This window comes from Arachis hypogaea, chromosome 2 (assembly GCF_003086295.3).
Source record: "Arachis hypogaea cultivar Tifrunner chromosome 2, arahy.Tifrunner.gnm2.J5K5, whole genome shotgun sequence".
NCBI classification, from domain to species: domain Eukaryota; kingdom Viridiplantae; phylum Streptophyta; class Magnoliopsida; order Fabales; family Fabaceae; genus Arachis; species Arachis hypogaea.
Window position 1 is genome coordinate 239118 of NC_092037.1, and position 117907 is coordinate 357024.

The window sequence follows — 117907 nt, forward strand, 5'->3', positions numbered from 1 at the left end:
TAAAAATATTTGATAAAGTATATTGTTGGATTCTAAATTAAAAAAATTGAGTTGATAATTAAATGATGATCAAAACTAACTCTTTAGTATTTTACTTTTTAATTAAGTCTTTAAAAATATTAATTTTTTAAAATTATTAATTTTTTTAATAGAAATACAAAAATTTTGTGAAAAGAAACATAAATTTTGTTTATAATAAACAGAAATAAAATTTTAGAAAGAAAAAAAAAAGTAAAAAGAAAAAGAAAGAAGAAGGAAAGAAGAGGAGAAAGAAAAAGAATGCAAATCATGAAGGAAAAAAGAAGATGAGGTTGATTTTTTAGATGTATCTTTTTTTGCTTTTTGAGACACTTGAATAGGAGTTAAATTGAACAATGACTTATTTATTTAGTACTACTTAATACCAAAATAATAATTAAAAAAGAAACAAACTTAGAATGAAGTAGCACGCAGATAGAAGAACATATTAAATTTGGCAGCTGATGAATCTGCGTCAATTCACTCAGCAGGTTAAATGTTGTACTGCAAGTAGTTGGCAAATGCCGATCAAAGGTATTTGTGTTGTTTCTCCACAAGAAATGGCAGCGGCAGAATCAAATCGTGACATTATTTCTAACTTATTGTTTTTACAAAGACATGGACAGTGGTTAGGGATCTTCCTTAACTCAAAAGCAACACTGTGTGAGCTTAAAGCTACATACTTTGCTGACTAAATTAATTAATTAGCAACACATGGGTTCCCACCGCACCCTTAACAGTTTCTTAGTATTTGAGATTACAAATAAATTATTAAATCGATTCGTATCTCTTCTCCAAAAGGGGGCAGAAAGTTTTTTGCGTCTGCTATTTCTGTGTAATACTTTATTTATGTTTAAATTTCTTAAATAATGATGAATAATTAGGGAGTAGGACCATTAGCATTTCAAAGCCGGTGGATAATACAAGCTTTGTAGATTCATCAAATTGAAGAATTTCAGGAGGACCCAATGACTTTCCAGCTTGGAGCATCTTCATTCCTTTAATCCGTTCCATTATTTTTATATGCATTTATTTTTTTCCCCCGTACCTTTGATTTATATATAGCATTTAAATTTAAAAGGTATATATATAGTATGGGATACTGTCCAGTGACAATCACTTTGCTTCAAACTATGGAAGTAGATATATGCATACAACATTTTCATTAGGATGAAACATTTTCCTTTCATATGGAAATGTGATATCAAAATCAGATCGGAAAAACTTACCACGTTGATTTTGTTTGAATTTTTTTTCTTTTCTTTTTAATTATTGAGAAATTTTATAATACTAATTGATCGAATTCGAAGTAGTGTAGTTAGAGTTAAGCTCCACTTTGGTCCGAGTTGCACTGATTTCGTCCCTAACATTTTAATTGCTACAATTTGGTCCTCAAATTAAAAAAAGTGTACTAATATAGTCCCTCTTCAATGTTATTAGTGACGTAGCTCAAGTCTTACCACGTTGGACATATTAAAATGACGTTGTATACATTTTGCCGCCAAAAAAACACTAAATGATATTATTTAAGGGTTTAAAACAATACCTAAAAGGGACAGATAAGGTTTTAGTATTGTTCAAACCCTCAAATGACGTCATTTAGTACCTTCTTTAGAGTCAAAACGTATACGACGTCGTTTTAATATGTCTAGCGTGGCAAGGCTTGAGCTACGTCATTAACAGTGTTGAGTTTTGGTGACGGAAGATACACGAAGGACTATATTGGTGCATTTTTTTAATATAGAGGACCAAATTGTAGCAATTAGAAAATCAGGAACCAAATCAATGTAACTCGCCAATTTCAGAGACCATAACGGGGCTTAACTCGGTTTAATCGAAGAAATGGCGAGTGAGCAATACTAAAAAAGATTACATGTCCCATTTAAGTTAATTAAAATATAAATATGTTTTGCAAACTGGACAATGATATTGGTTTGCAAGACTTGCTTTATTCGAGGCTCAAAAATGTGTGATTCTAAAAATTGGACTGGACAGTCAGCACCATGGATCGAGAGCTTTTACCGTTCAATTTGTCACATAAAACTGTTGTGCCAAAAATGGGACGCGAACCATTGAACTGGTAAAAAATCGGTTGATCAGATTGGATCGAGAATCAGTCGGTTTTTATAAAACGACGTCGTTTTGTGTGCTTGCCTTATGCACCCCACCTTTCTCTAATCTCATCATTCCTACAGACTTTCTGAAAGCAGAACAAGTCTCTAGCAGTCCAACTCAACTAAAGAAAAACTCTAGCCTCCACCACCGCCGCATGGAGTGAGCCACTGTCACCGTTCGTTGCAGTCAGAGGCTTCTCTCTTTGTCCTGTTGGCATTGTCCAAGTCCAACCCCTGTTCGCTCCCACCAGTCGCAAGCATGCAGCTTCTTCCTTGAGCTCGGCATTCGTCATCTTCGTCTGGTCGCCCATCGCACTCAACTGCTCTCCATGATACTCTACCTAGAAGGTTAGTGCTCACTTGTTCTTTGTTTTTTTATGCTTTGTTCAGATTTCAAAAATCATTGAATGGTTGTTGAATATTTTCTATTCTTAATTTTATTGAATGATTATTTGATTATTGATTAGCTCTGCTTGCTCTGCTGTTGATAAGCCTCATTTTGAGGGTTTATCTTGTATTAATTTCAGGGGTTTTATCAATGAGTCCACACGCTTTTCATATGAAAATACAAGACTTTGTGTTCCTTTCCTAATTTTTGCCTCATGGATGAAAACATGCTTATTTTGCACTAAATTAGATACATTTCTAATCTTCTCTTGGTGCCATTCGATGCCGTGACCTGTGTGTTAAGTGGTTTCAGAATATAAGGCAAGGATGAACCGGAAGAGAGAAGGAGAATGGGCGCAAAGGAAAGGAGCATGAGAAATTGAGCTTTGGGAACATCAGCAAGGGCGCGTGCGCGTACTTGGCGCGCCCGCGTGGATTGCGCAGCTAGAAGTCAAAGCCAGAAGCCAAGCCACGAGCCGGCATGTGTAGTGGCTAGGCCATAATCCCCATGGGCGCGCACGCGTACGTTGCGCCTCCGCTCGCATTGCAAGATGCCCCAGTGGCGCGCACGCGTGCTTTGCGCGTGCGCGCCGATGCTCGAATATGATTTTTTTTAAAAAAGAGTCACGTGACCTGGGCGTGGAGACAGTTGGAGATCTCATCTTGGGGAAGTGCCTTGGCGGGAAGAGCTTAAGAAGACCAGGGGTTGAAGGGTTAAGGGACTTTTGGCTCATTTTAGATTGTTCTAGATTTTTTGCTATTGGTAGTTACACTCTTGGAGAGAGAGAGAGAGAGGGAGATTCCAAGCTCTCATTAGGGTTCATCTTCTTCACTAATGAATTCTCAATCACTCTTTGGTGAGATCCATTGCAATTCTCAATTTACTTTGTTCATGTTATAGATCTTCTTCTCCAATCTCAATTAGTGCTTGTAATTGCTCAATTCTCATAGATCCTAGATTCAACTTTGTAGTTTTGGATTTTATCAATTTCTTGAGAAGTTCATTTCCATTGTTGTTCTTTGTTAATTGTTGTTAGTTTCTTGTGTTGAAGCACTTTCAATTCTACTTTCTTCTCATTTTTACTATGCCTTTCATCCTTGCTCATCAATTGTTTGATAAAATGCCAACACTAGTTATGGAGTAAAAGTTTCTTACTTGGCATAGGGTTTGGGCCATTAGAAAGAGTTGAATAGTTTATGTCAATTGTTGATTTGGAATTAGAAATTGCTAATTGACTTGGAGTGCACTAAAGCTAGATTTCCCTAAGGTAAAACTAGGACTTGTGACTCAAGTTAGTTACTCTCATTTGACTTTCCTCTATACCTAGGGGTTAACTAAATGAAGCAAGGCCTAATTGTTGTCATCATTGAAGGAACTATAAGGATAGAATTTCTAATGCCAACCCTAGGCCAAGCCTTCTAAAGATTGATTGTTTGTCATCTATTTTGCTAAACCCTCAAAGAATCATAATAAGGCTTCCTAATCAATAAGATGCATTCTCTAGCAATTCCAAGGGAGGACGACTCGGGAGACTAGTACTCTCGGTTATAGATTGTAGGATTGTTTGATGCGAAGTTTGAATGTCGATTAGACTATACTCACGATTATATCCATTATTGAATTCTATATCGGCATGATAAATTTCAGTTATCAGCTGTATTGCTATTTTGTGTTTTGTGTTTTGTAATGGGTACTAGAATCAAAATCAAAATAAACATGGGGGCTTCCTTTATGCAACTTGTTTGTGAAAGTGGTTGAAAAACTTGTTTTCGATTTTGAAGCTGTGTCCCCTCCTATGTTGATAATTGGATTTTTGAGGGATCTATCCATTGATTTTGAAATCTAGGTAATTGTATGCAAATATATTTAGTTATCTAGATTACTGAATGAGTATTACAAGAAATGATTGTTCAATGATTTGTTTTTCTTGGTGTTTAGTGAGAGTGGAGATTAGTAGATAAAAAAAGAGCGTAGAATTCCTCAATTTCATCGAACGGTAAGGCACCAGAAGTTGATAGCATACCCAACAGAGTTTTAGAGGATTTTGTCAAGTGTTTGTGTAGCACATTTTTTAGAATTGGCACACTTAGAAATCAAATCAGCAAGGAAAAGGAACAGTTGAGTGATCCTTATGGTACATGTTCAGATTCCAAAACAAGAAAAGATGCTAGTGCATACAATAATCTATGTGGGATTAAAGGCTCCAATGTGGATCTCAACCAAACAACAAAGGCCACTATAAGAAAATGCTTAGTACCGTCGAAAAAATGAAAAAATTCGATGATAAGTTAATTATTGTCAAATTTATTGTTGAAAACAATCAGATTGTATAAACTTCGTCGGTAAATATTTACTGTTGGAATTTTTCGTCCGATAATAATTACTATTGGAATCTTCGACAAATTACTAGATTACTGTCGGATTCTTTGACAGATTACCAGCTTGGAAAACCAATTGGTTATCGATAGATTTTTTTGACGGTATTATTGGCACTAAAAATTATTGTTTCGCGCACTATTACCATCGGATTATTCCTACAGTAATTTAGACGGTAATGTGAATTTCTTTTATTTTTATTTTGAAATAAATGGTCAATTTTAATTTTAAATTTAATTTTTTCACATAATTAGTGGTCAATTCGTGAATGATGAAAAACTTTTATTTAAAATAAATAATACAATGTTCAAATAAATTAAAAGTCAAGTACATCAAATAAATATAACGAAACAATAAAAAGAAAAACTAATATCTATAGATCTAGGTAGTAGTAGTAGTAGTAGTCGTCGTCGTCGGTCCCGTGGCCCTGAGTCGGCGGCACAGAAGGCGGTGATATCCGTCTGCCACCAGCAGAATCCCTGCCACCTGTAGTAGGACTGCTGCTACCAACAAGGACGACGTTAGTGGCATGTATCTGGGCCTAGTACACCTTGACGGAGGAAAATTATCGGTAAAGAATTTTCACTAAAATAATCACATTGCAAGTATAGATCTAAACTGACAATTAAACCTCAATCAACGTTTAAATTGTTTGTCACAAGTACAAACCTCAATAAAAATAAATTGAAGTATTCAAACCTCGAGTCGTCTCTCAAGGAATTGCAGGGAAGTGTAGTTTATTATTGGCTATGAGATATATTTTGGGGTTTTTGTAATAAGAAACAAGAAAGTAAAATGGCAAGAAAATAAACTAATAACTAAGAAAGCTCTTAGCAAGGAAAGAGAATTAGAAGTCATATCCTCATTATCGTTGTCACTTGTGATGGTAAATGTAAATTGCCTTCACTTAGTTAACCTCTAACCAATGAAGGAAAGTCAAGTGCATACAATCAACTTGAGTTCACAAGTCCTAGTCAACTCATAGTGAGAGACTAGATTTAGTGAAGTTCAAGCTAATCGGCAATCTTCAATTACCAATCAACAAGAGACTTTGACAATTCAAGAGTCTCCAAATCATCAACCCAAGCCAAGAACACAAAAATCTAAATTAAAATCCAACAAAACATTTTATCAAACATTTAGAAAGCACAAAATAAAAACATGGAAAACTAACAAGAAATAGTAAAACCCAAGACTAACAATTGCAAGAAAATAATAACACAAATTAAAGGAAGCATTAATAACATGAAAATATAAATTGCATAAATAAAGATCAAGAGTAGCAAGAATGCATAACATAAAGCCAACAAAGTGAAGAAAATAACAAGTAGAATTAAAAGACAAAGGTGCTAGAACAATAAAAGGTAGAAGAGAAACTAAATTCTGCTCCATTCCCCGGCCTCTAATTTGTATTTTCGGGCCTAAAAATGGGTCAAAAGCAGCCCAGAAATCGCCCCCAACGAATTATGTTCATTGCAGCACGTAACGCTCGTCAAGCGTATGCGTCAGCCACGCGTATGCGTTGCTGGATATTGAACTGGCCACATGTACGCGTCATCCTCGCATACGCGTCATATGGACTATGGCTTGGTCACGCGTACGCGTCAGCCATGCATGCGCGTGGACACCAGCTTCTCAAAACTTCAATTTCTTGTGGTCCTTCCACTTTTACATGCTTCCTTTCCATCCTTTAAGTCATTCTTGTCCTATAAATCTTGAAATCACTTAACACACATATCACGGCATCGAATGATAATAACAGAGGATTAAAAATTAGTAATTTAGAGTCAAAGAAGCATGTTTTCAATTATAGCACAAAATTAGGAAGAAAACGTAAAAACATACAATTTACATGAATAATGTGAGAATAATTGACAAAATTCACTCAATTCAATCCAAAATATACCATAAAATAGTGGTTTATCACAACTCCATCTGAGCCTCCATACGCTGCATTTGCTCTAGCAACTCCCTCCACTCCCTGACAAAGATCATCCAGCATCTGCTGGAGCCGCCAACCCATTCTATGATTGAATATCTTTCGGATGGTCAGGTCATGCTTAGCATCTCATATAAAGTGCAGATGAAACAAAAAAAAAACTTTAAAATTAGTTAAGATAGATGATATAAACTAACTAAAAAGGTTTGAAACAGAAAAAAAACCAATTACCTCCCATTTCTCAAACCAGTATTTTCTAGTCTCAGTGAGGATCTTCTTGTAGCCGGGCTAGGGCTGGTCGTACATCAGCTTGACATTGGTCATCTCCTAAGTACACGCGTTGTTGTTCGGCGCAAACTTAACAACAACCCACAAAAAAGAATCAACCTGAATCCACTAAACTGGAATCATAATAATTGAAACTTAAAACAATAACCAGGCAACCAAATCAACCTAAATCCACTAAACAAGAATCAATTTTCAAAAACTTTTAGCAATAAATTTAATCAAAATCATTGAAACTTAAAACAATAACCAGGCAACCAAATCAACCTAAATCCACTAAACAAGAATCAATTTTTAGGAACTTTCAACAACAATCATAATAATTGAAATGGAAAACACTAACTAGGCAACCAAATCAACCTAAATCCACCAGAAGAGAATCAATTTTCAGGAACTTTCAGCAATAAAGTTAATCATAATGATTGAAACTTAAAAACACTAACCAGCATTCAAACCTAAATCCACTAAACTAGAATCAATTTTCATGCACTTTCAGTGATAACCATAAACTGGAAATAAACGAGACTGAATGTGATACTTACCCTGTGTCACTATTAGGCCAAACGGTCAACCGTACGATAGGAGGTGGTGGAGGGACATCAGCTGCTGCCTCACTTTCTTGGCTAGACTCGGGGCCACGGCATCCGTCATTGGAGGCGGCGTCGCAGTGGATACGGGCTATTCAGCGGTCGAAGGCGTCGTCGTCGCAGTAAATGGAGACACGTAATCGGGGGTACCGGAAGAAACCCTTCCTCTACCCCAACCATGGTTACGACAACGACCAGCAGCTTGATCCTCAGCACCTCTACCTCTCGTCATTTCGCAAATATCAAATTATCAAACAATCTCATCAACAATTTCTCAGCAAAATAATCATTAACGCAACAATTTACACAATTAGACAATTTCAAACACTTCAATGATTCAAAACCGAATGTATTGAATCTAACCTAACTTAATCAACCTAAATCTACTAAGATTAGAAACCTAAACTGAACTAACTTTGAAATTGATTCAAAATTAAAATTGAAATTCTAATTAAAACTAAACTAAAATTAAACAATTATTAAACAATCTCAGGAACAATTTCTCAGTAAAACAGTCATCAACGCAGCAATTAATACAATTAGATAATTTCAAACACTTTAACAATTCAAAATCGAATGTATTGAGTCTAATCTAACTTAATCAACCTAAATTCACTAAGATTAGAAAACTAAACTGAACTAACTTTGAAAATGATTCAAAATTAAAATTAAAAATCTAATCAAAGCTGAACTAAATTAAACTAAAATTAAACAATTATCAAACAATCTCAGCAATAGTTTCTCAACAAAACAGTTGTCAACACATCAATTAACATAATTAGACAATTCCAAACACTTCAATAATTCAAAACCGAATGTATTGAATCTAACCTAACTTAATCAACCTAAATCCACTAAGATTAATTAGAAAACTAAACTGAACTAACTTTGAAACTGATTCAAAACTAAAATTGAAATTCTAATCAAACCTAAACTAAATTAAACTAAAATTAAATAATTATCAAACAATCTCAACAATAATTTCTCAACAAAACAATCATCAACGCAACAATTAGATAATTCCAAATACTTCAACAAATTAAAACCTAATGTATTGAATCTAGTCTAACTTAATCAACTTAAATCCACTAAGATTAGAAAACTAAACTGAACTAACTTTGAAACTGATTCAAAATTAAAATTGTAATTCTACTCAAACCTAAACTAAATTAAAAAAATTGGAAACGAGTTGTTCAAGAACCTGTAATGAAGAACAGAGCAAGAAATAAGAAAAGAGGTGGATGTTGCAGTGGTGGTCGCTAAAGTTACAGTGCGGAAGATGGTGGTGATGGCAGATGATGATGACGATGAAGGAGAGAGATAGGGGGAGCGGAAGAAGGAGAAGAAGTAGGGGTCGGCGTAAATGGTTGACGACGATAGAGAGGGGATGACGATTGCGGTGGTCTCGGCGGTGGCGGCAAATGGTGAGGAGAGAGAGAGAGAGAGAGAGAGAGAGAGAGAGAGAGAGAGAGAGAGAGAGAGAGAGAGAGAGAGAGAGAGAGAGAGAGAGAGAGAGAGAGAGAGAGATGATGGTGATGGTAGTGAGGGTTCGGATAAGGGAGAAGGTTCATGATTTGAATTTATGCCCCTTTTACCGTCGGATTTACCGTAAAAAAATTTCGACGATAAACCATTGCAGGTCACCAAAACGCAACGTTTCACTAATTGGAGTTACTGTCGAATTTTTCCGACGATAAACTTGACTGTAAAGGACACGCTAATTTAATTTATTTTCCCTTCAAATATTATCATTGGATTTATTATCAGAAAATAGAATTTACTGATAATTACTTAACCTTATGAATTTAATGTTATTACTTGATGTAAATCCACCGCTAAATCCAATATTATTCAAAAAAAATTTTGTAGTGAGCAGTGTTTCTGATCCACAGATTAAAGTAAGTTATATAAAAGGTTGTTACTTACTAGCTCTTTTTGGTTGTTATGTTCCTCTAATATAATAAACTTGTTCATGTTTTTACTTGGAAAGCTTGTTTCTGTGAAATTAAAGGATCTTACTCATCAAGAGAAGCTTGTATTTTGGATAAACACATAATTATTTCTGCATACTGAATGTAAGATATATCATTTGTTATCATTAATATCTTAGCCTATGTAACATGATGAGGATAATCAACATAATATTTTTTGGCTTGAATGTTGTGTAGACATATTTAGAGCATGGCATACCTGAAAGCCTAAAATAATTTATTTTTCGAATAGTATTCTATAGCATATTAAAGCATTGGTTTGATGACTTTGATCAAATTAACTAAGATTATGCAATGGTTAATTATATATTATGTTAGGCAAGAATAATAGTTGGGGACCAATTTGTTCAGCGCAATAACAATGGAGCACTTCATAATAGGCAACTAAATTTTTGCAGATTTTGATGATTGATGACAAATTTTTATATTATTATTGTGTTTGATTTTTTTTTAATTGACTTTTGCATTTGTACTTTAATAAAATTATAACACTTTAGTTTATATAATATTTTAAATTTTAATAATATTTTAAAGTTTATATTAAATTATAATTATATTTTAATATATTTATTTATATTTTATTTATTATTTTATTATAAAATAATTTTTTTAGTTGAATCAACCGTTAAACTGATTAGACTAATAAATTAATAAATTAATAATTAAAATAGTTTAATGATCAATCTAATTTTTAGAACATTATAAAAATGTATTACCATTGGGTCTGATTTATTTGGAGATAGATAGACTTCATATATATATATATAGGAAACATTTCAAGTGTATCAAGAGTACTGGTGTACTAGTTGTTTTAACCATTGATCTGAATTATAAAAAATATATATAATATATATTAATTGAAATCAACGGTTAAAATAATTGGTGCACCAATATTCTCGGATGCACTTAAAATATTTCCATATATATATATATATATATATATAAAACAAGTCTTAACTTCGATTTATTTGGAGAAATATAAAAGTTAGAATTTATTATTTTTATTATTAATTAATTATTAAAGTTTAAAAATATAGAATAAAATATATTATTAAACTACTAAATTTAAAAAATTAAACTAAAATAATTAAAATAAATTCTGATAATTTTACAGTATTCTTCGATGCTTAATCTTTGTAAACTTGCTTCGCGTTGGTAGATATCTTGATGTCCTCCCAAGTTTTCGTTCATTATATTCCACCACCGACACTGCCTTTTCTTTTTGCAAATTTTCAAATAAAAAAGAACATATAAAATTCAAGCCTTTTTTGTGTAAAGGATAAACAGTGGTTATTTTAAGCTTGGGAACGGGAATAAGGAAGAACAAGTGGGAACGAAATGAATTCGAAGAATAATAATATCTTACAGGTTGTCAAATGATGAATAGTCATGTTCAATAGTCATTGACCATTTTACTGTAATGTATTATTTAAGGATCTGGTGGTGCATACAAAATAATATACTTATAAAGTAAAAAAAACTAAGAATCTAATTATTATTATTATTATTAAATTTATTATTTTTATACATGTGTAAGTTTTATTATTTTGATTTAAAGTTGATTAAAATTTAATTTTTTATTTTATAAATCTCTTTATTTCAAAGAAGTTTGATATTTATTTATGATACATTATTTTTTTTTCTTTTGAAATGCATTTATATACACAGCCACGTATTGAAACCATATCTCAGCTATAGCCAGGAATCGACCCATGTATGGTTGTCTCAGGAGCAATGTCGTTGCCACTTTTGCACATAGCTTGGCCATATATAACAATTATCAGCAGCACAGCTAGCATGTATAATAACGATGATGGAAAAATAAAACGACTAAACGAGTATGAATAATTGTCTACACATTTCTTTATTTTATTATTATTTTTAAGAAGTATAATTCAGGCATCCAGCTTAAAAATAAGGAGCACTTGAGAATTATTATGATATGCACAGTTATTGGATACAACAACAGTAATATAACAGAGTAGACAATTATTAATTGGATCAATTATCTATCCGTCACTGCTGGAAAATGAATATCATACTATCATCACTAGTCACCTTCACCTTTCATGTCTGAATCTTTGTTACCCTCTCTGCACTCTTCCTCCTTCTTCAAATCGCATAATATGTACCTATATATGTATTTATGTATATGTGTATATATGTATAGATCGAATAATCCAAAATTTTATAAACACGTGAATGATAATCGAAGCATGTTAGATAGCTAGCTTCAAGAATCAAGAGAAAATGGAGTGAGCAACAAATCATAAGGTGCCCAAAGAGCATCCAAAGGGCAAGGCCTATTAGCGTCCAACCTCACCCATGGCTTACCTTTGCCACTCCAATGCAACAAACTCACAGGACCAGGATGCAGATCTCTGCACAAACCACGAAAATTGTCACCACCCAAACCATGCTGGTTCCACCTATGATCCACGGTAGCAATATTTCCAGCGAAAACAAGAAGAAACGGTGGCAGAGAACCAAGCTCGTAGATCCTCGTCCTCTTCTGCACCTCCATCCACTCCTCGATCTTCCTCGTGTAATCCCCATGGCGCCACCGATCCAGATCGATCACCATGACCCCTGTGTTGAAGTAGCAAGGCTCTCTGTTCGCGAATGTAAGCGACAGAGAAGGATTCGACCAGAATGTTTGTGTGAAGTACGCTGTGAAATTCGCGTTGCAGTATTGCGGCGCTGCAAGAACCGCCGTTTGGCCTAGTGGGGTGGCTGCGAGTTTCGCAATGTCGTCGACGAGTATGAGGTCGGAGTCCAAGTAGACGACGCGGCGGACGCAGAGTGGAAGGAGATTGGCAAGGTAGCTGCGGGCGTAGTTAAGAGGGCAGTCAAGTGCGGAGCGGATTGAGGTGGAGATGAGGCCGGAGACGGTGGCGTTGTCAAAATGATAGAGGTGGAACTTGAGGTAAGGGAAGGAGTTGGAGATGGCGGCGCGTAGGAGTGACGCGTTGGAGGAGCAGACGAAGTGGAAGAAGATGTTTTGTGGGCAGGAAGAGTGTTGGAGGACTGAAAGGATTGCAGCCATGGATCCTCGGATGTATGTTGTGTCTAGAGTCATTGCCACGTGTACTGCTTCTTCCGAGCATATGTACGTGTCCGTGTCCGTGTCCGTGTTAGTGTCATCGCTGTCGGTGTCCATGACGGAGGGGCAGTCCGGGGAGTTGTAGAATTGAGGTGCTTCCTTAAACTGATGGGGAATAATGGTGGCGTTTTTGGCTTTGTTGGTGGTGGAAGAGCATAAACATGAACATGGAAGCAATAAGAGACCTGCGAAGAAGAGTAGTAATGTTTTTGGTTTTGTTAATCTAGATTGCATAGTTTTGTTAATCTTTTGAGAATGGAAAATGGCGTGTGAGTGTGAGACTCTGAGCTGGGTTTGAATTTTGGGATCTATGAGGTGGCTTATAATTGGAGAATGTGGAGAATGAGGTTTCAAACACGCTTTTGGTCTCCTTCTAGTAATGAAAATATTAATTAAAAAATGTGGAGAAAAAAGAAAGAGTAGCTGGATGGGGTGCAGGGTTTGGGAGGCAAAGTCAAGAATATATGAAGGGTGGTACATGTGGGTAGGGTTCACATTGCTGGTTATGGACTTGTCGTGGATGGTTTGCTAGCATTTTCAGGTTTCGGATTGGGACCCTCATCTAAGCTTCTCTGTTTTCTTCGTCATGCCATCATTAACTCATCATCATTGCTATGTCTTTGTAGACTGCTATTGTATCTTGAATTTAAAATTTTGAGGGTATTCCTTTTACTTTACAGGCTAGTAGGGTACATATCCTTGTACTGTGATCCATGGAACGGCAGAGAATGTATCTCATTAATGTGGTAATAAAGTCAGTAAAAATAGCGTCGGTTGATGATAAAAATCTTCTAACAATTTATTAAAAGAAAAAATAAAGTATAAGTAGACAATCAAAATATTAAACAATATCAATAATAAATATATCGGATATTTATTTTATTAAGTGTGTGAATAGTTATTCTAATATTAAAATTTAGGTGATTCATTTGAAAATGTAGTGTACTTAAATTTGTGATTGTTCATGTTGTTCAAAAAAATCAATGATTATATAGCATTACAAAAAATAACCATTATACTTTTCTATGTAAATATTCTTGATTTTAGTCAATAATTTATTATATGCACAATTTACAAATAGCCAAATTGATTACGGAATAAAAATGTGTTTGGGAATTAAGAGAAGCTTCTCCCTTCCGTTCAGAGTAAACAATACTTGAATGAGACACAAAACTGGAAAAGAGTATCGCTGATGTCCTCTCTTTATATTCGCTGGGTTTCTTTTTCTTCGCCATAGCAAGCGTTGTTTTTAAGGAGACTTCCCTCGTAGGAACACGCATTCAATGTTGTTGAGGGTTCATGGTCATACCATTTATTTTCCTTTCAGTTTTTCTTCCTCTCTTGCATAGGCAAATGGTGAACAATCACATCTTCATCTGAAAACTATGTCCCATCAACCGAATCTTCCTCCAAGCACTGTGAATAAGTATAGCACATAAGCATTAACTAAATTAAAATGAAATCACCATAGAATTGGTTAAATCAAAGGATTTTGTTAGGGGTATTGACTGAAGAATTTTTAAGCTTTTTATAGCATAGTATACCGCATGGAGACCAGATTTTGTAGCTGTCGCCTGTAATCTACTACAATAAATACACAATAATAAACATTCACACAAAAATATTTGGTAAAACAATATAAACAAATTTTTTTTGACAACTAAATTTAATTAAGTTGGTCTAAATCCAACTAAAACCAACTTTATAAGAGAGAGTATACATACATGTTGGCACCACTGCTCACTAACGCAACAAGATGTTTTAAAGCCGCCACATTAATATAAAAAATTGTTCCTTTCTCAAAACCACAGCAAAGAAACTTCAAATGACGCTCAAAATCTCTAAAAACTCTGTGAAAATCTTCCCAAAAACTCAAGAAAATTTCGGAGCTACGTTCGAAATCTTCAACAAGAAACACCGAATGAGAAGACGAAAGATTATTGAAGGTACTCAAAAACTAATCTTCCATATTTTTCACTTTTCTCTTTCGCATTTTTTATCGCGAAACAATAAATAGTCATATTTCTATGTATTTAATATATTCAGTTTCTGTTCTTGCAATAACATAGATATCATTATTCTCTTTATACTGTTTATTTTGTGATAATTGTGTTAGGTGGTGTAAGAATATTGTTATAGTGCTTCTGGTATCATTTAACCTATATTAATCATTTTTTCTAATCCAAAATTTGATTTGCATGCTTTGAACTGAGTTTGTGTCTAATAATCAGTAAGTACTTTCGGTGCATTTTGATTGAATTGTGGTGGAATTGGTATTTTTGTCTTAAATTTGGTGTAATTAGGCCATAAAATGTTGTAGTAATTATGTTGTCATTTTTGCATGTTTGAGTGATTTTCATGTATTTTTATGCATGTTTTTGTGATTTGCATGCTTTGAACTGAGTTTGTGTCTAGTAATCAAGAAGTACTTTCGGTGCATTTTGTCTAAATTGAGGTGTAATTGGTGTTGTTGTTCTGTATTTAGTGTAATTAGGCCATAGAAGGTTGCTGTAGTGCTTTTGGTGTCATTTTTGGCATGTTAAGTGATTTTTATGTGTTTTTATGCATGTTTGAGTGATTTGAATGGCTTAAACTGAGTTTGTGTTTAGTAATTAGTAAATACTTTTGTGCATGTTTGAGTGATTTGCATACTTTGAATTGAGCTTGTGTCTAGTACTCAAGAAGTACTTTCGGTACATTTTGACTAAATTGATGTGTAATTGGTGTTGTTGTCCTGAATTTGGTGTAATTAGGCAATAGAAGGTTCTTGTAGTGCTTCTAGTATCATTTTGTGCATGTTTGAGTGTAGTAATCAAGAAGTACTTTCGGTATAATTATGAGTTAAATATAGTATTATTATTTATTAACCTAATTTTTTATTTATCACAACAAAAGTGACAATAAAAAAAATTGTTGAGAAGAGCATCTTAAAAAAGAAGACACCAATATGTAATGTAAGTATATATATATTAAAACAACTCTATTTTTATTGTATAAATATAGTTATATAACATAATTTTCATTTATTTACAGAAAACTCAGGATTTGTAGCGCTTCGCAAGATCGATATTAGATATATTCAGCAAAATGAGTGATGAAAAAAAAGCTTTTATGGACGAATTGGAATTTGGTGCAATGAGGCATATCCCGAGCTTGAATGTCATCAAACATAAACTGCTGAAAGAATTGACTAATTCATTTGATTTGTATAATAGCTCCCTGTACATAAATGAATATTTGCAAGAAACTATTAAAGTATAAGTTCTAGTTAAATTCATTTTCAGAGCATAATTCTTTTCGGTGCTTTATTAAATAATTTTATGTTTCATCCTGTAGTCCTCCACAATCTCATCAAGAAGCTCATGAGGAAGCTCTTGCAGAGAAAACTCAGCATAAAATCCCTCTTAATGCATAAGTTTTAATTAATTTTTTTTAACAATTTTGATGCATTCTTAAACAATTTTATGTGTCATCCTACATCTTTCACTGACTTAAGATCTCAAAGCTAGATTACTGATGGTTGCACATTGGATGACTACTTTAGTGCACCATGCTTTGACCTTGGCATAAGTCAATCAACCAATGAATCTACAATTACCTAAGAGGATGAACCACCCGGCAACAAAGAAAAATCTCCAAAAATTGAAACTCAAGAGAGCCCTATATTGGTTGATGAGTTGAAAAAGCTGGTAGAGGTTATGAACGCTGGGATGCAACAACATTGTAATATGCCAAGGAGACAAGTCCATAACCAATATAAGATGTGTAGTCAAGTTTGAGCATTCTTGAAAAGTTTAAAAATCTAGTAAAGCAAAAGAAAATAATAGAGAAGCTTAATGACAAATGCTATCATTAGGCCACAAATATCAAGACTTTCAAATATGAGAATAGCAATGAATGGAACATCATATTTAGGTTGGACAATAAAAATCTATTGGAGGGAGCTAGATATTACTTCGCATCTTTAAGACCAAAAGAATCTATAGAAAATTTGGTAAATTCTTCTGCTATAACACTAATGCTTTTTCTTATGAATTATTGTGCCATATATATAATAAATTTGGGTCCTTTGTTTTCGTAGGTGGTCTTCGTAGTGTGTCTAATTTTCAACAAGAAAAAATCTAAAAGATTTAAAGGATAGATATACTGTGTGCCATCGGATATTGTGGTAAGCTCTACTGCTATTAAACTTTAACCTCAATATCAATGCATTTGTAGAATAATATGTTGATGAAGCATGGGCACAACTATATTAATCCAGCAACCAAGAAAGTCTACCATATCAGTGAATATAAGAAGTACCTATCTTTTCTTGACAAAAAAACCTAGCATCTATCTATTTGTAAGTTTTCATTTCAAAAATTTCTTAAATAATTTTTTCGTTCGGTGTCATTTAGACTAAAATATTGTCCTATTTATCTAAACTTCAACTATTTGTCCCAATTTGTCATAGAGGACATTGATGACTGTAGATTGCGGATGTGCAAAAAAAAGTCTTTCATGTGCTTGACCCCATTCATAAAGAATCTCTCTCTGATTAAAGGACACTAATGAATAAATTTATTGTAAGTTGTTTACATAATATATATTTCTATTTTCTTTATTAATTCCTTTTATTTGTGTGCTTGTGTTGAACTGAGTTTGCGCATCGTAATCATTAATTAATTTTGGTGCAATTCTGTGTGAAATTAGGTGCACTTGTGCTTTATTGTGTGTCGTTATCAATTATTAATTTTGATGCAATTAGGTATAAAATGTAGAGCTTCTTATTTTTGGCTTTCTATGGCTTTCAGAACTTGATCATATCTCAAATGATGGTGCATACTGGAGTTAAACTTTTGATACAAATTTTTTGTTACAAATGTTCCATTTTCTTGTAGTGTAATAAAGTATCAATCTTCCTATTATTCTTTGCTCTTGTAGAGTTATTTAATAATTTTACTCTGCTTTTTAGTTTCTGTCCTATTAAATATATTTTACTATGTTTATTAGTTAGATTTGTAGAATATACGTCTTGAAATAGCTGGAGATGATAGAACCGAAAAAGATAAAAAAAAGGGAAATATTCATGGAAGAATTAAAAACAAGTAAGTATCATTAAACATTGATCATTCTTTACTTCTAAATTAGCAGATATTAACAAATTTCTTTCAATTGTAGGAACAAATTGATGGCTTCAGACACAAATATGCTTCATTTGTTCTCTTTGATGAAATAAATCAGTTGAAAGATAAAGCTATTACAGAATCTGAAATTATTAGAGTCTCCAAGCCATCCTCTGCATTTAGTACCTCTGAAATTATTATTAGCATTAAATCTTTTTTGTAGGTTTTCATCAGGAGATATAGAGAGTCAATAGATTAAGCATTGTAAACTGTATGTTTAGAATTTTTCAAGTATTGAATTTTTTTGTGAATTGTTTAGTTACAAACACGTGTAAATATTTATTCAAAAGCTTTTGATGAATTTTTTGTCATATCAAACTTATATGAACATGTCTGTATTGTGTTGGAATCATGTTAAATTTAAATAAATTTAGGTTCACAGTTACTAGATTTAATATATTAAAAAAAAAACAAAAGTTACACCAAAATTTGTTCACATTGACGCCTTAAACTATTACCATAAAACAATGGAAGAAAGTAATTTTAAAACCAACAGTGACATGATAAATGTACAACACCACACAATCTAGAAAAGTAAACCTCTTTTTTATTACAAAATAAAATATTACATGAATTGCACCGAAAGTCATATGAAATGCACCAAAAATTATTCAATTAAACACCAAGAATCTTATTTCCTTAAATCACTAAACTGATAATTTATAATTTGTCCATGATAAAGGTTTGAATTTGACTGAATCACAGATCCATCAACTAAAAGGTTCAACTGCAAACGGTAAATCATGTATAGCACAACTATTTACATGCACAAGAGACAATTTTTCACCTAATTAAAGCACATCAATTTTACCTCACTTAGAGCTTTCTTTTTCTTTTTCTTTGATGCATTTGAAATTTATTTTTTAGTATTTGATCTCAATCTATTTTTAGCATGTCCTCTTGTTCTCACACGTGACGGTTTTGAAGGCCGTTAATATCACCCAAAGAAGCATCTTCATGCGATAAGTGTGGTGCAGAATCGCAGTCAACTCCTCAGATTCTGATATAAATTCACAAATATTGTGTGACCGAAAAATTCAATCATCAAATGTCTTACTTCTTGACTCTAATAAAGGCTCATCGTGACTGCTCTTGATATGTGTGCGCTTTCTCTTTACATTCTTACTCCATCGTTCCAATATATATCTTGGTGCTACTTTATGTACTCGTTCAAAGATTAACGCACTCAAAGAATGATGACACAATATCCCTCTTGACTCAAATAATAAGCACTGGCATTTTACTTCGCATGATATCGCGTCATATGTAACCACAAACTTATTGAATGTTGAGTTTGAAACATGTTTTACAATTTCATATGTCGTACAATCTAGAGCGAACTCTATTGATCTTGTGATGCAATTTATCTTTCCTCTAAATTGTGCTTAAACTTCCCTGCATTTCTCATGAGTATACACATGCTGAAATTGAGCTTCTATTGATAATTTTGTTGTACAAGGTATAACAGTATGAAATCTGCAACATTAGATTCTCTCTCTTTTTGCTCTCTACTTCCTAGGCAATTATCATATTGTTTTATATATTAGATCAATGAGCTATTGCCTGTAATAAACTTATTAAAAAAAAGCATGCATGCTCTTGCTCTTTTGTGTGCTTCTCATCCGAATCCAAAAGGAGTGATCAAGATAAACTGGAATTCATAAATGACGATTTTAAAAAAGCTCTAAAAATAATAAAATATGTAAATTAGAAACTGAATGCACCAAAACGTATACAGGTTCGCACCTTTATTACTGAAGCAAAACACATAAATATCCAAACACTAAAAATAACAACATCAATTAATCATAATATGCTAAATACACCACCTATAGATTATTGTGGGCATACAAGTCTCAATAGCCATTTGCATCGATGCACATTGACCAGTAAGAATGCTTTTGGAGCATTTTCTCCCATGCAACGAAGCCAACATTCAAATAACCATTTGAATGATTGAATATCCTTATTTTTTTATCAAAGAACATCCAATAAGTGTAGAATGATCATGGTGATTCACATCAATAAAAGAACCAAAAACCAAATTATATATGAAGTTAAAAACACATAAACAAAATCAAGATTGCACCGAAAAAAGAATCTGACATGCACCGAAACTTGTTTCAAAAAGCACATAAACCATAAACAACAAATTACATGTTTGTATTGTACATGGTATCAAATGAAACAACATCTACAAAATACTCACAAGCAGTCCTGCTTCTTGCATCAACCCAAAAAATATTTTTGATTGAGTGATCAATTTCAAGTTCAAACTCATAAAAGAAGTTTTGATTATTCTCTTTTATTTTTAATAAGTATTTTCCAAATTCTTTGGCATTATCTAGTTTAGAAATATTATGGACTTTCCTCGTAATGTAATTTCTCACATCTTTTTCAATAAAACTTAATTCACGATGACCCCCTATTGTTGCAACAAATGATTGATATGTTTTGATTGGTCTAATTCCAGCTTCATCATTATTCTCAATTGTACAACGTACAAACATGCTTAACTGCCTATGTTATTTAAGCATCTTTGCTTGATTTGGACAACATGAATGTGAATGATACAAAACAATCTTTGAAATAACCCAAACACCAACATCTTCCAATTATGTATATAAATTGTTGCAGGACAATTTAATCCAGCAGAGGGGTTTATCTTTTGAGTTGGAGATATGTTTAATTTTCATTTCTCCTCTCTATTGCATGTAATCAATTGGTTCTTAATTTCATTTTTTATCCTATTTGTGTTCCTATTTTGGTAGAAAAACTTGCAAGTTTATAATAATATTTATAGAATTTTGCAGCTTCTTCAAGTGTGTTAACATTCATTCCAACCTTGGGCACACATTGCTTTTTAACATCACACACAAATTGAAAAAATACTAAAAACTTATAAGCACGCACCGAGAACAATTCTAGATTACACAAAATTGTGTTTCAAAATGCACCAAAAATGACATTAAACGTAGCATAAAAGGATTCATAAATAAATAATTCAAAACTCCTTCCACTCAAATTCAAACCTTCAGCCATGAGCACTAATTTTCACAAAGAAAAACGAAATTATTCAACTCGTAGGAAAAACGACTACACGAGCATTAACTAGGAATGAAGCAAACTTCGTCAACTTATTCAATTTAAAATAATAATCTGATTCACCCTGGTTCAACTAATTTAAACTTGTATCATTCATTATTTTCGAAAATGAAAAACCTGTTCAAATTTGATTTCCCTGTTTGATTTATAGAAAAATTTGGTCCAAATCTTTAAATCAGATGAAAAAATAGAAAATAGAGAAAACAGAGAGAACGCAGAGAAATTTGAAAAAAAAAAAGAAATTTGCAGAAAAAGAAACCGTTTACTTTAAAAAGAAGTTATATATAGTGGCACGTTTAGGCAAAAGATAGTTAGAGATAGTGGCGCATGGATGTAAATTAGGTTATACCAACTTGGTTGGGTAATAAACTTGGTTGTAGAGTATTATTGAAAAAATATTAACTAAAAACTGCCAAAATTTATTATTTTTTACTTTATTTAATGCATCCTGTGATAAATAAATACTAAATAAAGTAAATTTAAACTGTGTGAACAAATTGTTTTGTCTCACTACCATTTCTTACTATTACCATATGATTTGAAGTGGTAGTAAATGAGTAAAATCTTACATACGTGTGCGTGTGGTACTAGTGTGGAGTGATTAATAGGAGTGTTCATGGATCGGATCGTATCCGCAGATCCGCGGTAAATATCCGCACTTGATCCGAAAATTATAGATATGATCTGATCTGCAAATTGATCGGATTGAATAGGATCTGATCTGCACCCTTTAAGGATCAGATCACAGATATATGCTCTGCATCCGCGTATTCGATCCGCGGATCTACAGATCCACACAATAATAATTAATATATATATATATATATATATTAGTATTATATTTACTAGTATGTATATTTTAGTTAGTAGTTATTATTCATATATTGTATTATTTTATTTTTGTTATTTAGGAAAAGATTGATTAAAAATATTTTAGGAATAAATAGGTTTAAAAGTGTGAAAAAATATTTTTATTGAATTTTTTACATAAAAATATGATTAAAAAGAGAAGGTTCAATTATGCGGATATACCCGATATCCGATCCGATCCGCAAATGTACAGATCGGATCGGATCCGACACTAAAAGATGTGGATATTATATCCGATCCAATCCAATGGGGATTGTTCTGATTGGATCAAATTTTCGGCCATATCCGATCTGATCCGCGTATAACCCTAGCAATTAATGCCACTTTTATTTTAACAGAAAAATTTTGAGTTAAATTAGAGTGTAAAATATATATTTTTGTCGCTAATGTTTTTAAATTTTTTTTAAAAATATCCCTAACGTTTAATTCGATTCAATTTTGTCTTTAACGTTTGAAATAACTTTCAATTTTACCTTTATAGTAGTCAACCGTTAGTCAACATATTTATTCCAATTTTACCGTTAATTATTTTTTTATTTTCAATTTCAACCCTAATTCTAACCACAAACCCATGTCTCTTAACTTTGAATCCTACCACCTCTGACCACTACCAATAGCCCAACACCTTTCACCTCCATTGTAACCACTCCCATAACATCCATGCCAATCTCTTGTAAGCTTTCATAACCTTTCTTCACTCATTTCCTACAAATTTATCAAAAAAATAAGACTTTAAAAGAACCAAATTTAAAATTCCTATGAATAATTTGCAAGTTTCTACACGACCCAAATTGCTGAAAGTTCAAATTTCAGACACAAATTGCGCCAATTGAAGCTTAAATTTCCAATAAGTAAAAACAGGTAACATAAAGCGTTGAGGGTGTGTGGTTGGGGGAATTATAAATAATTTCTAATTTTAAGATGGAAATATCATATTTCCATGTTTGGTTCAAAGTTTGAAAAGCTATCTCCAAGCAAGTTTGATTCCAGGGAACCAAAATACCATCATTTTAATTTCCATCTTCCCCCTAGGTATTTGATTCCCATGGGAATGGAATCTAAGTAATAAAGTGATACTTGAACCACACAAACATTGAGAAAAATAGGAAGATATGGCAAGCCATAGATGTCATCATGGACAAAAATGAGGAAGAAGTGAAGGACGCAAAGTGGGAACACACGTAGAGCTAGAGAGATAGCTCGGCGGGAGTGACAAAAAAAATATGGGAGTCCACGCCTCTATGCCTCTGGTCGTGATAATACATCGAGCGCTACTGTTGCCGGAGAACAATGTTGTGCCGCTACAAGTGTTGTTTGAGACTATCATTGTTATTGTTCCGCCTTGCCATGCGACGCCCTGTGCCACCCACAGAGTTGTTGCCGATGGCGTCTGCTCCTACTAAAGCAGTTTGCTGTTTTGCATCCACACCGTCTACCGCCATTTTTTGCTCCTGCTCAGCTATACCTCTGCTTGCTAGGATCGCTGCCGGAGGTGACAATGCGAGACAGATTCGGGAGGTGACATAAGGTGGAGACCCGGTCATAGGGGCGGAGAAGAAGAGGGAGGAGGAGGAGCGGCGATGACGCTCGAAAACGAGAGCAGAGAGTAAAAGGGAGGAGGAGGGTTGGCGGAGATATGATGGAGAAGATATGCAGAGGAGAGTAAAAAAAGAATTTCTGAGTTTGATAGTTTGAGGAGAGAATTGAGAGAATGATAGTAAAAAGGGTTTAAGGGTAAAATTGGAATAAAAATGTTGACTAATACTTGCCTGTTTATAACTTAATAGTTAGGATAAAATTGAAATTTATTTCAAACGTTAAAAACAAAAGTAAATCGAATTAAACGTTAGGAGTAGTTTTGAAAATTTTCAAAAAGGTTAGGGATAAAAAACATACTTTACCTTAAATTTGATTAAAACTTGGATTCTAAAGGACCTCCGAGGAGACAATGAGCTTTAGCGCATGATTAAATTAGTATATTGATATATACTTTGACCAAAGCACGATTGTTAAAAATCAAGGTTATGAGAACTGGATCGGTCAATGAACTGATAAGATAATTGGTTCACTTGTTGAATGATCCGACCGGAGTTCAACTGGAGTTCAATCAGTTTAATTAAATATTAAATAAAATTATTAAAAAATTCACATATAATTTTAAATATTTAAATTCAATAATTTCTAACCTAATAATATTCAAAATTTCACAAATTTACCTAATAAATTATCTATAATTTATCAATAAAAATTTGTAAACAACTTCAAATATCAAAGTTTATAACTAAAGCAGATTAAATTGCACGTAAATGACAAACATAATGTTCAACATACAACCAAAAAAATTTAACCATAAGAAAATCAGCAACAACAACATCATTCATTTTCCATAATAAGTAACATTTAGGATAAGAAAACATCAATAAAATCATTATCAATAACTCAACAACTCAAAATTAAAACCAGCCACTCATAATTAAACTTAACTCAGCAACTCAAAATCAAACAAGCAAAAATAAATTGAAGATAAAGAGCTTACTGGCGCGAGGAAGGAAGGGTAGTGATGGTGATGGAGACAGCAAGAGAGAGCTCAAAGCAGGGCCGTGGAGCTTGGCAACGCCACAAGCTCGACCTTCGTGCGATGGCGAGGAGAAGGGGAATGATGAGAACCGCCACAAACGATGAGAACCCAGTATTATTAACAAAAGTATTAACAAATTCTGAAAATTAGCATCTCAGTATTATTACCAAAAGTACAAATTACAAAACAAGCAAAAATAATTTCAAGCAACAATGCTTACCGGCACAGAAGGAGGAAAGGGAAGTGACGCTGCCAGAGGAATGGAAACTGCCGGCGAAGACACACACACACACACACACATAGAGAGAGAGAGAGAGAGAGAGAGAGAGAGAGAGAGAGAGAGAGAGAGAGAGAGAGAGAGAGAGAGAGAGAGAGAGAGAGAGAGAGAGAGAGAGAGGAACAAATCGAGGAGAGCCGAACCGTTGAACAGAGCTTCCACACGCAATGCAACACCCACAGTCTGTCCCCGGAAGAGAAGAGTTCGGCGATGATTGAAGAAGGTTGGTGGCTGCTGCCGCTACGTTTGAAGGAGGTTTGGCACTGGAGTTCTCCAATTTGAATTGTCAAAGAGAAAGAGAGGGGTTGAGTGCATTCGTACAGGTATTACTATTGGGCAATTTTTTTTTTGGTTGCTAAACGATGCCATTTTTCGACGGTTCACCAGTTAACTACCGGTTCGATCGATTATCAATTTTTTATCATACAATTTTTGGAATCAACCAAATCGATCAAGTAATCAGTTTTTAGTTAACCCGGTTGAACCGATCAATTCAGTTCGATTTTCAGGTTAAAAGCTATTATTTCGAAATTCACTTGTTTGCATCTTTCTTTACTATATTCTTGGTACCCAACTACCCATTTCACATAAAAGTAGAAATGGACTATGACTGAAACATAGTTAAATCTAAGTTAAGGGCTGAAAGGAAATTTTCTTAAAGAATCATACAAGTAATCTTATAACTTGTACTTGTCTCGTTTATTCTTTGTATATAGCAAGATCTTAAACACTTATCACGATATTGCGAAGGAAAATGTTAATGGTTTAGTAATCGTGAGAAATAATGAATAAAAATCAAAGCGACTAATACCTTTATATTTTGATCATTTGCATGTAAGTCAGCAAGGTCAACTATTTAATCATTTGCAATTTGCCACATGCTTAAAGAATATGGGCTTGGAGTGAGTTGGATACAATGCATGAAGAAAATTTTAACGCTACCCATAAGGCCATAAAAACAAAAGAACTAATTGCATATAATTGGGCCTTTCCACAGTCAGGGCCCACATGCTACAATTTATGTTAATACATTACACCTGCTTAACTCGTGTATTAATGACAAAAAAAACGTGTGTTGCACCTTTTATCTTTTGTTTTTTATTTTAAGTTACCATTTTTATTTATGAAAATTTTGGAGAATACTAATAAATCTACTTACCAATAAATAAAACTGTTGAAAAATAGATTTTTGCTAATAAAATTATCTGAACCTTAAAAAATTATTTAAAATTTTTAAGATACCCTCTAATATAACCTAACTCTAACTTCTCTTTTTACTTCACACCTCACTTCTCCAATCCCAAATCCCACTATTACTCAAATTCTTTCTCAGTGCCACTCTCATCTCCAACTACCATCATCACCGTCGTCATCACCACCACTGCCATCACCGCCTCCTTTTCTAACACCACTGCCATCACCCCCCCTCCGACAACAGCCTCTGCGCCAGCGTTTCAACTTTGAAGTGCTACTCACGGAGGCCGGAGCTGAGGCTGGAACTGAGAGGTTCAAAGATTCAGCAATACGTCATCATCATAGTCTTTTTTAATTTTCAATTTTTAATTTTTGTTGCTTCATTCTCTAATTCTGCATCTCCAACTTATTATTGAATTGTAGATATATAATTGTTGAATTTGAATGTTTCACTTCTGTTGTTGGAATTTAAATGTGTTTGTAATTCTGTTGCTAACAATATGGTTCAGTTCAGACGTTGTTTGAATTTGAATGTGAAATTCTGAATCTGAATACTCCTCTTTAAAATAAATTTTCCAGCAATGATAAATAACTTCTCTCTTTCTCTCTCTATTTGGGCTTTCTCTCTCACTTTTCCTCCCTTGTTCGATGGTAGTGGTAAAGAAAAAGATTTGAAAATGGTGATGATTGGTAGTGATAGTAGTGGTTGTAGATGAGAGTGGTGGTAAAAAAATATTTAGGTGAAAGTGGTAGTATGGAGTAAAAAGAAAAGTTAGATTATATTATAAGGTATTTTAAAAATTTTAAATAATTTTTTAAGATATGGATGATTTTGTTAGTAAAAATCCATCTTTTATGGATAGAAATGATAGTTTTTGTTTATTTGTGAAAAAATTTGTCAGCATCCTAAATTGTCATGACCTAAATTGTCATGAATAGAAATGATAGTTTACTATTTTTTTTTAAAACATATAAAATATGCACAACGCGTATGACATCTCAGTTGCGAGAAAAAAAACTCAAAAAGTATGTAGAAGATGCAGAAACCTTCAGACGTGGTATAGAAATATGGCAGATTACAAGGTACGAAAATGAACAATGATGTAAAACAGACCATAAGATGGGCAGAAAGGTAAGTGGAATTCAAGATGTGATGGGGTATAACCGTATAACAATCATGAATTCATAATACAGTGCAACATGTCCACTGCGTCATTCTCCAAAAGTTACTTCGTTGATAAGTTACTTCGTTGATTTGTTTTATCATAAACATATCTGATCCTAGTTAACTACAAAAAGGCTTGAATTTGCTTTCATCAAAGTAAGCATAAGTTATTTTTTTGTTTTATATATATATAAGGAGTCGAATACAGAAGAACAATATGAAATTCTAACAGATTTTATTTTTTATATTAGAGTAGCAACGGTGTTCTTTTAAAACGTGGGTTGATGTGAGTGTTATTTTCAAATGTGGAACCATTTAATTAGATAAACAAAAATCGGACCGTCCGATTTGTGAGGATATAGAAATTGGACCGAGAGATTTGTAAGAGTATAAAAATCGGACCGAGGAACGTGTGAAAGTACAGAAATTGGACCGAGAGATTTCTGTTACAAAAAAATAAAAAATTTTGAAATATATAAATCAGACTCTCCGATTTGTGTATCTTCCACACTTTTGAAAAACACAAAAAATTACAATGTTAAGGTATAGCACTACTTTTATATACCAATAAAATAGCCAAAATCTAAATATAGATATTATTTAATGTGCGCAAATCCACAATCAAGATAGTGAAAATCAACGAGTGGAACCTTAAATCCGTAAAGCTAGTAAATAAAGAAAGTTGTTCATAACCAGATAATAGCTGATATAATATAAGGATATGAACATTAAAATGACAATGAAAATAAGCATAACTTCACTAGTTCTACTACCTTATATATTCGAGAGCAGGTATAATCACAATCAAATTAACATCTATGTGTACATGTGCGTTGGCTTACATGCTCTAAACACGAAATTTGCACGGGGATATCATGCAAGTCAAGTCTCGCAAAGCGATCATAAAGAACATAGCTACAAGAATAACAGAGAGTACTATATGAACAAATTTGTTTAGTAACCCTGAAGAAGAAAAAAGGACGCACCAGAAGATTTATGAGAGCATAAATTTGGTTCTGGTGGCAATCTATCAAATCTATTGCCAGATAAAAGCAAGGACAACAAAGAAGACGACAAACAGAAGGAGCCTCTTCAGGTAATAATCTTGTTGCCCTTGACCAGCATGCAGAGGATATCTATGAGCATGGACACCGTGAAATGAATTAGAGTATCCATAAGGATAACCAGCTGCTCCACCATACATGGACCCATTATGATATCCGTGCAATTGAAAGTTGAACAGGGATGGTATAAAACCACCAAATGCCGCAGACAAGGTGAAATTCCCAAATCTTGCAGTTGCCATTGGTGCAAAGCCTCCCAAGCCACCCATTAGACCAAATCCATGTTGATGAAAATGGTTTGCTTCGGGAGGAGGAGCTGCAGTTTCAGGTCTCTGACCGGTAGGACGATGAGGGATATTAAGACCCGGAATAGTTTTTGATCTCGGGTCAGTTGATGTCTTCCCTCTCCCATACAATGGAACCAGCTTCTCCTCCTCAATGGCGGCCTTGCAGACGGGGCATTCTTGCGATTGCGAGTGGAGGTGCAGCCACTTGTAGAGACATGGCCAGCAGAAGAGGTGGCCACACAAAGTGATAATTGGGTCTTGTGCTAAATCAAAGCATATGTTGCATTCAAAGTTGCCAGCATCATTGTTGTTATTGCTGTTGTTCGAGTACGAAGGGCTTGGGGGAGACTTGCTCGTTGATTCCCCAAACCCACTTGCCATCTGCAGAACCCTAAACCTTCAGATTCCTATGCAGATTTATCTACAATCTATTATTAATTACGTATGAATTTCTCCTACTGTAAACATATCATTATTTGGAATAGTGCTCAAAGATTTTATATCCGATTCATAATTCCTAATTCCATTGTTTTAAAGCAGCAAAATACATTTCAACAACAGAGAGTCAGAGACCATGTAAAAGCTCCATTGAAGGACGGAAAAGAAAGAACCCGTAAATTGCAAAATAAATTAAATTGAGAATATAATCGATACATGAATATCCATGAAAAATACAAGGGAATTAGTGTGAACACGTTCAAATTAACAATACCGCAGATCTGGTTTCATCAAAATCACAGAACGAGGGAATTAGGGCTAACAAAAGAGCACAAGGAAACGAAATTGACGAAGAAAGAAAAGGAAATCAGAGGAATAGTTGAAAACAAACCTGCAGACACCAAAAGAAGTAAGAGAGGGGAGATATCAGAAACGCGATCGATCCCGCATGTCAAAAGTCAAAAATACAAAATGGAAAGCAGGAGCTTCAGTTAATTTTTGTTTGTTTGTTTGATATGCGATTTCTTCATAAAACAAACTGGAAAAATAAATGAGTTTAATTTAATGCAAATTTATACGACGTCTTTATTGTATTTATTTATCTTATCCAAAATGTGTTCTGTAAAATACATTTTATATTTATAGCTCAAATAACATAATTTTTTTTTATAAAAATTTTCAGTTAAAATATTATTGGATCAAATTTTTCTATTTTTGATAAAAAAATTATTTTTTATATTTATCGGTTGAGCTAATATATGTTTTTAGGCAAAAATTAAGATAATTATTAATAAAAAATTTTAAATATTTTATTTTAATAAATATATAATATTTATATTGAAACTAAATTTTGAACATTTTTCTATAACAACTTTTGTATTAAATAATTTTAGCATATATCCTTAAAATACATGTTAGATAAATATTATATTTTTATAAATTTTTTAAAAGATCCAGTATATTATTTATTTATCTATTGGAGTAGACTACTATATATTATATATAATGAGATATTGGAAAAATTTGCTGTAGAAGTTTTTACTTTTAAAATGTCTTTTATTATATAATATTTTTACTATTTTCAAGATTTAAATTTAAATTTTTAAATAAAATAAAAATATTAATTATCTCAATTATTTAGATATTTATTATTATTCTATATATTTAATAAATAAAAAATGAATTAATAAATATATTAGAGTCTATTAATATAATAGTTTTTTTTATCATATGATTAGTTAAAGATGATAGTAGATACGAAGCTTTTCGAATATGTGATTCGCAAATAACTTTTTATCAAACGAAAGAATAATTTAATTATAAACAAAAAATAATATTTAAAAAATTATAAAAATATATAATGTTTAATCTTAATTAAATTGTTAATCTTCGAGTATACCAAAAAATGTAAACAACTTGATCATTATCGTCCATACGAAATGGAATTTTTTTTGTGTACAAAGATATATAAAAAAAAGGACAACAAGAGAACAAAAAAAAAAAAAAAAGAAACAATAGGATGTACAAAATTTATATTCTAAGTCATTCTGTAGCAGATGAAATATGAATGTGTATAACTGTAGCCAGTCTCCTGCTGTATAGTTCTCACGGGCTCTCTCTTTGGCCAACTAATCTACCACTGCATTCGTACATCATTGGATAAATACAAAACATAGCTCCTAACTTGGGTTATGTTTGAGCTCAAAAATTCTTTGCAATAAGCTTAATTTCTCTCCCCATGGTCTTTTGGATAACAATAGTAATTAACAAGGAAAAAGGTATACATTGAATCAATCTCACAAATCACACAATTCACTCCAATCTCAAAAGCCATCAACAGTTCATACAAAATCGTCTAAATTGCAGCACACATGACACTTACTCCATGGACTTTACCGGAGCTGCCATGAATCCAATTTCCTGTTTCACCGCGGAGGACACATCTAAAGCCAACTAGCTTCTCCTCTTGGAAGATATTTCCATCACAATTCAGCTTTAGGTACCTAAGTACCGGATATATCTATGACCTGGGAAGGACATGCAAGATGTCATGGGTGTTTGATAACTCAGTCTCTCTTAAGGTTTCTACCATTGCTTGAGTTTTGTAGCCTACCAAATAAATAGTGGACCTTTTTATTAATGATGAGATCTTCATTGTGATAAATTTAAATGCACCACAATTCAGCTATAAATATTTTTAAGTTTTTGTCTCAAATTCCTCAATGCATCCAAATTTTAAAGTCTTGACCGTTGAAGAAAAGAGTATCGGTGAACCCTAGAAATGGACAAATCTGTCTTACTTTCGTGCAGTCCTTTAGATAGGGCAATGTGATCTTTATATGGGCTTTGCACCAAAGACAGATGACTGATGCCGCCAACTAACAATGACATCGCAACTCTGCGGTTGGAAGAGCATGATTGAGGCCCAACTATGAAAACAATAAGATTTTTTCAAGGATTTTAGGCTTTCAAATCCATCTCTAGTCTTCTTGAATATTCCAATCAATAGCGCATTCTAAGAGTCAAAGATATCCATTTTTGGTAGAATAGACCCTATTGATCCATCTCGACCCAAGCTCACTGTCAATATTAAAAGGCACTGATGGCTCAAAATCTCATGTTACATCTCCTCTGACATGAAAAAATAAAATTGATTGGTTGCCAAGCATTATCTGCATTGGCATCACTTATCTTATAATTATATTCAGTTATTTTAATAACTTTCATCTTCTTCCCCAACTATACCAGTTCTTATCCAAAGATAAAACCAAAAGGGATTAGACAAGGGCACAATCGACCATGTAAAGCCATCCTTGAAACTAGTTGCAACTTTGATAATAGCCTTTAAAATAGGAGAAGAATGATATTCAGCTTGAATATAAAAAAATATTTCTATTTAAGAGATACTTTTTTTTTTCAAAACTTGAACCCAAAGCTTGTCTTAATGATGAATAATCTGCCAAACTAATTTATCCCGCAATGCTAAATTAGCAAGGTGAGAAACTCGGAAGGCTAGACCACTGAATCTCTTAGGGGTAATGAGGGTCTTCCAAGAGGTTAGATGGAGGCCCTGAGAATTACAGGTACCTCTCCACACAAATTGGTGCACCATCTTATCAATCTCATTACAAGTGGAAGAAGAAAGATAACTAACTTGCATCTTGTAAATAAAAATTGATGAAATTACCAATTTCGCAAGGCAAATCTGGCCAGTTCTGTTAAAGAATATGTCCTTTTATAAAGCAAGTCTCCTCTAAATTTTATCTAGTCCATTGTTAAACTCTGCTTTTGATGTTCTAGAATTACCCAGTATCACCCCCAATTGCATACCCAAGGAGTTGGCAAACCTAATAGAAGAGTAGGGATGTCAAAAATCTTCGGCGGAGTGAGTATTCGCTAGGATTTATCCATCAAGGGGCAAATATGGGGGGAGATTTTGTACCCGTGAAGACGGAAGATGGGGATCCGTTTATTATATGGGACGAGGACAGAAATAGAGGCCTCCCTCCATGGGGACCCGTATATATATATATATATATATCATACTTCAGAATTTGAGAAACCCCAAGTAGCCCTAGTCATCATGCACTCACGCTTGTTCTCTTCTCTCCTGAGACCTCACTTGAAACTCCCTCTCCTCTCACCACTACCAGTCATCACCACTGTTTGCCATCTCCTATCCCCTCACCACCAACGCCAAGCTCCTACCACTACCAGTCACCACCACCATGGAGAACGTTGTCTTCGTGCCTGGCCAGCCGAGGAGAACATCACGATCGCCGCTTGACCCAGCCAAGGCAGCAGCGTCGCGTCAGAGCCTGTTTGCGTCTCCACCTTTTCGCGACGTCGCTGATCTTCACCATCAGCTCCTCTTCCTTCTGGTAAATCAGCCTCTATGAGCTCCCTATTTAAATTCGTTCAGTTATAGTTTTAGGGTTCATCTATCATATTATCTTTGTGATTTTAATTTACTTTGAAGAATTTGTTAATTATTATAGCATTGTTTATAATCTATGTGACTTATATTAATTATAATTTATATTTTTTACTCTGATTATTCCCTTGATTTTGATTCTGTTCATTATCATTCATATTTCTGTGGTTTATGTGATTGTTTGTATTTGATTTCTGTGTTTTGATTTCTGAGATTTGATTTGTGTTATTGTGATTTTTTTGTTAATTGTTATGATTTAGATTTATTGTTTTAGAGTTGACAGAACGTCTTCCGTTAATGCATTGAGTAATACTCTTAAGAAAAGTACACCATCGGAAGAACCTATAGCCATTAATCTTGAAAATACTCGAGAACCTATATCCCATTGAGTATTTTGTACATTTCAGCTATTGCAGCATCTCCAAGTCTTTGAACCAACAGATCGATTCATATCTGCATTAGGATATAGTCAGTTGAGTGTTGTGTTGATAAAATTTGTTCATTCAATTGTTAGCCAATTAAATTTTGTGTAAATTGTAATGGTATTGCAGGAAAACCATTGGTTGAACCAAAGGTGAAAAATATGAAACTTGACTATTTGAATATGATTCTATAAGCATAAATAAGACAATTAGGAGAGGGAAGATGACAGAAAAGTGAAGAGCATACTTTGGCTTTGTACTTCTCTTCCTGTGAAACAACAGTAAATAGAAGTTTTCTTCCGGGCCTTGTCGCAACATATGTAACAACCTAATATATTTGGTAAGTTGGTTTTTTTTGAATATGTTTGGTAGAGATGTTTGTTGTTTATTATTGTTTTAAGTATTTGAAGACAATGAAAATTATGTTTGTAATGACAATTGAGAATTATCTTTATTTTTTCTGTTTTTTATTTTTTATTTTTATTATTTTTTATAAAAATTCGCAGATATCTGCGAAAACCCTGGTTCCCGATGGATACGGAGTCTCCATTACCCGTCGTGGGGACGGGACAGGGAAGGCGACAGGTTTTAGAGGCGGGGGAGGGGGGGCATGTCCCTGCCCCCATGGGAACTCGTTGAGCATATCCTTTCTTTGCATTGAGACATTGATAGAGCAGATTACTCTAGATTTCTTGATGTTCACCTTCATACCAGAAGCTATACATAAATAATTCAAACTTTGGAGAACATGAATAACTCAAGTCCTAGTTGCTTTACAGAAAAGAACAAAATCATTAGAAAATATCAAATGAGATATAGTCGGACCACTTCTAAAAATCGTGACAGGGTCCCAAAATTCTTGCTCCATTGCTGAGATATATAGCAGCCAAATCTTTCCATACAAATTACAGATAGGTAAAGAGATAAAGAGTCACTTTGACGGAGTCCTTTCTTAGGTTAGAAGCTACTCAATTTATTACCATTCCACATAATAGAACGAGAAGATGCACTAAAAAAATATTGGGTACTGTCAGATTTATCGTAAGAATAACAAAAATAATCCGATGGTATAAACCTTACAGGTAACTTGTGACAGAATATGACGATTCAGAGACAAAAATCTGACGGTAAGGTTGGCGCCATAAGTTGAGATTTCGCACCACTATACCGTCAAAAAATCCAACGGTAAATCCAATAGAAATCTATTTTTTTATTTTTTTTAAATCAACCTGGATAATTGCTACCGTCGGAAAATTTTGTGTGTAAATCCAATAGTAGCGTCAATTTTTTTCTGTTTTTTTTTTCAATCTATAATGGACCCGATAATTAATAATTGATAGTCAATTCTCAACAAATAAATTTTATAATTTTTTTTTATAAATTTTTATAAATTCACAACAAAATTTAGTACACAAAATAATTCATAATGTATCACATAATCTAATACAATAAATAAATAAACACCAAATTTACTATAAATTTTCAAATTCTGTGTTCCTAAGAATTTGGTTAACAAAATCCTTAACTTATTTACATACATGCAATCTATATTTTTTTAAAAGAGTAATACCCCCAAATAGGTCCCCAAAGATTTGGCTATTCGAGAGATTTGTTCCCCAGAAAAATTAACTAAGTCCCCAGTCTCTAAAATTATTAGATATATACCATATACGTCCCTGCTTCAGGTTTAGCTGGTTAACCAAACACTCTCTCTCCTATGTGGAGATGATCAGTGTGACGTGTCAGATTAAAAGCTATGCGTCGCTTTCAAGATACATTGGTCCCTGCACAGGTGGCCAAAATGATGTCGTTTAAGGGCTTCTTCAAACGACGTCATTTTGAGTGGGACAGATTAGTCCCCAAGCTTTCTCATGTCAATGTTATAAAACGGCAGCGTTGTGAATGGGACCTAGTATAAAAATGCACATCCTTTTCCCTTGGCTCTGTAAAAATGACCTAAAACCCCAAACCCTTGCCCAGATTTTACAAGGTAACCCTTCATCTTCCTCAACTCCATTAACGTTGACTGAAGTCTGTAACAGTGGTTTGACAAAGCTGACGGCGACTGGGTGGTGGCGCTAATGTGTTGTGCATATCTCCATTGTTGGAGGTAAGTTTACTAATTTTTTTCTGAATTAATTTGGAGGTGAAGATTGAAGTATGACAAACATGCATGTCATGTATAGGGTAGATCAAAGATACTGTGTTGCTAGTGTAGGTTAAGTCAGAGTTGTAAAGTGATTTAGGTTGTGCCGTTTCATAATAACGTTACCAATGTCGGTGTTAAAAAATTGGATTCTATTTTAATGTTCTTGTAATGTGTTCGTTGCTTGTTTAAGTTGTGATAAAGTTTTATTTTGTTATATTTAGATGAGTGAAGACGTGGTACCTGTATTTCATCACGGTGAAAGCTTTGTTAGAGACAACAAGGGGATACTTGTACATCAATGGAGAAGCTAAGAAGTTTCTCCCAATGGACATTGACTTGATACCTGAAGAAACTTTTTTTGGACTTGGGTTACTATGACTACAAGATAATGTTTTGGTATGATCCTACTTCTGCTGACCTAGAATCCGGTCTTCACCTAATTCATGGAGACAAAGAGATCAGAGCTCTACAAAAAGAACAAAATGCTAAATGAAGATACTGACAAATTCTACATCTATTTTGACCATCCAATCATGGAAGATATGGAGTTCATTGATGATGATGATGTTAGTGTTGAGGAGGTGGATGTGCAAGAGGTTAGTGCTAAGAATGATGGTGTTGACAATGATGCAGATGTTGAGAGTTTAGATAGTGATGATGGGTATGAGTCAACAGAAGATGCATTATACAAGCCCCCACCTTCCGGATATGGTTTTTTGGATTCAAGTGAAGAGGAAGAGTCAGTCGGAGCTGGTAAGAAAGGAAAGAATAACGGGAAGAAGAAATTCTCAATGAAGACCTTGCATAAGAAATCAAAAGTTAGTAAGCATGTTAATGGGCCAGTTGGTAAGGACAATAGCAAGTCAAAAAGAACAAGAATTAGAAGAGAAGAGGTAGCTGGACCATCTGTTCATAAAAAGTGGTTCATGTTTCTCAATTAGCACCCGTAACTCAGGTATTGATGATTAACACTTACCTTCTTATACTAAATGTGATATATTGTGCAGCTTGAGATCTGTGATAACATGTTTAGGTTTCAGGTTTTTTACAGCAATTAGTTGCTCTATTATAGGGACCTACTTGATATATAATATTATTATTCAGGGACCTATTTGATTTATAACATACATCATAAAGAATTTAATTGTCCTAATAAATTTGCTCATGTATGAGGTTACTCAACCTGAAGCACCAACCAATGCTACTATACCAGATGTTGGAATGAATGTAAATGCTGCAACTGTAAGTATGCTTGATAATGTGTTTTACTATTAATTACTAAACACTAGATACTAATATCTTATGTTAGAATACTCATAATTGTTTACAATTCTATCAGGGAAGACAAACTCAGCCTCAACAACCTTTTAGACGTCTAAAGCAGACAATAATTAGGCCCAAGAGTCAGGAAAGTGTGAGTGCTAAGACAATGGCAGCTGCAAGTAGTGGCACAACCTCTAGAATGTTCAAATTCATTCCAACTCCCGGACTGAACCTCTCTAAGAAGAAATGATACTTTCTTGAAATTTATTGTGAAAGGGACAAGACCTTGTTTGTTATTTTGAAGAAAATAGACCTCCACTTTTAATACTTTTTGTGTTACCACTTTACATCAATGTGTGTAGAAGGAAATAGACCTTCTTTGGTTTGTTAACATTTTGATACAATTTATGTACATATTTTATGTTTATGCTACTTTATGTTAATATTTTGATGCATGATACTTGAATATCCTGGTTTGGATTATATATTTTGTAATATCCACTTGGCCAAGTTACTTTGCATACTCTGATTTAAATATAGACTAGATTCAATTTAGCATCATTGACAACCTCTAATGTTCATTTAACTAAAATGAGTCATTCAAATACAATATTTTTTCAACAAACGTACGATGCTAATTGCTTAAATAACCACCACATAGATACAAAATAAAATCACAACTACAAGTGCACCTATTATTACACTACTAAACAACCTGAAAACACTATCTTTCTTGAGTTTTGAACTATCTTCATTCTTCTTTTTTAAAATCTCCTCCAATTGTTGAACTCTCTCTTCCAAGCTATAATTTAAACTTGCACCAAATTCTTCACCCACGCATGTCTCCACATAGTCCAATCTACTGCTTTCAACTGCATCATCCACCAGATACCCAAAAATCTCATCAAACCGTACAAAAAAAATCACAATAACCTTGCTTTTTCTGCAATCAGAATAACAAAACAAAAATCATAACATTAGTCTTAGTCCCCAATTATCAAAATTATAGCACCACAAAAATCCACCACTCTAAAGTACCTTGAAGTGAGGACAGCCAAAGAACAGCCTATTCGAGTTCTCTGCTGTGCGAGACCTGGATATTACGGCATATGTCTTGCACTTGCACATAGGATGTTCTCCTCTTCTAAGTCGCCCCTTTTGGAAGCCAGTTGAACCGTTGTCAACACTGAAGACATCATCGATAGTTCTTCGACCGCGTCTCCGACTTGCAACTGATGTGCTGCCCCCACTCGCCATCACCTTCTTCGAAGCCAAAGACTCTCTCTCACATACTAAGATACATGAGTTGGAGATAAAGAGATAAAGGTTAAAGATGAAGACCTAATTTTATGTTGATCCCCTTTGAAACAGCGACACATTGCGTCTCTCACAACGCTGCCATTTTATAACTTTGGCATGAGAAAGTTTGGAAACTAATCTGTCCAACTCAAAATGACGTCATTTGAAGAAGCCTTTAAACGACATCGTTTTGGCCACGTGTGTAGAGACTAATGTGTCCTGTAAGCAACGCGTAGCCTTTAACTTAACACGTCACGCTGATCACCTCCATGTAGGAGAGAGATTGTTTGGTTAATTGGCTAAACCTAGATCAGTGACGTATATGGCATATATCTAACAATTTCGAGGACTGGGGACTTAGTTAATTTTTTTGGGGCACAAATTTGTCAGACGGCCAAATCCTTGGAGACCTATTTGGGATATTACTCTTTTTTTAATAACTCAAGTCATCACTTCGCAATTTAATAATTGAATTTAACATTGTGTATGTTAAGATAAGCATGTATAAAATAAATATTACTCAGTTATATTTTATTTAATCATAAAAATAGAATACGTTTTCCATGTATTGTGTATTTAATATTAATTAAAATGTGTAATATGTATTTTGTGTATTGCTTTTTTAAATATTAAAAATATGTTTTCTGCGTATTATCTTTTCAAATATTTAACAAATACAATACCTCCAAGCATATTGCTATAGATAAATTAAAAAAAATTGCTACTATAATTCACTCTTTGTAAATTGTTCCGCATCAAAATTTTAAAAAATACTATAAAATTCAATAATTAAGTGTTACACCAAAGTTTGATCAATATAAAAAAATAAAATGATAAATAAGATTTTAAAAATTAACACTACTTCACACGAATTAGTCCCTTAAAAATATCAATAAAATTATCTATAACTATAATTGTAGATGCATTACTTTTAAATTAATCTTTATAATTAACATAACAAATCTAAATCTAAACTAATTTATCCATATTTACTATCATAAAAAATTTTATTGGTATTTTTTTGTTTAATCACTTTGTTGGTCCCTATAGTTTCGCGAAATTTTCAATTAGGTCCCTATACTTTTTTTCCTTTTAATTGGGTTCCTGCACAATTTTTTTTTCAATTAGGTCTCTACCGTGACCAAACAGTTTGATTTAACGGAATATTCTGTTCCTAAATTAATGATTCTCTAACTTTTTCCTAAATCCCTAATTCTCTTTCACTCTTATTTTTTTAAAGACTAAAATAGCCCTCCCAGACTTAAAACAAAAACTATTTAGTCTCCCAAACTTGGAGAAAATCTCTTCACATTCCTCTCCTTCTTCGTTCGTTTGTTGCATACTCCATCATTAGCCGAGATCAACTCAACTGGAACATTGCTGGCGGCTGTCACTTCTCCGGTGTCACCGCCATCGTTGTAGCCGTTGCTGCTGCTTCTAGGTAAGACAATGCTTAACCTTCTCAATCATTGAAAGGTTTTTCTTTTTTTCTCTTGGAGAAATTTGCCACATTATTTATTAGAGCTTTCTTTTGTTCTAAAAATGGTTGAGTAGGAATTTATGGTATTATATTTTCTTATTTTTAGTATTTAGTTATGGGTGATTCGGATTTCACCATTGAGGTCCACCATGGTGGAAAATTTGTTGATAGTGGACACAGATTAGAGTATTTAGGAGGAATGGTTGTGGAGAATTTACATTTTAACGTTGATGAATGCTCATTGCAAGAGATTGTGAGTGAGTTAAAGCAACTAGGGTATAAGGGATACGCCAGGTTATAATACAAGGAACCTGGGATAGATTTGAAGTCAGGTCTTAGAGAGATGAAGTCCGATGGGGATGCGATGAGAATGGCTAGGTCATTGGTGTCAAGTTCGTGCAAAAATTGTGAGGTATACATTGTCGATGGAGTTAGAGAAGGTAACAGGATTGAAATCACTTTTAGTGATGTTGATTATGTGCCAGAGAAAGGTGAAGACAGTGGCTCTGGGTTGATAGAGGTTGAAGTGAATGCTGAGTCAGAGCCTTCTACCGATGAAGAGGTATTTGATGATAGTGCTGATGATAGTGATCATGAGAATCACTTTGGGTTTGAGGTAGAGGATAATGATCTATAATCAAATGCGTTTGGGGAATTCACTGGCCCACTAAAAGATGAAGGACCTGCAGCAGCTAGAACAGCTCAAGGTGATGAAGGTTTAATGGAGGGTGATGAGCAAGTTGGGGGCATATCTGATGGATATAAGACTGAAGATATAGACAGTTATGAGGGGAACTTTGATGATATGATAAAAAATAGGAGATTTTCCAAATACAATGAGACAGAGATGAACAGAAAGTATGAATTTCGGGTGCTGGAATTTAAATCACTAAATCAATTTAAAGATGCTATTAAGGAGCATGCCCTATTAAATGGTTGGGACATCAGGTTTCGAAAAAATGATAAGGTGAGGTGCAGAGTTGTTTGCAAAGGAAGAAAAGGAAAGTGCAAGTGGGTTTATTTTGAAAGTAAGGTTGGTGGTTCTGACTGTTTCAGGATCAAGACTTTGAATGAAAAGCATACTTGTGGAAGGAGTTATAGCGGAAGACTTGCATCAAGCAGTTGGATTTCAAAGAAGATTGCCAACAACATTAGCAGAGGCGAGGAAATGAAGCTTGCGACAGTTATTCAGACCATCCAAGACAAATATATAGCCAATATCACTGTTGGTAAGGCTTACTGGGCAAGGAGGAAGGCAAGAGAAGAGGTACATGGGCGGGCAATCCAATAGTATGCTAAGCTAAGGGATTACTGTGCAGAGATACTTAGGACAAATTCAGGATCTAATATGAGCATATTGGTTGATAGGCCTTCTCTTTTGCACCAACCCCGATTTATAAGAATGTATATGTGCCTTGATGCAGTCAAGAAAGGCTTCTTGGCAGGTTGTAGACCAATTATTGGCGTGGATGGTTGTCACTTGAAGGGTGGCCATGGACAGCAATTGCTAGTTGCTGTTGGCAGAGATCCGAATGATAATTACTTTTCGATTGTTGTGGCTGCAGTAGAGGCAGAGATTAAGGACAGTTGGGGGTGATTCCTGGAGATGTTGTTAAATGGCATTGGAGAATCAAGAAAGTGGGTTTTCATGAGTGACCAACAAAAGGAGAAAATATGTGGCCAAAGATACAATGTGATACCATCATCCCTCCAATTTATAGTTAAACCATGAAGGCTAAGGATGGTTAGTGTTCCGGGGGTTACCTGAAATTGTAGGTCGACCTCGGACGAGATCTCCTGTTGTGGCCGGAGCGGTCGTATCTGACTTGTTGGACCTAGTGGTGCTGCTGATCCTTCGTCTTCGGAGAGTAGTGGTACCTGCAAGAGACTCCGATGCTTAAGTTAGCACAGGCTTTAGGCAGGTTTATTGTGTAGAATCAGAATCTGAGTTATACCTGGGTGCTCCAGTGTATTTATAATAGTGTAGAGTGACCTTTCTGGAGATAAGATAGTTATCTTATCTTATCTTTGAGTGAAGTCATCTTATCTTTAAGAGGAACTGCCTTATCCTTCTTTAGACTTTGCCGCCTTTAGATTTGGACTGTGTTCCTTCGTTTGGGCCTGTTTGGGTCTTTTAGTCGATTTGGCCGAACTCTTTTTAAAAGAGGTCGGGGAGCCTGACCTGAGGAGGTCAGTCGTTTTGCCTTTGATCAACCCAGGTCGCATAACTCGACCCAGGGTATGAACAGTTAGGATAAGGGAGCCTGATGAAAACAAAACACAAACAAAATATAGAAGAACTGGAACTTCTCTTACCTACAGTAATTATAGCCAATATGGATACAACAGGAGAAATTGTCCAAATCCTATAATGACAGGTATTAGTTGCTCTTTTATTTTGTTGATGTGTTGAAGAACTATTACTAATTCCTATTTGATGTTGTAGCTCCTGAAGGGACACAATAATCTGATGTTGCTACTGGAAATGGAGGAGGTGATGCTGCTGCTAATGAACCTGTTGCTGTTGTTGAAACAAATGAATCTGAAGCTACTGCTACTACTAGATCCAGGGTGGTTAGAGGAAGGGTAGAAAAGAACAGCAGTAGGGATGGAAAGAGGAAGGGATAGAGGGAGCGCTGCACCTATGACTATACCACCAACTCAGGAAGCAAACACCGCTGCACTAGCATCTCAACCTTTACCTAAGACCAAAGTCTTTGGTGTGAGAAGAAGTGGAAGACTCAAGATAGGAGTTAAGAAGGCAACAAGTCAGCCACCTGAACTTGTTGACCTCACACTTGATTGAGACTGAAGACTCTTTAGGGTATTCTTTTGATATGTATTGTGTTATGTAGAATTTTTAGTATTCACCCGTGACTCTGCTTTTTTTATGGTTTGGACCACTTTTATTATGTAGTGTGAACCACTTTTGTTATGTGAGTGAAAAACTGTTATGAGATGGTGGAACATTTATTTTGTGGCTATCTAGGTGTCTTGCAATATATAATACAAAAAATAATGATGTCTATTATAATTCAATGCATCTTTCGTTTTAATTACTTTTTTCTCTGTATCATATTTCTATGCATATTAAATAGCAAATGAATAACTTTCATTTAGAGAAATTAAACAACATTTGATATATCTTCATTGCACTCAAAACAAACAGTACACTTTTGACTTATATAGACTATTATATTCTCATAACAACCATACTTTCTACATCTTTACATATAACATTGTAATAATCAAAACACCAAATATCAAAATCAGCATAGTTTGCATCTTGTTTTACTTTTTCATAGTATCTTCCAGTTTGGCAAATTGCTCTTCGACTGAACTTAGCTCACCACACAATCTTTCTACACAAGCATCTATTTCTCCAACCTCTGCAATTAATCTCTCTAGATCTATACTTAATCTCTCTGTATCTTCCTTTCTTGTGCCTCCAATTCTCTAATCCTTCCAAATTCTTGCTGTGAATCCATTACTCAATCTTTTTCAAATAATTTTTTTTCTTTTCTATTAACCCACTCAAAAAACTTTTATTTTCTGTTAGGGCAAGAAATGAATCTTTTGTTTGGATTTCTTGATGTACTTGAACTCCGAAGAATCAGAGTGTCTCCACAAAAGCAACGACCTTCCTTTCCTTTTACTTCAACCATCCACTCTTCTCATCTTCTTCATTATCAATCCATTTGAAGAACTTGCATTTTGACGTTCTCCCACAACTAACATACCTTCTTCCATAGTTTGCTACTGTTGAAGAAGACATCACAGCAATTGCCTCACCACAAAAATAAAAATGTCTCTTCTTGACGAAGATTTTGAAACTAGAGGCTCCTAAAGATAAGTGACTTTGATCCATAAGTATTCATAGAGTAAAAAAAGCAAACAGAGGAAAAAAAGTTTGAGAAAGAGACGAAGAGAGTGAAAACTCAAAATCCTACTTATTCTCAATTATTTGTAAGGGGTAGATGAGAGTTATAATAGTCAATTTATCCATTCTTAATTTTTTTTGTAATGTTTACTATCAAGAAGGACCTAATTTAAAAAAAAATTTGTGTAAAAACTCAATTAAAAAAAGTATAAAAATTTAATTAAAAATTTTGTAAAACTATAAAAATTAATAAAATAATTAAACTTTGGTCTATGAGAATGTATCTGTCAATTACGCGATATAAACCAGGGGATAAATCACACATGATGTCATTACTCATAACTCATAAGTCATAACTCAATACCGGGCATTCCTACGTAACTAATACAATTCCATACAAGATTACAAGTAGCATTATTATTGCAATAGATGAGCTAACAAGTATTAATGTGTTTATTGATTTATTTTTATTAATTAAATGTGTAAAATAATAATAATTGTGAGCTTAATCAAAATATTAAATTATACTATTTTTAAAATTAATAATTTTATGCTCAATACTTAAAAATAGTAAAATATATATATATATATATATATATATATATATATATATATATATATATATATATATATATATATATATATGAACAAAATTGTTTTAATAAAAAAAGAGAAACTACAATTCCCGTTGAATAATTTAAGCCTGCAGAAATTGACGGCAACAGGAGGACTTGGGTCTTGATTCTTGAAATTTATATGTACAACAAATTACACGCCACGTTGAGCTGAGTTAGAATTTATAATAAGTAGATATTTTTTTTAAAGTTAGGAGTGAGATTCGAATTTGCGATCTCTAGATCAGTAAAAAAAATTATGTTATTTGATTTATAATTTATTATCTTTTTTTGGATACATATTACATGAATTTAATTTTGATAAATTATTATCATAAAATATTTTTACACATATATCTAATTATATATAATTACGTTAAAAAAATTACTTTTTAGAGTAATGATGTGAATAATTATCTAAAAAGTAGATATAACTGAATTACTATATAAAGGATTTTACTAATAAATAATACCATACATTTAAGTCTTTTTGTTTATTAAATTTAATTAAATTGATCTAACATAATAAAAATTAGTTGGGGCCTGCTACACATACAAGTAAAAAGACCGTACAAGTTTTACAAGTTATCAGCCCAAACTTTATTAACACGCGCCCCACTCAAACGACTTCTTCTTCTTCTTCTTCTTCTTCTTCGTCTTCGTCTTCTTCCTCTTCCTCTTCCTCTTCTTCTTCTTCTTCTTCTTTTTCTTCTTTTTCGTTTTTTTCGATTTTCATGGTTTCTGAAATTCTTCTTCTTCTTGCTGCACGTTCTTCTTCCTCTTACTCTTCTTCTTCTCCTTTTCTTTCGTTTCTGCACGTTCTTCTTCCTCGTTTTCTTTTTCTTCTTCTTCATTTTCGTCTTTTCTCTCTGTTTTCTCGTTTTTTTCAATTTTTCATGGTAAAATCGTTTTTGAAGAAGAAGAAGCAGCAGAAGATGAGGAGGAGAAAGAGAAAGAGTTCTGAATTATGCATAAGATGTACTTTAACGAATTTTGGGTGTATTTTCTTAAATCCTTTGGGTGTATTTTCTGTAACCCTTTGGGTGTATTCTATAATCGTTTGGGTGAATTCTTGTAATCGTTTGGGTGTATTTTCTGTAATCCTTTGGGTGTATTTCTGTAATCATTTGGGTGTATTTGAGTGATATCTGACTGATATCTATGGGTGTATCTGACTCATATCTATGGGTGTATCTTACTGATATCTATGGGTGTATTTTTCATTTCAGAAAAAATAGCAGGCATTACAGAAATACACCCAAACGATTACATAAAATACACCCAAGAGATTACAGAAATACACCCAAACGGTTACAGGAATTCACCCAAACGATTATAGAAATACACCCAAAAGATTACAGAAAATACACCCAAAGGATTTAAGAAAATACACCCAAAATCATGCATAATTCAGAACTCTTTCTCTTTCTCCTCCTCATCTTCTGCTACTTCTTCTTCTTCAAAAACGATTTCAGAGCTTGATGTCAAAAAATAATAGAAATCGAGAATAACAAAAAAAGAAAACAGAGAGAAAAGCACGTAAATGAAGAAGAACAGAAAGAGTAAGAAGAACGTGTAGCAAGAAGAAGAAGAAGAAGAAGGAGAAAGAGAAGGCAAGAAACGTACCTTGAATAATATTTCTTCGTTTTTTCTAGTGATTTTGATGAAGGAGAAAGAGAAAACGAAAAGAGGAGAAGAAATTTCAATAAAAAAAAGAGGGAGGAAGAGAAAAAAAAGAGACACAGAGAAAGAAGAAGAAGAAGAGGAGGAAGAGGAAGAGGAAGAGGAAGAAGAAGAGGAAGCACGGAGAAAGAAGAAGAAGAAAAAGAGGCACAAAAAAAAGGGTATGTCTAAAACGAGCTCAACGATTATGTGCTTATTGAATGAGCCACATTTATATAGGCCATTAGATCTTATTAAATGGAAATCAAAGGTTAATATAAAAGATGAGCATTGATGGACTCTAATAAATATAGAATATCCTAATACATAAATAAATGCTTTAAATGACAATACTTTAATACACAATACTTTAAATAGTAATAGAATTTTATATTCTTAAATAATTAAATATAAAATATACAAGTATTTTTTATTTATTAAAATTAATTATTATGCAAATTTTTTTATAATATTAAAAAATTATATTAAAATAATATTCTAAACTAAAACTAATATAAAAATATAAAATAATTAAAATTTTATTTTATATTACTTGACAAATAATTAAATTATTATATTTAAAATTTATTAACTAACTACGTTTATTAAAGATATTATTATATAATATAATTTTTTATAAAAATATTTTAAAAATATAATTTATTTTAAATATTATATATAATACATGAAAATATTAACTTTTTTCGTTTTTTTCAATTTTTTTAGAAAAACAGAATAAATAATATAATTTTAAATACATACCTAAATAAAAAAATTAATATTTTCATGTATTATATATAACTTTTTAAATAAATTTTACTTTTACAAATATTTTGATAAAAAATTACATGATATAATAATATATTTAACAAAGTTATTAGTTAATAAATTTTAAATATAATAATCTAATTATGTGTCAAGTAATATAAAATAAATTTTAATTATTTTATATTTTTATATTGTAGTTTAAAATATTATTTTAATATTATAAAAAATAATTTGCATAATAATTAATTTTAATGAATAAAAAATTTATATTTTTTGTATTTATTTAATTTATACTTTTTAGAACAAAAAGTTTCTACCTTTATATAGTAAATTATGTGATAATCTTCTTAATATATATATTAGGGTTGGCAAAACGGGTCGAGTCCGTCAGGCCGACCCGCCGAGCTCGCTAAAAAAAGTGGGTCGTACTAGGATTTGAAACCTGTCAAATTAAAAAAATTTGCCAAACCCGCAAAATTTTTATAAATTTTTTTATAATATTAAAATGATATTTTAAATAGTTATACTGTAACTGATTTAATATGTTTTCTTATTTCAATGTTATTATATGATTATAATTATTTAATATATAAAAAATTACTAAATAGTATATAATAGGGGTGGCAATGCGGGCCGACCCGCCCCAACCCGCCCCGCCTCGCCTAGGCCCGCACCATAAACGGCACGGGCCGGCCCGCACCATATGCGACACAGGTCAGCCCGCCCCGCCAACTAAAATAGGTGCAAAATGCTAGCCGTTTGACTTTTTTTTTGAAAAATAAAATTAATTAAAATTAACAAAAATAATAACTAAACAATTAAATACAAATAAAAAATAGTCAAATTATAATATAATTTTTTTACTATCTTTTTTTTTAATTTTTAACTTCAATAAAATTGTTCAAAATAATATTTGTCAATAGAACCATCTTTATTTTAAAAAATAAGTCTCATAATTTGAACATATATACGAAATTGTAAAATAAAATAAATAAAATCACATAATTGGAAGATATATATAATTTGGCGAATTTTTTGAATTTGACAGGTTTCAAATTTTGAATTTGACAGGTTTCAAATTCTAGCCCGACCCACCTTTTTTAGAGGATTTGGCGGGTCGGCCCGACTGATTCGACCCGTTTTACCACCCCTAATATATATATATATATATATATATATATATATATATATATATAAAAGAAGATTATCACATATTTTATTATATAAAGGTAGAAACTTTTTATTCTAAAAAGTATAAATTAAATAAATACAAAAAATATAAATTTTTTATTCATTAAGATTAATTATTATGCAAATTATTTTTTATAATATTAAAATAATATTTTAAACTACAATATAAAAATATAAAATAATTAAAATTTATTTTATATTACTTGACAAATAATTAGATTATTATATTTAAAATTTATTAACTAATAACTTTGTTAAATATATTATTATATCATGTAATTTTTTATCAAAATATTTGTAAAAGTAAAATTTATTTAAAAAGTTATATATAATACATGAAAAATATTAACTTTTTTATTTAGGTATGAATTTAAAATTATATTATTTATTCTATTTTTTTAAAAAAATTAAAAAAATAAAAAATTAATATTTTTATGTATTATATATAATATTTAAAATAAATTATATTTTTAAAATATTTTTATAAAAAATTATATTATATAATAATATCTTTAATAAACGTAGTTAGTTAATAAATTTTAAATATAATAATCTAATTATTTGTCAAGTAATATAAAATAAAATTTTAATTATTTTATATTTTTATATTAGTTTTAGTTTAAAATATTATTTTAATATAATTTTTTAATATTATAAAAATTTTTTTGATAATAATTAATTTTAATAAATAAAAAATACTCGTATATTTTATATTTAATTTTTTAAGAATATAAGATTCTATTACCGTTTAAAATATTGTGTATTAAAGTATTGTCATTTAAAGCATTTATTTATGTACTAGGATATTCTATATCTATTAGAGTCCATCAATGCTCCTCTTTTATATTAACCTTTAATTTCCATTTAATAAGATCTAATGGCCTATATAAGTGTGGCTCATTCAATAAGCACATAATCGTTGAGCTCGTTTTAAACATACCCCAAAAAAAACGTGAAACGGCATGAATAAAGCACGTGTAAGTGACGTAGGAGTTGCAACACGTTTTGGTGGATTAGGCATTAATAAACTTGTAATAGTTACAAGCCCTAATCACTTGTATAATGAGCTTTTCCCAAATTAGTTATGGCTACCATTATTTTAAATTCTATTATTTAATTTGATTGAACTTAATTTATCAAAAGACTTGAATGTATAACATTATTCTTTATCAATCCATCGAAATTAAACTTTAATTATATATACTCAGAAGCAGATTTGTCTGAATTGCTTATAAGAAAAATAATAGACTTTCATAAATCAACTCTGCTTCTTGAAAATAAAAATAAAAATCAACAAAACAGAAAAAGAATAAGATATACATAAACCTAATCCCCCAACAAAGCGTACGTAAACATCACGTTAATTTGTTATTTACTTATTTTATTGTTAGTCCTCCTCGTGTTGGTTCCTAATTATCCTTCTATGGTACTTTGTTTCCTCTTTTATTTTTTGTTTTTAATTCATTACACCATGCCGTGCAAGAATGAAAACAGAGATAATTTATTATGCATTTGCAAAATTGCCCACCATATTATTAGAGAGAGAGATTAATTGAGGGCAAAGGCCAAAGTGAGAAACTTCTCAGCAATGTTTCTAGGTAAAACGTAGGTCAACGTTGGACTTGGGGTTGAATTTTAAAGTTCAAGTCTTCAAGAATGGCCTTAAATTTCATCTATCTCATTCTCCTCATCAATTGGACGATGGAAACAAATATCCCCATAACGCAAACGGCTTGAATTTTAAACGGGATTTGTGGTTTCTGATAGGCTTATGCATCTTGATCATCATAACATCCTAAGCTTCTAGACGATGATGAGAAATTAAAAGCCATCTAGTCAGTAGTCAAGGCTACCGTATATTAATTAATAAGAGCATAATCTCAAGTCATGGCACACAAACAGAACTTGATTTGTATATTCAAATTCAAAACCCTTCAGTTTCTTAATATATATATTAATTAGCACCTCAGTTTTCCCATTCCAAGTTGCCAAACTAGAAAACAAGGACCACGAAAGTTTCAAGAAACTGACATAAAACTAATTAAGTTTCTTAAACTATATCAACTTATGTGATGGGATTTCCCATTATGGAGACCCTCAAATTCTGGTTACAAGACCATCCCACCATTGTATCCTTCAGGTGGAGCCCCGCACTCTCATGGGGCTCCACCTGGTTCTTTCTTATCTCCGCCATCTCTTTCTATGTCACCGCCGCTGTCACTCTCCACCTTATTCTCAGATTCTTGGGCCGGCGACGTCCGGTCCCACTAGGCCCCATCCCGGCCATCCACAACCTTGCCATGTCCGTCACTTCCCTTACCATATTCACCGGCATGCTCCTCTCCGCAAAAGCAGAACTGAGGGACACGCGGTGGTTGTGGAGACGCACAAGAACCACTCCGTTCGAGTGGTTCTTGTGCTTCCCCCTTGGGATCCGCCCCTCCGGCCGCGTCTTCTTCTGGTCCTATGCCTTCTACCTCTCTCGGTTCCTCCACATGCTGCGAACATTCTTCATCGTTCTCCGGCACCGGAAGCTCTCGTTCTTCAGGCTGTTCAATCACTCGATTCTTCTGGTGATGTCATTCCTGTGGCTAGAATTCACACAGTCCTTTCAGGTTCTGGCGATCCTGTTTTCCACGGCGGTTAACACGGCGGTGTACGGGTACCGGTTGTGGGTTGAAATAGGGTTGCCGGTGAGGAACTTCTGGTTCACGGTGGATTGCCAGATGGTGCTTCTATGCTGCAATTTGGTGTGCCATTTTGGAGTTCTTCTGTTGCATTATCTGAGAGGAGGGTGCAATGGGATTGGAGCTTGGCTTTTCAATTCTCTTTTGAATGTTGCAATTCTTATGCTGTTCTTGAGATCTTATGTCAATGAGTTTTGGCGGAGGAACCTTAATAATCCAACTTCTTATTCTTCTTCCAAGGACTACTCGCCTAAGCATGCAAAACTTAATGGTAGTTATGCAAAGTTAAATTGACTTGTATTAATTAAGTGATTATTGCAGAGGCTATGGACTATGGTAGATAGATGTTTGATTCAAAGTTTTTGAATTTTATTTTTATTTTTTTATTATTCTACCATTTCTTCATTGGACTTTGTATATATATGTTATGTATAGAGCAAGGTGGATACTCTGATAAAGTTGTCAATTTCAACTTTTTGTAAAGATGTTTTTCATCTTGTGGTTGTTATTGATTTAAAAGCGTATCACTAAAAGTGTTGCTTTAAGGAGAAAGTGTTACCCTTAATCGTTAACTTGGCTCTGATACCAATTTTTCTTTTTGCAGGTTTTTGAAATATCTTTCTTGGGTTGGGTTTGTATTATTAAATTCTTCTATTTCTTTTAACAACTTTTCTATTTCTCTTGTTATGCATTCTATACAATTTTTACAGAAATGGTCTACTTCTTCTCTATATCTTGTATAAATGTTACTATTCTGTAATCTTACTTCATAATATCTTTTTTGACTTTTCTGAAAATCTAAATCATTTTTTAAATCTTGTAGCGTTTGATTTGCTAAACCAGGCATTTTATATGCTTCTTAGATTATAGGATTTTGTAAAGGTGATAAAGGTACTTGTAAATCTTGTTCAGATTCAATTTGTACTTGTTCTAGGGGTTCAACCTGTAGAGGTTGCATTACTTGAATATTTTGAACATGTATTCTTGATTCAAAAGCTTGTAATGCAATCATATTTTGTATGTGAAGATAATGCATTCTACGAGCACGATAAATCTGTTTATTCTTAATATTTTCTTTTAGACTTTTGACTGATTTTTTAGTTTTAAAACGTTGTATTAATTTTCTTATTCTAATTATCTTCTTATTTATCTTTTTGATTTCTGCTTCTAAATCTGAAGATTCAGTTGCCAAATTTCTTATTTTTATAGCTATAGCCATTATCCTTGTTTTCATATTTCTTTTAATTGTTTTTAAAGAAATAAGACTTTTTTGAAAATCTTTCATATTAAAATTTCCGCATCTTCTGCCATAGCTTCATTGTTATTTTCTAAAGATTCTATTATTATTTCTAATTCTTCGACTTCTTTTTTCAGATTATTATAAGATAATACTAAAACTTCGAAAGCTCTTTGATTTATTTCAGAAAACCTTAAATATTTCAAATGATTTTCTCTTTCAAAGAGTTCTTGTTTCTTATTTTGATAAGACACATATATTTCTTCTTTATTTATTGTCATAGCTTGTTTTTTAAGGTTTCATTTAGTGTTTCAATCTTTTTTGTCAATTCTCTTATTTCAGAATCTTTTTCATCGTCTTTTAAATGGGATAAACTTAAAGGACTATTGATTTTAGATTCTCTTATTCGAAAACTAGAGGAACACAATTTTCTTGATGGTTCCCTTAATAATAAAACTGGTTTTTCAATAGGTTTGCGCCTTGGTGTTTCAGTTTTAACAACCTTCTGGAATAAATCATCAATATAAATTCCTTCTTTGTTTTTAAATTCTATACTATGATGACTATTGGTTAATGCATAGTTTATTGCATATGTAATTGAAAAAGGTTCATCGTTTTGTTCCATTAAACTTTGTCTATGAAACTTATAAGCTAAGCTTATGGATCTATCAAAATTCTTTGTTGATAAGGGGATGGCATATCCAATATGGGTATTAAATTTAACATTTACATTTGTCAAATTTCCATGAATAATTCCAATTATTTGATCTGTGGGATCAATAATTCTTTTATCACAAATTGCTAAACTTATTGGTGAATTAATTCCCTTCATATATGTTGATTTTACTAAAACTTGGATAGTACTAAAATGAATCCATCCAATCTTAGATCTTTTTTGTTGATCTTTAATTTTCTTTATTTGTTCGTTTATTTGTTCTTCATCTATTAGAGCTATTTCAAGTTCTCCATTAGCAGATTCTATTTTTACAGGTGCTTCAAACTGCATTTTTCCATAATATATTATGTTCTTTCTATTAAAAATTTCTTTTAAAAAGCTTTGTTTAAAATTCTCATTTGCTTTGAGATCTAGTTCTGATTTTAAAATAGCTTGTTTTTCATTATCAAGTAAAGCAGTTATTTTATAATAATCAGATTCTTCAGTTATTTCCAAATCTTCTAAATAGTTCATAATATAAAGAGATTGAGATGAAGATGTACCTTTCTGGAGATGAACTTTTATTTAATGTTATTTTACAATAGGTGTTTTTCTCCAGAGGGGAGATTTTACAATTTAACTCCAGAGGGGAGTTTCTTAGAATTATTTTTCTAATGGATCAGACTCCAGAATTGCCTCAGCTACTTCCTCTTTGCCTTCCTGGCCTGTGAGTACTCTAAGCTTCATGCTTTCTGATTTCTGATGCTCTTTCAAATGACTTAGCACTCTATTTATAATAGTTGGGTCTGATGGACAAATCCCATCCTTACCCTTCTTGTGACGTCATTGCATGCGTCACTGTGCACTTAGTTCGCACCAACTACATTATTGGTGCTTTTGTGACGTGAGCTCTTACGTCATTCAACAATAATGTTGATGGATGACTCAGATGTCTCATCCACTTCTTTTCCCACGTGGGTGGGGTCTTCGGCATTGTTGCTTTCTTCAGACATTTCTGAGGTGCACAGCTGGCACCTATGGTCTTCTTTGTCTTTTAGTAAATGGCATAGATTCCTCCTTATCCCGTCAGGAAGCTTTTCCAGTAATCCAGAAAAGTTGTAAAATGCTGATTCAAAATCTACTAGGAGTCTCATTTCTCTTGATTCAATTTGGTTTCTTTTACTAGAAACAATTAGAGTGTTTCTGCTTTTGTAGTTTATTCTTGTTCTGGATTCTTTGTTTATTTTTTGGGCTCTCTTGAAGACCCTTGCCAATGTGCTGGCCAATCTTCCTTCGTCGCTATAAATTGATAGATCTTGAAATTGTTCTATTGGTTGAAAGTCTCCTGGGAAGACTGACATGAAAATTACTTGAAATGCTGGGATCAAACATTCTCCTTCTTCATTGAAGATTGGCTGACTACTTGTAAATTTTAGGGATATATCCCTTGGTTCTCTGGTATCAATCATACTTTTAAATTTTTTCACTGCATCTATAAATCCTGCAGGAAAATCTTTAATAATATTTAAATTGTCAAAAATTAGGATTGTATCAATTAATCCGTATTGGAAAAACTGATATGTATCAGAGGGTGAAGCCTCTGGGAAGATTACCAGCTTTGTTAGCTGTTCTTTGTTAATGGGATAATATCCTAATATTGCTCTTTTGTCTAGAGTCCAGTTTAGAACCAGATTAAGGGTTTCTCTACAGTTTGATCTGCAGACCCTTTTCTTGTCATTTATTTCGGCCCTTGTGGGAATATTTTTCAGCATTCCTGTTCGGACTTGGACTGGAGTTCTTTGGGCTTGGGCTGGAGCTTTGTCAGCTCTTTTTAGAATTTGCTCTGGGTGGAGTAATTCATATTCTCTGAGGGATTCTTTTGCTTCTTCTATTGTCAAGAATCCTCCTTTGTGAATAGTTTTGGGCTGGTGAGTGAATGGGGCTGCTTTAGCTCAATCGTCGTAGACTCCTTTCATTGGGCCATTATAGATGACATAATATTTTTTGTCCTGAGTTGATTTTTTAACTATTTCTGCCAGAGTTTTATTTTCAGGGATTTTTTCAGAAAAAATTGGTTTTGGTTTTTGTGGTTGGTCCACCACGCTTAGCTGACTGAACTCTGATGGTGTTGCCAGCATTGGTATTGGAGCAGATAATGTTTCCTGTTGGGTTACTTTCATGGCTTCTATGGCCTTCTTGATGGATTGGATTTGAGTTCTTAGCTGCTGACAGTTATTGCACTTTTCAAGCTCTTGTTCAAGCTTCTGAATTTCTTGATTCATTGTGTTGACAATGAACTCCATTCTCTCGTCAATGTATCTGCAATAATATTTTTATTTCCTTTAATGTATTCAATCTTAATTGGATATTGTAATAAAAATATTTGCCATCTTACCAGACGACCATGATTATAATCAGCTTGTAAATTATATCTAATAAAACCTGTTAAATAACTTGAGTCTGTACGTAATGTAAATTCTTTTGGAAGTAGATCAATCCTCGATTTCTTAATAGTTTTTATTGCTGCTAGAGTTTCTTTTTCATGGGTAGTATACCTCTGTTCTGTTGGTGTAAATGTTCCAAAGATATATCTGCATAGTAATTCCTTTGAGGAATGTTTAGAATCTAGTGATTCTTTTTCTTTGTTCAAGCTTTTTTCAGCTTGTTTAGCTTTTAGACAGCCTGACCAGGTCTTGTCTGAAGCATCTGTTTCTACTATTAAATAATCATCTTCTTCTGGAATATAAAGTTCTGGAAGATTTTTACAAAGTTCTTTAATTTTTTGAATTTGTAGGCTATCCTTTTCTTCCCATTTCCAAATTTTTTTTATACTTATTTTTGAAAATAAGTTTTTAGTATAGTTTGTTATATTCTTTAGAAATCCTTGATCAGAAATATAATTTATACATCCTAAAAATCTTTGTAATTGTTTTCTATCTTCCATTTTATCAGGAAATAAATCTATTTTCTCTAATACATTTGGTTGAAGTTTTAACTTCCCTTCAGTAGATAGAATTAATCCGAGAAATTCTATTTCTTGTTTTGCTAGTTTAGCTTTCTTTTTACTAAGAACTAAACCTTTTTCTTTACATCTTTCTAAAACAATTAGTAATTTTTGAAGATGATCTTCTTTATCTTGTTTTGTAAAAATTAATATATCATCAATATAAACTAGAACAAACTCATTTAAATCTCTTAAATTTTCTTCCATAAATCTCTGATAAATACCTGGAGCTTGTTTTAGCCCAAATGGCAGGACATTCCATTCGTAGAGTAATACTCCTGTTGACTCTTTTGTTGGACAAGTAAAAGCAGTTAATTTCTTTGTTTCTTCGTCTAAACGAAGTTGCCAATATCCTGATTTTGCATCGAGCGATGAAAACCAAGTTGCTCCTTTGATTTTTTCCAGAATGGAATCCTTTCTTGGGAGTTTATGAGCATCACCTATGGTTGCTTCATTCATTTTCTTATAATTAATAACCATTCTTCGTTTTCCTCTTTTAATTTCGTTATTGTTTTCAACATAGAAAGCTGGGGCTGCATGAGGGCTTTTACTTAATCTTATAATTCCTTTTTTCTAAAAGATCTTTACATTCTATTGAAAACTCTTCCTTATCTCTTGCTGAATAAGGGATTCTATTTTGGACATTTACTTCTTTTGAAGGATCTTTCAATTTAATATTTACCAACTCTTTATTTGTATTTTTAATATCCAGAGGATTTTCAGCACAAACTTCATCTAAAAGTTGCTCTATTTTAATTTCAAGATTATCTTTAGGAACATTTATTTGAAAGAATAAATTTAAATAACATTCTTCTAATATAGAAAATATTTTAAATTTTAAAATTTCGTTTATAGTAGTAGTTGGAATTTTTATTAATTTTGCTCTTTGATTTAAAGAGGAATCATATGGGTCTTTTAGAACTATATATGTTAATTCTTGGATAAAAGGGTGATATAGCTTTAGGAAATTATTCCCTATAATTAAATCTATTCCAGATTCTAATTTATATATAGATGGAACAATGAATCTGTAATTTTGAATAAATACTTCAACCATTTCTGCTTTTAAATTAATTTTGTGTATAGATTTATCGGCTATTCTAATTCTTAGCGGATTTTCTAACTTTTTCCAGTTAAGCTTTATATTTGAGCTTGCAAAACATTTTGTTGCCCCTGTGTCTATGAAGGCATTAATAAATTTTTCTGTAATTTTTACAGTAATAAATGTAGCGCTATTGCTCAGTTCCTGAGTTTGTTTCTGAGTCTGTTTCTGAGACATATTCAAAAATATATTTTAGTTCATCATCAGATTCTTCTAAAGGTTCCATAAAACAAGTTTTTGCAACTTCCAGTTGTTTGGTTAGGTCTTTTTTATCCTTCTTTTTTGGACATTCATTTGCATAATGTCCTTCTTCTTGGCAGTACCAACATTTGCAGTTTTCTTTTTTATTTGGGCAATAGTTCTTTTGTTTTTTATTTTTATTGATACTTCTTTCCCTAAAATATCTCTTTTTTCTCCAATTTGGATAATATTTTCTTTTTCTAAAATGGTATTTTCTTTTTCTTTGGATGTTTTTATAAGGATGGTATTTCCGAAAATTTTTATTAGAACCATATTTTTGAGGAATTTCCTCATTATCTTGACAACAAATTCTAATTATATTATTAAATCTTTTCTGAGTAGCTTCTTGCATACAGCGTTCTTTTATTTCCTCTCTTATTGCAGATGTTGCTCCACCGAAATTATTTTCAATTGTTTTATTATTTATTTCTCTTATAAATCTTCCCATAATAATTTCATTAGCAGGATATGGAAGTTTTGTGATATACATGCTAAGATAATGATTTTTATCTTCTTATTTTAATTTATAATAATATATTCTATATTCACAAATATAAGATTCTATATAGCATAGATCGAATATTTGAATGTTAGCCAAATGATTTTTTGCTTCTAAATACTCTTTTTCAGAAATTTCTTTTCTATGGTTTATAACATTTTTTCCAAAAAATTCTTTGTATAGAACTTTCATTATGTGTGCTATTCTATCATAAGCTGTTGTTTTTGCAGCTAATTCTTCTATTATTTTATTATCTATTGATAACATATAATTTCTTATAGTTCCTTTAGTGTGGAATCCTATGAAATTCCAGATATCCATTTCAGATAATTCATTTAATTTTGGGTTTGTATAGGCTTCTAATAGAAAAGAGTTCATCCAATTTTCGAAAATTTCTTTTTTGTTCATTTTGCAATCTAGATCAAGCATTTTTTCTTCTTCTAGTTCTTGAATTTTAGGAACGTATTTAGATGGTATTTTAGTATATTTCGAATTTTTGCTTATAAATCCCTTTTTGAAGGCATAATTTTCAAAACCTGTTTCCCATTTAAATTGGGTTTGATTATTATTCCCAGATGTTCCAGCTTCATCTTTTACTTGTACTGGATGTACTGGTTCTTCATCACTTGAATAGTCTAAAACATATTCTTCTCTTTCAGAAATTTCTGGTTCTTCTTTAATCTGAAAACCTTGTTCCATAAAATTGTCTTCTTGAGCCATTTTTAATTGTCTGAAAAGCATTGTAACTTCTTCTAATTTTTCATCAATATTCATAGTTTTAGAGGTGGTCTAACCTTTAAATTTGTTGTATCGATTTTATTTTGGACTTCTTCTTTCTTAGGAATTTCTTTTTGGAAATGTTTATCAAGTATCTGTTCAATTTTATTTATTATATTAGGCTCTTCTTTTTCTTTATTTTTCTGAAATTTTAGAGAAACTAATATTTCTTCAAGCATATCTATTATAGAATTTAATTGTGGATTAAAAGTATGATGAAGATGGGGATAATTGTCTCCATGATAACATTTTTTAGAAACTCCATGTGAAATATAAGTTTTTTCAGGTTTTTGAAGTCCTTCAATAAAATTTATAGTAAAATAAAGATTTTGAGAAAAATCATTTTGTATTGATTTTAAGAATTCGGTGTCATTACAATTGACATTAGTTAAAATCATTAATTTTTGATCTATTAATTTTGATAACTTAATTATTTCTTCTCTTAAATCCTCTAATTTACTTTTTTCTATTAGGTGACGTTTTTCTTGTAAAGGGCTACGGTTTTTAAGTGTTATGTTGTTAAAAGTGTGGTTTTAGAAATTATGGCTTAGATTCTGCCATGTAGGCATCTTTAAGAAAAATTGTTTTTGGCAACTTTATGTGAGTGGTGCCCATAGAGCAATTGTGAAGCTTCATTGATGATAAAGTAAATTCCGAAATGAGTGACTCATCTTTTTGTATTGTCAAAGAAATCATGACGGTGCTGCAACTTAGAAATGATTCAAGATATGTATAGATCATAGAATATATACAGATTCTATTTTTTAAGAACCGTCCTTGATTGTTAATCGTTTATAATGTTGTATTCAAAATGACACTAAACTTAAGACAAATAATAAACTTAAGACAAACACTATTGAACTATATAGTGAAAAGAGGCATGGGACACGTGATGACAATTCTATTGAAAAGTGATAGACAACATTCTTTTTTTATTATTTGGGTTTTGTCAGGTTTCGATCAAGCTTTTTAATATTAGATAATAATGGATTTTTCAAAAGATTGTTCATATGTTAAAAACTTGTAATTTTATTTTCTCTTTTTATTTTCCCCATGTGCATTACTTTCACTTTCCATACTATTGATAATGTAACACGAGTTACTGAATTTTCTTTTCTTATATTCATACTAGGTATTCACGTGAACTAGTTAAATAATAAAAATATTATTCGTATACTAAAATTAACTACTAAAATTAATCACTAATATATTTATGTATAAATATATGTAGTTTAATTTATTTTTAATGTGTATTTATATTTTAACATAAATTTTATAATAACTAATTTTAGTGTACATAACATAGTCGATAGTTAAAATAGTATTTATATACATAAAGATAATAATTGATATATAATTATATGAGATAGTTTAGTTAAACATATTAAATTAAATAAAAATTAAATATAATAATTTTTTTAAAAGAATACCACTTTAACACATGTTAAGACTCATAAGACATATCTCATTAATAAAAATTTATACTTTTATTTAGAAAAAAAAAACAAATAGAAAAAAAAAAGAAAGTTCATTTAATGTGTTATTTATTTATTTATTTTTACTCGTTGAATGTGTGATTTGTTTATTCGTTGAGTAAGACTCCCCTAAATTTTAAGAGTTAAATTAAATATAGGAATCTCTTTCAAAATAAGTTGCTCTTGTTTACTTTATACCTACTATATAGATAAATAAATCTCATGCATAAATATGAAAATTTATGTGGGTGGAATTATAAACTCGGTAATATGTTACTTTCGGGTTTTGGCCATTGACATTAAATGTTTTTATATTTACTTGACCTTTTCAAATACAATATGCTCGTAGAAACAATGTAATAAGATGCTATAAACTATAGTCTAAAAGGCTGCTCGTCATGATGACCCACAAAGAAATGGCTGCTATCTATTCCTAAAATGGTCTAACATCCCCGATTTAATTTTAATATGAAAAATCATTAATCCAATTTGCATGCCAAGATTTCAATGTGCCATGTTTATCGATCTTGGTGTATACTTGGGCTGAGCTTGATCTATCCACGAGCTGAGGCTTTTCTTGGAGTTGAACTCCAAGTTATGACGTGTTTTGGGCGTTCAACTCCGGATCATGACGTTTTTCTGGCGTTTAACTCCAGACAGCAGTATGTACTTGGTGTTCAATGCCAAGTTACGTCGTCAATTTCCGAATAAAGTATGGACTATTATATATTGCTGGAAAGCTCTGGATGTCTACTTTCCAACGCTGTTGAGAGCGCGCCAATTGGAGTTCTGTAGCTCCAGAAAATCCATTTTGAGTGCAGGGAGGTCAGATTCCAACAGCATCAGCAGTCCTTTTGTCAGCCTTTTTCAGAGTTTTGCTCAAGTCCCTCAATTTCAGCCAGAAATTACCTGAAATCACAGAAAAACACACAAACTTATAGTAAAGTCCAGAAATGTGAATTTAACATAAAAACTAATGAAAATATCCCTAAAAGTAGCTTGAACTTACTAAAAACTACCTAAAAACAATGCCAAAAAGCGTATAAATTATCCGCTCATCACAACACCAAACTTAAATTGTTGCTTATCCCCAAGCAACTGAAAATCAAATAGGATAAAAAGAAGACAATAAGTTGTCCATACTCGAACAATCCCCGGCAACGGCGCCAAAAACTTGGTGGACGAAATTGTGATCAACAATAATGGCTCTTTGGCATGTGCATAAAAATATTAACTCAGCACTTTCTTTCCACAATCTCGTTCAACTAACCAGCAAGTGTATTGGGTCGTCCAAGTAATAAACCTTACGTGAGTAAGGGTCGATCCCACAGAGATTGCTGGTATGAAGCAAGCTATGGTCACCTTGTAAATCTCAGTTAGGCAGATTAAAAGGTTTTGGGTTTCGAAAATTAATTAATAAACAGAAAATAAAAGGGATAGAAATACTTATGTAAATCAATAGTGGGAATTTCAGATAAGTGCATGGAGATGCTGTGCTCCTCTTGAATCTCAACTTTCCTATTACAATCATCCAATCCTTCTTACTCCTTTCCATGGCAAGCTGTATATAGGACATCACCGTTGTCAATGGCTACATCCCATCCTCTCAGTGAAAACGTTCCTATGCTCTGTCACAGCACGGCTAATCATCTGTCGGTTCTCAATCAGGTTGGAATAGAATCCCTTGATTCTTTTGCGCTTGTCATCACGCCCAGCCTTCAGGAGTTTGAAGCTCGTCACAGTCATTCAATCCCAGAATCCTACTCGGAATACCACAGACAAGGTTTAGACTTTCCGGATCCTCATGAATGCCGCCATCTATCTAGCTTATACCACGAAGATTCTGTTGGAGAATCTAAGAGATATGCGCCTGGCCTAGAGTAGAACGGAAGTGGTTGTCAGTCACGCGCGTTCATAGGTGAGAATGATAATGAGTGTCACGGATCATCACATTCATCAAAGTTAAGTGTAGCGTATATCTTGGAATAAGAATAAAAGAGAATTGAATAGAAAGTAATATTAATTGTATTGAAACTTGAGGTACAGCAGAGCTCCACACCCTTAATCTATGGTGTGCAGAAACTCCACTGTTGAAAATACATAGGTGAAAGGTTCAAGCATGGCCGAATGGCCAGCCCCCTGAATGATCAAAGGACCGAATAATCAAAGACTCAAACAATCCAAGATTAAACTGTCAAAAGATGTCTAATACAATAGTAACTTATCCTATTTATACTAGACTAGCTACTAGGGTTTACATGAGTCAGTAATTGATGCATAAATCCACTTCCGGGGCCCACTTGGTGTATGCTTGGGCTGAACTTGATCTATCCACGAGCTGAGGCTTTTCTTGGAGTTGAACTCCAAGTTATGACGTGTTTTGGGCGTTCAACTCCGGATCATGACGTTTTTCTGGCGTTTAACTCCAGACAGCAGCATGTACTTGGCGTTCAACGCCAAGTTACGTCGTCAATTTCCGAATAAAGTATGGATTATTATATATTGCTAAAAAGCTCTGGATGTATACTTTCCAACGCCGTTGAGAGCGCGCCAATTGGAGTTCTGTAGCTCCAGAAAATCTATTTTGAGTGCAGGGAGGTCAGATTCCAACAACATCAGCAGTCCTTTTGTCAGCCTTTTTCAGAGTTTTGCTCAAGTCCCTCAATTTCAGCCAGAAATTACCTGAAATCACAGAAAAATACACAAACTCATAGTAAAGTCTAGAAATGTGAATTTAACATAAAAACTAATGAAAATATCCCTAAAAGTAGCTTGAACTTACTAAAAACTACCTAAAAACAATGCCAAAAAGCGTATAAATTATCCGCTCATCAATTTGCTACCTACAGTACTTGTAACCTTCTTGTGTCTGCTTTTATCTTATTATTTGTATGTGAAATGCTGACGGAGATGGAGGTATGGAGGAATGGCAATATGAGACTTAGACTTAAGACTAAGTTAAGTTAGGCTTAGATACTCTTAGAAAACCACCTTTTATGACTTCTGTTTAATACTTTAAGCTCTATAATCTGAGTGTCGACGTTCTAGGATTGCCTCTGGCTTTCCCAGGACCTTATATCTTATGTGTGTGGCACCTTTACCATACTGAGAACCTCTGGTTCTCACCCCATACTATGTTGTTGTTTTTCAGATGCAGGTCGAGAGGCATCTCGTTAGGCGTCTGGACTCCTGAAGCGAAATGGTTACTGGGTTATTTTGTTGTACAGTGATATATATATATATATATATATATATATATATATATATATATATATATATATATATATATATATATATATACTTAGCTTTCTCTCCGCATAACATATTCTCTTTGATCCTCTTAGACGTTTATGGAGAAATAGGATTTTGTTTATGTACATTTGGATTTTGGATATGTATGTGTGTGTGTGTGTAAATATTCTCCAGCCAACTTTGACTTCGCGGGCTGAGTTAGGAGCTTGTTATTTTGTATTTTTGGCACTCTATTCCTACTTTTATTATCTTATGTTTGATAGTTATAGTTTTTTTAGCACGCAAGTTAACTCGTTTCTTGAGCGTTGCGCTTTTATTTCGCAATTTTTATTTTATCTATTCTTCAAGGTTCCTAGTATATTATAATCTTTCTGCTATTATATATTTACATTATATTTTAAAGGTCGTAATACTATACTACCTTTGTTTTACGGCTTAAGCGTAAAGCTCAGTGTGGTAGGGTGTTACATTTTCATCTGGCGCTAACGACAAGTTCCATTTTTTTCATGATTGCAAAAAATGAGGGACATTCGGGTTAATAAGCAATACAGTGGGTGCCTTTGAGTATTATGTAACACCCTAATATTCAAATCCTTATACTCGAGTCATAAATCAATGATAATAAGGTGGTACAACTCAAGGTGGAATTGATATATATACATATATATTTATTTTTAGAAGGAATTATTAAACAAAAAGTCTGAAAAAAGTAAAAGAAAATCGCGATCGGAAACACACTTGTCGCAAACCAAAGCGTTCAGTAAACGGGATAGAAATAAAACATAAAGGTAGAATAGAGTAGAGACAGAATGTATATATATATATATATATATATATATATATATATATATATATATATATATATATATATATATATATATATATATATATATATATATATATATATATATATATATATATATATAGCCACTAGCCACTAGAGACCGAACCATGGACAGTCCCATCGTGCGCGCATCTACCAAGAGGAATTTTATATCTTCAAGGAGGAACGTCCGGAAAGATATAAGTATTTGGCCACATCTTGCGACGAAGGGTCAACAGAATCTTAAATCTCAACCTGGAGCAAGTGGAGCTGACCTACTGCATCTATCCAGAAAAATTCATGACTCAGATAAAGTTTTAAATCACATGTCATTCTCAACTAGGAGCATGTGCGAGCGAATCACTGTATCTACCCCAGGAGACTCAAACCATAACCCGGAGTAAATGGAATCACACCATTGCATCTATCTAGGCAAATCATACTTCACCACATCCTGGAGCAAGTGGAATCACACTACTGCATCTGTCCAAACAGGTTTACCTCATCAAACTCAGTCTCATTGTCATACTCATCCTCAATCATGTTCCTCATATTAATCACCATCATCCCTCTTCATCATAATCATCCTATCTCAACCACATCCCGAAGCAAGCGGAATCCCTCCACTGCATCTATCCAAGCAAGTTTACCTCATCAAACTCAGTCTTATTATTATACTCATCCTCAATCATATTCCTCATAATCAATCATCATCATCCCTTTTCATCATAATCATCCTATCTCAACCACATCCCGGAACAAGCAGAATCACTCTACTGCATCTACCTAGGTAAGTACATCTCAATCAAACTGCATTATGTTATTGAATTCATTCTGGATCTTACTCCACCTCATTCATAATCATAATCATAATCATAATCAATCATCAGTATATCTCATTATCATAATCATCCCCATCATCCTAAATCAAAACCAATCCTCATCATTTCTTATTAGCAAAATTATTCAACGATATTAATTCATCATTAATTCAATTCTTTACCCCCCCTTCAATCTCCTTCAATATCAATTCAACTCCCTCAATGTATTTTCACTCTTTTCAAGGCATAAAAACTAGCTATTGAACCTTAAACAGGGGTTACGAAAATTTACAAACTTGTCAAAAAAGTCAAACAGTTAAAAACAAAATTTTGCATGAAAAACAAAGATTGTGCATACGCATCATTACTTGCGTATGCACGCATCAAAACGAATTTCCAGCATGTGTGTACGCATCATAGTGTGCGTACGCACAATTTATAAAATTTTTATATATGAATAATAATAATGTAATTAATCAATTATAAAATTAGTTATTTGTATTTTTTAAAATTCTATCAATAGAATTATTTTTTTCTTTCTCTCGTTTTTGAATTTATTATTTTCTAATTTTTTATTTATCTAATTAATTATTTTCTTATTCAATTTTTTTATTACATTGAGAAAATTATTGAATATTTCAGTATTATTCAAATTCAATATTTGAGCATAAGACAAAAAAAAATTAAAAAATATTCAATTACAAAAAAAGTTGAAAATACTCAATTACACTTTTAATTTATTCCATGTTAGGGAAAAATTAAAGAAGAATCAATTTAAAAAAGAGAAAAAATAATTTCATTGATGAAATTCATAAAGAAAAAAAAATATAAATCACTAATAATTTCATGACTAGTTGATTACACCTACTATTATTTCTATTTATAAAATTCTAATAACTAATAAAAATTATCTATTTGTACTTTTGGTCCACTTCCACTCGTTATATTATATCATTCGTGTTCTTGTGGTAGGCAGATATATAATAGGGAAAGATATCAGTTTCGGAGGCAATTTGCAGAATAGATATTGAGTGGAAATAAAGATTCTCTTGATCCTAGATTCTGGGCAACAAAGCAACAAACTAAATTAGCTCAACTAGCATTCCAAGTGTTTCTGTCACGTGCTCATGTTTTGAAATGTTGTTTGATGCTTTCAAAGACAAAAAGAGTCCTATGAGGCACACAGAAAATACTTTGAGATGTCACTCGTTCAATATTTTAGAAGCTACAAATTAAATGAGTGCGTTATTATATGTACTGTTTAATTTTCTTTATCATATAATAGAAGGTAAAATATAAATCAACTGATTTCATATTTCATCCCAGTCTATAGTGAAAAGAATCGAGTGTGTTTTGATCAAATATTTCTCTCTTAAAATAAAGTTGATGGGAGAGAGTGGCTCGTGGCGATGTTTGTCATGTGGGTGTTAAGGCGACACCCTTTTACCCCCTTCTACTGAGCTTCCATCTATGTGATACCCTAAACTCACAGTCACGTGCCATTAATTGGCATACGTGCGAGATTCGATTCCTTAGTTTACTCTACCAGATTTAAGAAAGATATAAGAAAAACAAAAAATGAGTACATGTAAAGTGAGAGTGTTAATATGTAATTAATAAATGTTACAGGTTCACAAGCTTGGAAAGAGTGGTGATGAGCAGAGAGTAATGGAAGTAATTGGAAATTTGAAATGGAGTGTTGGCACGTCCCATCGCAAGATGTCCCACAATCTTAAACTGCTCACGGAAAGATAGGGAATCCATCCCCCTTTAATTAATTTTACTACTTCAAAAATAACACCACAGCCCTCCCTTCCCTAACTATAAATTAGTACTACTTCAACACTTTGTTTTTGCCCCCTCATTCTAATTATCTTCTCCTCCCTATCATTTACTAATCAAAGCCATGGCGCTTACCACATACCTCAAAACCTCTTCATTTTTTCTTATATTATTCTTATTAGGTTAACTTTTACATTCAACCTACATGTATATGAATTTGTTCTTATATTTATGTTTTAAAATACCGATAACTCACCTAATGAGGAGATAAGATTTGTTGTTGTTTACAGTGGCAGAGAGTCTCATAAAGGAGGAGACAATGGCCTCCTAATATATATATATAAAATTTTAGTTTACTTTTCTAAAATTTTTTACTTTAAACTTTTTAGTGTAAAACGAATTCTGATTTTCCCCTGAATTTTTTTTTTAAATTATTAATATGGTTGGAATTTCTTCTTCTTTCAGGTAATGATATAGCGTCAGGCACCATCTTCACGCTCGAAAACCACTGCACCTACACCGTCTGGCCCGGAACTCTTTCCGGCAACGGTGCTGCCCCTCTCGGCGACGGTGGATTCTCTCTACCACCGGGATCGTCACTTCAGCTGACAGCTCCCTCCGGCTGGTCCGGACGGTTCTGGGCGCGAACTGACTGCAGCTTCGACGATGCCGGCAACGGAAAATGCGCCACCGGAGACTGCCCCGGGGGTCTCAGGTGCACAGGCGGAGGTGCTCCTCCGGTGTCGCTGGCGGAGTTCACGATCGGAACCCCAAGCAGCGACAAGGACTTCTACGACGTGAGTCTGGTTGACGGTTACAATGTTGGTATGGGAGTACGGGCAACCGGTGGAACGGGTGACTGCCAGTACGCGGGATGTGTTACGGACTTGAACAGTGACTGTCCGGCTGAGTTGCAGGTCATCAACGAGGTGGGAGCGGTGGTGGCTTGCAAGAGCGCTTGCGCTGCGTTTAACACGGCGGAGTTCTGCTGCACCGGCGATCACTCTACGCCGCAGAGTTGCAGTCCGACGCAATACTCTGAGATGTTCAAGAATGCGTGCCCCTCTGCTTATAGTTACGCGTATGATGATGCTTCCAGCACTTGCACTTGTTCTGGTTCCGAATACCTTGTTACTTTTTGCCCAACGGGCTCTTCTTAGTCACGCATAGTATAATAATGATTTCATTGAGTGTATTCATTGTATTATTTATTGATGTAGAAGGGTGACACAATAACTCCTCGTGTGTATATTCTGTTTGGGACACTCTTCGTTTATCATAATTATCTAAACATCATGATGAGTTCTCAGATGAATATACACAGTTGAGTCATAAAATATTTTTCATTGGTTTATTTTTACTTTTCAGGCGGAGGTGTGAAACTTTTTTCTTTTAATTATAATTATAGGTATTGAGATTTGGTGATGACTTTTGGAAAAGATGATGAGTCGTTAAGTTATTTCTTAGTTTGAAAAAAATACAAGTTTGTAGTGATTTGTGGGTGAAACCAACAATTGCCTTTTGTAGTATTGGTTTGTTAGTTCAACCTCTCTCACACAACTGCTATTTAAAAGTGATACGAACGATAAAGATTTAATAGAATAAAAGCGAAACAAAATTCACCCAAATATTGTGTTATAACACGAGCAAATGCATAAGAGTCCCGCTAGGGAGACAATGAAGTATCTATACAATATATACAATAAAATTTTAATTTGGCCCATTTTAAAATAAAAATAAAAATAAATTATTATTTATCCTAATTGAAACCCTCAATTTCAAATTATCCCCCATTTAGTTGTTATGACCGTCAATAACCCTCTCCCCCACCCCCACCCACACCCCCCAAAATCCCACACTATCGCTGCTCAACCTCCCCCGGACCCTCTCGCTGCCGCCTGCACCCGCAACCTGCCGCAGCTCGGACGAGAATTGCATCACCCACCTCCTTCTGTAGCGCCCAACTTCCACACCTATACCCGGTCGCTGGAAGCAACCGCGGCGCACCGTTCTGGGCTGAACATCCCAGCCTTGCATCCCCTCGTGCCGTGGATCAGTCATCGGCGCCGACCCGAACAGCAGCACCCGGACCTGCTTCCCGCGCGTCATCTCTGCGTCAGCCTGCTGTCACGATCCTGCCTCCTGTGTCGGAGAGTTGATGCCGTGACCATTCGACAGTCCAGGGTCTCGTTAGTGTTAAAGCCCCCATCTCCGATCGTCTTCAATCATCTACGGTTAGTGGGTTAATTTTCTTTTTTCAGGATTCATCTTTCTGTTACTTCGTGTTCTAGACACAGTTTAGCCTGCTGAGATGTTTGATTGTACATGGTGGAAAACCGAATACATGCAATTTTAGTAAGTAGGAACATGATGAATAAGATGTTTGCTGAGATTGTTGAAATTGATTTAAGCATAGCCCGGGAAAGTTAGCAAAATTTAGGTAATCTGGTTCAAATAGCAGAATATTTTTCCCTCACCTGGTTGTACTTTGCATGCAGCGTGACGTAAGCAAGCTGACCATTGTCTATCTGTAATTGACCCCTAATTAGATGGTTACTTTAGCAAGATATCGGATGGTTGGTTTTGATGATAGATCTTTTTCTTTTTCTGCATATATGCTGTCTGTTTGTGCTATTGGTGTTTGTATTGAATTTTAATTACGAATGTAATAATTGAATAAAAGTTCTTAATTTGTTAGATGTTTATTATCAATTAAAATGGATGTTCATTTTACTATGTATACAAATGGTTCGTTTATTCGAAAAGTGGATGTTATTTTACTTATAATATTGATCTTTTGCATTGATTTCTGAATTTTGCATGTACATGCTCCATTCGTTTCTTTTGTTAAGTGGTTTGGGAGTAATGAAGAAGATTTGGATTAGACTTAGTTTATGTTTTCTTGAATTGAAGTAGGGTTTGAGTTAGGCTATTTAAACATGGTGCACAGATGAAATTTTGGTTAATTTGTTAGATGTTTAGTATCAACTAAAACGGATGTTCATTTTCTTTAGAATAAGTTAGTTGGCTGTAAAAGTGATTTAACTATCTCTTTGAGATTAAGGTACTATGTTTACTCTTAAAGTGAACAACAATTAAGTCACATAAACAGAACAAGAAATGATGTTTTTTCTCTCTCTTACAGCTACTGAAAATCACAAGAGACAGCAAGGTATGATGCAACAATAAGATTTGCTGTTGTATGACTTTGGTGGTCACAACCCAGAATTTGTAGTCCTGGGAACAGTCTTAGCACAAGGGGAAAGGTTGCATGACACTCACCAAACCACACAATTGCATAGATGCATGCACTGGGTTGCATGCTCAGTCTTGTCAATGAATGCATGAAATTTCATGATCGATCTACTGGTTTATAATGTCTAATCATGCATTCAAATAATGTAGTGATCTATTAGAAGGTTAAAGGTCTTCAATAGAAAATACCATGACATATAACATGTCTCATAATATGATATTTTGAATTAAGATAAGAAAAACAAGTTTAATTTACATATGTTTACAAGTGATACTGAGAATTCAAGATAAACCTGCCAACATTAAAGAAGTCCTTGAGTTCTTGATGAAATATCTTGAATTGCTCCACAAATGCTTGATTATATTCCCTTGGGTTCTTTGTGATTTTAGCAAGCATAGCTTCTGTTGCAACCAAATCTTCAGGACCACCATTTCGGTGAAGCTTGTTTTGTATAGTGTGCTTAATTTATAACTGCCAAAAAAGAGCATGAAACAGGCAATCTATCATACATTAAACTGAAATGGGATTACATACTTGAGGTACTGTGGGAAAACAACCTTGAGGTTATCTGGGATGTCATTCCGGTGAGAAATATCTCTAATTCGAGTTAGAGGAGCAGATTCTTGAAGAGCTTAGCCTTGAAGAGCTTAATATTTGTCATCATGATGCAGCATTTCTTGAAGATTCTTCTTATGTTAACACACTTTTAAATCTTGATGACTAACTGTTGACTTTTTAGTATTTCTCTAAACTATAAATTATATATCTCATGTAAATGTTATGTAATAAAAAAATTTTCTTTTAATTTTAAATTAAGATTTTATTTATTTTTCAATTTAATATCAATGTTTACAAAAATTCTATTTTAATCTATACTTTTTAAACCATAAAACAAAAGAAACACGTGGAGCATGCGGATGCAAAAACCAGAAAATTAAGTAAAGGACAAATGGTATATCTAAAATAAATATTCACTTTAAAAAGAAAGGAACAATTCGTATAGACAGTAAAATGAACATCCACATTAGTTGATAAAAAATAACTAAGCAATTGATCAAAAATACCACTCGTGCATCATGTTTAAATGGCATAACTAAAACTCAGTTTAAATTCAATCAAATTAAACTAAATCTAATTCAACCCATATAATAGAAAAAACTTGCAGGCCATATGCAAACAAAACGCAGGAAATCAAGTAAAAGACAAATAATATACCCAAAATAACCATCTACTTTAGAATGGAAAGAACCATCTGCAATTATAATAAAATGAACATCCGACTTAGTTTAAGTAGCTAAAGAAAAATACAATTTAGTATTTGTTTCACAAATCAAAATGTCACATAACTCTGTTATAACTTAATCACTTATATATATATATCTAACTACAACAACTCCAAGCATACTTGAATTCAGTGAATGGTACACTAAATCCAATTCTACAATATGACCAAGTTCCGTCTCATCAGTTTCTAGCTCATTCACACCCATCACTTCCACGATCTGCAATCAAACACAAACAAACAAAAAACCAACCAAAGGAATTAAGTGACATATGGTACTATGACATAAATATTAGCAATATAAACCACCAAGAAAATGACTAACTTAAACAGGATTAAGCATGTTAGTAAAATTTTAGTTTATAATAGGCATTATGCTCACTATTTTTTAACAAATGCTTCTAATCAGGCAAAATTATATTAAATTCACTCCAAATCACATACACATCTAAATTAGAATGAAAATAACTATGGACCTGCCTAGTAAAATGAACATCCGGCCTATATTAAAACTACTTTACACTAAGAGTACATCAAAATTAAATTCTATAATATATATCTATGCTTCCCTTCATGAAAAAGAACCATTGGAGCTCCAAGCCATAGAAACAAAAACAGATAATGGATATATACAAAACACTATTCTCTCTAGAATATACATTATTTGTCGCCTATAACTTACATTTTCTGCATTTTATTTATGTCAATTTAGTTAGACCATAGTATAAGATCTTATCTATGAGTTAAGACTTATTTAAAGACTATAACTCAAAGAAACCATCATAAAATAAAATTCTAAATAGAAGAAACTAGAAAATAAGCACTTGTACTACCTTTCCAAGAGTGAAAGCAATGACTGCACAAGCAACACCAGTACCTACAATGATAATGTCATCACATTCTTCTGAGATTTCTGGTGGAGTTTATGTACCATTTACTGATGTCTTTATACTTTGTGCATGTGTTGTTGCACTTGGAACACTGGATTTTCTCTTGTTTAATGCAGAACCGTACAAACAAGCACAAACACCAAACCAAAAGCTATGACACTTCCAAAAATGAACATATAATCTATTGCCAAGAATAAAAACAAGGGATTGGTGAAACTGCGAGACATAGTTTGGGAAATAATGAAGAAAGATTAATGAGAACTAAGAATGGTGATACACCCTTTTTGTTCTATTGTTTCTGTGAGTCTTAACGTGTTATACTCTTTTTTTTTTAATATCTAAAAACTTGCTTCAACAATAAATGTATACCAATGCCACATAATTAAACAACAAATAGCAACAACAATAATAAATTAACCACATTAATATAAACACTCACACTGTTATGATTTAGTCCATCAACATCACAACTAAGAATAGTTACAAAAAATATTATATATAATGATAATTGTAAAGCAAAACTAGCATCATAGTGGTTGAAAACTAATTTTAATTGCTCAAAACTTCAAAGAACAAGTGATGATGCATGTGATTATTTATGTTCAAAACCAACATGAATAAACCATTTCATTCAAATCACTCAATAAAACATGGTATGCACTTCTTAAAAATATACCAAACAATTGATAACATCTGAATTTTTAACCAAATTGGTATTTTGATAAAAAAATCACAAAAAAGTGCATAACAAAATTCAAGCTCAAACATCATTAGAAATCACATAAAACTGCACAATTGTAAATTATAATGCCTCATGAGAATAGAATTTAAGTCAAATGCTGGTCATACATAAGAATTAAATAAAAGATTTCATTTAGGCATTTCATCGAACATATGTGCATCATGTGTAAACAGAGCATTCAGTACAATAGAAGCAGCAATCAACCTATAAAATTCAGCGAGCAAACACATTCAATTTAGCAACAGATATTAACTAGCCATAAGTCTAATCTATATGCAGAAACCAAAATTAAAAGCAATGAAATAAATAAAATAGAAAGAATCAGGGACAAGGAAAGGGATGGAACCTGCGTCAATGAAGGAGAGAAAGAAGAACGGGGGCTGGTGTCGCATCGAACACCAAGTATGAAGGAAACACTCTAATCGTGCGGGAGGACCGGTTGGGTAGCGCCGACTGCTCAGGTTGCAGCAGACTTCATGGAGGTTGGTTCTCCAGCGTCGGCGGTGGGACTCTCTTCAGTGGCTGCTTGGTCAAATTGGGAGAAGGAGTTTTTGCTAGGTCAAAAGGAGAGGGAGAGCTAGATGAAGGAGATAACAACAAAAGAAAAATCCTAATTTCATTCAAATTTAAAATTTGAAATAAATAATAATTAATTACTTTAATTATTATTTGATTTTAATTACAAAATTATCCTCATTGTAGACATTATAGAGCAATTACATTAGCTCCTCATACTTTTCCTAATTAAAATTACCAAAAGAGAAGTTCCTTTCTTAATTCTCATTCAGTTTATCGTGGGGTTGTAAAATGTGCTAAAGTTTCGCTTATCATTAGTAAAACGGTTACTTTTATTTTCTTTTTCCTTCTTCTTCACAAATATCTATCTATTTTGGATATATACGTTTCCTCCCCCAATATAATTTTAACTAACAAGTATGTATGAGATTTGAAGTTCTTATATTGTCAACGAACAAGCCTAATTCGGGTTTTGGCCGTAAATTAAATGCAGACCACCTAAGTATGTACCTAACTAATAAACCGGTATGTAGGATTAATTAATTAGTTAAGGTCTTCATCCATGTAACCTTTACCCTAATTAACAATAATTAAGACCAAACATGCATGATGAATCCCCGAATACTTCAAATAGTGTAATTCTTCCTTGCTTTTTCTCCCTTTTACTGTTACATTGAACCTTGGAATTGGTGTGCTGCTGTTCTTTGTGCTCATTACGTATAATACAAGTCACGCTTGAATTTTCATCCTTCCATCTAGCTTTTCCTGTCTCGTATCCTATACCCTGTCTATCAAAAGAAAATGAATAAGAAGTTGAAGGCCCTTTTCATTGTGGCCATGCTAATGGCTTTGATAGCCATGACAGTAGCATGTTTTGAAACCAATAACAATGAGATCAACGAGGAACCAAACTCTGTGAGAGGAACAAGCCGGTTCCTATTGCAGAGAAGCAGCAAGGCCACCGTGACATGTGACAAGAACCCAAAGGTTTGCGATAGCATAAGAGGGAGTGGAGGCCCTAATTGCTGCAACAACAAGTGTGTGGACTTGTCAACAGATGAATTGAACTGCAGAAGGTGTGGGAAGAAATGCTTACATTCCAAGATGTGCTGTGAAGGCAAGTGTGTCAATCCAATGACTAATGAGAAGCACTGTGGCAAATGTGGCAACAAGTAATACTGCACTTAAAATAGACATCCATTAATCCTAACTTGAGTTATAGTTTTAGTTCTAACTTGATAATTCACTATGTGGTCTGCAGATACTTAATAAGAAGTGGATCTATTCTTTTTTAAATTTTCTAAATGGAATTTTATGTGAATGAAAATACCTCATTTATGTTGATTCTGTTTTGAATGTTGGAAAATGTTAGAGAATCATGTTAGAGAATCATTAGAATCAATTTAGATCAATTAGTATCGTCTATATTTATATAGTATATCTGTATATTAATTGTAGGATTCTATGTCTTTATTACTTTGATTCATTTAGCACATATAAATACCCCTTGTATATTGTACCATTTTATCACACTCAATAATATACACTTTTCAGATCACTCTTTCAGTCTCTTGTTCCTAACATGGTATCAAGAGCTTAGGTTCCTTTTTTTTTAATGAAAATTCATTTATAGTCCTTGTTTTTCCTCTTCCGGCAGTGTTCCTTTGTGCTCACTTTTCGAGTCTTTCCCGACGCTTTGGTTCGTCACCGCCGATACCCTCGCCTTCTACTCGTTGCAAGCTTTCCAACGCCACTGGAATCATCGCCGGACGCGCCGCCGTAAGTTGCCTGTCCGCGTCCATCCGTTCTCCTTCCAGACGCATCCAGCACCGTTGGATCAGCGCTCCAGATCCACGGCTCCGCTTCTGCCACATGTCACGCCGCTGCTCTCTCGCCCAAGCTCGACCCGCGCTCCCGACCCGCGCCCCAAACCGACCCGACGGTTGACCCGCATGCCACATCGTCGCCAGCGTGGCTCCTCCCGCCTCTCAGGTGATGCCACGTGTCGTAACCTCGCTGACGTGGCACTGACGACCCTGCTGACGTGGCAGACAAGTGGGACCCTCCCTAAAGTTTTTTTGTGAGCTCTTTCCGATTCCGCACTCCGTTTTCTCGTTTTCTGCCCCGAATTTGCAGTTTTTCTTCTTCCCTTTGCTATTTCTTCTTTTACTATGGAAAAACCAGATGTCTTTCAGCCTATCCCTGTTATCCTTAATGGCTCCAACTATGCACATTGGGTTGAAGCTATGCGAGGATTTCTTAAAGGGCGAAAATTATGGCAATATGTGACTGGTGATATTGCCTGTCCTGTTAAGCCACCTGTGACTGACAAATTCAAAGATGGTGCCTCCAAATCCAAGGAGGATGCTGAGAAGGAGAAGGACTATGCAGAGAAATTGGAAGATTAGGATAGTAAAAATCATCAGATTATCACTTGGTTCCGCAACACTTCTACTCTTGGCATTCATTTACAGTTTGGGCATTTTGAAACTGCTAAAGAGGTATGGGATCATTTGGCGAAATGTTACACTATTTCTGATCTCTCTCATCAGTACCAACTGCTTAAGGAACTTCATAGCCTTAAGCAAGAACATGGCCAAGCAGTTTTTGATTTTCTTGCTCAGATGAAGATTATTTGGGATCAGTTGACCTCTTGTGAGCCTGTTCTTAAAGATCCTACTGATGCTAAGGCATATGAGGATTATCGGAACCGGACACGTCTCATCCAATTTCTGATGGCACTTACTGATGACTATGAGCCCGTCAGGACTTCCCTTCTTCATCAGAATCCCTTGCCTAGTTTTGAAGATGCTCTTCCTCGTCTCAAATCTGAAGAAACGCGCTTGGGATTGCTTCGTTCTAAAAGTGAAACTATCTTTGCTGCCACCAACAGAAAGGGCAAAATCTGTCGCAACTGTAACCGGCCTGGGCATTCCTTCTCTGACTGTCCTTCCATTGAATGTCGTAAGTGCAAACAAAAAGTTCACATTGGCTCCAACTGTCCGAAACTGTTTTGCCATTATTGTAAGCTCTCGGGTCACTTGATTGCTACCTGTCCTAGTCGACCACCACGTTCTGATCAGAACAAGTATCAACCTCGTCCCAACAACTCTCCGCATGTGCCTGCCTCTACTGCTGCTGCTGCTACTGAGTCTACCTCTTCCACATCTCTCAACACACCTTCTGTCTCTCCATCAGATATTGAAACCCTTCTTAAGCAACTTCTCTCTTTTTCTGGTAATACCCCCGTTACTCTTTCCACCCCTCCAGGTAATTCTAAATGGTATTTTGACTCTGTTGTTTCAATCATATGTCTCATCTGCGTCATCTTTTTTCCTCTTTGTCTCCCACTACAAACGCACCTTCTGTCAACACTACTAATGGTTCCCTCTTGCATGCCACACATCACGAGATTATTTCACAGTCCAATATTCATCTCTCTGATGCTTATTTTATTCCAAAATTGAACTTTAATCTTATCTCTGTCGGTCAGCTTGTTGAACTCGATTTTGATGTCATTTTTTCTATTTCTGGTTGTCGTGTGCAGGATCGTCGGGTGGGAAAGATCATCGGGACTGGCTGTAAAGTCGGACGTTTATTTGAGCTCGAGAACCTTCATGTTCCCTCTACAAATCTCTGTGCTGCTTCCTCTCCATCTACTCTTCACTTGTGGCGCCGTCGTCTTGCTCATAGCTCCTTAGGAAAATTGCGTCCTCTTATATCTACAGGTGTTTTAGGTCAAGTTCAAAATGAGTTTTTAGATTGCATTTCTTGTCGCACTGCAAAACAACCTGCCTTATCCTTTAATAATAATTCCTCTATTGCACGCTCTCCTTTTGATCTTATTCATTCTGATGTTTAGGGCCCCGCTCCCATCGCTTCTATGGGAGGGGCTCGATATTTTGTCGTCTTTATTGATGATTATTCACATTTTACTTAGGTTTATTTGATGACTAATCGTTGTGAGTTGCCTCGGATTTACATTAACTTTGCCACTATGGTTCGAACTCAGTTTTCCAAGGTTATTAAAATTTTCAGATGTGATAATGCTATGGAATATCGTGACTCCAAACTTTTAAATTTTCTCGCTGAACAGGGTACTTTGTCCGAGTTTTCTTGTCCTGGTACCTCTCAACAAAATGGTAGAGCTGAGCGTAAACACCGTCATATTCTTGACTCTGTCCGTGCGATGCTTATTTCCTCTTCCTGTTTTGAGCGTGCTTGGGGTGAAGCTGTTCTCACTGCTGTTCATGCTATCAATAGACTTCCTTCTTCTGTTCTCGGTAACACTACTCCCTTTGAGCATCTTTATCATACTTCTCCCGATTACAGTTCCCTCCGTATTTTTGGTTGTGTCTGCTTTGTCCTTCTTCAACCTCATGAACACAATAAGCTTGAACCTCGGGCTCGCATGTGTTGTTTTCTTGGTTATGCTTCTGAACATAAGGGTTATCGTTGTTGGGATCCTATCTCTCGCCGTATTCGTATATCTCGTCATGTTGTCTTCTGGGAGCATCACATGTTCTCTAGTTTTTCCTCTTTTGAGTCTATTCCTTCCACTCCGTCACCATTTTTTACTAACCCACATATTGATATCTTTCCTAGTGATGATACTACAGGGTCTACCCCAAGTCCACCCCTCGAGGCTCCTGCTCCTCCTCCGTCTTCTCCATCTCCTGATGATTCCAGTCCGAATGGCGATCCCACTCCTACCGTCCTGCCTCCTCCTCCCACTCGTTCTTCTTGGGTAAGAAATCCACTTCCTCATCTTCTTGATTATCATTGCTTTTCCACTGTTCTTCATCAACATGAACCTAAGTCATTCAGAGAAGCCTCCACAAATCCAAATTGGCAAAAAGCAATGCAGGAAGAAATACAGGCACTTGAAAAAGCACACACTTGGGATTTGGTTGATCCTCCTTCTGATCAGGAAGTTGTGGGTAGTAGATGGGTATACAAGATCAAGACTCACTCTGATGGCTCTATTGACCGTTATAAGGCACGCTTGGTTGCTCAAGGTTGCACGCAAGAGTATGGTATTGATTATGAAGAGACTTTTGCTCCTGTCGCTCACCTTACATCTGTTAGAGCTCTCCTTGCCATTGCTGCAGTTAAAAAATGGTCTCTCAATCAGATGGATGTGAAGAATGCTTTTCTTAATGGGGACTTGAAAAAGAAAGTCTATATGAAACCACCTCCAGAATATCCTTGTCCTCCTCGTAAGGTTTGTCTCCTTCGAAAGGCACTTTATGGACTTAAGCAAGCTCCTCGTGAATGGTTTGACAAGTTCAGCACTACCATATGCAGTCTTGGTTTTATTTCTAGTCCTCATGAGAATGCCCTCTTCATTCGTAAAAGTGAACATGGAGTTGTCCTTCTACTTTTGTATGTTGATGACATGACCATTACTGGAGATGATGTTGATGGTATTTCTGATCTCAAGGCCTCACTTGACCGTACCTTTGAGATGAAGGATCTTGGTTCTCTCAGCTATTTTCTTGGTCTTGAGGTCATCTCCACAGATGATGGCATCTATCTCTCTCAGGCTAAGTATGCTTCAGATCTTCTTACTCACGCTGGGATTACAGATAGTAGCACTGAGTCTACTCCTATTGAGCCTAATGTTTGATTTACCCCTATGGATGGCACTGTTTTGGATAATCCGACTCTCTATCGACAGTTAGTTGGTGGTCTCGTCTACTTGACTATCACCCGACCAGACATTGCCTATCCAATTCATGTCCTCAGCCAGTTTTTGTCAGCTCCTCGTACTACTCACTATGCGGCAGTTCTTCGCATTCTTCGCTATGTCAAAGGCACTCTCTTTCATGGCCTTTATTTTTCTGCCCATTCCTCTTTGACCCTTCAGGCATACTCCGATGCTGATTGGGCTGGTGATCCCACTGATCGTCGTTCTACTGCTGGTTATTGTTTGTTCCTTGGCGACACTCTCATTTCTTGGCGTGCTAAGAAGCAAACGTTCACTGCTCGCTCAAGCACGGAAGCTGAATATCGCGCCCTCGCTGACACCACTGCTGAGGTTGTCTCGGTTCGTTGGCTTCTCGAAGATTTGGGTGCTCCTCAGTCGTCCCCTACTAATGTTTTTTGTGATAACCGCAGTGCTATTTAGATTGCCCAATGATGTGTTTCATGAATGCACCAAGCACATTGAGATTGATTGTCATTTTGTTCGACAACGTATTCTTATTGATGTTGTTCATCTCATTGCTGTTGGAACACTGGATCAGACTGTTGATATCTTCACGAAAGCTTATCACCCGACTCGTTTCCGGACTCTGTTATCCAAAATCAAGTTGGTCTCCTTAGCTCCCACTTGAGTTTGAGGGGGGATGTTAGAGAATCATTAGAATCAATTTAGATCAATTAGTATCGTCTATATTTATATAGTATATCTGTACATTAATTGTAGGATTCTATGTCTTTATTACTTTGATTCATTTAGCACCTATAAATACCCCTTGTATATTGTACCTTTTTATCACACTCAATAATATACACTTTTCAGATCACTCTTTCAGTCTCTTGTTCCTAACAGAAAACATAAAGTTTCTAGTCTTGTTCTATTTCAGGTTCTTTTATCAATTTGCTCATTGTTGACGGATCCCAACCCTGATAATCCTCTTGTCCCTGAAATTGCGCACATGTACAAGGCTGACAGGGCTAAGTATGAAGCTACTGCACGCAGTTGAACACTAAGTGCAAATTGTTGCAGCATGACCTCGTAAGATATTTCTATCTTATACTTATTTGTTTTTATATGTTTATATTATTCTTTTACACTTTTTTATGTAACAAAGTACTGATTGTTTAATTAAAAAATTAAAATATAAAAGCATTTTTATTTTAAAATATGTCTTTTCAAAAGTAATTATTAATATTTCTTTTAGAATAATAAAAGAATTATGATTAGTTTGTATTTAGTTAGCTTTTTTTTTAATTTTGGTCTCATTCTTATATTTTAATAAGAATGAAGAGACCCCATTTTAAAATTATTACGGTTCAATGTGGATTATAAATTATATTCAAACTAAGGAAAATTCTATATGTATTCGAAATTTTAATTATGTGTTTGCTTTTCATTTGGGAACTTCCGCTTTTATATGCTGTAACTTTATAAGTTGTTTCAATGGATTCTACACTTAAAAATTGAAGTATATGAATTCTGAATTATTTTGTTCTTTTGATTTTATTCTATTAGTGTTGTTTTGCTATTTTATGGATAATCATATGGTTAGAACTTAGAACAATTTGGGAGTTTTCTGACACCTTTATTTTCAGTTGACACAGGTTAAGAATTATTGACTTAATAGAGAAGTTTGATGTTACTCGCACATAGTTATTAGGGGAGTATAATAATGGCTACTACAGCAGTTATTGGACTCAGTGGAGGGAAGAGGATTTTGAGTTCATCATACCATTACTCTGATGTTACCGAAAAGCTTTCATTTGGCACTAATTTTGGATCCACACACTATCAGATTGTTCCAACAAAGTCAAGCATGTATATAAAATATGCAAGTAGATTGACATCTTTTTGATAAATATTAATTACTATTTTGTTATGACAATTATTGTTAGACAAGAATTTTATTATTTTGTTGAAAATTATTGATGAACATGTATTTGAAATACTAATTAAACTTTTTAATATCTATTTTAATTAGAATTTTATTATTAGTTATTTTATCTCTTTTATAATTTTTTTATTGTGCACAAATTTATTTATTAATTAAAATAATTATATATGTATGAACAAAAAATTTTATTGTAAATTTTATTTTTTTTGTATTTTTATTACCAAAATAATTTGTATTTTTATCAAAAAGACAACTCTTTTATTAGTTGCATATTTTGAATATTAGACAACACTTGTATGGTTGCATATCCAAAAGAAAAAGCAACACTTGTATAGGTTGCATATCCGAAAGAAAAGACAACACTTGTATAGGTTGCATATTCAAAAGAAAAGGCAATGCTTCAAAAGGTTGCATATTCAAAACTAATAGGCAACACTTTAAACTATTGCAAATTCAAACTTATAAGCAACACATAAAAGGGTTGAATTTTATTGCAAATAAGCAACATTTTTTAGTAGTGGTCAAAATATGAGAAAAGACAACATTGCAAAAGTGATGTCTCAAACATACCTTTGAAGTGTTGTTGTTTTTCAACTAAAGGCAACACTTGTTAAGGGTTGCTCTCAAAAGCGTTGCTTTTGAAACAAAGAAGTGTTGCCTTGATCTAAGGCAACGGCCGCATATGCAACACCGCCCAAAAGCGTTGCCTTAGGTCTAAAAGTGTTGCCATAGATCAAAAGTAACCTTTTGTCAGCCTTTAGGCAACACTTTTTAAATGTTGCCTCAACCTGAAAATGTTGTAGTGTATAGATTAGAGTTATTCTCGTAACAACTAACTAAAATAATGTCATCAACTTGAATATTTGGAATTCATGCAAATATAGACCACCTTCTTATTAAATAAGTTTTATCATTTGTTATATATATACTACGACAAGAAAATATTTATTTTTTATTTAAATCTAAGTTTTATTTAACGAAAAAATATTATTCGATATATTTAAGCTCATATATTTTTTTCTCATTTATGCAAATACTAAATAAAAATATAGAACATAGAAATTCATAAAATAATTAGATTAATTAAATAAAAAAGTATCGTAGACAATAAATTAATGTCTTAATTTTTATAAGAAATTGTGCGTATATATTTTTTTATAAATATTCAAAACTTTAATTTATATCTGCAACATTGATTATTGCATATTCATAGACTATATTTTTGATCTTGTATCAAAAATAATTTAAACATTATTTATATTAAAAGTTTTATCCAACTACAAAAGAAAATCCAAAAAATACAATTAATAATAAAGAGATACCAATTGATCAAATACTATATATATATATATATATTTGTATTATTATATTTTTTTATTAATATTAAAAAATATTTCACTTTGTAAGAAAAGTTATGATTGAATCATAGTAATCTTTATAAATCATTATTAAATGTATGGATTTGTACGCCAATTGATTGTGTCTAATAAAAAAATTAGACTAATTAATTATCACTTTAAAAATGTATAATAAAATAAATAATTTTGATTAGCATGATTTGCGAATAATTTAATTAATATATGATAATTTTCTTTTAAATAATAATGCATTCAAGCAAATAATAATATAATAAGAATGATAATAGTTATACAGAGTATTATGATTACATAAATTATTATCAATTATAATTAATAAATTCATTTAATAATTAATAGTAATAATGATAGGTTTGGTCTACTTTAAAATAAAGAAAAATAAATTTTTAGTCAATATTAAATTAATAATTAAAATGATTGATAATTAATATAATTATATATTTATTATAGTTATTAATTATAGCTATTAACTTAATATATTTTATGCCTATGATTATTTTTTATATATATAAATATATATTCGTAAATAACAAAATTTTAACTTGATGAGTATTTCTTTATACGTTAATAAAACTTTTAGTACAACTATTAATATTTAAAGAATTATTATTGTGTATTAATAATTTTAAATCATATACAAATGAAGCCACTATTTATTATTTGTTCACAATAACTTCATATAATTGATTAAAATTTTCGTCGTATCTTAAATTATTTTGTATAGATATTTTATTACACCGTCAATAAAACTTTTTAGTGCAACTAATAGTGTTTTTTAGGATTTAATTTTTGTTAAATTAATAATTTAAAAATATAATTTACTATTAGTAATGTTTTTAACTTAATTATTGAATTTTTTTTAGTTATACTGAGAGTCAATAAAAATAAATTTATAAACCAAAAAAAAAATATATTAAAAAATTTAAAAATAATATCTCCAAAAATAATAGGTAATATATAAATTTGAGGTAACAATTTAAAATTTTCTAAAACTAATCTAATCAAATGCTAATATTAGAACTAAACTATTTTAATAATATATTAGCTATTCTAGACCTTAGATACAAATAGATTATAATCATTCTCGAAACAATAACCAACTAAAATAATGACATACCTTAAAATTTAGAATTCATGCATATTCAGACTATCTTCTTGTTAAATAAACTTTATCATCTGTTATTTATATTATGTGACCAGATATAGAATAGCCATGCCAAGTAACTAAGTTGATCTTTATTCTCATCGACGGCACTGCATTGAGGCACCAAGAAGATAATAGTTTCTAAAAAAAAAATCACAATATATTATAAAAAAATTTGATTATGAAAAAATTAAAAAAAAAGAACATTTAAACAAAGCACTAATCTTTAAAATTGCATTTTCAAGAATGAAATAATTTTTTGAAAACTAAACCTAAATTGAGAAAACTCAATCTCATTATACGCTCCACTTCAAAGATTTTATGGCTGACGTAGAAAGTATGGAGGAGATAAAATTTGAACTTGGCCTATAAAATTTTTTAGAAGCAATTGCTCAATAAAAAATCAACCTCCTCCTAAGAAAAAACTAACTTTACTCACATTTCATTGATGGATTGGTCATAATATATGAATAGATCCAACCATCCTTCAGAAAAATAGAGTTCATTATCCCTTTGTTAAACTCTTACATCCATGTAATTAGAACTCGGATAAGTGAATAACACTCAATGTGGTATTTGATGGATGTGGTGCATTGTAAACGATTGCGACAAAAGAGAATCGCACTATAAAGTTAGATGAAAAAAATAAGTATGAGTAAGAACAATAATCAAATTATCAAAAGAATAATAAAATGGGTATATCAATAAAATATCATAAAAAATTATAACTTGTACCTTAAAAGAATAGTTTTCAAAAGAAAAAAAAAAAAGAATACATCCTTACTCTATGAAGTTGTCAATGAAGAATAACATATTAAAAAATTAAATAAAATATTTTGTCTCTAAAACTTAGACTCATGAACCTTGTATTAGTGTATGTATCCGTGCGATGCACGAAAAATATTTAATATTTTATTTATATATGAGGTATTTTTTAAAAAAATATTTTTTAATATATTTAATTTTAAATTAAGCTCCATTTATTTCTTTTTATTCATGTGAATACCAAACAATAATATATATCAAAGAAATTCACAAAATAATTAGATTAATTGAAAAAAAGAAGGCATAATATGCAATAAATTAATGTCTTAATTTCTATGAAAAATATGTGTACATATTTTTTTTGTCTTTAACATTGATCGTTGCACATTTAGTTTATAGATTGTATCTATATTCCTGCATCAAATAAAATTTAAATATTATTGTTATAAAATTTTCTATCCAACTAAAAAAAAATGAAAAACACAATTAACAACAAAAAGATACTAATTGATTAAACTGTACCTGATCATTTCTATTTATCAAAGATTTTTCTATACTTAACATTAATCGAACAATTCTCAGAGATCCCTCATGATTCTGAATTAAAACCTTTATCCCTTGCTTGCTCTTAACTCTTGAAACTGTTACATATAACTGTCCGAGCATAAAAATCAATCTCGATAAGTATAGATCTACGGTTTTCAGCATATGTCCTTGAATCTTGTTGATTATCATACCAAAAGACACTATCAATAGAAATTATTTTCTCTAAAACTTAATTAGAATGTTATCATTATTTAGAACCATAATAATCCTTGGAATTAATGCAATTCCTCCTATTTTAATCTCTGTTAGTATTTTGCATTCAAGTGATTTTCAAGTCTCCTAACCTATAGTTGTGTATCATTATATAAGTCATCTGACTAGTCTATGTTCCTAAGTAACGTCACCGGAACACCAATATAAATTACAAAATAATATATTATTTAGAATTTATCGTTATGTATGTATGGCTAAAAGTACTATAGAAAAGAAATAAATACTTATAGTCAAAACTCTTAAGCTTTCTAAATTTTAATACAATAATAGACGATCTATTTGGGTGATTTTACATGTATTTAATGAATTGTTTTATGAAATTTTCTTACAATATTTATCTCAATTTAGGTCCACTCTTATATCACATGAAGATAAAATAGTTGGAAACATAATAACGATTAAAAATCTAAAAAACAAACTTAATAAAACTATCACAATTGTTTTAATTTATTCCATCTCATCAAGTTCTAACACAATAAAAAAATGACTTAAAAATTTATTAGAGATCTCTAAATGTTAGTATAAATTAATGAAATATCTATAAAATTCAATTATTAGATCACACATCATACATAAATTACAAAATGTTAAAATATAAATTATACCCTAATCTAACCTTATTATTTATTCTAGTGGTAACTAACTCTATCCACTATCAATTCCATTTTTTTTTTCAAATCAACCTAATTGTTGTATGATTTAGTTACCACTAGACATACGTCATGTTTTATTATTTTTGTGATTTGTGTATGATGTGTGAACTAATCGAATTTAGTAGAAATTACATTAGTTTATGCAATAAAAAATATTATACTTAGTAAAAAGAAATGTAGGTGAAATATTGTGAATTTATAAATAAATGTTTTTGTTGTTGGCCACATAGTTAGTCTCTCAGGCAAAAAATTTGACTAAACATATCAAATACGTTTTAATAATATCATGTCTCATGTTAAACCATTATAGAACCAGTACAACAATTTAATGTAAATTGTGATAGGATGAAAAGATTTACTGATTTAAAACACTTCACAAAATTAACAAATAATAAATAAATAATTTTTATAAATATTTTATTTTAATTCAAAATAATGCATTCTTATGAGTAATTAATTTTTATACCATTTAAAATTCTTGAGAAAATAAACTCCATTTATGATAAAATTATAATAAAATTACTCACATTTATAGAACAGAATGGTAACTTTTGTATAAAAAAAATCTTGTCCAAACAAAATAATCATCCTCAATTGCAATGAAAATAATTGACAATGCATCACAGGACAGTGACATATTGATTACAAAATTCTCGACACCAATTTTTCCCATCTCCAACTTGAATTACAAATAGTAGAAGTAGAACAAATAATTAGAAATTTACAATTCAAATAAGAATCATTTATATATTGACCGAATGATTAAAATATATATTTATAGACCATGAAAAAGCTCAAATTTTTCAAAGTTGAAAATTCGCAGCTAATAAAACTTGTCGATGTTCAATTTTAGGGTCATTTATTTTATTGAAACAACACAGAACATTGTCAATTGAAAGAAAATTTTGAAGCACTTCCAGTCTAAAACCACCACTCACAAATCGAAAATTATATTAATGGAGCTAAGTTAATGATAGAAGCTAGAACACTAACAAATTCCATAATATCTGTAAACAGTGCTCATCAGATGTCAGTTATGTCTATCATTGTGCTAATACACACTGCACTGTTTCATGAGTATTGAAATTATATAACATCAAAGTTTTCCTTCGTGAAGAAACCATAAACACACAAATAGAACATGAACCTAAACTCAGATTCCACAACTTAGGCCTGAGAAGTACCAGCTTCCTGAGATGTACCAGCATCCTGAGATGTACCAACTTCCTGAATAAATACATTAAAAGAGAATCTACATTAACTCCAATGCAAATAATCAATGAAAAAAATAGACTACCGCAACCACATGAAATATAAGGAGAAATGTTTAAATACAATACTCAATCAAACCTATGAAATACTTGAAGCCAATTATCAATATATATACAAGGAACATGAAGCTAAAATCAAATGAAATATCTTCATCTTGACAAGAAAAAAATAGATACAATATCATTAATAGTTTTGATGATTTATGATAGGCAGTAGCTATGATTACTCATGCAAGGAACTTAACAATCATAGATATATGATAAAGTAATCACAAAGCAAAACCATACTATCAAAGTAAAAATGTATCCACACACACAAACAACAAAGTCATAATTAGAATAAACAAATTAAAATGCCAAGATACACCCAAAATATGGATAAATGATGATGGTACCTGAGCATTACCAATCACACAGAACTGGACTTTGATATAACCATTGAATGTTTTCCATACTTTGCTGTAAAAGGTTTGAGGTGCATCATCACCAGAGCGTGCATTGAAAGTAATGTAAAACATAAGGCCAGCAACAGCACCAGCATTAACGCTGACAAGCTTATCAAACTCAAAATTCACCTTCTACATAGTAATAACAACAATAAAAATAATCATTAGTGAATGAGATTATAGACATAAATAAAACACAATAAAGCAAAAACCATCATAGACACAACATTTTTGCGATTGTAGATTCGCAAGCTTTTCTGAATCATATCCTTCACAAGTTTCTGCCTATACTTATCAGTCATCGAATAGGGTCCAACTCCGCCACACAATCTACCTCCATAGTCAGGAACAATGAATCCCTGTAAACAACATAAAGATAAAAAACCCTAAAGAGTTAAATTATGAGAGTATCAAAAAAAAAAAAAAGCGTGTGGTGAATTTAAAAGAACCTGACTGCCGAAGAACTGTCTATAATATTCATGAATTTGTTCATCAGTGAGTTTCTCATCAGGCGGACGGTGTATCACCGTTTTCTTCGGTTTACCATCCCCATCATCCCTACCTCTTTTAGCTCCGACAGAAGGCTTACTAGTCGGACGGTGTACAGTAGAAGTTTCTTTCACCGTTTTCTTCTGTTTACCATCCACATCATCCCTACCTCTTTTAGGTCCGACAGGAGCAGGAGCCATATCTCTCTCTAACTGTCAATTTCAGAATCAATCAATAAATAACAACGAAACAGGATAGAAGCACACGGAGTTTCAATTCAATGTTGCACAAAATCAAACGTGTGAATCGGAGAAGAGAAGGCGGAGTACTTACGACAATCACCGGAGCGTATGATATGAACAAAGAGGTCGACGATTCTGATTCTGGTGAATTGGGGTTAGGGTTTTTATTAATTCTGATTCTGTTTATTGGGCTTATACGTTAGCCTTTTTATTGGGCTGCTTGTTGGGTTTATTTTCATGATTTTTCTACGAACTTTTGACGGTGAGTGACTTCAATGGAGGTGTTGCGACGGCAGCGGAGGCTCAAGGTAGAGACTGCATGCGTGGCCACTGAGTGCGAGAGGCGAGAGTGGAGGGCTGCAGGGTGGAGGCTCGAGAGTGGTGTCTGAGTGAACTGAAGAGTGAGGACCGAAGACCGAAGGCTAGGGTTCGTTTCTGGATCAAAACGCAGCGTTTTTGACAAAATTTAAAAACTGGCCGAGTTACGGTTCGGTTCGACCGACCGGTTCCCAGCCGGTTCGGCGGTTCAATTTCGGTTCTTAAATTTGGCGGATTTGCCTTCTGTCCGAACCGTGTTTGTTAACGGTTTCCGGTTCGACCGGTTTAATCCGGTTTTTAGAACATTGATTAAATTACACGGTCGGTCCCTATATTTTTATTGAAATTGTAAATTGGTCCTTATATTGTAAAAGTTTGTAATTGGTCTTTAAACAAAATTAAATTTTATAATTTAGTCCCTACAATTCAAACAACCTTTGATTTCGTCAACATATTCACTATTTTAAACATGCGAGTTGTACGTGTTTGACAATAGAAACTAATTTGTAATTTTAGTAAAAGTATAGGAACTAAATGTATAATTTAACCATTTAAAAATGACCAAAAATTCTCTAAGCTATCTAAATCCACTCCACCCCCACCCCACCCCAACTCTCTCACTCTCACTTTTTCACTTTCCAAAACAGCACCCCACCCACCGTTCACTATCCTGCATTCTGCCTTTATATTATCACCGAATCCAATCCTCCACCCACCGACCACCCTCTGCCCCAACTCTAAATGCAACAACGACTACTCACAACATCTTCGGCAGCGGCGAGATCTTCATCGTCATCGTATCGATTATCGTTCATCAAATTCTCCAAAGGATTTAATCCAACTAAGAAACCAATAGGTTGCGATGGTTATGTTGGGGATGGGTCTTGTCTAGGTCGGATTTTGTTTGGGTGTGTTGGTCCAGTTTATTTTTCAAAACAGTACCCCAGTCCAGCACTCTTTGTCTCACTCTTCATTTCACTATTGTCATGCTGGATCCACCACATCTATACTCACGAGTTCCTCTCTTCTTCCTGCGTTTTGCTTTTAATATTATAAGAAAAGTTTTTTAATTTTCTTTTTTAGCTATTTAGTTGTTAGATTATAATATGTTTATTTGTTGTTATTTTTATATGATTGTGATAAATTGAACTACTATTTTTATGTTGATATGTGGAGGAAATAGAAAAAAGGAAAGAAAGGCCGAAAAGGGAATGAGGAAAAAAAGAGAAAAGACGATAATATGATAAATGTATGTTTTTTTTACGGTAAACATCATTAAAGACTTAATTAGAAAATTATATTTTGTATAAAAATCTAATTACAAATTTTTAAAATGTAAGAACCAATTTACAATTTCAATAAAAATATAAAAATTAATTGTATAATTTAACAAAAATTGTTATTATCCTAATATTATAGTTGTAAAAATTAGAGCAAACTAACCGATTTGTTTGGGTTGCAGATATAGACAAATCAGTTGGCTAAGACCATTTCACGTAAAGAATCAGAACCTACCGGTTAAATCCAATAAAATTCGGACCAACTAAATCGTTCAAGTTGTAAATGCGGACGAACTTATGACACTGCATATTCCTTCCTGCTGCAAGTCCACTAAATTGTCATACTTTTTGTTATCATATTTGCAAATTATATATACTAGCGGCTCAACAGGCACGATAGTATCGTGCCTGTTCAACCGCTTTTTTATTGTTTTTAAGAAATTAATTTTTTTTGTTAATATATTATTTATTCTTTAAATTTCTTAGATAAATATTTTTTATTTTAATATTGACGTGACCTTATTTATATCATATTTTATTAAAATTAAAATTACTATAAAAAAATTTTAAAATGTTAAATTGTAAAAACACACAATAAAGAAGTATATATATTATCAGAAAAAATATAATTTAAAAAATAATGATAATAAAATTATTCTAATCCAAAAAGAGTATATATAAACCAAAATACATATTAGTTATTTACAAAAGATAATTTTTACATAAATATCATGGATATTCATATTTGTCTTCATCTTTTTTAAATGGTAAGTCAAAATATAGATCTAAATATGAAAAAGCCTTCATTTTTTTATAAATAGTGAAAAATAGAAGTATTGAGAATGCTTATTATTTTTTGTTTTTAAATATCAAACTATAAGAATAATTAATAAGCAAAATAGGAGAGTATAAAAATCATTCATAATTCATCATACATCTCCTTATCGATAACTTTTCGATTCTTGAAAAACGGTCAGATTTATTGACCATATAAATAAATATATAAACGCTTCAAGATTATTAGTTAAAAATGATGTGTAACAAAATCAAAATAAAAATTTAAAAATATTATTTACAGATTAACTATTTATAAACGTTATTAAGTTTAATTATTTATTTTTAATTGTAGTTAATTTGAGGTCGAGATAAAAATTTATATTCAAAAGACTCTTTATCTTCATACATAATTTCAATTGTTAAAAAATATTTTATTTTTCTTTTTAATTTTATATTTAATTTTTTAAATTTTCTTTAATTTCATTAATTTTTTAAAATTATTAATTTATATTTTTATTATATCCTCTTACTATATTAAACACTATTCTTTCTCTTACTATTATTCTTTAAACACATACTTGTCATTGTCTCATCGCCATTATTATATTTTCTTGTTCTCCTTTCTCATTTTTTCCTTCTCCTTCCACCTTCTTGTCATCCGATCGTAATTAATTATCACCAAGTATTATTATCGCAACTTTTAATCTTGTCTATTACTTTAATTTATAATCATCTATTCTGTTAATTTTTATGAGTTGTTGAAGTTTCGCTAAAAGAAGTAAGACATAAAGCATTTAAAATTTTTACCCAAATTATCAAATTAACTTTTAGAATGTATAAATTTATAAATTTAAATTAAATAAGATATTAAACAAATTTATTATGTTATTATTATGTGTAACAAAATCAAAATTAAAATTTAGAAATATTTTTTACAAATTAACTATTTATAAACGTTATTAAATTTAGTTATTTATTTTTAATAGTATTTAATTTGAAGCTGAGATAAAAATTTATATTTAAAACACTATTTATCTTTGTGCATAATTCTAATTGATAAAAAATATTTTAATCTTTTTATTTTATATTTAATCTTTTAAATTATCTTTAATTTTGTTATTTTTTAAAATTATTAATTTATATTTTTATTATATCCCCTTACTATATCAAACAATATTCTTTCTCCTACTATTATTCTCTATACACATACTTGTTATTTTCTTATCGCCATTATTATATTCCCTTGTTCTCCTTTCTCTTTTTTTTCTTCTCCTTCCATCTTCTCTTAACCCGACCGTAATTAATTATGTATTATTATCGCAACTTTTAATCTTGTCTATCACTTTGATTTATAACCATATATTCTGTTAACTTTTATGAATTGTTGAAGTTTTGTTAAAAGAAATAAGACATAAAGCATTTAATTTTTTTTTTCAAATTATCAAAATTTGATGTGAGTAATCCCAAAAAACAATCTCAAAATATATTATTTTTAACTAAAATAATAAAAAATAATACATAATTGTATGTTTTTTAATTAATAATTAAAAAATTAAGTCGTAATTTAATATAGTACCTTAGGACAAAAGGCAACCATTGCTATTCATGTTTGACTGCTACTATCTAAGTTTCACATTTATTTTATTGTGCACATTAATTAAAGTGCATTTTATTATTTTATTTTACATGTTTTGAAATAATGCCACTGTATTATAAGGATGAAATTAATTTTTATAATCTAATGTGAATCTTTTTATTATTTTACTTGTCATTTGAATACTATCTATTTAAAATAGTTACTTAAAATGGAACACTATATAAAGAGAGATAGAAAACTTTTAGATTTATGGTTTTAGTGTGCTTCTTATTAATCCTCACATAATATACTCAAATTTAATAGTTTTGATGGTGATGAATTTTTATAATTAGTTAAAAAATTTTAACTTTTACTTTCTCTTTGTCTCTCTCTACGATTTTGAACAAACTCAATTTTATTATTAAATAATTTTTTAAGTTCAGAATATTTTTAACTTTTTATATAATAATTAGACTTAATAAATTACTAAAATTCAAACATATTTTCTCTTGAACTACTTCTTGATCATATAATTCGAATCGTTTAAATAAAAGATCGTTAGGCTTAAAATTTTCAAAGTAAAAGAACAATACAATAAAATAAATTAAAAAATAGAATATATATATATATATATATATATATATAGAAAAAATAATAAATTAAAACTTACATGGCTCGTGTGAGATAGAAAAATAAAGAGAAGAAAATAATTCTAACATAGTTCTTATTGCCACATTTAAATGTTATATGTCAATCTAATAATTAATAAAAAATAATATTATCAAATGTAAAATAGATTAAAAATAAAAAAGAGATTAATAAATTCAATTAACAAAATTCTTATCTTAGGTCGCCAAATTATTTGAAAAATCAATTAACAAAGTTCTTATATTGCTACATTTATTGTGTTATCTGTCGAACTAATAATCAATAAAAAATAATATTATCCAATGTAAAATAAATTACAAATGAAAAAAAGAAATTAACAAAATATGTGTGAGAATTTTTCATTCTACCATTGGTAATTGTAGGTATTTTTATCTTTTATATGTTGGTAGATGTAGGTGTTTTTATCTTTTATATGTTAATTATGTGATAAATGAATAATATTAAATTAATTAATTTTCTTGCAATACAATTTAGGAAATTAATAAATGTCAAACCTACTACTTTATATAATTAAATATCAAATCCAGTACTTAGATAGTTTAGGAAATTAACATATTAAGATTTTTAATGAATCCTTGATAGATGGACCAGTCAGATAAGGCTTCGGAGATGGTTCTTCTTCTGAATCAACATGTCATACCAACTACTCCAATAATGAATGATTCTTTTAATGGCAAGGCTGTAAGTGATTAGGCCATTGGTCGTGGTTACTAATCTCCTCCGATCCAAGCCAAACGCCCAAATCGACTAGATCGATTTGGGAGAGGGTGAAAAACATACTTAAGTTAATACTTAAGTTAATACTCCAAATGAATAACTTACATACTTAAGTTAATATTTAAAAAGAAAGAATTGAATTAAATTCATAAAAAGAAATAAAATTAAAATCTAGGTTCTGAAAATGGTAAAAAGAAAGTTGTAGTAGAAAGGTGGAGGTGTGGGCCTGTGGGGCACAGGCACCCAATAACATGTGTTGTGTGTTGTTCAGAGTTTTTCTCATAAATCATAATGCCTGCTGCCGCATTACCCTGTTACAACTACCGGACAAATCCAATACATCATACATCCTCGTCACACACCCCACACACAATTTTTTTCCCTTTTTTCTAAGTTATCTTATTTTTAATCAGATTAATTTATCATAATCATAATAATAATATCACCACGTATTGCTTCATATGCTAGGTATGATATTTAGGTTAATTTTTTTGAATATTGGATAAAAATTGGTGTAATTCTTTAATATTGGAAGTTATGGTATTTTACAAAATTACGAGGGTTATAGAATTTGTAGAGTATGAATTGTCAGATTAATGTTTTTTTAATTTATAAAGACAATACACAGACTGCGTATTGTATTATTTTAATATTAAATTACAATACACAATCTGTGTATTGTAAATACATAGTCTGTGTATTATCAATACAATACGTGTTCTACGTATTGTGCTTGCACAGAACAGCGTTCCCATAATACTATAAAATTCTATTTTTTGTAACATTAACATAAAACTCTCTCCACTCTTCTATATTAAAATAAAAAATCCTGATACTTACTCTCTTCATAAAATTCTCATCGATTAAAATTTAGATGATAATAATTCTATTAGATAAATAATAATAACATTAAGAATTATTTTGTGATAAAATAAAATGATAAAATGCTACTTTCTCTATATGGTATTTCTAAATTATTATTATAATAAAAAATATCTCCTATCATTATAGAAAATAAAATAGTAAAAATAAATGATAATTTAAAAAATATCAGACAAGACTAAGAAAATAATATCAAATTAGAAGTTATAATTATCATCTTTTTTTTATAACTGTATATAATATAATATAATATAATATACATTTTTTTGGTGTACTATATATAATAATAAGATAACAAAAAAATTAGTGAAACTAAATAAGAAAAAAAGAGAGTACACAGAAAAAATGCACACATTTTTGTGTGTTGCCATGGCACATGTCTCATGTCAAGATATAATAAGTGCTTGACTCCTTTCCAATAACTTTCCTTTCTCTGACTCTCTACTTTCCCAGAAAGCCAATTCTTATTCATCTTTTTCTTCATTCTTTCTCTCTCTCTCTCCTTTATTATTTATAAATTATAACCCTCTTTCTGCTGTTACTAAACCTTCAAGCTCCAAAAGAAAAAGAGAAGAAAAAAAAGAAAATATATTTTTGCCATTTTGTTCTGTTCTTCAGCTTAATCAGAAGCTCAGGTACGTTTTCAGAATCACCATTTTCTTGTTCGTCATCTTTGATTTTGGTCTATTTGCAACCTTTGTATGATTTTCTTATCTGGGTCTGTGGATTATTTTTCTGATATTCTGTTTTGGGTTTTGTTACAAGTTTTGATAAAACCTTTCTGTGTCTTAAAAGTTATAAGCTTAAACATTTTTTACTCAAATCTGCTATTTTCATTGGAATTTTGGCCATGCAGATACTATTTTCCTTCTGGGCTTCTCATAAATGAGCAAATAAATTCTCTCTTTTTTTTTTGTATGGGAACTTTTAGGTGAAGTTTATCAAAGGAAAAGGCTTATGCTAGCTTATTATCTATTTTTTTATGTATAAATTTTAGAAAAAGTTTTGTATAGCTAATTCAGCTGGGAGTACTTAACAATAATATGAACCTTTTGAACTCAGATCCTAGAATAACATAGAATAATGACCCTTGGGGATACGAAGATCGTGACTTTCACCAAAAAAGAGTTGGTATATACATCAGCCTCTACTATGATTAAGTGTTCTTTTTTAGCAGAATTTAGGGAGTACTTTTATCATCTGTCTGTAGAGTTGAAAGTATCTAGTATGTTCCCTTTTGATTCTTGTATTGCCTTTTTTTTTGTTCATGAAGGGAAAAGGACAAATTTGTGGGACTGGTAGGTTAAGGTTTGATGCTTTTGGAATCTACCTCTTTCTTGCTTGAACTTTAAGAATTACTCTCTCTCTCTCTCTCTCTCTCTGATAATATCAACTTCCTTTATTTTTATGTTCTGGGTTGCCTTTCATGCTGCCCTTTGTCTATGATAGGTAGTAGGAACCAACTGAATCATAATTGTTGACTTATATAGCTTTACTTCATACTGACGAAAATACTTACACTCACATGAATTCTTATGCTTTTTGCAAGATTTTAGTTTATATCTACATATTTGAAGCAAAACCTCTTATTATTCAAGGACTTGTTTCATCCATTGGAAGTGTAAAAAGAAATTGATATTGATACTCTAACTTAAACAATTGTTTACTTCCCCTGGATGATAATTGTGAATTCTTCTGCCCCTTAGCTATACATTAATCCGATTCCTTAAGCCAACTAGAACAATCAAAGTCTTACAGTTGCTATGGACGCTTGCTATTTCATTACTCATTAAACACATTGCTAGTGGCAGATAGTTGAGAATGTTGTGCAAATAATATATATGTAATATTAGGGTAATAAATTTATATATGAGACTATAGACTTTTCAACCCCATCTGTTTATTTCATTTTTAGGTATATAAGGTTGTCATAATTTTAGTGGAAGCTGCTAATTGGAGATGAGCAATCTCAAGCTTGGGGTGGAGGTTACAGGTGCTCATGACCTTATGCCAAAAGATGGGCAAGGTTCATGTAGTTCCTTTGTGGAACTTCACTTTGATGGTCAGAAATTTCGAACAACAACTAAGGATAAAGATCTGAGTCCAGTTTGGAATGAGAAATTTTACTTCAACATTACTGATCCGAGCAGATTGCCAAACCTGACTCTTGCCGCCTGTGTCTATCACTATAACAAAACCACCGGTTCCAAAGTGTTCCTTGGCAAGGTCCAGCTCACTGCAACATCATTTGTCCCTTATGCAGATGCTGCTGTTCTTCACTACCCTTTGGAAAAGAAAGCTGTTTTTTCCCGCGTAAAAGGAGAGCTTGGCTTGAAAGTATTTGTTACTGATGACCCTTCAATTAAGTCCTCAAGTCCTCTTCCTGATTTAGAACCAGTTACTAATGCAGATCAACACACTGTTCAAGATCAAACACCATCATTCACAAGTTCAATACTGAATGTGTTTTCTCGAAAGAAAAATGATTCAAGGCACACATTTCATACAGTTGCCAAATCAAATGAAGAAAAACAGCATCAATCTTCTTCTTCAGCAGCTGCCAAGCCGAGTTCAAACTATATGACACATGAGATGAAATCTGGAATGCTGCCTCCTTCGAAATTCGTGTATGCAGGTTCATCTTCTCCTTTTGATTATGCATTGAAAGAGACAAGCCCTTATCTTGGAGGGGGCCAAGTTGTTGGTGGGAGAGTTATACGGGGGAACATGCGCCCCAGCACCTATGACCTTGTTGAACCAATGAGGTACCTCTTTGTAAGAGTTGTGAGAGCTCGCGACCTTCCGTCGAAGGATGTGACCGGAGGCCTTGATCCGTATGTGGAGGTAAAGATTGGAAATTTCAAAGGAAGAACCAAGCACTATGAGAAAACTCAAGACCCTGAGTGGAATCAGGTATTTGCCTTTTCAAGGGAGAATCTGCAGTCAAATGTTCTTGAAGTTGTGGTCAAAGACAAGGATATGCTGCTGGATAAAAATGTTGGAACTGTGAGGTTTGATCTCCATGATATTCCTACACGTGTTCCCCCAGACAGTCCATTGGCTCCCGAGTGGTACCGATTCGAGAAGGGAGACAAGAAGAAAGGGGAGTTGATGCTTGCTGTATGGTTTGGCACACAAGCCGATGAGGCTTTTCCCGATGCTTGGCATTCTGATGCACTCTCTGTTGATGGAAGCTCCCCATTTGCTTATGCTCAGATTCGATCCAAAGTTTACCAGTCACCAAGGTTATGGTATGTGCGGGTTAAAGTGATTGAGGCACAGGACTTGCTGGTGGAGAATTCTAGAATTCCAGATACCTATGTTAAGGTGCAGCTTGGTAACCAGATCTTGAAGACTAGGCCAGTTCAGTCAAGCACCAAGACCCCTCGTTGGGATCAGGAGCTCATGTTTGTTGCTGCTGAACCTTTTGAGGAACCTTTGCTCCTTTCGATTGAGGACCGTGTTGGTCCCAACAAGGATGAAACTATTGGGAATGTTGTTATCCATTTGACCAAGGTTGAGAGGCGTGCTGACGATAGACCTATCCGCACTAGGTGGTATGACCTTGAAAAATCCATGTCTTCTGCAATGGATAGTGAAGAAGGGAAAAAGAAGGAGAAGGATAAGTTCCATAGCCGAATCCACATGTGTGTGTGTCTTGATGGTGGTTACCATGTTTTCGATGAGTCAACTTATTATAGTAGTGATCTTAGACCCTCATTGAAGCAACTGTGGAAGAAGCCAATGGGAGTCTTAGAACTTGGTATCATAAGTGTTGATGGACTTCATCCAATTAAAACCAGAGAGGGAAGGGGGACATCGGATACATACTGTGTGGCAAAATACGGCCACAAATGGATTCGCACCCGAACCATTTGCGATAGTCTAAGCCCCAAGTACAATGAGCAGTACACTTGGGAAGTTTTTGATCCAGCTACTGTTCTCACTGTTGGGGTCTTTGATAACGGCCAGCTCAACAGTTCAGACAGTAATAGAGATTTGAAAATCGGTAAAGTCAGGATCCGTATCTCAACCTTGGAATCTGGGCGTGTTTACACTCACTCTTACCCGCTACTAATGCTGCATCCTTCGGGTGTGAAGAAGATGGGTGAAGTCCACTTGGCAATAAGATTCTCATGTTACTCAACACTTGACATGATGCATGCATACTTTAAGCCGCACTTGCCAAAAATGCACTACAAAAGGCCACTCAACATAATGGAACAGGAGAAGCTCCGGCACCAGGCCGTCAGTGTGGTCGCTGCTCGGCTTAGCCGGGCAGAACCTCCACTTAGAAAGGAGGTAGTTGAGTACATGTCCGATACGGACTCTCATCTCTGGAGCATGAGGCGTAGCAAGGCCAACTTCTACCGTCTAATGACGGTGTTTTCGGGGATGCTGTCGGCAGCAAAATGGTTGGGGGAAGTTTCCACATGGAGGAATCCTGTGACAACAGTGCTGGTGCACATCCTATTTCTGATGCTTGTGTGTTTCCCGGAGCTCATCCTCCCAACCGTGTTCCTCTACATGTTTGTAATTGGGATGTGGAATTGGCGGTTCCGGCCTAGATACCCTCCTCACATGAACACTAGACTCTCCTATGCAGATGCAGTCACCCCGGATGAGCTTGACGAAGAGTTTGACCCCTTTCCCAGCACAAAGAGCCCCGATGTGGTCCGGTTCAGGTACGACCGATTAAGAAGTGTTGCCGGCAGGATTCAGACCGTGGTTGGTGACATTGCTACTCAAGGTGAAAGGTTCCAAGCACTGGTAAGCTGGCGAGATCCTCGAGCCACAACAATGTTCATGGTGTTCTGCTTTGTGGCTGCCATTGTCTTGTATGTGACACCATTCCAAGTTCCAATCCTCTTAACTGGATTCTACCTTATGAGGCATCCAAAGCTTAGGAATAAGACACCAGCTGCACCGGTTAACTTCTTCAGAAGGTTACCAGCTCTTACAGATAGCATGCTGTAGAATGCACTCCCCTTTTCATTTTTTTGTCATGGATTCTGGTATCAAATTTTTGGCAGTGCATGTAAAATCTAGTGCCTATGTGTATTGTGTTATGACCCGTGACTTATATATATTAGCCTTTAGTTTTCTGTAATTGGATCTGATTAGATGGCTGTAAAATTGGAACTGAATCAGCAATGAAACCAATTTCACTGCTCTGTTCTTTGAATACTTTTATACGTTGTGTCTATATTATATAGAGATTATGCTGTCCTTCATTTTAAGCACAATGCAAATGTAACTTGCATTTTGTGAAACTCATAAGCAACCAAGGGACAATGCTATGATTAATAAACCAAGAGAAGCTAATGGTATAGATGTCAACATAATAACATTATACGCGGAGAGCTAAATTAATTATATGATATATTAAATTTAAAAGTATTATATTGTTTAAAATTTAATTAGATAATACGTAGATTAATATTAAATTTAAAGACTCATTTGTAGAAAATATTCGTAATTTATATATAATTTAATATAATTATTTAAAAACAAAAAATAAAAAAAAATTTACAACAAAAATCTTATAAAATTGATCTCTTTTTTAATATTAACATAAGTATGTTTTTTAATATTTTTATATAATAAAAAAATTTTTATATACTTTATCATAAAATATAATAAATTTTAAGAACTTAGATTTCTTTTTATTTATTTGTATGAAAATATTTTTTATAAACGAATTATTCGAATTTTGAGAAATAAACTATATTTGTTTGTTGATATTTTTTAGTAGATGGTGTTATATAGTAAAATTTTTAAATTTTTTTTTCAGTGTATTTGGAGATATTTTTTTTAAATAATTGAGAATGAGAATACAAAAAAATATAGTAGAATATTATAAATATATTTTATTAATTATGATATATTAGAATATATGTATAATAAACAAATATTAATGTGTCATTATACACTTTAAATATTTATAACTAAAAATTTTTATATTATAGTTTTAATGTAGATATTAATTATATTTAACTGTTACTTTTTAATTCAATTAAATAATAATAAATATTAAATTTAATATTTTTGTATCATTATTATGTAGATATTTATTATTTTTATTTTATAAAATTATAAAAATTATTATCAATACAAAATTGCTGACGTGACACAATCACATAAACCAATATATCATGAGCTCATTTTATAATAGATTTATATCAACTACTTTTAAGTCTACGCTACTATTAATTATGTTAGTGCATTTGGATAATGTGCTAGGATCTTTATTGTTATTCCTTTTTCGGTTTATTCTCCATGAGTATCTTCAGCAAATTAGTAATTTAGCTCCTGTATTGGATGATAAATTGTTTTTTAAATTCTTATATATTGTAATTAAATTTAACTTTTATGAAATTACATATAATAATAATAATAATAATAATATAAAGTTTGAAACGTTTTACATTGTAATTTTTCTGAAAATATTTTAACCTTCTGGAATTGTTATGGTATAAGTAGAGAATTAGGAAGAATTTATTTTAGTTATATTGTTTTTTATATAGAATTGGTATATGCATAAACATGAAAAATTAGAATCAATTTCAATTTCAGGTTTTAATTTATGCACAATTTCAAACCTCAAACAGAACGTAATAAACATTTTTTTTTGGTTGGTACCATTAAAATATACAAGGTGAAAGGAAATGTATCACAATTAAATTTATAATTAATAACATGTTCTGACAAAAACACAAACTGGCATGAGCAAAGACAAAGAGTAATACAATGGATAATGCTTTTATTTTATTAGAAGACAATTTTTACAATTCCTCATGTGAGCTTAATCCTTATTAGTAAGTGAGTACTTATTAGATTAACTTGAAGAATTTTGAATTATTCATACACTTGCTGCTTGCACTGTTTGCAAAGAAAAACTTTATCTGTACGGTATAAAATTTTTTGCTTTCTTTGAACAAACTGGTAAGTTTTTAGAATTACTTTTAGTATTTTTTTAGTGTTACTTTTTTACCTTATATATCCGTTTCTTTTCTGTCATCCCTTGCCTTGAGTTCGTTTTTTCTTTTTCTTTGGACACCCCTTGCCTTGAGTTCGTTTCTTCTTTTCCTAAGTTTTTAGTGTTTCCTTTAGTTTTTTGTAGTGTTCTTTAAAAAAAATCTCATGTCCTAAACTATTCAAGATGTGATGTTGATAGTTTGATGCATCAGAAAAGATTAAGAGAAAGAAATAAGTTATTTTCATTATTGAAGAGAATGAAAAAGTTAGAATTATGTAAATCTAACAATCCTAACTTGGAAATATTAGCAAAAAAAGACCCAGTGACAGAGTTTTGGTAAGAAAATCAACAAGTTGATCTTTAGAACGAACTGGCATAAAATGAATGAGACCAGACAAATGCTTTTCATGGACAACGTGGCAGTCTACTTCAATATGTTTGGTTCTTTCATGAAAGATGGGATTATTGTCAATGTGAATGACTGACTGGTTGTCACATAATAGAGTGATAGACTTTTGAAGCCGCAAAAAATCCACGAAGAAAGATAACCAACTAGCTTCACAAGTGGCAACAGTAAAAGACCTATATTCAGCTTCTGCAGAGGACTTGGCAACAGTGGTATGCTTCTTACTCTTCCAGCTAACAAGAGAATTCCCAAGCATGAAGCAATAACCGGAAACGGAGCGACGAGTATCAGCGCAGGTAGCCCAGTCAGCATCGGCAAATCCAGTAAGATGCAGATTAGAAGTAAAGGAGAAGAATAGACCAATTGCAGGTGAGCCTTTTAAATATCGGAATACGCGGAAGTAACCTATAGGTGAGAAGTGGTTGCACAGTCTAAAAATTGGTTCAAACGTCCCACAGCATAAGAGATATCGGATCTAGTGTTTGTGAGGTAAAGGAGTCGGCCGATGAGCTGTCCGTAAATAGTGTTGTCTGTTTAAAATGGTACCTGATTCCTTTGAGAGTTTCTAACTATAATCAAATGGGGTAGAGAGAGGCTTGCAATCTAGATAACCAAAATTCTTGAGAAGGTCCATGGTGTACTTCCGCTGATAAATGTGAATTCCAGATTTAGAGCGTGCTACTTCCATTTCTAAGAAGTATTTGAGATCATCAAGATCCTTTATTTTAAATTTGTCATCCAAATTTTGCCTGATGGAATTGATTTCGTCAATGTCACTCCTGGTTAAAACCAAGCCATCAATATATACTAGAATGGCAGTGAAACTTTTCAGATTGTTTCTTGATGAAGAGTAAATAATCATAAAAAAACTGCTTATAACCAGCATCCACAAGAGTCTAAGTAAGCTTAATATTCCATTGCCTGCTTGCTTGCTTAATCCCATATAGAGACTTTTGCAATTTACAAACCAAACCTGGTTGTGACACAGCCAAACTGGGTGGTATATTCATATAAACTTCCTTGTCCAAATCTCTGTGAAGAAAGGCGGTATTGACGTCCAGCTGTTTCAAATGCGATTTCTTTGCCGCTGCTAATGCTAACATTACTCGTAGGATAGTCATTTTGACAACTGGACTAAAAGTATTACCATAACCTACTCCTTGCACTTGAGTGAATCCTTTTGCAACTAGCCTCGCTTTGTGCCTCTCTATGGTGCCATCGGGATTGAATTTTACTCGAAAAATCTATTTGCAACCCACAACCTTCTTGCCTTTTGGGAGTTCAGTGAGACACCAAGCTCTGTTATGATCTAGAGCTGTCAATTCATCTTGTATTGCCTTTCTTCAATATTCATGTGCAGCCACTTCCTCATAAGTGCTAGATTCTGGATTTGAGGTAATGGCTAGAGAAAATGACTTATATTTTGGGGTTAGTTTATCATATGACAAGTGTTGTGAGATAGGATATAAAGAGGTAGAGTTGGCAAAGTTGCTAGAGTGAGTTGTGTGGGTTATCATACAATAATAGTCCTTCAAATAAACAGGCAGTTTCTTGACTCTTTCATATTTTCTCGTGATGCAATCATGTGTGATGTCAAAGTGTTGTGATGCAGGTGCATTGTTAGTGTGTGGCGTGGTAATGGGTGCAATAGTGTGTGAGAAAATTGATGAGTACATTGAGCTTGAGAAATGTTCATCTGAATCTGTGAGTGTGGTATGTGTGGGTGATTGCAAATAATGTGTGGATAGTATATCCTATTGAAAAAGATCAATGCATTCTGAAGTACGAGTGGGTACTGATAAAGAGGATTATGTCGATTCAGAATTTCTCAAAGTAAGAATCACTTCGTTGATAGCAAAGTCCAAACCGACAATCTATCCTCTCAATCAAAGTTTAAATTCTAAATACAATTATAACCGAGAGTAATTCAACCTCGGGTCTTTCTCCCTATAAATGCAATTGAAGTGTCACGCTTTCAGTTATGAGGAAAAAGGATTTTGAAATCAAAGAATGAAAGATTAAAGGAACTAAGGAATAAAAGAACTAAAATATGATAAAAAAAACAAAAAAAAAGGGAATTGATGCAAGTAAAAGGAATATAAGATCAAAACTTAGTGAAAATGTTATAAATGCATAAAGAGCCTTAACTCGGGAATGAGAATTAAGGAATCCTATCATCGTCATAACCACAACTATGGCAACTATGATGAGTCAATCTCGCTTCGTCTATCCATAACATCGAGGAGTAAGTCAAGCAAGCATAATTGACCTCAATCCATAAGTCCTAGCTAACTTACCAAATTAATTGGTAAAAAGCTATCGTCAATGGAAATAAGAGTCAACTAACTACCCAAGAATTGCCACTAAATGTCGGACATTATGACTCTAGTATCCTAGGAACTCAAATCCCAAGCCAAGGTGTGAAAATCTACTCAAAACTCATAATTGGCATTTTCACAAACACCTTGTGGGCATAAAACCAAAACATGTAAAATTGCAAAGGAAAAAGAAAAACTATAGCCAAACTATTCACAATATCAACAATAAACATGCAATTAAGCAAACATAAACCATAAAAGACAAAATTCATCAATCAAAACTTCAAGAAATCCAAAATTGCATATATTAACAAAGTAACTTGAACCAAAAGAAAATGAGAGTAAAGATGATGTAATTAAAGAGAAATTTAAGAGTACTTATAAAAGAGTTGATCAACCCAAGATGAAAACTTGATACTATAAAATACTACAGTAGAAATTAATAAAACCATAGGAGAGAAATTGCTATCTACACTACTCCTACTCCTAATTATGTTCTAAGACTATCTAAGTGAGCTCCCTTGATGTATGATCACTTCCCTTTAATATAGCATCACAAAAGGCTTCAGCAACTCCAAAAATTGGGCCAAGAGAGCCCCAAAATCGCGAGCCACGTGCTTCATTAATGAATCCACGTGCACGGACCTGTGCATACGCACACCTCTAATTTCTGTACTTGTGCGCACGCACACATCAGTGTGTGATTCTCCTTTGTTTTCTTCATGTGTTCTCCATTCTTGCATGCTTCCTTCCACTTCATGTGTTTAACGCGTACATTTAAGAAGCTAAAACGTGAGTATCATCTCAACTTATGTTCTCTCGCTTGATTCCTTCCCGAAGTCTCTTCGGTGGTCGAAAGCTCCCCACGGTTGGCCAACAAGTGGTATCAGAGCCGATGGTTAATCAGTCTCGCTTGATTCCTCAAGCTCCCCACGGTTGGCCCAACAAGTAGTACCAGAGCCGATGGTTAATCGGTCTGGTTGTTTTAAGGGGTATTCAAGGTCGAAAGCTCCCCACGGATGGCTCAACAAGTGGTATCAGAGTCGATGGTTAATCGGTCTGGTATCATCTCATCTAAATTTACATTTATATCATTTTTTTCCTCTGTTTTTACAATGATAATTTTATTCTATATAAATTTTTGTATTTTTTATTTAATTTTTTCTGTATTTTTACAATGTAGGATTCTATATATAAGGGTTTTATTACAGAAGAAGAAATAAAAGAATATCGTTATCACACAGTTTTAGTAGTGGGGCGTGTTACTAGAAAAATTAGAAGAAAAATGAGGGAATACTGTATAATTAAAAACTCGTGGGAAACAAAGTGAGGAAAGAATGGCTTTGGAAAAATCAATCGTAAGGTATTTATAAGTTAATATTGCAAGTGTGAGGTGTATGAAAAATTAAAACTCTTAATCTTAATGTTGTTAGTATTACCATGGTACAAAGAATATAGGAAAGAAACCAAGAATTATTTAAAAGAGTATTATTTTTATTATTCATATTTTTTCTGTGATTATAAGGTTCTTATAATATATAGCCCAAAAGTACGCTAAGAGTACGCTCGTTATAGAATAATATCTTAATAAATTACATTGATTTTTTTTTGAGAAACTACCGTAGAAACTGATTTGATAAATTTAAATTGCTGTTGGGCTATAACAGTGGCAACTACCATAAAAACTAGGTACAATATAATTGACAAATATTATTATTTCACCACAAAATTTGTTGGACAACTATTTCAGAAATGACCAAATAGAGAAATTAAAGAAGGACGAAAAATGCCTGCGAAGAATAGGAGTTGGTGGACTGGATGACCAGGATTGTTATCCAGCAATACCTTCTAATATTTTAAGATGGATGATTACAAATGGGTGCATAGAAGAGAGCATGTGCAAGTTTATAGCACAAAGACAATGTAACACAATTAACAAAAAGGTATCCATTTAATTAAATATTGTTAGAAGTTTAATAATTTTTAATGTAGCACAAAGAGTATTATTTTTATTATTCATATTTTTTCTATAATTACAAGGGTCTTACCAATATATAGACAAGAGTACGCTAAGAGTACACTCGTTATAGAATAATATCCTAATAAATTACATTTATATAAATCGGTCTGGTGTCATCTCATCTAAATTTACATTTATATAAATTTTTTCTCTATTATATATCCGTTTCTTCTTCTTCTTCTGTTCATGACTATGGCTCCCAAAAGAAAGAGAACTATACAGAATGATGTAAAAGTTTTTTTGATAAAATTGTTGTTTTTTTCTCTTAATGATATTTTGAGAGAGATATTAACTTTATTCTCAACAACATACTACAGATCAATAATTGGAAGGAAGTTTTAAAAAAGATGAGGCATCAAAAGAGATGCGGTAAGAATTGTATTATATTATTTTCTTCTTCATTTTGTTCTGAATATACATTTGATATATTATTGATGATTCTGCTGAGTTTTGAGATATTAATTTTCTTAAGTTTTATTTGAATTCAGTTAGTTGATGTTGAATTAATTCTGCTGAAATGGAGTTATAAAATGAATTTTTTTAAGTTAATTTATTAATTATGCTGAAAATGATTTTTGTATGAGAACTTTTAGGGGAAGTTTATCAAAGGAAAAGGCTTATGTTAGTTTATTATCTATTTTTTTATGTATAAATTTTAGAGAAAGTTTTGTATAACTAATTTAGCTGGGAGTACTTAATAATAATATGAACCTTTAACCTCTTTTATTTTTATGTTTTGGGTTGCCTTTCATGCTGTCCTTTGTCTATGATAGGTAGGTAGGAACCAACTGAATCATAATTGTTGACTTATAATTAAAACTTATAATCTTAATGTTGGTGTTGCCATGCTACGAAGAGTTTAGGAAAGAAATGAAAAATTATTTAGAAGAGTATTATTTTTATTATTCATATTTTTTCTATGATTACAAGGTTCTTACCAATATATAGACAAGAGTACGCTAAGAGTACACTCGTTATAGAATAATATCCTAATAAATTACATTTATATAAATCGGTCTGGTGTCATCTCATCTAAATTTACATTTATATAAATTTTTTTCTCTATTATATATCCGTTTATTCTTCTTCTTCTGTTCATGACTATGGCTCCCAAAAGAAAGAGAACTATACGGAATGATGTAAAAGTTTTTTTTGATAAAATTGTTGTTTTTTCCTCTTAATGATATTTTGAGAGAGATATTAATTTTATTCTCAACAACATACTACAGATCAATAATTGGAAGGAAGTTTTAAAAAAGATGCGGTAAGAATTGTATTATATTATTTTCTTCTTCATTTTGTTCTGAATATACATTTGATATATTATTGATGATTCTGCTGAGTTTTGAGATATTAATTTTCTTAAGTTTTATTTGAATTCAGTTAGTTGATGTTGAATTAATTCTGCTGAAATGGAGTTATAAAATGAATTTTTTTAAGTTAATTTATTAATTATGCTGAAAATGATTTTTGTATGAGAACTTTTAGGGGAAGTTTATCAAAGGAAAAGGCTTATGTTAGTTTATTATCTATTTTTTTATGTATAAATTTTAGAGAAAGTTTTGTATAACTAATTTAGCTGGGAGTACTTAATAATAATATGAACCTTTAACCTCTTTTATTTTTATGTTTTGGGTTGCCTTTCATGCTGTCCTTTGTCTATGATAGGTAGGTAGGAACCAACTGAATCATAATTGTTGACTTATAATTAAAACTTATAATCTTAATGTTGGTGTTGCCATGCTACGAAGAGTTTAGGAAAGAAATGAAAAATTATTTAGAAGAGTATTATTTTTATTATTCATATTTTTTCTATGATTACAAGGTTCTTACCAATATATAGACAAGAGTACGCTAAGAGTACACTCGTTATAGAATAATATCCTAATAAATTACATTTATATAAATCGGTCTGGTGTCATCTCATCTAAATTTACATTTATATAAATTTTTTTCTCTATTATATATCCGTTTATTCTTCTTCTTCTGTTCATGACTATGGCTCCCAAAAGAAAGAGAACTATACGGAATGATGTAAAAGTTTTTTTTGATAAAATTGTTGTTTTTTCCTCTTAATGATATTTTGAGAGAGATATTAATTTTATTCTCAACAACATACTACAGATCAATAATTGGAAGGAAGTTTTAAAAAAGATGCGGTAAGAATTGTATTATATTATTTTCTTCTTCATTTTGTTCTGAATATACATTTGATATATTATTGATGATTCTGCTGAGTTTTGAGATATTAATTTTCTTAAGTTTTATTTGAATTCAGTTAGTTGATGTTGAATTAATTCTGCTGAAATGGAGTTATAAAATGAATTTTTTTAAGTTAATTTATTAATTATGCTGAAAATGATTTTTGTATGAGAACTTTTAGGGGAAGTTTATCAAAGGAAAAGGCTTATGTTAGTTTATTATCTATTTTTTTATGTATAAATTTTAGAGAAAGTTTTGTATAACTAATTTAGCTGGGAGTACTTAATAATAATATGAACCTTTAACCTCTTTTATTTTTATGTTTTGGGTTGCCTTTCATGCTGTCCTTTGTCTATGATAGGTAGGTAGGAACCAACTGAATCATAATTGTTGACTTATAATTAAAACTTATAATCTTAATGTTGGTGTTGTCATGCTACGAAGAGTTTAGGAAAGAAATGAAAAATTATTTAGAAGAGTATTATTTTTATTATTCATATTTTTTCTATGATTACAAGGTTCTTACCAATATATAGACAAGAGTACGCTAAGAGTACGCTTGTTATAGAATAATATCCTAATAAATTACATTTATATAAATCGATCTGGTGTCATCTCATCTAAATTTACATTTATATAAATTTTTTTCTCTATTATATATCCGTTTATTCTTCTTCTTCTGTTCATGACTATGGCTCCCAAAAGAAAGAGAACTATACGGAATGATGTAAAAGTTTTTTTTGATAAAATTGTTGTTTTTTCCTCTTAATGATATTTTGAGTGAGATATTAATTTTATTCTCAACAACATACTACAGATCAATAATTGGAAGGAAGTTTTAAAAAAGATGAGGCATCAAAAGAGATGCGGTAAGAATTGTATTATATTATTTTCTTCTTCATTTTGTTCTGAATATACATTTGATATATTATTGATGATTCTGCTGAGTTTTGAGATATTAATTTTCTTAAGTTTTATTTGAATTCAGTTAGTTGATGTTGAATTAATTCTGCTGAAATGGAGTTATAAAATGAATTTTTTTAAGTTAATTTATTAATTATGCTGAAAATGATTTTTGTACGAGAACTTTTAGGGGAAGTTTATCAAAGGAAAAGGCTTATGTTAGTTTATTATCTATTTTTTTATGTATAAATTTTAGAGAAAGTTTTGTATAACTAATTTAGCTGGGAGTACTTAATAATAATATGAACCTTTAACCTCTTTTATTTTTATGTTTTGGGTTGCCTTTCATGCTGTCCTTTGTCTATGATAGGTAGGTAGGAACCAACTGAATCATAATTGTTGACTTATAATTAAAACCTATAATCTTAATGTTGGTGTTGTCATGCTACGAAGAGTTTAGGAAAGAAATGAAAAATTATTTAGAAGAGTATTATTTTTATTATTCATATTTTTTCTATGATTACAAGGTTCTTACCAATATATAGACAAGAGTACGCTAAGAGTACACTCGTTATAGAATAATATCCTAATAAATTACATTTATATAAATCGTTCTGGTGTCATCTCATCTAAATTTACATTTATATAAATTTTTTTCTCTATTATATATCCGTTTATTCTTCTTCTTCTGTTCATGACTATGGCTCCCAAAAGAAAGAGAACTATACGGAATGATGTAAAAGTTTTTTTTGATAAAATTGTTGTTTTTTCCTCTTAATGAAATTTTGAGAGAGATATTAATTTTATTCTCAACAACATACTACAGATCAATAATTGGAAGGAAGTTTTAAAAAAGATGAGGCATCAAAAGAGATGCGGTAAGAATTGTATTATATTATTTTTTCTTCATTTTGTTCTGAATATACATTTGATATATTATTGATGATTCTGCTGAGTTTTGAGATATTAATTTTCTTAAGTTTTATTTGAATTCAGTTAGTTGATGTTGAATTAATTCTGTTGAAATGGAGTTATAAAATGAATTTTTTTAAGTTAATTTATTAATTATGCTGAAAATGATTTTTGTATGAGAACTTTTAGGGGAAGTTTATCAAAGGAAAAGGCTTATGTTAGTTTATTATCTATTTTTTTATGTATAAATTTTAGAGAAAGTTTTGTATAACTAATTTAGCTGGGAGTACTTAATAATAATATGAACCTTTAACCTCTTTTATTTTTATGTTTTGGGTTGCCTTTCATGCTGTCCTTTGTCTATGATAGGTAGGTAGGAACCAACTGAATCATAATTGTTGACTTATAATTAAAACTTATAATCTTAATGTTGGTGTTGTCATGCTACGAAGAGTTTAGGAAAGAAATGAAAAATTATTTAGAAGAGTATTATTTTTATTATTCATATTTTTTCTATGATTACAAGGTTCTTACCAATATATAGACAAGAGTACGCTAAGAGTACGCTTGTTATAGAATAATATCCTAATAAATTACATTTATATAAATCGATCTGGTGTCATCTCATCTAAATTTACATTTATATAAATTTTTTTCTCTATTATATATCCGTTTATTCTTCTTCTTCTGTTCATGACTATGGCTCCCAAAAGAAAGAGAACTATACGGAATGATGTAAAAGTTTTTTTTGATAAAATTGTTGTTTTTTCCTCTTAATGATATTTTGAGTGAGATATTAATTTTATTCTCAACAACATACTACAGATCAATAATTGGAAGGAAGTTTTAAAAAAGATGAGGCATCAAAAGAGATGCGGTAAGAATTGTATTATATTATTTTCTTCTTCATTTTGTTCTGAATATACATTTGATATATTATTGATGATTCTGCTGAGTTTTGAGATATTAATTTTCTTAAGTTTTATTTGAATTCAGTTAGTTGATGTTGAATTAATTCTGCTGAAATGGAGTTATAAAATGAATTTTTTTAAGTTAATTTATTAATTATGCTGAAAATGATTTTTGTAGAGAACTTTTAGGGGAAGTTTATCAAAGGAAAAGGCTTATGTTAGTTTATTATCTATTTTTTTATGTATAAATTTTAGACAAAGTTTTGTATAACTAATTTAGCTGGGAGTACTTAATAATAATATGAACCTTTAACCTCTTTTATTTTTATGTTTTGGGTTGCCTTTCATGCTGTCCTTTGTCTATGATAGGTAGGTAGGAACCAACTGAATCATAATTGTTGACTTATAATTAAAACTATAATCTTAATGTTGGTGTTGTCATGCTACGAAGAGTTTAGGAAAGAAATGAAAAATTATTTAGAAGAGTATTATTTTTATTATTCATATTTTTTCTATGATTACAAGGTTCTTACCAATATATAGACAAGAGTACGCTAAGAGTACACTCGTTATAGAATAATATCCTAATAAATTACATTTATATAAATCGTTCTGGTGTCATCTCATCTAAATTTACATTTATATAAATTTTTTTCTCTATTATATATCCGTTTATTCTTCTTCTTCTGTTCATGACTATGGCTCCCAAAAGAAAGAGAACTATACGGAATGATGTAAAAGTTTTTTTTGATAAAATTGTTGTTTTTTCCTCTTAATGATATTTTGAGAGAGATATTAATTTTATTCTCAACAACATACTACAGATCAATAATTGGAAGGAAGTTTTAAAAAAGATGAGGCATCAAAAGGATGCGGTAAGAATTGTATTATATTATTTTCTTCTTCATTTTGTTCTGAATATACATTTGATATATTATTGATGATTCTGCTGAGTTTTGAGATATTAATTTTCTTAAGTTTTATTTGAATTCAGTTAGTTGATGTTGAATTAATTCTGCTGAAATGGAGTTATAAAATGAATTTTTTAAGTTAATTTATTAATTATGCTGAAAATGATTTTTGTATGAGAACTTTTAGGGGAAGTTTATCAAAGGAAAAGGCTTATGTTAGTTTATTATCTATTTTTTTATGTATAAATTTTAGAGAAAGTTTTGTATAACTCATTTAGCTGGGAGTACTTAATAATAATATGAACTTTAACCTCTTTTATTTTTATGTTTTGGGTTGCCTTTCATGCTGTCCTTTGTCTATGATAGGTAGGTAGGAACCAACTGAATCATAATTGTTGACTTATAATTAAAACTTATAATCTTAATGTTGGTGTTGCCATGCTACGAAGAGTTTAGGAAAGAAATGAAAAATTATTTAGAAGAGTATTATTTTTATTATTCATATTTTTTCTATGATTACAAGGTTCTTACCAATATATAGACAAGAGTACGCTAAGAGTACACTCGTTATAGAATAATATCCTAATAAATTACATTTATATAAATCGGTCTGGTGTTATCTCATCTAAATTTACATTTATATAAATTTTTTCTCTATTATATATCCGTTTATTCTTCTTCTTCTGTTCATGACTATGGCTCCCAAAAGAAAGAGAACTATACGGAATGATGTAAAAGTTTTTTTTGATAAAATTGTTGTTTTTTCCTCTTAATGATATTTTGAGAGAGATATTAATTTTATTCTCAACAACATACTACAGATCAATAATTGGAAGGAAGTTTTAAAAAAGATGAGGCATCAAAAGAGATGCGGTAAGAATTGTATTATATTATTTTCTTCTTCATTTTGTTCTGAATATACATTTGATATATTATTGATGATTCTGCTGAGTTTTGAGATATTAATTTTCTTAAGTTTTATTTGAATTCAGTTAGTTGATGTTGAATTAATTCTGCTGAAATGGAGTTATAAAATGAATTTTTTTAAGTTAATTTATTAATTATGCTGAAAATGATTTTTGTATGAGAACTTTTAGGGGAAGTTTATCAAAGGAAAAGGCTTATGTTAGTTTATTATCTATTTTTTTATGTATAAATTTTAGAGAAAGTTTTGTATAACTAATTTAGCTGGGAGTACTTAATAATAATATGAACCTTTAACCTCTTTTATTTTTATGTTTTGGGTTGCCTTTCATGCTGTCCTTTGTCTATGATAGTAGGTAGGAACCAACTGAATCATAATTGTTGACTTATAATTAAAACTTATAATCTTAATGTTGGTGTTGCTATGCTACGAAGAGTTTAGGAAAGAAATGAAAAATTATTTAGAAGAGTATTATTTTTATTATTCATATTTTTTCTATGATTACAAGGTTCTTACCAATATATAGACAAGAGTACGCTAAGAGTACACTCGTTATAGAATAATATCCTAATAAATTACATTTATATAAATCGGTCTGGTGTCATCTCATCTAAATTTACATTTATATAAATTTTTTCTCTATTATATATCCGTTTATTCTTCTTCTTCTGTTCATGACTATGGCTCCCAAAAGAAAGAGAACTATACGGAATGATGTAAAAGTTTTTTTTGATAAAATTGTTGTTTTTTCTCTTAATGATATTTTGAGAGAGATATTAATTTTATTCTCAACAACATACTACAGATCAATAATTGGAAGGAAGTTTTAAAAAGATGAGGCATCAAAAGAGATGCGGTAAGAATTGTATTATATTATTTTCTTCTTCATTTTGTTCTGAATATACATTTGATATATTATTGATGATTCTGCTGAGTTTTGAGATATTAATTTTCTTAAGTTTTATTTGAATTCAGTTAGTTGATGTTGAATTAATTCTGCTGAAATGGAGTTATAAAATGAATTTTTTTAAGTTAATTTATTAATTATGCTGAAAATGATTTTTGTATGAGAACTTTTAGGGGAAGTTTATCAAAGGAAAAGGCTTATGTTAGTTTATTATCTATTTTTTTATGTATAAATTTTAGAGAAAGTTTTGTATAACTAATTTAGCTGGGAGTACTTAATAATAATATGAACCTTTAACCTCTTTTATTTTTATGTTTTGGGTTGCCTTTCATGCTGTCCTTTGTCTATGATAGGTAGGTAGGAACCAACTGAATCATAATTGTTGACTTATAATTAAAACTTATAATCTTAATGTTGGTGTTGCATGCTACGAAGAGTTTAGGAAAGAAATGAAAAATTATTTAGAAGAGTATTATTTTTATTATTCATATTTTTTCTATGATTACAAGGTTCTTACCAATATATAGACAAGAGTACGCTAAGAGTACACTCGTTATAGAATAATATCCTAATAAATTACATTTATATAAATCGGTCTGGTGTTATCTCATCTAAATTTACATTTATATAAATTTTTTTCTCTATTATATATCCGTTTATTCTTCTTCTTCTGTTCATGACTATGGCTCCCAAAAGAAAGAGAACTATACGGAATGATGTAAAAGTTTTTTTTGATAAAATTGTTGTTTTTTCCTCTTAATGATATTTTGAGAGAGATATTAATTTTATTCTCAACAACATACTACAGATCAATAATTGGAAGGAAGTTTTAAAAAGATGAGGCATCAAAAGAGATGCGGTAAGAATTGTATTATATTATTTTCTTCTTCATTTTGTTCTGAATATACATTTGATATATTATTGATGATTCTGCTGAGTTTTGAGATATTAATTTTCTTAAGTTTTATTTGAATTCAGTTAGTTGATGTTGAATTAATTCTGCTGAAATGGAGTTATAAAATGAATTTTTTTAAGTTAATTTATTAATTATGCTGAAAATGATTTTTGTATGAGAACTTTTAGGGGAAGTTTATCAAAGGAAAAGGCTTATGTTAGTTTATTATCTATTTTTTTATGTATAAATTTTAGACAAAGTTTTGTATAACTAATTTAGCTGGGAGTACTTAATAATAATATGAACCTTTAACCTCTTTTATTTTTATGTTTTGGGTTGCCTTTCATGCTGTCCTTTGTCTATGATAGGTAGGTAGGAACCAACTGAATCATAATTGTTGACTTATAATTAAAACTTATAATCTTAATGTTGGTGTTGCCATGCTACGAAGAGTTTAGGAAAGAAATGAAAAATTATTTAGAAGAGTATTATTTTTATTATTCATATTTTTTCTATGATTACAAGGTTCTTACCAATATATAGACAAGAGTACGCTAAGAGTACACTCGTTATAGAATAATATCCTAATAAATTACATTTATATAAATCGGTCTGGTGTTATCTCATCTAAATTTACATTTATATAAATTTTTTTCTCTATTATATATCCGTTTATTCTTCTTCTTCTGTTCATGACTATGGCTCCCAAAAGAAAGAGAACTATACGGAATGATGTAAAAGTTTTTTTTGATAAAATTGTTGTTTTTTCCTCTTAATGATATTTTGAGAGAGATATTAATTTTATTCTCAACAACATACTACAGATCAATAATTGGAAGGAAGTTTTAAAAAAGATGAGGCATCAAAAGAGATGCGGTAAGAATTGTATTATATTATTTTCTTCTTCATTTTGTTCTGAATATACATTTGATATATTATTGATGATTCTGCTGAGTTTTGAGATATTAATTTTCTTAAGTTTTATTTGAATTCAGTTAGTTGATGTTGAATTAATTCTGCTGAAATGGAGTTATAAAATGAATTTTTTTAAGTTAATTTATTAATTATGCTGAAAATGATTTTTGTATGAGAACTTTTAGGGGAAGTTTATCAAAGGAAAAGGCTTATGTTAGTTTATTATCTATTTTTTTATGTATAAATTTTAGAGAAAGTTTTGTATAACTAATTTATCTGGGAGTACTTAATAATAATATGAACCTTTAACCTCTTTTATTTTTATGTTTGGGTTGCATTTCATGCTGTCCTTTGTCTATGATAGGTAGGTAGGAACCAACTGAATCATAATTGTTGACTTATAATTAAAACTTATAATCTTAATGTTGGTGTTGCCATGCTACGAAGAGTTTAGGAAAGAAATGAAAAATTATTTAGAAGAGTATTATTTTTATTATTCATATTTTTTCTATGATTACAAGGTTCTTACCAATATATAGACAAGAGTACGCTAAGAGTACACTCGTTATAGAATAATATCCTAATAAATTACATTTATATAAATCGGTCTGGTGTTATCTCATCTAAATTTACATTTATATAAATTTTTTTCTCTATTATATATCCGTTTATTCTTCTTCTTCTGTTCATGACTATGGCTCCCAAAAGAAAGAGAACTATACGGAATGATGTAAAAGTTTTTTTTGATAAAATTGTTGTTTTTTCCTCTTAATGATATTTTGAGAGAGATATTAATTTTATTCTCAACAACATACTACAGATCAATAATTGGAAGGAAGTTTTAAAAAAGATGAGGCATCAAAAGAGATGCGGTAAGAATTGTATTATATTATTTTCTTCTTCATTTTGTTCTGAATATACATTTGATATATTATTGATGATTCTGCTGAGTTTTGAGATATTAATTTTCTTAAGTTTTATTTGAATTCAGTTAGTTGATGTTGAATTAATTCTGCTGAAATGGAGTTATAAAATGAATTTTTTTAAGTTAATTTATTAATTATGCTGAAAATGATTTTTGTATGAGAACTTTTAGGGGAAGTTTATCAAAGGAAAAGGCTTATGTTAGTTTATTATCTATTTTTTTATGTATAAATTTTAGAGAAAGTTTTGTATAACTAATTTAGCTGGGAGTACTTAATAATAATATGAACCTTTAACCTCTTTTATTTTTATGTTTGGGTTGCATTTCATGCTGTCCTTTGTCTATGATAGGTAGGTAGGAACCAACTGAATCATAATTGTTGACTTATAATTAAAACTTATAATCTTAATGTTGGTGTTGTCATGCTACGAAGAGTTTAGGAAAGAAATGAAAAATTATTTAGAAGAGTATTATTTTTATTATTCATATTTTTTCTATGATTACAAGGTTCTTACCAATATATAGACAAGAGTACGCTAAGAGTACACTCGTTATAGAATAATATCCTAATAAATTACATTTATATAAATCGGTCTGGTGTCATCTCATCTAAATTTACATTTATATAAATTTTTTTCTCTATTATATATCCGTTTATTCTTCTTCTTCTGTTCATGACTATGGCTCCCAAAAGAAAGAGAACTATACGGAATGATGTAAAAGTTTTTTTTGATAAAATTGTTGTTTTTTCCTCTTAATGATATTTTGAGAGAGATATTAATTTTATTCTCAACAACATACTACAGATCAATAATTGGAAGGAAGTTTTAAAAAAGATGAGGCATCAAAAGAGATGCGGTAAGAATTGTATTATATTATTTTTTCTTCATTTTGTTCTGAATATACATTTGATATATTATTGATGATTCTGCTGAGTTTTGAGATATTAATTTTCTTAAGTTTTATTTGAATTCAGTTAGTTGATGTTGAATTAATTCTGCTGAAATGGAGTTATAAAATGAATTTTTTTAAGTTAATTTATTAATTATGCTGAAAATGATTTTTGTATGAGAACTTTTAGGGGAAGTTTATCAAAGGAAAAGGCTTATGTTAGTTTATTATCTATTTTTTTATGTATAAATTTTAGAGAAAGTTTTGTATAACTAATTTAGCTGGGAGTACTTAATAATAATATGAACCTTTAACCTCTTTTATTTTTATGTTTTGGGTTGCCTTTCATGCTGTCCTTTGTCTATGATAGGTAGGTAGGAACCAACTGAATCATAATTGTTGACTTATAATTAAAACTTATAATCTTAATGTTGGTGTTGCTATGCTACGAAGAGTTTAGGAAAGAAATGAAAAATTATTTAGAAGAGTATTATTTTTATTATTCATATTTTTTCTATGATTACAAGGTTCTTACCAATATATAGACAAGAGTACGCTAAGAGTACACTCGTTATAGAATAATATCCTAATAAATTACATTTATATAAATCGGTCTGGTGTTATCTCATCTAAATTTACATTTATATAAATTTTTTTCTCTATTATATATCCATTTATTCTTCTTCTTCTGTTCATGACTATGGCTCCCAAAAGAAAGAGAACTATACGGAATGATGTAAAAGTATTTTTTGATAAAATTGTTGTTTTTTCCTCTTAATGATATTTTGAGAGAGATATTAATTTTATTCTCAACAACATACTACAGATCAATAATTGGAAGGAAGTTTTAAAAAAGATGAGGTATCAAAAGTGATGCGGTAAGAATTGTATTTTATTATTTTCTTCTTCATTTTGTTCTGAATATACATTTGATATATTATTGATGATTCTGCTGAGTTTTGAGATATTAATTTTCTTAAGTTTTATTTGAATTCAGTTAGTTGATGTTGAATTAATTCTGCTGAAATGGAGTTATAAAATGAATTTTTTTAAGTTAATTTATTAATTATGCTGAAAATGATTTTTGTATGAGAACTTTTAGGGGAAGTTTATCAAAGGAAAAGGCTTATGTTAGTTTATTATCTATTTTTTTATGTATAAATTTTAGACAAAGTTTTGTATAACTAATTTAGTTGGGAGTACTTAATAATAATATGAA

General features: G+C 31.9%; 6 protein-coding genes and 1 long non-coding RNA gene across 18 annotated transcripts; 4 read left to right on the plus strand and 3 right to left on the minus strand.

Annotated features, from left to right (window-relative positions):
* Positions 1–11539: 11539 nt before the first annotated feature.
* Positions 11540–13677, minus strand: LOC112708263 (probable galacturonosyltransferase-like 1). Its single transcript, XM_025760448.3, has one exon. It carries the CDS (start codon positions 13279–13281, stop codon positions 11932–11934), a length of 1350 nt encoding a protein of 449 aa, XP_025616233.1. The 5' UTR covers positions 13282–13677; the 3' UTR covers positions 11540–11931.
* Positions 13678–27901: 14224 nt separating this feature from the next.
* On the minus strand, positions 27902–29522 carry LOC112708262 (uncharacterized). 3 transcript variants are annotated; one of them, XM_025760446.3, is made up of 2 exons: positions 29336–29522; positions 27902–28887 (listed from the first exon to the last, which is right to left on the minus strand). In XM_025760446.3, exon 2 carries the CDS (start codon positions 28885–28887, stop codon positions 28192–28194), a length of 696 nt encoding a protein of 231 aa, XP_025616231.1. In that variant the 5' UTR covers positions 29336–29522; the 3' UTR covers positions 27902–28191. The 3 variants fall into 3 exon arrangements, with proteins under 3 accessions (XP_025616231.1, XP_072068136.1, XP_025616232.1); XM_072212035.1 differs by having other exon boundaries at positions 27902–28897; positions 29346–29515; XM_025760447.3 differs by having other exon boundaries at positions 27902–28913; positions 29336–29512.
* Positions 29523–31810: 2288 nt separating this feature from the next.
* LOC112708261 (uncharacterized) lies at positions 31811–34047 on the plus strand. 2 transcript variants are annotated; one of them, XR_003156291.3, is made up of 3 exons: positions 31852–32825; positions 33430–33640; positions 33807–34047. It is a non-coding gene; the product is annotated as an uncharacterized lncRNA (long non-coding RNA). The 2 variants fall into 2 exon arrangements; XR_003156290.3 differs by lacking the exon at positions 33807–34047 and having other exon boundaries at positions 31811–32825; positions 33430–33754.
* A 15403-nt stretch (positions 34048–49450) lies between these two features.
* LOC112708259 (fatty acid elongase 3-like) lies at positions 49451–54692 on the plus strand. Of its 3 annotated transcripts, XR_011869792.1 has the most exons (4): positions 49451–50564; positions 50898–50924; positions 52791–52912; positions 54321–54692. XR_011869792.1 is itself a non-coding variant. In XM_072212065.1 (3 exons), exons 1-2 carry the CDS (start codon positions 49679–49681, stop codon positions 50903–50905), a joined length of 894 nt encoding a protein of 297 aa, XP_072068166.1. In that variant the 5' UTR covers positions 49451–49678; the 3' UTR covers positions 50906–50924; positions 52791–54692. The 3 variants fall into 3 exon arrangements, 2 of the variants coding, with proteins under 2 accessions (XP_072068166.1, XP_025616230.1); XM_072212065.1 differs by having other exon boundaries at positions 52791–54692; XM_025760445.3 differs by lacking the exons at positions 52791–52912; positions 54321–54692 and having other exon boundaries at positions 50898–51024.
* Positions 54693–65938: 11246 nt separating this feature from the next.
* Positions 65939–67314, plus strand: LOC112708258 (pathogenesis-related thaumatin-like protein 3.5). Its single transcript, XM_025760444.3, has 2 exons — positions 65939–66142; positions 66426–67314. The coding sequence occupies exons 1-2, from the start codon at positions 66085–66087 to the stop codon at positions 67118–67120; spliced, it is 753 nt and encodes a 250-aa protein (XP_025616229.1). The 5' UTR covers positions 65939–66084; the 3' UTR covers positions 67121–67314.
* An 18609-nt stretch (positions 67315–85923) lies between these two features.
* LOC112708257 (uncharacterized) lies at positions 85924–87887 on the minus strand. 7 transcript variants are annotated; one of them, XM_025760442.3, is made up of 5 exons: positions 87541–87887; positions 87168–87419; positions 86946–87077; positions 86679–86847; positions 85924–86228 (listed from the first exon to the last, which is right to left on the minus strand). In XM_025760442.3, exons 2-5 carry the CDS (start codon positions 87405–87407, stop codon positions 86155–86157), a joined length of 615 nt encoding a protein of 204 aa, XP_025616227.1. In that variant the 5' UTR covers positions 87408–87419; positions 87541–87887; the 3' UTR covers positions 85924–86154. The 7 variants fall into 7 exon arrangements, with proteins under 7 accessions (XP_025616227.1, XP_025616228.1, XP_025616224.1 ...); XM_025760443.3 differs by having other exon boundaries at positions 86668–86847; XM_025760439.3 differs by having other exon boundaries at positions 86679–86850.
* Positions 87888–93973: 6086 nt separating this feature from the next.
* LOC112708256 (multiple C2 domain and transmembrane region protein 5) lies at positions 93974–98855 on the plus strand. The gene is made up of 2 exons (XM_025760436.3): positions 93974–94303; positions 95584–98855. Exon 2 carries the CDS (start codon positions 95628–95630, stop codon positions 98643–98645), a length of 3018 nt encoding a protein of 1005 aa, XP_025616221.1. The 5' UTR covers positions 93974–94303; positions 95584–95627; the 3' UTR covers positions 98646–98855.
* The last annotated feature ends 19052 nt before the right edge of the window (positions 98856–117907 follow it).

Coding starts and splice junctions, on each gene's coding strand:
- LOC112708257 (XM_025760439.3), bottom strand. CDS start 87,407: ATGGCTCCTGCTCCTGTCGGACCTAAAAGAGGTAGGGATGATGTGGAT. Junction 87,078..87,167: donor GACAGTTCTTCGGCAGTCAG/GTTCTTTTAAAT, acceptor TGTTGTTTACAG/GGATTCATTGTTCCTGACTA. Junction 86,851..86,945: donor GAATCTACAATCGCAAAAAT/GTTGTGTCTATG, acceptor ATTACTATGTAG/AAGGTGAATTTTGAGTTTGA.
- LOC112708259 (XM_072212065.1), top strand. CDS start 49,679: ATGGGATTTCCCATTATGGAGACCCTCAAATTCTGGTTACAAGACCAT.
- LOC112708256 (XM_025760436.3), top strand. CDS start 95,628: ATGAGCAATCTCAAGCTTGGGGTGGAGGTTACAGGTGCTCATGACCTT.
- LOC112708263 (XM_025760448.3), bottom strand. CDS start 13,281: ATGTACCACCCTTCATATATTCTTGACTTTGCCTCCCAAACCCTGCAC.
- LOC112708258 (XM_025760444.3), top strand. CDS start 66,085: ATGGCGCTTACCACATACCTCAAAACCTCTTCATTTTTTCTTATATTA. Junction 66,143..66,425: donor TCTTATATTATTCTTATTAG/GTTAACTTTTAC, acceptor TTCTTCTTTCAG/GTAATGATATAGCGTCAGGC.
- LOC112708262 (XM_025760446.3), bottom strand. CDS start 28,887: ATGGCAAGTGGGTTTGGGGAATCAACGAGCAAGTCTCCCCCAAGCCCT.